The sequence below is a fragment of the Carassius auratus genome, linkage group LG28B (assembly GCF_003368295.1).
Source record: "Carassius auratus strain Wakin linkage group LG28B, ASM336829v1, whole genome shotgun sequence".
Lineage (NCBI taxonomy): Eukaryota > Metazoa > Chordata > Actinopteri > Cypriniformes > Cyprinidae > Carassius > Carassius auratus.
Window position 1 is genome coordinate 3,629,296 of NC_039293.1, and position 140,093 is coordinate 3,769,388.

A 140,093-nucleotide genomic window follows, 5' to 3' on the forward strand; every position below is an offset into this window, starting at 1 on the left:
CTGTAATTGCGTCTTTGTATACTTGTATTCATCATGGGCAAACCATTATGAATATTAAGGACCAGCCTGAGAAACAAACATTGGCACTCACATCTGTTCCAGTCCTGTAGGTGATACGTTGATTTGTCACTGTTTTACACAAGATACATTAAGGAGCTTACAAATGTTAGTATAAATTATGCATGCCATATGCAGGTTGGCATCTAGGTTTCCATACACTCCCTGTTGGGGAAAGTAATGCATTACAATATTGCTTTATTCCCTAAAAAATAAACTCATTACGTTACTTAGTTACTTTTATGGAATGGGTTATGTTACTTTTGTGTTACTTTTTAAATATGAGCAGGGCTTGATTGTATTTAATATGAGAAGTTATATTTATAGCATATATAAAAGCCCTTTCAGACCAAAAAGTTTAATGAATATACCTCAGGCTGAAGGAAAAGTAAATTGACGTCTGTAGAGTAGAACACAGGAGAAGAAGGTTCAGCACTCTTCAGCAATAAAAAAAAATAAAAAAAGCACAATTGTTAGTTTATCTAAAGTCATTTCTGCTTTTTATTATGGTTGAACTGGATCATCATAGGTCAGCATCAAAGACATTAGTTAATAAAATGGAATTACATAATTATTATTATAATTATTATATAATAACTAATAATTATTGCAGGTTTGTGTCGTATTATGAGTTTGCATTTCACGTTTTAATTTATTTTGATGAATACTAAATCGTTTTTGTGTGTGTGTGTTGTGTGTGTGTGTGTGTTTGTGTGTGAGTGGGATGAATTAAAGCACATTCACATTTAATCTAGATTAGAACTACGTCATGTTCACACAGTGCACACAACTCCTCTGTGCTTCAGATTTCTGCCAATATGAGGAGCGGAGACTTGTCATTCAATAAATGGAAAAACAAAGTAAGTGGCGTTACTTTTTTGAAAATATATTTTCTTGTAAATTAAAAAGTAATGCGTTACTTTACTTCCTACTTGAAAAAAAAAAAACTAATCCAATTAACCCGCGTTACTTGTAATGCGTTACCTCAACACTGCTCCTGTATAATTTTAGTCGGCAAAGTAAAGCAAAAACAAACAATAATGACAACATTGTTACTAAAATTTAACTCACATTGTTAGCTATTATTTATTGATCTGTTGTATAAATCACTTTTGCAACCCTGCTGATACTTGGGGAAAAAGCAGGCTTACTGATGTGATATTGTGATTATAACTTACATCATAGGATATAAATATAAGACAAAAGTTCATTGGAGCAATAACACCCGTGTATACGTCACGCAGTGAAAGCAAAGTGAGGGACAAATTCAATAATGTCAGCTCACACATCGTTAAAACATTAATTATGATATCATCATAGACAATACATATCTGACTATCTCACGACGTTTTTTTCGCATTATTGGAAACGTCGTGTAGAAGGCATATTATTTTGAGCATGTTCATTCATAGAACTGATAACTGGGATACAAAGTAAAACACCATTATTTAAACACTATAAAACGATGTTCAAGTAATCTTTGCCCAGTTATCAACGAACAACTGTGATTGGTCCATCCTGACCAGCGATGAGTAGAGTAACACTTGTCACGTGACAGTTTGCGCCAGCAAAAATATCATAGACCTCATAAAAAACATAACGCCTCTCTCTTTCAAATTACTAATAATCATAGTTATCTACACAGTAAACCTATATGATTAATTAGTCCAATGTATGATCCTATACAAAACAACAACAGAAAATCCATAAATTGTGTCTTTATGACTTGTATGTGGTCATTTTAATTAACACTAACAGTAAAAGCCAAAAAGAGTCCATGCTAAACAAAATCATATACGAACTACAAATCCCATGAACCCTTGCGCGTGTACACCACTACGTCATCGGAACGAGCGGGAGGAAGAAACGGAGTACAGTACATCTGTGCCAACAAATTCATATTAAACAACACCTGTAAGTACAAACTGAGTATTTATATGCTAAATTTGTTCCGGAAACGAGTGCCGATATACTAGCTTTAAATAGACTGCGTCACTTGAGTCGTGTTTTGCGTGCCGATCATGCGTCAGCGTGAATCTGAAAACACATGTTCGATAGATAGACACATACATTTATGTAAACATACACGCACAACTTTAGGAGTGAACAACAGCTGTTACACTAATATATTTAACGTTTTAACATGCAAAGTAGGTTTAAGTGGGATGAATTTATCAGTGAAGTTTAATTAATATGAATAAATTATATATTTAATAGCTAATTTACATGGTTAATAATAGTAAACTATTAAAATACATGAAAATGTATCATATTAATATAATATACTAATTAATTGTAGTAATGAAGTGGGTTTGATTTCAATGTGTCAAATGTTATCTTTATGATTCACAATAACTTTCTTCTGAGTCTTTTTGTAGAAGAGATGCAATCATGTTATAAACTCTTGTGTTTGTTTATTTTCTTCAGTTGGTGTCAAGATGGCATCAGATGATGTGGCAAATCTCGCCGACTCATTGGCCAAAACTCAAGTCGATGAGAGCGAGCTCAGTTATAAAGGACAAGGCCTTAAACTGGACAACGCTCAGTCTGGTGAGCTGCCGGGGATCTTTGAATTAAGCATGTCAATGCATGTTTCTGAAAGTGTAACAGAAGTAATGCTGTGTTGTGTGCAGTGGAGAAGATGGTGAAGGAGATTGAGGAGTTTGACGGTCTGCGTGCGCTCAGACTGGAGGGAAACACCATCGGCGTGGAGGCAGCACGAACCATCGCTAAAGCCCTGGAGAAGAAGAGCGACCTGCAGGTGCATGTGCCAGATCATCTGGACTTATTCCCAAATCCTAAGCATCGTTTAAAACAGGAGTTCTCAACTGAAGGATAACAACCTGAAAAGATTAAAGGCAGCAGAAAAAAAAACAATGCTAAATCATGTAATTTAATGCACCCAGTCATGCATCGTAATGACAGAAAAATAAACCAGCTTATTATCTTTTAAAAGGCATGAGAAGACAAATTACATGAATTCAGTTGTCGATGTCACAGACATTGTGTCAACACAAACAATACAATATTTTTCCACAAATGTATCTGTCATTTTCTATAATTAAGACATTATATATTAGATATTTTATGTATTCGCATCACCATATCTGCTTAGGAAATCACTATAGTGTGTTTTGTGAATGGAATTATTGGCTGCCAAGATCAAGAAACCACATTTAGATGATAATATTCTGCTAATAATAATGTATGTGAAACACAATATTATATAGTGATGTAAAATTTAGAAACAAATAAAAACCTTCTCCTTTAACTGTTGATTTTCTCTCGAGTTAGTGCTGCCACTGGAGCGACATGTTTACGGGCCGCCTGCGACCTGAGATTCCTCCAGCGTTGGTAAGATGGACACGTCATGATTTAATTCGACATTTTTAGAGCAAAGACTTATAATAAAGTCTTCATCAAACCCAGTGTGCTCGTAGTTAGTAGTTGTGACTATAACAGTCTGGCTGAATGTCACATCACTTTAATGCTTGTTAACGTTGCCTCCACAGAATTCTCTGGGCGATGCGTTAATCATGGCTGGAGCTCGGCTGAAGGTTCTGGATCTGAGTGATAACGCTTTCGGACCTGATGGCGTCAAAGGCATTGAGAAGCTGCTCAAGAGCACCGCCTGCCACACACTGCAGGAACTGCGTCTGAACAACTGTGGAATGGGCATCGGAGGAGGAAAGGTGGGCGGGGTTTTATGATACTGATGTCATCGTGTCCTGAAAAAGTGTGCGGGTCACTGTTGTGCTCTTTCATATTGCCATTTATTTCTCTGGAAATTTGGTGTTACCTGCTGCTCTAGATCCTGGCGGCAGCTCTGACGGTGTGTCATAAGGAGTCGAGTGCACTTGGCGCCCCCTTGCAGCTGAAGGTGTTCATTGCTGGCAGGAACAGACTGGAGAACGATGGAGCTACAGCACTGGCGCAGGCCTTTCAGGTGCTTAACCATACGAGAAATCACCCTGAGCTATAATCTTTCAGAATAATAATGGTTATTTTCTTAATTTTCATTAATTTAGTACTGAAAATATACCTGATTGGTGACCTTTGTAATTAGATCCATTGTAGATGTTGTTTGGTTTCCTTCAGCTGATTAATTCTTTGGTGTTATTCATTGCCCCAGAGCTTGGAGTTTAACAGCAGATGGTGCTCTAATCAAGTTTTTATCCGCACACTCAAATGCTCATGAAGAAGAGTGCCGAAGAGTCATGTAATTTCTGAAAATCGATGCAGAATCATTTCTTGATTTATTTTCCCAGTCCTAGTGTTGGTCCATGATGTTGTCTTCTCCATTACTCATTACTTTAAAGTCCATTGGTCCATTGCTTTATTCTCTCAATTGGTGCACAGGTATTGGTCCAGTGGCTCATTGATATAGGTCCTCCAGTGTAGGAGATAAAGCAATAGACCAACACCAATGGAGAAAATAAAGCAATGGGCCAATTGCTTCATCTTATCCATTGGTCCATTGGTTTATCTTCTCCATTGATCCATTGGTTTAACTTCTCCATTGGTCCATTGGTTTGTCTTCTCCATTGGTTTGTCTTCTCCATTGGTCCATTGGTTTGTCTTCTCCATTGGTCCATTGGTTTGTCTTCTTCATTGGTCCATTGGTTTATCTTCTCCATTGGTCCATTGGTTTATCTTCTCCATTGGTCCATTGGTTTATCTTCTCCATTGGTCCATTGGTTTATCTTCTCCATTGATCTATTGACTTTATCTTCTCAGTTGATTGGCAGTCTAGAGGAAGTGCACATGCCCCAGAATGGCATCAATCACCCAGGAGTCACAGCTTTAGCCACAGCAATGCAGCACAACCCACAACTGCGTGTCCTGAACCTCAACGACAACACTTTCACCAAGAGAGGAGCGATCGCCATGGCAGAGGTACACTGGAAAACAGATCTGTGGAATTATTAAAGAGTGTAAAATAAAAACTGCCCGAAAATAAAAACTAGCCCGAAATTGAACAGTGTATGAAAACTGATGCTTCTTTCCTTCATTTCAAAGATGTTTGTTTGTTTGTTTGTTAGGCATTGAAACACCTGCGCAATGTGCAGGTGATAAATTTTGGTGACTGTCTTGTTCGGTCTGAAGGAGCCAGTGCCATAGCAGAGACCCTGAAAGAAGGACTGCCGATACTCAAGGTAGTGATAGGTGCTCAATATCTGTGCTATGTAGTTTTGTGCAGAAAGAGCTTTAACTGGTGACATGAAAAAGGTTAAATCAGTATCATGATCATCTCTCTCTCACCAGGAGCTGAATCTGTCTTTTGGGGAAATCACAGAGGAAGCTGCGTTGGAAGTGGCTCGATCCGTACAGCATAAAGATCAGTTTGAAAAACTTGACCTGAATGGTACAAACACATGAAAGAAAATCACAGAATTTTCAGTAATTATCTGCAAACATCTGAACAGTCAGTAATAGTTAATGACGCCCTGGTTAAGTCAATTTTGGCTCTAAAAAATATAGTGATGAACATGTTACAAATCTGCAATAGTCTCTTAAAAGACATTTAAGATTTAATTAAGATAAAACATAATGTCAGGCCTGTGTATTTGTCTATTTGCTTGGAAAGTTAGCTATAATCATCTAAAACATAACACTGTTTAAATATGTTAAAATACACTAATAGTGTTAAAAAAAATCACTGTGGGTTAATATAGTTAATTAAATAAAATAAAAAAAATGTATTCAAATAAAATAAATGTTCATTGATATATTTAAAAAGCTTTATTTAGTTTAACTAGATGTACTAAAATAACTGAAAATGAAATAAATAAATAAACACAGCAAAAATTTGAAACATGTATTAAAGTTTTAAAAAATGTTATAAAAAATAAAATAAAAAAAAAACTTAGTTCCAAAAATTTTAGTATAGACAAAACTTTATTAGTATATAAATGGTAAGACTGGTTAATCGTAAACTACTTCAAATAAAACTATTTTTGGTAATTGAAATAAAGAAAAAATAAATATTTGATGAATTATTTAAAATGAAAATTGTAAGTTTTAAGTTGAAGCACTAAAATTATTAATTGGAAATAAATCAATAATCACTTAAACTGAAATAAAGGGTAAACTAAATCCAAAGAGTAATATAAAAAGCTAATAAAAAGACACGCACAACAAAATTACTAAGAAATTTTCTACAGTTACTGCAATTGAAAACATAAAAATAAAATAAATTTTATATTATTGATATTATAATGTATTAAAACTAAAAAAGTTTAATACAAATTATAATAGTATTCAAACAGTGCTAAAATAACATCACGGACGTCAACATGTGTAATAAACAAAATAAATAAAAATAATACACACTGCAGCAACATCCACATCATCCATTTGGTTGTGTTTGTCTTTAGGTAACAGTTTCGGTGAAGACGGCTGTGATAAACTGCGAGATGTGATGGAGAAGATGAACATGGCTGACAAACTGGGCTCTCTGAGGTATCAAACACACCCCAAACTAAAAACTACATTGTGACCTTCATGACAGTTCAGCACATTGAAAATTCTCTTCATCTTAATATAGAGCAGAGAGTTTTAGTTCTTTACCTGAACGAGCTTTCGTTTCTCACATGATTTCGTATGAATTCCTTCTCATTTCACAGTGATGACGAGGGAGAACCTGAGGATGATGACGATGAGGAGGAGGAAGACGACGATGATGATGATGATGATGATGAAGATGAAGATGTGGAGGAAGAAGAGGAAGAGGAGGAGGGAGAAGGAGAGGAAGAAAAGAGTGAATTAAACCAGGTTTGATCAAACCGTAAATTCTTCCCGTATGAAGCACAATTCAAATCAACTTTACAAAACTGACAACACAAGTGAGAACTAAATAAATGTGTGTCTGTTTCCTTAGTTCTCAACGCCGCCTTCAGCGCCTCGTACTCCAGACGTCTCCTCGTTCCTGAGCTTTCCGTCTCCAGACAAACTCCTGCGACTCGGTGCAAAGAGAAGCTTCCTCATCCAGCAACAGGTCCGTCTGTTCAGCTTGTGACTTTTACAATCTCTTATATTAATTTCAGGGTTTACGTAGCTCTTAAAAAGTTTTAACTCTGTTTAAGGCTTGAAAAGGTATTAAATTAGAGCATAAAGCTTTATATTCACAAACTTGTGGCATTCATTGTTGCAAAAATATGAATATCTTCCTCAGTATTTGTCTTGTTTTCCAATGCAAAAAAATCTAAACATCCTTAACTCAAGATACATTTACTTGGGATGCAAAATGAACACTGATCAAACTGAAGTGAGTTTATAATTCAAAGAAAAAATCATTGAAAGGTATTTGTTCTTGTTTGAAGCAAACACTCAATTTTGTTCAACTTCTCAGAAGACAAGACTTCATATGATAAATTTGCAACTCCAGTAAATGTCTCTTGATTTAGGAATGCTTAGATGTTTGTTGGAAAACGAGACAAAGATACTGATGCTTAATTAGCGCGAATCGCACCACAGGATGTCTGTCGTGTCTTTTCATTGACATAGGTTGTTTTATTTGATTAAATTTTTTTTGCAATGCATGCAACATTAAGTGCCATGACTTGATAACATCAAGACTTTCCCAGTGCTGAGCGTCTGTGTGTTTTTCTGCAGGTGGACGTGTCGGACGTGAGTAAGACGGTGGAAGCGTTCCTGAAGATCTCGTGTGTGTATAAGGAAGACGACGCAGATGTGAAGTCGGCCGTGCTGGAGAGCATCGGTGAGATGAAGCTCCGTCAGACGTCTGCTGGACGATCTGAGACACGTCTGAGACTGATTCTCGTGTGTCTGTGTTTCAGACGCAGTGCTGGGTAAAGCCTTCCTCACACCCTCCTTCCAGGCCTTGAGTTTCATGTCCTCGTTGCTGGTGATGCTCGGGCTGTTGAAGGTACAAATCTGTAGTGGATTTGAAAACTGAGCTAGGGGATTTTACATGTAATTTTTTGTTTGTTTCACTTGGAAATATCATGTAACTAAAATAGGTAATGAATGCCATTTCATGTTGGCTTTCTGTCATTTCAGTACTGTTACTGTGGCTAAATCATGCCACGTTCTCTAAAACATTTTATCAGCACGGTTCTCCAGTTCTCAGTATGTTTAGCTAACCTTTCTACGTAATCTGGGCTTGAAACAGCTTGATATTGTACAGAAACATGTTTTTGTCAAACGTTTTGATTTGAGGATCCTCAAATATTGCAAACAACCCTCGTTCTCAAATATATGTGACCCCCGACCACAAAAAGCAGTCTTAAGTCGCTGGGGAATATTTTAAAAATAGCCAAAAAAAACATGGTATGGGTCAAAATTATCGATTTTTCTTTCATGTCAAAAAGCATATAGGATAGGATATTAAGTAAAGATCATGTTCGATGAAGATATTTGATACATTTCAGTTTTCTTTAAACCCACGCAGATATTTAAACTATGAGGGGTGGGGGGGAATGTTATTATAACACATATAGCATGTTTATAAATGTCTTCATGCTAATTATTAAGATTAAAAATGTATCCATAATGTTTAATACATATTGTTATGGTCTCTGCAAGTTTTATGGAAGTAAATTTAAGACTTTATTAAGCACAATTAAAGAAAATTTGAAGGTATAACAACTGGTCTGCATTAGTTTTAATTAATTTTACAGTTGTTAAATAACTTGTACTGCACCTTCTGATCACACTGAACAAAACGTTCTTCCTTTAGTGTTTTTGTCTCGTTTCCCTGTACAAATGTAAAAAAAAAAATCTTAAAAAATGACATGAAATGTATCAAAATGGAGTGATTTTTAAAATATTTATGTATTTTTACAGATGGGCTCCAAAAAGTCTACTTTGATTCAAAGCGAAACAAGTTTATTCCCCACCAGATGTTTTTGTTTTAAGCATTAATGCACTTCATTTTCTTTAGTTTCTGAAAATACATTTCTTGATTTAAGGATGCTTAGATATTTGTACAGACAAATACTAATAAAAATTTTAATTTTTGTAGTATGTGACATTTAAAGTGTTAGTTCACCCCAAAATGAAAACCCGTAAGGCCTTAGTTCATCTTCGGAGCACAAATTAAGATATCTTTGATGAAATCTGAGAGCTCTCGGACCCTCCATAGACAGCAACGCAACTGAAATGTTCCCAGGTCCAGAAACGTAGTAAATACATCGGTAAAACAGTCCGTGCGACACCAGTGGCTCAATTTCAGTTTTCGATGCTATGAGAATACTTTTTTTGCACAAAGAAAACAAAAATAACAATTTACTCAAACTTTTTTCTCCCCAGAGTTATGTCTTCTGCCATTTTAGAGCAGAAACTATATGTATATTTGTAAAAAAAAAAATTTCCTCATTTCATTTCACCCTGAACCAAGTTTGAAAGCCCCTGTCCTAATAGAAATGCAGTTGCTTTCATTACTCCCCATCAGTAGAACTGGTGGACCTGATGGTGGAAAGTGTGTTTAGATGTTCATCTCTCTCTCTGTCTCTCTTTCTCTCTCTCTCCCTCTCTCTCTCTCTCTCTCTCTCTCTCTGTGTAGAGTGAAGACAAGCTGAAGCCGGTGAAGGTGGTCCCAGGACATCTGCAGTGTTTGGAGCATGCAGTGAAACAGAGTTACTTCCCTCGAGAACACATCACTGTGCTGAACGCTTTCATGGCCAGGTAACCCAACAAACAGAAGTGTTTGCGTTCATTAATATTTTTTGTTTTAATAACAGCACTGGGTGTGTTTGATTATTTTATACACAGGCCGAATAAGTCTCTGGAGCCGTGCAGCAGTGCTCGAGATCGCCTGCAATCCACCCTGCAGAAACTCACACTTGAGAGCTGAACCTTTCAGAAACACACGTGCTTAAGACTTGCAGCTGATTTTCAATATTAAACTGTCATAACATGTCTTGAAAACTCACCTGACTTCCTGCCTAATTCATCTTCCATCTAAGCCAACATCCAGATTTATAAAATCAATCTTCAACAGGGGAAAGTGTGGAAAACAGTGGCATTTTTTTTTTTTTGCAAAAACAACAAATGTGATTTTTATATCATTTCAAATATCAGTAGGTTATTCAAAGTTTTAAGATTAAAATATCAAAACATAATTTATGCATTTGTAACTGCAGGTTAAAGCATTCATGCATTGCATTAAACCGTGTGTATTAAGCATCTAGATGCCACTTCAGATGCAGCTTCTGTGATTCCTCTGCTATATATCTGAACGTTTGTGCTTCAGACATTATTTGTCATGTTGTAACGAAGGGTCAATGGAGTGAAGATTCATGTGCAGCTTTATTAAAAGGTTTCAAAGTAGTACAGACAGGGTAAACCACTAGCAGAGAGGGTCATCAGAGTCGGGGCAAAAGGCAGAGTCAAATAACAGGCTGGGAGCCGGGGCAGGCAGCAAACAGTCCAGAAATGAGAGACGGTTCAGGGTCAAACATGGAATTCCAACAGAGAAATACAAGAGAACGCATAGAAATATCCGCCAAGGGAAAAACAAGACTTCACTAGTCGTTTGCCAAAAAGTAATCAAAGTTTCAACAGATTCCAACAAAAGACAACTCACAGTGTTGATTAGCAGTTTCTCCTCATACATAAATATATTTTTGTTAATTTGCTAAAACTCTTATCACAATAGTATATCAGTGGTTAAATAATTTGAAAATAAGCTACATCTCATTTCCTGTTTCACAATGCTTCGATGTGATATGGCGATATCATTTACACATTTAGAGACGACACAGTTTCACTGTGGTGTTATTTTGTAATCCAATCCCAGGATACAGCGGCTGAGTGAATGTGGTCTGGACTCTGTGGATGAGATTTATTGTGTCAGAGATGCTTAAAAACGACAGAGTTCCTGCGCCGTGATCCACATACACTCCTATTTTACGGCTGGACACCACAGGGAGTACAGTCCGAATGGTATTGTGTCTAAAGGAGCAACTGGAGTTACAACAGTACAGTCTCCAGGACTGATCATTATATCCAAATCGACTGTCACCACTCTTCCCCTTCCTCTTGATGCTCTTATATGCCACTGCTATATGGACGCCCTCATTACCGCCGTACTCAACCTCCCAGTAACAGCGTCCACTGACACTCTCTGTACACAAGGCCTCTATCCAGTAGTCAAATCTGTCGGGATGATTGGGATATCTGTAATTACAGCTGGAGGAGGTGATCACTGTGTTGTTCTCAGACAGATGGAGACTTGGATATATTGTGTTCGAATCCAACACGAATGGATGGAAATCTGATGAAAACAAACACATGATCTGCATGTAAATAATATTTTAGCAGGTATTCCAGAAAGCATTAAAAATGTATCTTTCATAAACCAGTACACTTACAAGCTTTGATCAATCCTACTTGCTAAAAAGTTGAGAGAAATGGCCATACTGTTACTTCATATATATATATTTCACGAGTTCACCCTTACATCTAATCTGAAAGCAAATAAAGCATATTTTGGCGTGCTGTCCTGGGGGAGTGGTCCAGGCCCGGAACATAGCTCGAACCCAAAGAACTTCCCTTATCCCTAATTTGGGATAAAATAGATTATGTATACTTGTTGTGCTAGTTAAAATGGTTAGTTAAATGAAATGCACCTATGCCAAATTTGATGATTATCTGATCATGCTCCTCCCGAACCTTGTTAATAAAACCTCATATATATATATATGTATGGATCTTTTTATTTTCTTTCTTTAATTACCTGAAGCTATAGTGTTAGTGGCCTTTCACATGTAATGTCAAATCAAACCAATTCCTATCTTAATGAACGGGGGAATCCTGAAATCTCAAAAACTGCATGCTGAACTCAAAATTAAATAAAATTTGACAGGATAATCAATTAAAAAATCTTGACCAGGGCCACATACGGTACTCACAGACAAAAACTATGGGCGCTCCAGAGAGGGAACAAAATGTCAAAAATGAAAAGTGGATCCTACTGCAAAAAAGAAGAAAAAAAAATCCACATCTAGGCACTTGCATAGTTAGCAAAGTAAAAAGCCTTAATTTTAAGACAGGGCTACATGTAGTGCCTAGATGTGAAATTTTTTTTGTATTTTGATATAGGATCAGCTTTTCATTTTTTGAAAATTTAAATGAATTGGCCCATACATGCTGTTTCTTATGCTCAAAAAGCATTAAAACCTTACTTTTCAGTCTAGACTAGACAGTATGCATGTGCAGTCCTAAGCAGAAGTCTCAGGTTTCTATGGGAACTGGAGCCTCTCAGCTTCAGTGATGCATTGACTTTACCAATCAGTGATTGGCTGTTTTATTCAGAAGGCGGAGCAGTTCTGCCATATTGCATGTTGCAGTTTCTCCCATTCATAAGTAATATGAGTTAACTATATTTGTATACCTATAGTCTTTGATATAACGCCTTTAGCATCAGTCGCTAGTCCACCTCTTGAGATCAGGGGAGTGAGGTTTAGCAGGACAGGGTCTTTCTGGCCTCTGTTACACTAGCAGCAGTAATAAAACGCTTCAATCTCCTCCTCTAATGTTATGTTTAATGTGAAGGCTTGAACGATTGCAGCTGGCTCACCAATTCAGTCATGCTGTGTACTGCTTTGACACGATTAAACTGAGTTGTGCAACTGCTATGGCTCTGGATCTACCTCTTGTGTTTAATTACGTATCTGTCGATGATTGTCAGTGTTTGTGTGTGTTTTTAGAGGAACTCACATTGTAGAAACTCCTCTCTGGACTCATATTCAGGAGCAATGATGACCTGGATGGTTTTCACTACAGACACCGAAACACATTTGCAGATTAATTCTCATGTCAAGAGGAAATTCACATTTAATGAATAAGTATGAATGAATGCATATAAATCTACCAGTTTCGGTCATTTGTTCTGTCTCCTCTCTGCAGAACTGCTGCAGTTTGTCTCTAAACTGAGAGACAGAGTTCACTACATCACTGAATGTCAGATGAGGACTGACACTGTATCCGTCTGTAGATCCAGAGAGAGAGATTGAAGCAGACGACAAACTCTACAGACACAAACACAGTGTTATCACAAAAGCCTGTTGAAGTCCTCAGTCCTGTGTTTGAGAAGATCTCTGTTACCTGGAGGAAATGAACATGATCCTGTGTGTGTGAAAGCTGCTTCAGCTCAGCGTCTCTCTTCTTCAGCTCATTGATCTCCTTCTCCAGTCGCTCCAGTTTGATTTCGGCTCGACTCACTGCAGCTCTTTCCTGATCTCTGATCATCTTCATCACCTCAGAGCGACGTTTCTCAATGAAGCGGACGAGCTCGGTGAAGATCTTCTCACTGTCCTCCACTGCTGTCTGTGCAGAGCGCTGTTACAGGACACACAACACAATACAGTGAGAGTGTTATTTAATGTACTACTTTATTTTCATTCATTTCAGTTTTATAAAGTTATCATGGATTATTCCCTGTCTGAGGATGCAAACAACTTTCCCCTCAACTGTCAGTGTGTTACAAACTGGATATATCACCCTCCGAAGGGCACTTCTGAGTGAAAACAATCATGGCCGCCAAATTTAAGGGTCGTTCCAAACCAAAGTGCTCAAAACTGGCCGCTTCAAAGGGCCCTTTGGAATGATGGATTTCGAAGGGTACAACCGATGGACACTTCAGGCTCCCATGATCCTTTGCATGATGATGTCACCTCTGTGTGGGCATGTGATGATGACACAGAAGGACACTTCAAGAAACAGTTGTTTGGTCCCCTACAGCCTTCATCCCTTCAAAAGCTCTCACTCTGGAGGATTAACCCTTTGAAGGGATTTGGGCTCTGGGAGCACCTGTTCCGAATAAAACACTGAATGTATCATAAAATGTTTCTTTATTTTAAACTTTTCAAGAGGTTGCATACTTCTGATATCTTGTGTTCAAAGATGGGAAAATGTGCCTTTGCACCCAGATATTTTTTAACCATTTTATATAATAATTAAATTTGTGCTATTAAAACAATATAAAAATTTCATTGTGTTTACACACAGTTTGAATATTTTAGTCTGTGAATAAATGTATGAAAAGATAAGCAAGGCCCAAACTTTGGATGTTTGATAAAAGTCCTGGTCTGAAGACATCTGCATTCCCTTATTCAGTTATATTCATTGTATGTGGTGCAACAATTACATTTTCATGCTTGTTTCATCTTTCAAACATCAGATTGAATAAATTAATATGTTTTCTTTCTTTGCATTCATTCCATTCGCTCTTTTCAGATCTCACCTTATGAGACGCCACAGCTTCCCTCAGCTCCTGAATGTCTTTCTCTTTCTTCTGGATTTTCTGGTTAAGTTTTATCTGCGTCTCCCCCAAATGTTTCTGCAAGAAACAGAGAGACTTGAGGTTCAGCTTTTCCTCGGGATGCATTAAATCACCAGACTCTGTCTTTAACAGCACTGTGTTCGCTATGACTTTCATCTTTTTCACTGTAAAGACAATAAATCTCAAAATCCCCAAACTTTTGGAGATGATCCCGGATATCTCCCACTACTCATACAAATACACAGACACCCAAGCAACAGATGGCACAACAATTTGGTAATTTATGTTCCTGCTGATAACTCAGGAACTGCATTAGTTAATATGTTTTGAGTGTTCATGAATATGGTCAGATGGATTTCCACTGCTTGGGAAACGTACCTGTTTCTCTGTCCTCGCTGCTGAAGTTGATACCGTGTCATGATTTTTGTGTTCGTCCACTAAACACAGCATACAGATACATCTCTGGTCAGTACGGCAGTAAATCTCCAGTATTTTACCATGTCGAGAGCACATCATCTCCTGCAGTCGTCCAGTGACGTCCATCAGATCGTGTCCTTTACCTCTGAAGAGACTCTCATGCTGATCAAGATGATTCTGACAGTAAGAGCTTCGACACTCCAGACAGGATTTCACTGCTTTCTGTTTAATCCCAGTGCAGGAGTCACACTGAACATCTCCAGATCCAGTGTGAACAGAAGCAGGAGGAGCAGCTTGGCTCCTCGTCTTCTTCAGCTTCTCCACCATCTCAGCGATCACTAAGTTCTTACCTAAACCAGGTCTTGGTGCGAAGGACTGTTTGCATGAAGGACATCTGTAGATTCCCTTCTTATCGAAATCCCAGACATCTGTGATGCATTTCTTACAGTAATTGTGTCCACAGGGAACCGTCACTGGATCCTGCAGGAGATCCAGACACACTGAACAAATGAACTGGTCCTGATCCACTGAAATACTGGCTTCTGCCATTTTACTGTATGAACACAGAGACAGAGATTATATGCAACTCAACAGTTCATTTCCTTCTTCCTGATCACAGTACATTCTTGCGAAACAGGGTTTTTTGTAGGGTGTGACTTACTGTGAGGTTACTGAAGTGTTTTTTATTTATTTGTATTTTTATGAAGGTGTTGCAGGTAATGCACTGTGAAAAAAAAAAAAGATACAAAAGCTCTGACTGTGGTACCATTTAAAATGTGGCAACACAAATGAAATTGCATCTTGTTTAAATCGCGATTAAATCATTTAGTGCAATTATGAAATCAAGAAAGCTGTTACGTGCGGTCACACAGGGCTTTCGTGCCACTGTTTAAGTCAGCAAAAAAGTCTCTAAAAACCTCTAAAACAGCACCAAAACTAGAAGAAACCCTTAACATAGAGCCAAATACAGTCAGCTGGGAACTCACGGGTTGATTTCAGAGTCTGATCTTATACCTGTATGTGAAAAAATCATAATAATCACCACAAAACCACATTCTGCAATTTAGGTGATTTTTGATTGCCTCTTCAGTTTAATGAAGGACAAATGATCCATCGGTCAAGCATTAGGCTACTGATCCGTGATGAGAAGAGGTGTAAACTCTGACATGTTGTAACTTTTTTTTATAGATCAGGTGACTTCGGGGAGCACAAAGTCCATGTTCATATAAGTCGAACTAAAAACACATGCGTTCCTTGTAGATATGTAGATGCTACATATTTTATATTATTACACGTGACGTTTTGTGTTTGTTTTACTCCATAATGCACATTATGATTTTATCTTCTGATATATTCATACATCACATGAAGCGCAAGACCACAAGATGAAATAACCAAATTTACAGAAAATAGCTATATGAAGATAAGGAGCCTGATATGTTTATGCATCTAAATAATACCACATTAGATGTAATACAAATATTACAGTATTGTTCAAAATAATAGCAGTACAATGTGACTAACCAGAATAATCAAGGTTTTTCGTATATTTTTTTATTGCTACGTGGCAAACAAGTTACCAGTAGGTTCAGTAGATTCTCAGAAAACAAATGAGACCCAGCATTCATGATATGCACGCTCTTAAGGCTGTGCAATTGGGCAATTAGTTGAATTAGTTGAAAGGGGTGTGTTCAAAAAAAATAGCAGTGTGGCATTCAATCACTGAGGTCATCAATTTTGTGAAGAAACAGGTGTGAATCAGGTGGCCCCTATTTAAGGATGAAGCCAACACTTGTTGAACATGCATTTGAAAGCTGAGGAAAATGGGTCGTTCAAGACATTGTTCAGAAGAACAGCGTACTTTGATTAAAAAGTTGATTAGAGAGGGGAAAACCTATAAAGAGGTGCAAAAAATGATAGGCTGTTCAGCTAAAATGATCTCCAATGCCTTAAAATGGAGAGCAAAACCAGAGAGACGTGGAAGAAAACGGAAGACAACCATCAAAATGGATAGAAGAATAACCAGAATGGCAAAGGCTCAGCCAATGATCACCTCCAGGATGATCAAAGACAGTCTGGAGCTACCTGTAAGTACTGTGACAGTTAGAAGACGTCTGTGTGAAGCTAATCTATTTTCAAGAATCCCCCGCAAAGTCCCTCTGTTAAAAAAAAGGCATGTGCAGAAGAGGTTACAATTTGCCAAAGAACACATCAACTGGCCTAAAGAGAAATGGAGGAACATTTTGTGGACTGATGAGAGTAAAATTGTTCTTTTTGGGTCCAAGGGCCACAGGCAGTTTGTGAGACGACCCCCAAACTCTGAATTCAAGCCACAGTACACCGTGAAGACAGTGAAGCATGGAGGTGCAAGCATCATGATATGGGCATGTTTCTCCTACTATGGTGTTGGGCCTATTTATCGCATACCAGGGATCATGGATCAGTTTGCATATGTTAAAATACTTGAAGAGGTCATGTTGCCCTATGCTGAAGAGGACATGCCCTTGAAATGGTTGTTTCAACAAGACAATGACCCAAAACACACTAGTAAACGGGCAAAGTCTTGGTTCCAAACCAACAAAATTAATGTTATGGAGTGGCCAGCCCAATCTCCAGACCTTAATCCAATTGAGAACTTGTGGGGTGATATCAAAAATGCTGTTTCTGAAGCAAAACCAAGAAATGTGAATGAATTGTGGAATGTTGTTAAAGAATCATGGAGTGGAATAACAGCTGAGAGGTGCCACAAGTTGGTTGACTCCATGCCACACAGATGTCAAGCAGTTTTAAAAAACTGTGGTCATACAACTAAATATTAGTTTAGTGATTCACAGGATTGCTTAATCCCAGTAAAAAAAAATGTTTGTACAAAATAGTTTTGAGTTTGTACAGTCAAAGGTAGACACTGCTATTTTTTTGAACACACCCCTTTCAACTAATTGCCCAATTGCACAGCCTTAAGAGCGTGCATATCATGAATGCTGGGTCTTGTTTGTTTTCTGACAATCTACTGAACCTACTGGTAACTTGTTTGCCACGTAGCAATAAAAAATATACTAAAAACCTTGATTATTCTGGTTAGTCACATTGTACTGCTATTATTTTGAACAATACTGTATTTTGATGTAATAAAAGTGTGTACAGTCAGCAGAACTAAAAGTGTTTGATTAAAAATTAAACGCATTTAATGGCTGCTGTCGAAGAATCTGAACTAATCAAAATAATAAAATAGTAATAATGTTAAATGTTATAATAAAATAATAAAAATGTTATCATTTAATACGTGTCAGATTGTATACAATATTAAATTAAATCTAAATTATACAATCACAACAGAAGAACGTTTTAATTATTTATGCATGTATTTATTAATAAACTGATTTTGTTATTGTTGTTTATTATTGAACCATCAATTTATTCAGGTGAATTTTACAGGTCAATGTCAGAACAGTAGATTCAAACATTTTCAACAGTCATTATCAGCGCTAACACTACTGTTATTAGCTATACTCATCTGATGAGACATTTTACACTTAATTATCAGTGGTTATTAAAAGTTCAGCTATAATCTTGATTTACATTTTATTATTATTATTAAGCCCAATGACATCTTACTGGTACTGATTTATCATCATAAATGACAAAATCAACAATTCGTAGCAGAGAATGAAGAGGTATCATATCGATCACAAGTGCAGTATGGAGTACCTCAAGGCTCAGTACTAGGGCCGCTGCTAGGGCTGGGACAACGCGTCGAGGTCATCGATGACGTCGACGCAAAATATGCGCATCGATTCATCGACCTGTTTTTATTCCTCTAAAAACGTTTGCAAAACGTTTACCTTATGTGCGCTGAATATACGCGATGGCCGGATCAACATTCTGTCCAACCTTATATAACCAATCCAGGGTTTTTTCTGCATTGATCTTTTTTTTGGCGGCTGTCAAAGCCTTATTTGATCGGTGAGCGATGACGGCATACACTAAATTCCAGGGGTTTCATTACCACGACGTAAAATGGGCGTTTCTGCAGGTCTTGGTAAAACGCCCTCTTTCATAAAAAAGGTCACCGATCATGCGCAGAATGCGTTTTTGTTTTTTGGGGGGTTTTTTTGCGCGGGCATTTTTTAATCCTAGGATCAACTCAGATGGATAACGAAGGATAAATACAATCATACCTACGATGGAGAAAACAGTCATAAAGGTAGATATTACACGGTATTTAATATATTATGTTTTATTATCAGTTAAGCTATTTTCGAAAACAAATAAACAACCAAAAAACGTAAAACGTGCAGTAACGTTAGTACTTATGTTTTACTGTAAGTTTTAATACAAACCAAACATGGTTATTAAAGTTAATGCTAATCACAAAATATTTAATCATGTGTTTGATAAGCCACTCACATTCAGACAGGTACAACAGTGTTCCTGTTCACACATTTTAACCCTCAAACATTTTATTATGCTCTTGATTTATCTATTTCTTTCTCTGTGGTGTGACAGTCCACTCTTCAGAAAAGTGATGGTTTGGGAGATGATACATCAGAAGATCCTGTAAGCCCTGAACCAACCAGTCCTTCAAACATTATCAAACTAAATATGATCTTTCTGTGTAAATTCAATTTAGGATATAATTATGAATAGTGACATGGGTTTTCTTTACAAGCAGTCGGCTTTGGAAAAGTACTGAGATGAATAAAATCTGAGGTTTAACTGCAGACTTGTCTTGTGTGATAGAACTCATGTAAAGTCAGTAAACTTATTGAAGTGAAATAGTTATAACATAACTGAATAGTATATTGTGAACATGAAATGATCAGGACAGGTATCTGAAGTTATAAGTATTAATGTAATTTGACATGAAACACCTGAGATCAGGACAGGGATCTGAAGTCATAACTGTATTAATGTAATTTGACATGAAACACCTGAGATCAGGACAGGTATCTGAAGTTACTGAAGATATAACTGTATTAATGTAATTTGACATGAAACACCTGAGATCAGGACAGGTATCTGAAGATATAACTGTATTAATGTAATTTGACATGAAACACCTGAGATCAGGACAGGGATCTGAAGATATAACTGTATTAATGTAATTTGACATGAAACACCTGAGATCAGGACAGGTATCTGAAGATATAACTGTATTAATGTAATTTGACATGAAACACCTGAGATCAGGACAGGTATCTGAAGTTACTGAAGATATAACTGTATTAATGTAATTTGACATGAAACACCTGAGATCAGGACAGGTATCTGAAGATATAACTGTATTAATGTAATTTGACATGAAACACCTGAGATCAGGACAGGGATCTGAAGTTACTGAAGATATAACTGTATTAATGTAATTTGACATGAAACACCTGAGATCAGGACAGGTATCTGAAGATATAACTGTATTAATGTAATTTGACATGAAACACCTGAGATCAGGACAGGTATCTGAAGATATAACTGTATTAATGTAATTTGACATGAAACACCTGAGATCAGGACAGGGATCTGAAGTTACTGAAGATATAACTCTATTAATGTAATTTGACATGAAACACCTGAGATCAGGACAGGGATCTGAAGATATAACTGTATTAATGTAATTTGACATGAAACACCTGAGATCAGGACAGGTATCTGAAGATATAACTGTATTAATGTAATTTGACATGAAACACCTGAGATCAGGACAGGTATCTGAAGATATAACTGTATTAATGTAATTTGACATGAAACACCTGAGATCAGGACAGGGATCTGAAGATATAACTGTATTAATGTAATTTGACATGAAACACCTGAGATCAGGACAGGTATCTGAAGTTACTGAAGATATAACTGTATTAATGTAATTTGACATGAAACACCTGAGATCAGGACAGGGATCTGAAGATATAACTGTATTAATGTAATTTGACATGAAACACCTGAGATCAGGACAGGGATCTGAAGATATAACTGTATTAATGTAATTTGACATGAAACACCTGAGATCAGGACAGGTATCTGAAGTTACTGAAGATATAACTGTATTAATGTAATTTGACATGAAACACCTGAGATCAGGACAGGGATCTGAAGTTACTGAAGATATAACTGTATTAATGTAATTTGACATGAAACACCTGAGATCAGGACAGGGATCTGAAGATATAACTGTATTAATGTAATTTGACATGAAACACCTGAGATCAGGACAGGTATCTGAAGATATAACTGTATTAATGTAATTTGACATGAAACACCTGAGATCAGGACAGGTATCTGAAGATATAACTGTATTAATGTAATTTGACATGAAACACCTGAGATCAGGACGGGTATCTGAAGATATAACTGTATTAATGTAATTTGACATGAAACACCTGAGATCAGGACAGGTATCTGAAGATATAACTGTATTAATGTAATTTGACATGAAACACCTGAGATCAGGACGGGTATCTGAAGATATAACTGTATTAATTTACATGAAACACCTGAGATCAGGACAGGTATCTGAAGATATAACTGTATTAATGTAATTTGACATGAAACACCTGAGATCAGGACAGGGATCTGAAGATATAACTGTATTAATGTAATTTGACATGAAACACCTGAGATCAGGACAGGGATCTGAAGATATAACTGTATTAATGTAATTTGACATGAAACACCTGAGATCAGGACAGGTATCTGAAGATATAACTGTATTAATGTAATTTGACATGAAACACCTGAGATCAGGACGGGTATCTGAAGATATAACTGTATTAATTTACATGAAACACCTGAGATCAGGACAGGTATCTGAAGATATAACTGTATTAATGTAATTTGACATGAAACACCTGAGATCAGGACAGGGATCTGAAGATATAACTGTATTAATGTAATTTGACATGAAACACCTGAGATCAGGACAGGGATCTGAAGATATAACTGTATTAATGTAATTTGACATGAAACACCTGAGATCAGGACAGGGATCTGAAGATATAACTGTATTAATATAATTTGACATGAAACACCTGAGATCAGGACAGGTATCTGAAGATATAACTGTATTAATGTAATTTGACATGAAACACCTGAGATCAGGACAGGGATCTGAAGTTACTGAAGATATAACTGTATTAATATAATTTGACATGAAACACCTGAGATCAGGACAGGTATCTGAAGATATAACTGTATTAATGTAATTTGACATGAAACACCTGAGATCAGGACAGGGATCTGAAGATATAACTGTATTAATGTAATTTGACATGAAACACCTGAGATCAGGACAGGTATCTGAAGATATAACTGTATTAATGTAATTTGACATGAAACACCTGAGATCAGGACAGGTATCTGAAGTTACTGAAGATATAACTGTATTAATGTAATTTGACATGAAACACCTGAGATCAGGACAGGTATCTGAAGATATAACTGTATTAATGTAATTTGACATGAAACACCTGAGATCAGGACAGGGATCTGAAGATATAACTGTATTAATGTAATTTGACATGAAACACCTGAGATCAGGACAGGGATCTGAAGATATAACTGTATTAATGTAATTTGACATGAAACACCTGAGATCAGGACAGGGATCTGAAGATATAACTGTATTAATATAATTTGACATGAAACACCTGAGATCAGGACAGGGATCTGAAGATATAACTGTATTAATGTAATTTGACATGAAACACCTGAGATCAGGACAGGGATCTGAAGATATAACTGTATTAATGTAATTTGACATGAAACACCTGAGATCAGGACAGGTATCTGAAGATATAACTGTATTAATGTAATTTGACATGAAACACCTGAGATCAGGACAGGTATCTGAAGTTACTGAAGATATAACTGTATTAATGTAATTTGACATGAAACACCTGAGATCAGGACAGGTATCTGAAGATATAACTGTATTAATGTAATTTGACATGAAACACCTGAGATCAGGACAGGGATCTGAAGTTACTGAAGATATAACTGTATTAATATAATTTGACATGAAACACCTGAGATCAGGACAGGTATCTGAAGATATAACTGTATTAATGTAATTTGACATGAAACACCTGAGATCAGGACAGGGATCTGAAGATATAACTGTATTAATGTAATTTGACATGAAACACCTGAGATCAGGACAGGTATCTGAAGATATAACTGTATTAATGTAATTTGACATGAAACACCTGAGATCAGGACAGGTATCTGAAGTTACTGAAGATATAACTGTATTAATGTAATTTGACATGAAACACCTGAGATCAGGACAGGTATCTGAAGATATAACTGTATTAATGTAATTTGACATGAAACACCTGAGATCAGGACAGGGATCTGAAGATATAACTGTATTAATGTAATTTGACATGAAACACCTGAGATCAGGACAGGGATCTGAAGATATAACTGTATTAATGTAATTTGACATGAAACACCTGAGATCAGGACAGGGATCTGAAGATATAACTGTATTAATATAATTTGACATGAAACACCTGAGATCAGGACAGGGATCTGAAGATATAACTGTATTAATGTAATTTGACATGAAACACCTGAGATCAGGACAGGTATCTGAAGATATAACTGTATTAATGTAATTTGACATGAAACACCTGAGATCAGGACAGGTATCTGAAGTTACTGAAGATATAACTGTATTAATGTAATTTGACATGAAACACCTGAGATCAGGACAGGTATCTGAAGATATAACTGTATTAATGTAATTTGACATGAAACACCTGAGATCAGGACAGGGATCTGAAGTTACTGAAGATATAACTGTATTAATGTAATTTGACATGAAACACCTGAGATCAGGACAGGGATCTGAAGATATAACTGTATTAATGTAATTTGACATGAAACACCTGAGATCAGGACAGGGATCTGAAGATATAACTGTATTAATGTAATTTGACATGAAACACCTGAGATCAGGACAGGGATCTGAAGATATAACTGTATTAATGTAATTTGACATGAAACACCTGAGATCAGGACAGGGATCTGAAGATATAACTGTATTAATGTAATTTGACATGAAACACCTGAGATCAGGACAGGGATCTGAAGATATAACTGTATTAATGTAATTTGACATGAAACACCTGAGATCAGGACAGGTATCTGAAGTTACTGAAGATATAACTGTATTAATGTAATTTGACATGAAACACCTGAGATCAGGACAGGGATCTGAAGATATAACTGTATTAATGTAATTTGACATGAAACACCTGAGATCAGGACAGGGATCTGAAGATATAACTGTATTAATGTAATTTGACATGAAACACCTGAGATCAGGACAGGTATCTGAAGATATAACTGTATTAATGTAATTTGACATGAAACACCTGAGATCAGGACAGGTATCTGAAGTTACTGAAGATATAACTGTATTAATGTAATTTGACATGAAACACCTGAGATCAGGACAGGTATCTGAAGATATAACTGTATTAATGTAATTTGACATGAAACACCTGAGATCAGGACAGGGATCTGAAGATATAACTGTATTAATGTAATTTGACATGAAACACCTGAGATCAGGACAGGGATCTGAAGATATAACTGTATTAATGTAATTTGACATGAAACACCTAAGATCAGGACAGGGATCTGAAGATATAACTGTATTAATGTAATTTGACATGAAACACCTGAGATCAGGACAGGGATCTGAAGATATAACTGTATTAATGTAATTTGACATGAAACACCTGAGATCAGGACAGGGATCTGAAGATATAACTGTATTAATGTAATTTGACATGAAACACCTGAGATCAGGACAGGGATCTGAAGATATAACTGTATTAATGTAATTTGACATGAAACACCTGAGATCAGGACAGGTATCTGAAGATATAACTGTATTAATGTAATTTGACATGAAACACCTGAGATCAGGACAGGTATCTGAAGATATAACTGTATTAATGTAATTTGACATGAAACACCTGAGATCAGGACAGGTATCTGAAGATATAACTGTATTAATGTAATTTGACATGAAACACCTAAGATCAGGACAGGTATCTGAAGATATAACTGTATTAATGTAATTTGACATGAAACACCTAAGATCAGGACGGGTATCTGAAGATATAACTGTATTAATGTAATTTGACATGAAACGCCTGAGATCAGGACAGGGATCTGAAGTTATAACAGTGTTAATGTAATTTTAACTGTATGAATTTAATTTGACACGAAACACCCCTTGATCGCGGAAAGGTTACCTTTAGTTGTAACAGTATGAATATAATATGAGAAACACCCACGATCTCGGAGAAGTAACGCTATTTGAAGCAATTTTAGTTAACGGCTTTCCTTCCATCTGCGCATGGTCGTTGACCTATGCAAATTATCAAATAGGCCACGCCTGCCCGATGACGCAATATTTGTTACGCTGTTCTGAAATCCCTGGAAAAAAGTGCTAGCCCTAATGACAGGGCGCGTACGAGAGAGAGCCCCGGCTGTGCGCGCGCACTCACAGTCTTCAAACAACACGAGCGCTTCTTGCTCTCTCTCTCTCTCTCTCTCCCTTGTGCATATTAATCAAAATCATTAAACACGATAGAAAAAAGGCGAAACACCAAAGTTTCACGCGCGCTCGCGGACTCACAGTCTTCAAACTACACAAGCACTGTTTTGCTCTCTCTTTCCCTCCCTCGTGTATATTAACCAAAATCATTAGACACGATAGAAAAAGGGCGGAACGCCAAAGTTTCACTTCGAGCATTCGGAGATTTTTTTTTTCCATGACAGGCTGCTGGCTCCCACTGTTATTTTTTATTTTATTTATTTTATTTTTTTGGGGAAAGCACTCTCTGTATTAGCTTAAAGCCCTCAAGTTTACATTGGTTACTGTATTCTTTCAATTGCTCTAAACAAGTATTTTGGGTGACTTTTCTTATTGAATGCTAGACAACAATTTGTTGTTATTTTCATCTGAAAGAAGAACTTTTTTCAGTAAGCTAGGCCCTATGTGTTCAGTAAGCTTGTTTCAGTAAGCTATGTGTTTTCAAGGCTTCAAGGTTTTATTGAATGCTATCTCTATACAAGTGCAAATGCATTCTTAGTCAGTCGTTTATTTTGTAATTTTAAGAGCAATAAACATATATTGAAATGTTAAGGAATTCATGTTTTTTTCATTCAGATATGTAAATCAACATGTATAAATTGTTAGTAGTCAATTAATGGAGAGATAATCGAAATCGAATCGGTCTGAAAAATTAATCGTTAGATTAATCGATGCATCGAAAAAATAATCGCTAAATTAATTGTTTAAAAAATAATCGTTTATCCCAGCCCTAGCCGCTACTGTTCACGCTTTATATGTTACCCTTGGGAGATATCATCAGGAAACATGGTGTTAGCTTTCACTGTTATGCTGATGATTTTCAGCTCTATATTTCCTCCCGGCCCGGTGAAACACACCAATTTGAAAAACTAATGGAATGCATAGTCGATATAAAAAACTGGATGACGAGTAATTTCTTACTGCTAAATTCTGAAAAAAACAGAGGTGTTAATTATAGGACCTAAAAACTCTGCTTGTAATAACCTAGAACACTGTCTAAGACTTGATGGTTGCTCTGTCAATTCTTCGTCATCAGTTAGGAACCTAGGTGTGCTACTTGATCGCAATCTTTCCTTAGAAAGCCACGTTTCTAGCATTTGTAAAACTGCATTTTTCCATCTCAAAAATATATCTAAATTACGGCCTATGCTCTCAATGTCAAATGCAGAAATGTTAATCCATGCATTTATGACTTCAAGGTTAGACTATTGTAATGCTTCCCATAACACCTGATGTACTTGCTACATCATTAGAAGACTGGCATCTACGCTAATATTTGTCTGTTTCTCTCTTGTTCCGAGGTCACCGTAGCCACCAGATCCAGTCTGTGTCCAGATCAGAGGGTCACTGCAGTCATCCGGATCCAGTACGTATCCAGACCAGATGGTGGATCAGCACCTAGAAAGGACCTCTACTGCCCTGAAAGACAGCGGAGACCAGGACAACTAGAGCCCCAGATACAGATCCCCTGTAAAGACCTTGTCTCAGAGGACCACCAGGACAAGACCACAGGAAACAGATGATTCTTCTGCACAATCTGACTTTGCTGCAGCCTGGAATTGAACTACTGGTTTCGTCTGTTCAGAGGAGAACTGACCCCCCAACTGAGCCTGGTTTCTCCCAAGGTTTTTTTCTCCATTCTGTCACCGATGGAGTTTCGGTTCCTTGCCGCTGTCGCCTCTGGCTTGCTTAGTTGGGATCACTTCATCTACAGCGATATCATTGACTTGATTACAAATAAATGCACAGACAGTATTTAACTGAACAGAGATGACATACCTGAATTCAATGATGAACTACCTTTAACGATCATTTTGCATTATTGAGACACTGTTTTCCTAATGAATGTTGTTCAGTTGCTTTGACGCAATGTATTTTGTTTAAAGCGCTATATAAATAAAGGTGACTTGACTTGACTTGACAAAACAAACTGTGTGATTTAATTGGTCAGATGACATAGTTTCACTGTTGTATCATTTTCTAGTCCAAGCAGTGCATAAAGCGGCTGAGTGAATGAGGTCTGGAATCTGTGTAAGAGACTCATTGTGTCAGAGACGCTGTAGAAGGACAAAATCCCTGCGCTGTGATCCACATACACTCCTATTGTACTGGAGATATTGACTACAGGAAGGACAGTCTCTGTGTTATTGTGCCAGAATGAGCAGTAGTCTGGAGAGCAGAACAGACTCCAGGACTGATCGTTACGTCCAGCAGCACTCGGAGGACCCTCTTCCTTTCTGCTGATGCTCTTATATGTCACTCCTATATCTACTCCTAACCTCCCATCACCAGTCCACTCCACCTCCCAGTAGCAGCGTCCCGTCACACTCTCTCTACACAGTGCCTCGGTCCAACAGTCAAATCTGTCTGGATGATCAGGATACGACTGGTATTTGTCAGCAAACGTCAACACTGTTTTTCCCTCAGACAGATGGAGCCAGTTATTCACTGAATTTGGATCCACAGTCAAGAGGTGGAAATCTAAAGAAGATACCTGATTAATTATTTTCATTTTTTGCTAACTGTGCAAAAAACATGCATTTAACTGGTAACAGTATGTTACTGCTAACAGTAATGTGTTAACAAACTGTGTTACATGACAAGCATTTGCACTTATGAACTCTATGAAGCATGTGTTGAACGTTTTAAACACTTTTGTGCTGTAGATAAAATGGCTACATAGTCAAAACAATTAAAATTCTCAGCAACCAAATGTGTTTTTCACTACTGTAAAGCGCGGTCACTGATCATCACTGTGCACCGACACAACATAATAACATTTGTATATTATTTGAAGCCTGCTAACTTACAAAAACAAGTGAAAACAATCCTATATCATTGATTTAGTTAAAAACAAAAACAACTCACTTTGTAGAAACTCTTCTCTGGCCTGATATTCAGGAGTCAGAATGATCTGTACAGTTTTCACTATGAATATCAAAACACATCTGCAGTTTAATTCTCATGTCAAGAGGATATTAAATCAACAACTGTTTTTATATTTACTGAATGGTTCTGAACATATTTCTGGGAATAAATTAAACCTATTAAACCTCTAGAAGACGACATCTCTGCCTCCTCTTTGCAGAACTGCTGCAGTTTGTCTCTGAGTTGAGAAACTGATTTCTCTTCCTCATCAAATGAGAGACGAGAGCTGACAGTGAAGACATCTGTAGATCAAGTTAGAGAGAGACCAAACTCTACAAACCCAAAGACAGGATCAGTATATAAAAATGATTTCTGAAGGATCGTGTGACACTGAAGACTGGAGTGCTGAAAAATCAGTTTTAATAAAAAATAAAAAATAAAATAATAATAATAATAATAATATTATATATATATATATATATATATATATATATATATATATATATATATGAACAGTTAAAACATTCAAATCAATACACTGTTCATCGTAAATGACACATTTATACATAGAAAACTGAAAATTGTTAATTTGTGAACTGCACACTTGTAAATAACCTATGTGTACATTAATTTAAACAATGACATATTTTACCCCCTATTTGTACTTCTGTATATGGTGCATTATTTAATTTTCTGTTTTTTCTATATAAGTCTTATATTACAGTAGTGTTCCTGTGTATAATTCTTGTGTATGTCTGCACAATCATGTATTTATTTCACTATATCTGCACTTTCTTCTGCACTGGAAGCTCCTGTCACCAAGTCAAATTCATTATGTGTGTAAACATACTTGATAATAAAGCTCTCTGATCTCTTGACAAGGAGGAAAATGTGTAGGGGGCATAAGGCAAAGTTGGTATAGGCTGTATGGTTTTCTGTTTTTTTTATTTTTATTTTTTTTATGATCACTGACAGCAATTTCATTTTGCCAATAAAGGCTTTACTGCAGCAATTCTGTCCCTTTTCTTTTATATTCCATAAAGTACTGATTCTGTGCGCATGGTCAAATTATACTTTGCCCTTTATCAGTGGCGCACGAGATGTGATGACAATAATAAAGTGTCATTGCATTATAATGTTTTTGTTAACCTATTCAGTTGAAGCAACTAGATGCAGTGCTGCTACGATGTTCAATCAAAATATCTCGGAAAAAGAGAATGTGGAGAAGATCTTGTTTACATCAAATCTGAAACCAAGCCATTTACACAGAACGCTTATTTCATGCATTTTCTAGAAAGGGACATCTTCTATTACCCTTGCACTCGCGTCTCACACAATAGAGCCGCATGTTTAGAAAGCCATGTAAAATGAAGGTGGGTTCACTTTTTTTAAAAACATATCTTGAGACTTTATGGTGGGTTTTCCCCATCCCACTGCATCTCATGTTTAAATGAAAACTGTACTCTGTGTGATTGGCTTTTACCCCTTTGTATTAAACTATGCATGTACACATGGTGCTGATTTGTTTATTAGTTCTTTAAGCTACTCAATTATTATTGGTTTATAAACATTATAAAAAAAATTATGCACTTTTTTCAGAGTCATATTTTCTTATGTTTTGAATAAACGTGCATTGGTAATATTTTGCCCAATGCGCCCTCTTGTGGCCTCAGGAGAGAAGCCAAAAGCTTTTCTTCACCCTAACTAAAATTATGCACTTTAAATTCGAATATAATTCGTATTTTGATTTATTTGCAAATTCGAATTTAGTTTTAATTTAAAAAAAAAAACTATCATACAAATGGATTGAACTACTTAAATTAGCGAGTATACCAGGATTGACAACATCTGGTGTGTACCTTGCAGAAGACATTTTGTAAAAAGAAAAAAAAGAAAAAAACAATTGCACACACACACAAATACAAACACACACACACAAAAGATAATAATAAAAAATTAAGCTGTCATTTAAGTATATCCATAAAGTCAAAAGGTAATCTAATAATGTGTTCTAAGTTTAAATATTAGAAAAATAAATACATATTAGGACATCTTGCTCTACCAAATCTGTACATCTCTGTAGAATGATCCTTCAACAAAACCGAAACTAACGCATTCAGAATGAGACTCAAAACAGCGTCAGAACGTGAAGATCCTCTCGATAAAGAGCAAACAGTGTGTGTACTCACGGATAACTGAGAGAGGGACCCAGCTGAAATTCACACGAGGAGGCCTTATTAACTCGATCCCAGGGCACAGTTACGTCTAAAACCTGTCCCTGCTTTTTAGTAAACTGTAGCAGGAGAAAATATCCACAAACATCGCGTTCTGCGTCTGCGTGAACGTGCGCTTTCTGCTCGTGTAGTCACCTGACCTACATTAAAGTTACAAAGTTCATCAGTGTTAATATCAATTATAATATATTTTGAACAAAGCACATGAGTTAAAAAAAATGCCAGTGTGAATTTTACGTATTATGAACATGCAGAAAAATACAATGTTTTGGAGTAGCAGGAATAATGAACCCACCCATGACAAAATGCAGCTTTTCAAAAGTTCACTCACCCTGCACTATGAATTATTACTTACTGTATTTATTAAATGTGACAAATTCCTTATTCGTTTGTAAGGGTAGTCTTGCTAATGTGCACGTGACCTAGTGGGCGTGTTTACTTTCAGTTTCATTCTCTGCCGCTATCTGCTATGAGTGTAAATGCGCGTGCATGAATGTATTGATTTATCTGTTTCTTTACTTGTCATATTGTGATAATGTTGCCGCTCCATGTCTGATTGGTGTCAGCAGTCCATAGTTCAGTTCATACAAAAAGAATGCATAAAGAGGTATTCTGAGGTAAATATTTATGTTTACTGTATACAGTTGGATTCTGATATTTTATTAGTTTATTTCAGACTAAACCACATTTTGCCACCTCTGTTAAATTAATACCCGTACAATGCTAAGTGATGTAAAGTGACACATCCTGAGGAGATATATGATCATGATATTTTAATGTTAATAATACCACAATAGATGCAATATTAATCACACATGCATATTTTATTTTTGATAGTGTGAATTATGTGAAATGCAAAAGACAATGCTTTTGATATAAAGGCAAGAATAAGTTTGTGAGCCCCTTTTCTACATCATCCAATGTGAATGATTATTAATAAAAATGTTAAAAGTTATTTTATTTGTGTTAAGCATTTGTGTCAGATTGTGTTTGTCTACAACTGTAAACTGAATTAAGATCAGACCAAATTTATAGGAGTAATAAATGCATAGATCCAAATATTTACATTTAATTTACATTACTCTCTCCCTTCCTCTTGATGCTCTTATATGCCACTGATATACCCTCTCCTGATGTCCCATCACCAGTCCACTCCACCTCCCAGTAACAGTGTCCCGTCACACTCGCTCTACACAGTGCCCATCAAGAACAATTTAATTTAAGACTGCAACTCAAAACTATTTTAACAAAGACTATGAAAAAGAAATGGAAAAGTATGGATCTGAATGTGCAAAAAAATGTATAAGGTATACATTATTTACTGTGTAATGTATTATGTTATTACCTATAAACAATAACAAATTACTGTATTTTTTCTAAAAGCTTTAAATTCATGATAAAATATTATGACTTGTTGTGTTACAAATTTAAAATATGGTTCATGTAAGATGTAATTTTACATCTATCAACAAATACTCTATCAAATAATCTGAGTTGGATGTATTGTGCATATATAAGTAAATAAATTAAATGATTCCTTGACTGTAGGTCTATGCAGGAGGCGCTGGTTTTCTGCTGTACTGTGTTTCCTCGCCGCTGGGTGGCGCCTGTGTTCACTTTTATTCTCCTCTGAGGCGCTGTACTCAGTTTTGATGATGTGTGATTGTCATAGACAGTAAAAGGTGATTGTCCATATTAAGACAAAGACTTGGTTAAACACGGTGTATATTCTGTCGCAACTTATTTGCTGAGAGACATAATGTCCTAAACACAGTGCACAAACATGTTTCTTTAACAATTTGGGAAACATTTATTTTATAGGGGTGAAAATCAACTGCAAAACGTAGGACAGTCTTGTGTGTGTTATCAATCAGGTTGTTCTTGTACAGGTTAAACCTTAAAGTATGCCACAGTTGTGTCGGTAAAGATGCTTGACACTTACAAATGATTTCTTGGGGGTGGGGGAAGGTTTTAAAAAAATGTTCAGTACGCTAAATCAGAAACATAAAACAAACCTTTCATCAAAGTTGTCATAAAACTTAAAACTAAAAAGCGTTCTTAGGACAACTGAGTAACTTTCTGATCCACTTCAAATGTTGACTACTGTATTAATAATACTAATAACAATCGATTCGATCTGTTTAAAGCAGAATAGTCCTAACCGAAGTAATGTCAGACAGATGAAGTATTTGTCTGAGAATAAGAATGATGACATTCAGCACAACTTAAGTCACTTAATAAAATAATAGTAAAAGCGAATCTCAGTTTTACACTAATTTTTACACACTGAAAGACAGGGAATAGATGAGCTCCAGTGTAAAGCAGATACAGTATTGTTCAAAATAATAGCAGTACAATGTGACTAACCAGAATAATCAAGGTTTTTCGTATATTTTTTTTATTGCTACGTGGCAAACAAGTTACCAGTAGGTTCAGTAGATTCTCAGAAAACAAATGAGACCCAGCATTCATGATATGCACGCTCTTAAGGCTGTGCAATTGGGCAATTAGTTGAATTAGTTGAAAGGGGTGTGTTCAAAAAAATAGCAGTGTGGCATTCAATCACTGAGGTCATCAATTTTGTGAAGAAACAGGTGTGAATCAGGTGGCCCCTATTTAAGGATGAAGCCAACACTTGTTGAACATGCATTTGAAAGCTGAGGAAAATGGGTCGTTCAAGACATTGTTCAGAAGAACAGCGTACTTTGATTAAAAAGTTGATTAGAGAGGGGAAAACCTATAAAGAGGTGCAAAAAATGATAGGCTGTTCAGCTAAAATGATCTCCAATGCCTTAAAATGGAGAGCAAAACCAGAGAGACGTGGAAGAAAACGGAAGACAACCATCAAAATGGATAGAAGAATAACCAGAATGGCAAAGGCTCAGCCAATGATCACCTCCAGGATGATCAAAGACAGTCTGGAGTTACCTGTAAGTACTGTGACAGTTAGAAGACGTCTGTGTGAAGCTAATCTATTTTCAAGAATCCCCCGCAAAGTCCCTCTGTTAAAAAAAAGGCATGTGCAGAAGAGGTTACAATTTGCCAAAGAACACATCAACTGGCCTAAAGAGAAATGGAGGAACATTTTGTGGACTGATGAGAGTAAAATTGTTCTTTTTGGGTCCAAGGGCCACAGGCAGTTTGTGAGACGACCCCCAAACTCTGAATTCAAGCCACAGTACACCGTGAAGACAGTGAAGCATGGAGGTGCAAGCATCATGATATGGGCATGTTTCTCCTACTATGGTGTTGGGCCTATTTATCGCATACCAGGGATCATGGATCAGTTTGCATATGTTAAAATACTTGAAGAGGTCATGTTGCCCTATGCTGAAGAGGACATGCCCTTGAAATGGTTGTTTCAACAAGACAATGACCCAAAACACACTAGTAAACGGGCAAAGTCTTGGTTCCAAACCAACAAAATTAATGTTATGGAGTGGCCAGCCCAATCTCCAGACCTTAATCCAATTGAGAACTTGTGGGGTGATATCAAAAATGCTGTTTCTGAAGCAAAACCAAGAAATGTGAATGAATTGTGGAATGTTGTTAAAGAATCATGGAGTGGAATAACAGCTGAGAGGTGCCACAAGTTGGTTGACTCCATGCCACACAGATGTCAAGCAGTTTTAAAAAACTGTGGTCATACAACTAAATATTAGTTTAGTGATTCACAGGATTGCTAAATCCCAGAAAAAAAATGTTTGTTCAAAATAGTTTTGAGTTTGTACAGTCAAAGGTAGACACTGCTATTTTTTTGAACACACCCCTTTCAACTAATTGCCCAATTGCACAGCCTTAAGAGCGTGCATATCATGAATGCTGGGTCTTGTTTGTTTTCTGACAATCTACTGAACCTACTGGTAACTTGTTTGCCACGTAGCAATAAAAAATATACTAAAAACCTTGATTATTCTGGTTAGTCACATTGTACTGCTATTATTTTGAACAATACTGTAAATCCACTCTGAACCAGTTCTGCAGTGAGACGGTCGTGTGCGCGCTCTCGTGGACGAGCTCAGTACTGTCAAAACAGATTGTAGACTAACATTTTATAATCTATATTCTATAATCTATAATAATATAATATGATCTACTCAGTGGCGTAACGAGCCAACACCGGGCCCTTAAGCAGGATTATCAAGGCGGGCCCCCCTACTACAACACGTGATGACGCTACGCGCACAAAAAACAAAAAAACAAAAAAAAAACTGCTGGTGTCGGCGCACCATAATAACACATTGTTACTGTTACTGTCACTGCTATATACACATAGGCATAGGTCCAAATACATAAAAAAGATGCTCACTTACATTATTGCTGCATTTTCCGGGCTTTCCTCTGTGCGAAGTTGTCAATCATATCCTTAAGGTCCAGATTGCGCGCACGGGCATTCTCAATTGACAGTATGGCAAGTCCAGAGAGACTACTCTGTCCCATTGAGCTCCTGAGATAGCTTTTTATCAGTTTTAGTTTTGAAAAGACCGCTCTGCAGAGGTCTATGTCACTGGGATGGTCAGAAAAATCATGAAAGCAGTGCAAACCACTTTTGTGTTTATAATTGTACGACTCCATGTCGGTCTCAAGTTCAACGTTTTTTACTGTTTTGCACGATGTTCACCCTGGGATTCCCCAGTTCCATTTAGAAACAAATTACATCAAATTCATCATTGTTAATTTCAAACATTTATTTAATTTTCAGTCAAATATGCTGTTGTCATTATTTATTCAAATCAATTCACAAAAAAATTAAATGCGATCAAACTAAAAGTAGTCAAATGCGATAGGGGGACCCGGCTGTCAATCAAGATCTTCCAGTAACACGGGTGGGCCCCTGATTGGTCCGGTGTGGTGAGAAATCCAGTCCCCCCGCGAAATCGAGTCCGCTTAGGACCAATGCGGTAGCTGTTTTAAATGCCTGATCAAAAGTTGTTATCGCGATAACTTGTTGTATGGCTAATCGGAGCTGCGGTAGCTTGTTGTTTCAAGCTAAAATAATTTAGTAAAAGCAACATACAGAATGTAATCGATCAAAATGTTTTTAAATGTCATAAAACTAGCAACATCTCATAAATAATGCATAGTTTTAATATTCGGTTACTAAACGCCTCAGCACAGCTTTTGAATATATTTTCCAGTTTTAAAATAATAATAATAATAATAATTCAGTTGTGATGACTAAAACACGTTTAGCCCACAAATTCAGAAGATTGTGGGATAGTAGAAAGATAATTAGTAATAAAACGAACCTACGTACAAATATAAATATATATATATATATATATATATATATATATATACACACACACACACACACACACACACACACACTTTGATTTTTATTTATTTTGACTTATTACCTAATTCATGTAATTTTTTTTACATTATTTTCAATATTGTAATAAGTACTTATGTTGTTATATATGGTTTTTCTTACAAGCAGTTCATGTATTGCAATTGCTGATTGTATATTATTTAAGAAACTATTGTTTTCAAAGAAAATCATACAGCAATTATCACACTACATAAATTCATTATGATGACAGAAATTACAATTGTAATTGACTTTAACTCATATAACACAGTACATAAAATATTACAACATTTACTTGTACTATTACAAATCAGTAATAGTAAGTGAATAATGGCTGTTTGTGCACTGAAAGTAACTAAAAATACAGCTAGTTTATAATTGTTAATTATAACTTGCATTTATAATATAATTCTACACAATGTTTTTTTACATATAAATGTTCAAGCAATATGCACACTATCAATGTAAGACATTTATACATTTTTCAAAATGCATAACATTTTCAAAGAATCTTTACAGAAAGACATACTGTTGTGTCTATATGGTCAAAAACACCCTCACTGTTTTAATAGTTGGTGCTAAATGCATTAGTCGTAATACATACAGCAAGCAAGCCAAAGGCAACGGTGGTTAATAAAGAAAAATCTGTAAGATGTCGATACTGGAGTAAAAAAACATTTGGAGAAACCAGACTAACCAAAAACACTGGGGACCAGTTCTCCTCTGTATATTTAGTCTAAACATTTGGTACAATATCATTGGTAGTTAGCAGTGTTACTGCATTGATTCAGCTGTAAGGTTAGAGGTTAATTGTGCCATGTACAGGCAGCAACATTGTTTTCTCTGTGGCCCAGGTGAGGCATGCAGTGGCAGTGAAGAGTGCTAAGGTGCAGTCATCCATTCATAAATGCTTCCTTTTTTCGCTGAAACTGGAAACAGTTCATCCTATGTGAAGTCCATTGTGGAAGATTGGGGAATCATCAGTCTCAACGTAACTCGAGAGCATCTCTGGACAGAGCTTCTGTGGTAAAGAAAAATATAAAAATGTTTAGGAACTGTAATATAACAATTTTTTTCCTCTCTGCCTTTGTAATATACTGTATGCTGGAAGACATTCTTGACATCATACAGAACGGGTTCAGAATACAACAGAAGCAGGAAACATCAAAAATCAATGTTAACCGTAGAGCATCGGTTTACAATTCTTGCAAAAATCAAGTTATGATTTATGTGTGTGTTGTTATAAAAACAATCAAACAGACATAAATGTAATCTGTTAAACTCCGTCTATTTTGCATTCAAACATTGCTTTAAATAAAGAGACAGGTGATTTATTTGAGCAGAGCTTGTTTTCTGCCCCCACTATTTGGAAAGGCTAATACGAAAATACAAATATTTTCTATTAAACAAAAAACTGCTGCAATGAAAATCTCCTTTTGATTTATTGTGCCTTAATTTACTATTAATTTCATTCATAATTATTCACTTAGGCCTACTGAACGCTATTATAAAAGTATATGTGTTTGTTTATGTTAAATAAAAGATAGACATGAGAAAAGAGTCGTATCTTCACTTAAAATGCATCTTGAACAATCGGGTCCCACCTAGCGAGGACCCCTAAGATGGCGGCCGTCGCGATGCCTGTGCGCAGGACGCAACGGAGGCACTTGTCCCGAGCGAAGGACACGAGACAGTTACTAATGTACACTAAAAATCTTCGTCAGATTTGAGGTCGTATTAACTACCTGCAAAATCCGTTCATATGAGGAAAAAATAGCAGATGGAGTTGATAAAACGCCTGAACAATGAATACAGACCTCATCGTCAAAGATCGCGAGAAAAAAGGCTTGAACAATCGGGTCCCACCTAGCGAGGACCCCTAAGATGATTCATTATTATTATCACTACTAACGTTACTACTATTATTTGTGTGTGTATTGTCAGTGTCATATTACTGTACAAGGACAGTGGATAATATTAGTAGTTAATAAGAAAATCAGCTCAAATATTAATCGCCCCTCCCCTCCACACCCAAATGCCTGCGTGTGCTGGACGGGATTAAGAACACCTCTAGTTCTGTCATACTCGTCCACAAATCACACGAAGAGTTTTAGTGTGAATTACTACCTGTCTTGTGTCCTTCGTGACAACTGCCTCCGTTGCGACTTGCGCACAGGCATCGCGACGGCCGCCATCTTAGGGGTCCTCGCTAGGTGGGACCCGATTGTTCAAGATGCATTTTAAGTGAAGATACGACTCTTTTCTCATGTTTATCTTTTATTTAACATAAACAAACACATATACTTTTATAATAGCGCTCAGTAAGTGAATAATTATGAATGAAATTAATAGTAAATTAAGGCACAATAATTCATAAGATTTTCATTGCAGCAGTTTTTTGTTTAATAGAAAATAGGATATATATATATATATATATATATATATATATATATATATATATATATATATAATTATTATTATTATTATTATTATATATATATTTTTTTTTTTTCTTTCGTTTTAGCCTTTCCAAATAGTGGGGGCAGAAAACAAGCTCTGCTCAAATAAATCACCTGTCTCTTTATTTAATGCAAAATAGACTGAGCTTAACAGATTACATTTATGTCTGTTTGATTGTTTTTATAACAACATACACATAAATCATAACTTGATTTTTGCAAGAATTGTAAACCGATGCTCTACGGTTAACAGTGATTTTTTATGTTTCCTGCTTCTGTTGTATTCTGAACCCGTTCAGTATGATGTAAAGAAAGTCTTCCAGCATACAGTATATTACAAAGGCAGAGAGGAAAAAAATTGTTATATTACAGTTCCTAAACGTTTTTATATTTTTCTTTACCACAGAAGCTCTGTCCAGAGATGCTCTTGAGTTACGTTGAGACTGATGATTCCCCAATCTTCCACAATGGACTTCACATAGGATGAACTGTTTCCAGTTTCAGCGAAAAAAGGAAGCATTAATGAATGGATGACTGCACCTTAGCACTCTTCACTGCCACTGCATGCCTCACCTGGGCCACAGAGAAAACAATGTTGCTGCCTGTACATGGCACAATTAACCTCTAACCTTACAGCTGAATCAATGCAGTAACACTGCTAACTACCAATGATATTGTACCAAATGTTCAGACTAAATATACAGAGGAGAACTGGTCCCCAGTGTTTTTGGTTAGTCTGGTTTCTCCAAATGTTTTTTTACTCCAGTATCGACATCTTACAGATTTTTCTTTATTAACCACCGTTGCCTTTGGCTTGCTTGCTGTATGTATTACGACTAATGCATTTAGCACCAACTATTAAAACAGTGAGGGTGTTTTTGACCATATAGACACAACAGTATGTCTTTCTGTAAAGATTCTTTGAAAATGTTATGCATTTTGAAAAATGTATAAATGTCTTACATTGATAGTGTGCATATTGCTTGAACATTTATATGTAAAAAACAAACAAAAAAAAACAGTAGAATCATTATATTATAATTGCACGTTATAATTATATAGCAATTATTGCTATCTATATAAACTATCTAGCTGTATTTTTAGTTATTTTCAGTGCACAAACAACCATTATTCACTTACTATACTTAATGGTATAAATATAATAGGCATACTGACATACTTCATGTAAAATTGATATAAAATTCGTTTTACATAAAATAATAATATATCTGTATATAATACAACAATAACACGGTTCTGCACATCAATTGTGATATTATATAATTTAGATTAACAATATTAATTTACACACACACACACATCGAGTAGCTGTATGCTATGCTGATACGCAAGTAAAAAAAAAAAAAAACGAGAAATGTTTGATTTCACAACCTATAGCGCGTCGGCTATATACTAGCCTATGAAACAAGTAATTTAAAGTACATAAATGGTTATTATAGCAAAGTTCAAACGACAAAAAAAAAACGCGATTTAGCAGGAATTGTAATCAGGCGCTAAAAAATAATACCCATTAAATGTTCGTTGAGCCAATGGGATCACTCGGGGTCCTAAGCGGACTCGATTTCTCGGGCGGACTCGATTTCTCATGACACCGGGCCCATAAGCAACCGCTTACCCTGCTTACCGATAGTTACGCCTGTGGATCTACTCTACGGCGCTCCTAATTTTTCACACAACTAAAAATAGAAAGAAAAATTATTTTCATCAGTGATTATTAAAATCGCTTAACAAATGACAGTGATGTGCATAAATTAAACAGCCTTTTTGTATTCTTCTATAACACTGCAGTGACGCGCGGGATTTCTTCTGACTGACTAAATAATGAAAGCGAACATTTGGATTTTCAGGGGAAAAAAATAAATAAAATTATATATATATAGTAAACATTTGGGAAAGACGTTCTTCGGTGAACGAGATGTTGAGGTAGACCAGGGTTATTAAAGTTAGTTTCCTCTTAGAAGCGATCATTGTGCAATGACTTTTACAGTTTGATGTTAAAAACAAATGATTTTACAGGACTAAAATATATTTGTTAAATGGTTGAAAGCAGTGGGCTCATTTTAGCCCAAGTCCAAGATAGTTTTGTTTTTAACTGTAACTTAAAAAAAAAAAGCCAAGAGCTCATACACTTGCTAGAAGGGTTTTGAAAAAGCCATTTTATTGCATCATTACACCAACGATTTATGACAACTCTCTCCAGATATAATTAAGGAGTTGCAGAGACAGAGAACATAACATCACAAAGTCATAATTGGGAGACGATGAGAATGAGAGAGAAAAATGCTCCATCTATCCTTACATAATCAATAATAGTAAATTTCTCTCACTTCCCAGCAGTGTGCGCGAAAACAAGCAGAAGCTGAGCACGAGCTTCGAGGAGGAGATCGCTGTCGTTCAAATCCGTTCTCCTTCGCTCTTTCAGAGAATCAAATATGACGTCACAGAGTGTTACACGTGATCAGAGGTAGTCATGGAAGCGTTCCATGTTTTTTAAAAACTCCCGCCAAATGGTCGATTCCCGCGCAGCCGTGCTCAGCGTTTACAGTGTGTGCGTGAGAGAAACCGTCAAACCCTCCACCAATCATGCTCTGAACATTAACAAAGACACATTTACTGAAAAGTAAAGAGGAACAGAACATATCCAAATAGTAGATTTAAGGCGATAGTGCATAGTGCATGTCTAAATGAGTTCGTGCATTGCCTACTTGATCCTTATTCCTTCAATCTGCTGCAACAGTGCTAGAAACCCCTTCCATTTATTGCTCAAAACAGTCTTTGCCATTTCATGTGCATATACGGTAGCATGAAAATCTCTAATATTTTCAGTGCTGGTTTGATTTACTAAGTATTCATGTGTGAAGCCCAAAAGCGTAACTGTAGCATAGTTTCTATAATTCTCATCACAATCTATTATTTACCAGCAGAGGTGCAAGAGAGCAAGCGCTATGTTCATCCTTATACCATTATAAAAACGTACAGATAAAATACAGTTTCATAGAAAGCAATTTTGCTTTGGTCCCCTTCAATAAGTTCTCTTCTTCACCATTTTTATTTTTTATCCTTTTACTTCAGTTAGAAAAATAGATCCGGAATCGGGACTACAATTGACGGAATGCGCCCTTACAAAAATATCATTCCGTTCTTTTTCTATTCTAGACATTGACAAATTTGGTCCTCTGTGTGAGTGAAGCTGTCGTGTGTGTGATTGTCAGGAGAACCATTGTGTGTGCGCGAATACACTATGGCACTAAAATAAGAACAAAAAACTAAAATCGACGAAGTATCTCTGAGTTTTCGTGAACGTTGTCGTCCAAGACTTGTGTGTATGTGTGTGTGTGTGTTTGCGAGGGAATGCTGCTTTTCGGCTTCTTTCACTCGGGTTTGGGTTCGGGGGTTTCGATCTTGGACTCCGGGTCTTCGTCACTCTCGATTCCCGAGCGGCTGACGATGCGGCGCATGGTGAAGGGCAGATCACCACGTCTGGACACAAAAGACACACATTTCAATGTCAGATAAGCATTTGATCACATGCATGCCTTATTAAGACAACATACTTTAATTGCGATATTAATAAGAATTATAGAACAACTGAATAATAGCGTATAGAGTATAGCGAATAATAGAAGTATAGAGAAATGGATGAAATAATAGAAATGGTACATTAAATTAATATACGAACATAATTTGTAGTCATTGGAATTAATATTAGGAATTTCACCATTTTAGCTATAGAAAAATTCTTGTTTGTTTAGTTTTCATTTTATCAAGAATATTTTAATTTATATAATACATATGATCGAGAAACTATGCAAGGCAAAATAAACCATGTGAATGATTTAATGTTATAAATTAATTTTTATTTTGTTCATTTTCAAATTAATTTGAGTGAAATGTTGTCTTAGCTATTTATAGAAGTCGTAGTTTAGTACTTCAAATTAAACCAAAATGTTTTTTTTTTAAATGTCCATATAGTTTTTAATCAATTTCTTAAACTAAATTTCAGTTTTAGTCGTAGCATTTTAAATAATTGAACTTCAAAATATAATTCATTATTCAAACGTCTATAATCTTTAATATACATTTTTATATTTATATTTAAATTTTAGTTTTAGTACTTTAAGTTAAACTAAACAAATTGTAAATATGATCTAAATTTTAGCTATAATGCATTTTATTTTTGTTAACATTTATTTTATAACAAGTAACAAATATATATATTTTTTTTAATCATTTTAGTAATTTTAATACTTTAAATAAAATTAGAGATTTTTTTTTAATAAGTGATTTCTAATGATTTGTCTAAATGAAAAATATTTTTCCAAGTAATGAAAGTGTATTTTTAAAATGGTTTGTTATTTTAGTTAACTTTAATAACACGGATTTGAATGCGCAATAATCCTAAAGAAATGTAAACATGAGTAAATAAATAAATAAATAATAATCTCGATTCTAAAACTGCTCAAAACGATGGCGATCATCAGTTGAGCTGTTATGGTGCAGCGTGTTTTCTCGCACCTGAGTTTGGTCTTCAGGATGTTGACCTCTCGGTTCATTGAATCGGCAGACTCGGTGGCGTCCTCCAGCTCTCGCTGTAGTTTCCTGCGGTTGGCGTTTGCTCTCTGCGCCTCCTCCTCGGCCTCCTCCAGCTGCCGCTTCAGCTGCTTCATGCGGCTGTTCAGCTTCTCAGACTGCAATCGATCGCAAACAACCGTTAACATCGCTGAACTTTAACCTGGAATAGTGTGACTGACAGGGTTTGTAATGAGCATCACCTGATCTTTAAACTGGTCTGTGTTGCGTCTCTCGTCATCCACCTGCAGAATCACCTCCTTCAGCCTCTTCTCTGTACGACGCACCAGTTTGGAGGCCTGCTGTCGCTCTCTGAACACAAACATTGTTTATTACTTTCAGCTTTTCCCCACTGTTATAAATAGATTAATTATTGGTACATTCTTATTTGTAGACCGATGGGACTTTAATCTGAAAATTGTAGTAAATGTGTTCTTTTCTCATTTAATTATATTGCTTTGTACTTTTATCAAGTCTTTGTATCTTCAAGTATCTTTTCTAATTTAATTATATCATTGTAAATTTCATTCATTGAGTTTTCTCATTTAAATTGTGAATTTAATCTATTCAGTTGTATATTTTCTAAAGTAAATATCTATCACGTATGGTAAATCGTCTAAACATGTTTAAAAATGGTTCATCGTAGATAAATGCATATGCATGTATTTGTATCCGTATTGTAATGAATTAAAAAAAAATAGATTATTGTTAATTAAAATATCTGAATATATCTATGTTTTTATGTAATTAAATGTATTATGTATTTTTTTGTAGTTGATTTGTATCTGTATTGTGAACAAATTGATTCAATATTAATTGTATATTTGTATATAATTTGTTGACTTAAAATGTAAAACAAAAACGATTTATTTATTTTGTATCTGAATTGTGAATAATATAATTTTTTTTAGAATTATAAATTGTGTATATTTGTTTATTTGTTGACCTAAATTGTATAAATTGGAAGTTAATTTCATATAATTTAATATTAATTTGTATCTCTTTGTAAACCATCTAAACATGTCTAAGCGTGTGTGTGTGTGTGTGTGTGGCAGTACTTGGTCTCGATGTCGAGCTGCTCCTCCAGCTGGATGATCTTGGCCTCCAGGGCGGCGATGGAGGCCTTGTATTTGCTCTTGACAGCTCCCTCCAGCTCGGTGAGTTTGAGCTTCAGCTCCTTGTTCTGGCGCTCCATCTGTGATCGTGCTCCCTCCAGCCGCTGGGAGGTGCTGCGCTCCGCCGTCAGCTCCACGTTGATCTGGTCCGTCTGTGGACAGAGAGACTCTGGTGAGAGCGCTGTGGGGGTCAGAGGTCAGGGGTCAGGGGTCAGAGGTCAGCGGCGCTCCTGACCTGCAGCAGGGCTCTCTTCAGCCGGTCGTTCACCAGCTCGGTGTTGTTCTGCTCCTCCTCCAGCTCCTCCTCCAGCTGAGCGATGCGCGCCTCCAGACGCCTCCTGTCCTCCGAGCCCAGGGAGCTGAGCACACAAACACAAAGGATTATGGGCCATTATACAAGATTATATCAGCCAGAAGAAATTTGTTGTGAAAAGCTGCTGTTTTTAGATGTGTTTACACAAAATTTGGCCTTTAAAAAAACACTTAACTTCAATTAAATGTCTTTTATTTTTATTATTAATTATTTATTAGCGCTAAAATGTTACAAGATAAAACATATAATAACATTTAAAAATGGTGAATTGTGAAATCTATTTAGCAAAGTGTTTAATTAAGTTTAACTGTCACATTAATCAAGTATTAACTAAAATAATCTGTATGTTTCCAAATAATGGAAGAACATCATAAGAATATTTAATCATTTTAGTAGTTGTGAATCATATTGCCTAAATAACAAACAAAATAATAATAATAAAACAATTTAATTTAAACATTTTTAAAATAAATATTTTTTGTTTATTGTTTGGATTTAAATATTTGTAAATATTAAAATAGTAGAGTGACAAGGATAAATAATGTGTTTTAGTTCATTTATAAATCCATTTATACTTTATCATTTATATACTTATTAGGAAAATCATAAAGAAAAATCATCATCAATATCTTTAAAAAAATACTGCAATAAATTATTATTATTTATTTCCAGTAGTTTTGATTTTTAATAACTATTAGATTGAAATGGTTCACAAAATAAAATGTAATATTCAAATAAATACAAATAAAATTTTTAATGCATCTTTAACGAATCTATTTCATTATAATTGATATAACTTTTAGAGAAATCGTTTTTGTTTGTATAAAACAACAAGTATCCATCAAAATAGTTATAAAAGCAGATTAATATTTTTTTGTCTTCAGTATTTGAATAGTTTGTCTCTTTCTTCCCTTCTCTTGTGTGTCTCCTCCGCTAGACACTGGTGAATGCAGAGCTGTTCCTCACCCTTTGTTGGCCATGTTGTTGATCTCGTCCTGCAGCTCGTCTCTCTCCTGCTGCGCTTGTCTCTTGGCTCGCTCCGCGGCCGCCAGCTCCTGCATTCAGACTCGTGTCAGACGCTCATGTGACCACAGCAGACTGACGACACACACACACACACACAGAGACACACACTGACCTCCTGCAGCTGGATCATCTCGGCCTCCATGCTCTTCACCTTCTTCTCGTTCTCTTTGCTCTGCGCCAGGATCTCCTCGCGGGACACACGCGTGTCCTCCAGCTCCCGCAGCAGGTCCTTCATCTGAGCCTGAAACACAAACGTGATCAGGAAACCGTTCGTAAAGCTGGTTTTCCATTACTGCTGCAGTAAGAGAACGAGACGAACCTGCACTTTCTTGAGCTGTTTGAGCGCCTCGTCTCGGTTCTTGTTGGCCTGGTCGATGGCAGCCTCCAGATCCTTCAGGTCCAGCTCCATCTTCTTCCTCGCCGCCATCGCCAGCGTGCGCTGCTTACGCTCGTCCTCCAGCTCCATCTCCATCTCACGCACCTGACACACACACACACACATGACTCATGTTTTCTAATCGACGATCATGAAACACGTTTAGTCTGTTCTCAGCTGGCACCTGTTTGAGCAGCTGTCTCTTCTTCTCCTCTCCCAGCTCGTCTCGTCCCTGCAGGTCTCTCTCGTACTGCGCCTTCATGGCCTGCATGTTGACCTCCAGACGTAGCTTGGCGTCTTCGGTGCCCTGCAGCTCGTCCTCCAGCTCCTCCAGCTGTGTCTTCATCTCCTCCAGCTGCTGCTCCATCGAGCGCTTCGACTTCTCCAGATCGTGAACCTGAGGGAGAAGCAGGAACACCGTCAGGTCTCGGGCGATCGTCTGTTGAACTGACGCTCTGAGACGATGGGAAGGTCTCTTACGCTCTTGCCCACGTCGTCTTTGGAGGACACCAGGTCCTCCATCTCGGCGCGCAGCAGTTTGTTGGTGCGGTCCATCTCGTCCTTCAGGTCTCTGATGGTGTCCAGCTCGCGGGCGAGAGCTAACACACGCGTCTCTTTCTCACGGGCCTCGGCTTCGGCGCGGTCACGCTCCTCTGCGTAACGGGCAGAGATGGACTTCTCCTCGGCCAGCATCTGAAAAACACCAGCAAACCTTCAGATCTATCTTCAGATATTAGTCAGAGTCTACAGAGGATTTATTTCTCGTGGTTCATGTCAACAAGAATCACTTTTCATGATTCTGTCCTCATTTATAAGTCGCTTTGGATTAAAACATCTGCTAAATGACTAAATGTAAATGTAATATGTTAAAATAAGAATAAAAGTATTTTAAATTATGAATAATGAAAACATTTAATTATAAACAACAACAAAAAAATGATTTTGTTTTAAATGTTTAGTTCTAAAAATGTATGTTTTTTTTCTTTTTAACAATTTTTAGAAATAGCTTTTACTTACAAAACCTGATCAAATATAACTGACATAAAATTCTTTTTACAAATAAATAAAAATAAGAGACAATAAAATTGTTTAAATTAAAAATCTTGTCATCTCCACATCATTCACAAGGTTTTATTTTAACAAACAACATCTCTAAAATGACTAAAACAAATAAACAAATGTTTTTAAATACAAAAACACAAACTTTTAAAAGCTCACAAAACAAGAAAAGCAATTATATTAAAAAAAAATTTGTCACAACACCTGATAAAATATTTAGAAATTACTAAAACGACAAAATTAAATAAATACAAATGTAATGTTTAAAATGGAAAAACTAAAACCAATTTTTTTAATTCATCTTAAGTTCAGCATTACTACAAAAATAAACATTTAAATAAACAATCTAAGATTGTTTTCTTTACAATTTCTACCCCAAATATTTCAGAACTAAACCTCTCCATGTCCATGTCCAGATATCACACTAGGAGGCTTCATTATCTATCCAGATTAGAAATGATAAAATGTAGTGTTTTAGCTTATTTTAATGAGCTTTTGGTCTTTTTTAAATGACGTTCAGTCTCTTCTTGAGAGCCGTGCTCTTCTAATCAACCCCGTCCCGATCGCAGGTCTCTCACCTGGTCGAACTTCTTCTGCTTCTTCTCCAGGTTGGAGACGATCTGTCGGAGGTGGTCCTGGTCCACCAGCATGTCGTCCAGCTCCTGCTGCAGCCGCGTCTTGGTCTTGTCCAGCTTGTCGAAGGCGGCGTTTCTCTCGTCCAGACGCTGCGTCACGGCCTCCAGGTCGCGCTGGACGCGCTTCTTGGTCTCTTCAGTGTTCTCCAGGAAACTGGCCTCCTGCTCCATCTTCTTCTTCATCTCGGCCAGCTGCAGCAGAACAGACAGAAGCTCATCACACACAGAAGAGCTACGCCAATCACTGTCACAGTGTGTGCAGCGTTTACACTTAATCTGGATTCAGTTTGGATTTAAACACAAATTAAGCCTTTCATTGAACTCATTTGGCTGAACTGGGGTATTTGTGCTTAAATTGCTTATATCTGAAATGTGACCCTGGACCAACAAAACCAGTCTTAAGTCTCTGGGGTGTATTTTTAGCAATAGCCAACAAAACATTGAAAAACTGACACTTAAGACTTAAGTTTGTGATCCAGGGTCACAGATGATAACTGGATGCCGCTTACTAAACATGTGATATGATTCGGCATAGTACTGCTTGAAATCTTCAGCATTACGCACTGAATACTACTAAAATTAAAATAATAAATAAGAGCATGTGCTATAAACTTAACAGTAGCAGTATTCCAAATTATTAAACATAATTTATAAATATTTATGACTGAATTATTATAAATTCTACAAAAAAAAAACTGAAGAAATTAAAATAAATACAAAAATAAAGAAATTAAGAAGTAACTAAAATAAATAAGTAACGTAAGAAACTAAGGAATAAGAAAATTAATTAATAAAATTACCAGCAATTAAAGAAGAAAGTTATATAATATAATTTTAAAACATTCTTATAACAATATAAAGTTACAGCAATAAGCTCTTTTTGATATTTAATAAAACAAATATCTAACAACAAAGTCAGAAACAAAAATAATAATAACAATAAAATTATCTTTAGAAATTATAATATATATATCTTACACTAATAATAATAATAATAATAATAATAATAATATTATAAAATGGCAATTAGCTCTTTAAGTTTGGTATTCAAAATAAAATAAATAAATAAATGTTTGCAATTTAACCCTTTTTTTGGTTGTGGTTTTTGTGATTTCCCAATTTTCATTTATATATATATAAATCTACTGAATAAATCTGTTGCCTGACTGCTAGTTTCAGGGTTTTGTACTTAGTAGAGATTCGCTAATTAATCATTCAGACTGTTTTGTAAAGAACTAAATGAATTCGCTGAGACGACGAATGAACACCGAATCAAACACCGTTCCGTCTTGTGAAGGTGCGTTTCCTCTTTCAGTGTTTGTGTGCAGTATCACCTGCGCCTGCATGCTGCTCATCTGTTTCTCCATGTTCCTCTTGACCTCCTCCTCCTCCTCCAGCTGCTCTCTCAGACCGCTCTGCTCGTCCTCCAGCTGACGCAGACGTGTGTTCAGCGCTAGCTTCTGCCGCGTCTCCTCCTGCAGCACTTCCTGTGAGGAGACGCCCAGCGTTCAGACAGCGAGCCAGGCACACGCACACATCCCATAATCCCCCACCACACGCACCTGTACGTCCTGCAGCTGCGACTCCACGGATGAGCAGTCCTTCGAGGCTTTGATCGACTTCCCCTCGGCCTCGCTCAGCAGAGCGTTGACGTTATCCAGCTCCGTCTGAGGAGAGACAGAGCGCCGTCACGCTAGCGCTAACCCTCCGTCAGTACATTAGCATCTATCGATCGAGCTGGTTCTCTCACCTGCATCTTGGCGACTTTCTCGGCGAATTCGAAGCGCTGGCGTTCGCTCTCGGCGTGTTTGACCTGCAGCTCCTGCAGCAGCGTCTCAGCTTTCTTCCTGCGCTGCTCCGACTCTCCTTTGCCCTGCATCAGCGTCTTCAGCTCGATCTGCAGCTCGTTCCTCTCCGACTCCAGAGCCTGTTTGGTCTTCTCCACCGACACCTTGTTCTGCAAACAGAGACGCAGAGACTCAGAGACTCAGGAGCTGTTAAACACACATCTGACACTGTTCTCAGAGTGAAGGAGAGCGTCTCGTACCCGCTTGACCTGCTCCAGCTGCTCGTTGAGCTCGTCGAAGGCCTGACCGTGCTTCTGTCTCATCTCGGCCACCAGCTGCTCGTGAACTTTAGCCTCGTCCTCCAGAGTCTTCTTCAGGTGAGCCACTTCAGTCTCACGCTTCGTCCTGCAGCAAACACCATCACACATGACTCACATCACTGCTTCTGTAGTAACATCCAGGAAAACGACTCTGATGCCAGGAGAAATGGCTGCTTTGAGGGAGTTTAAATATTTAAAAGAACCAACTCAAAAAATAAAAAGAGAAAAATATATAATGAGAATAATACAATAATTTTTTTAACAATTTAATACAATTATTTTTTATTATTATTTTATCTAATTATAAAATAATAATAAAAAAAATATTTATTAAATAATACATTATTTTATCTATTTTATCCATGATAGGTAAAAAAAATTGATAGCCTGAATGCACTGTAAGTCGCTTTGGATAAAAGCGTCTGCTAAATGCATAAATTGAATTGAAAACTGTAATTCAACCGTAGTTTTAAATTGATAATGAATATTTAATATAATGAAAATTTTACAAACTATAATAGTAGGATGCAATTATTTTATATTATCATCATAAGACGAATCATAAAAATAAAGAATTGTAATGCAATTGTACTGTTAAATACAAATAAATATCTATCGATCAAAATAAAATGCATAACAATATTAAAATTATTATTTTAATACTACTATTATTATTACTTTCATTCTAACTATAAAGGAAAAACTGCAATGAATTTGCACCATTAAATTAAAAAAATATATCTAAGAAAATAAAACAAAGAAATTTGATATTATTACTTTAACATTATTCTACCATATTTGTAACATAAAAATGAGTAACTATACTATTATGCAATTGTGTAAATAAAAAATATATAATGCAAACTGCAAAAAAAAAAAAAAAAAAAAAAGATTATCTAATAATATAAAAACACAATAATATGAGTGTTGTAAATATTTTAGTCTATAATAATAAAAAGTACCAATATTAGCGTATCAAACACTTTTTAATTTGACTCCAGGAAGACCTTTATAAGATCTTCTCCAGTCCACACAAGTGTAGTAAATGAAGCAGACATGAACTGGAAGTAGATGTGAGTGTTATAATCACCCACACACACACACACACAGACCTGAGCTCCTGCTGCGCGGCGGTGGAGTCCAGCGTGTCCTCCAGCTCCGTCTTCAGCGCCTCCAGCTCTTCTCCCAGGTCTCTCCGGTGTTTCTCGGCTTTGGTTCGAGCCGCTCGCTCCAGCTCCAGATCCTCCTGAAGCTCGCTCAGCTGAGCCTCCAGCTCCCGGATCTTCTTCTGCGCCAGATTCTTCTGAGCCGCCTCCTCCTCGATCCTGACGGGACACACAGACACTCGTGAGCTGGGATCAGTGGTGAGGAGATGCTCGACTGTGATTGGACGCGGCGTGCTCTCACCTGGCGAGCGCCTCCTGAAGCTCCTCCTCCTTCTTGGCGAGCTGTGCCCGTAGTTCGGCGATCTGCGCCTGCAGCTCTGCGATCTGATCGGTAAGCTCTGTAGAGTCGCCCTCCAGCTTCCTGCGGTTCTTCTCCAGCTCCTGACGCTGCTTCTCCTCGCGACGCAGACGGTCTGCAGCATTGGTGTTCATTTACTCACTCTGCTTTCATTCACTTAACACTTCCGACATTTTAATGCTACAAGTAGCTGAAGCATCATACTTTCTGTTTCTGGGATTATTGAGATAAATTATGTTCGTAAACTGTATAAAATATCGGTAATTTAGACATTCAGTTCACTATTATTTTGGGTGTCAGGAACAAAATGTTGAAGTAATGTTATATATATATATAAATAATATAGCATAGTTTATCATTTATTTGCAAAATGTTATATATATATATATATATATATATACCATATTTTGCATTTTGCTATTGTTTGATGTTATAATTATATACAATGTTTAATTAATATTACACATTTAATACGAATATCATATATTATACATTATACCATTCATATATTATAAATGATACATTTTATGCATTATGCTAGATTGAAATATTAAATATTATTATTTTGCATATTACATTAATTATATATTAGGAACAATATACATAGTTTTGTATTAAACATGAATGCAACCTTATGAATTTCACTTGTGCTATATTTTATATGGCTTATATATATATATCATAAATAAGCATTTAGTTATCTATTTTATTATGAATTGCTTAGTTTAGTCCTCTTTTCTAAGTCACTGTTTTATAAAAGCGTCTGCTGAATGAATGACTGGTCTGTCTCGATCTCTGTGTTCTTTGCTCACCCTCCAGGTCGGTGATCATGGCCTCGTGCTTGTTCTTCAGTTTCTGTAAGCTCTTGGACTTCTCCTCCTCCTCGGCCAGGTTGGTGGTGAACTCAGCGATGCGTTCCTCCAGGAGTTTCTTCTCCTGCGTGACCAGACCAACAGTGAGAAGAGCAGCCAGCGTTTGAACAGACTCTCAGATCAACCTGACGAGCGCACAGACCTTGGAGAGCTTGTTGTTGTGGTCGTCCAGCACCATCACGTCCTCCTCGGTCTTCTTGAGTTTGGCCTCCATGGTGACCTTCTCCAGCTGGAGCTTCTGGCGCGCCGCCTCCTCCTCGTCCAGCTGCTGCTCCAGGTCGGCGATGTTCTGCTGCATCTTCTTCTTCTCCGTCTGCAGGTGATTGGCCCGCTCCTCCTCCTCCTCCACGCGGGCCTCCAGGTCGTGCAGGATCTCCTCCAGCTCCTGCTTCTTGGCCACCAGACGGTTCCTCATCTCGTCGGCCTCGGCGCACAGATCCATCTCCGCCTGCAGCTGCTCCTGAAGAGCCTGCTTCTCCTGGCCCAGCTGCACACACCAACAACATTAACATTCACACTTACAGTCTCGTTAGGAATCTGTATAAATAAAGAACAAATACTAGAAAATAAAACAGGAAAAATACATATTCCACAATGTATAATGAATGTAAAATACAGCATAAAAGGTTTAATTCATAATATACAATATGTTAAATATATCACAATATACATTAAATGTAGCATACTTTATTATTTATATATAAATACAAATATATACTTACATATTATAATCAATCGAAGATATAGAGTGATTCACAATTAATAATTAATGCATAATATAACTGTAACTGGTAATATGTAATTAATATAATTAATTTAAAATATAAAAATCATAATATATTATATATAATTTATGTAAACTGCAGCACAATGTTTATAAAATGTCTATAATGTGAAATACAGCATATGCGCAATTTATAATAAAGTTTGGATAAAATAGCATCGTTTATATATATATATAGAGTAATACATAATGCACATGTGAAATATAACATGCATACAATTGATAATATGGAAAGCTAATTTAAAATGTAGCATAATTTATAACATATTAAATTAAACTAAATAAAAAAAATATACTGTAAAATTTTGCATGACATACTTAATTCATATTTACATGCATAAATACAATTTTGCACCACATTTTGCATTTTAAAATGCACCATATATAGACACCAAATTATGTATCATTCATAACATATAGCAGATTTAAAATAATATTGATAATAATCATATGTAAAATGAAACTATAGCATGAGATACATATAAATATAACTGAAAAAAGTAAAGATATAAGAGTGTAAGCAGTATTCTGTTACCTGCTTCTGTTTGTCCTCCATCTCCTTCAGCTGCTGTTCAGCCACCATCTGCTTCTCCCGAACTTTGTGGAGCTCCTCGTCTTTGGCCTGCATCTCCTCTTCCTGTCGGCTCACCTGCAGCAGCGGCTTCACCTGAAGCACACACACACACACACACACACACACACACACGGCATCAGCACAGAGCACATCTCAAGAGCAACAGTCATCTGAACATGTGTGTGTGTCACTAACCTTAGTGAAGAGTCTCCACCACTGCCAGTTCCTGAGCTTCAGATACGCAGAGCAGTTCCTCTGGATCACCCTCATGGCCGTCAGCTGCTGCTGTCTCTTAGCGAACGCCCTGAACCACACAAACACACACACACACCGGTAAACACCACATCTGTGGACTTTACAATCACCTGCATGTCTAGATTCTACCACATTTTCTGACTAATATTCTAGCAACTTCTTCAAACTACACTGCACCCCAATGCTCTGGCATTGTTTATAGTAAACCCAATAACCTGAATAACCTCTAATCCCAGTAAACTGGCTAAGAGCATAGCAACAGCCTAGCAATCACCCAGAACACAGTAGACACATGCTAAGAGTCACATCTTCCACCTGATACCAACTGCATCTGACGAGCAAAAACTCATTAGCAAATCATTTTGTCACTGTATACAGGGCCCTATGAAATCAGTTTTATTTTTTCCCAAATTCCATTTATTCTGATTAAATTTTTCTGGATTCTATTTTTTTCTGTTTACATTTTTCTCAAATTCTTTTTAATGGTTAAATTTAATTGTATTAATCATAAAGCATGTCTAATTAATTAAAATCATTACACATACATTTTCACAACAATTTATTAAAAGTTTAACAAAAACTACATGTTTAGGGCCCCTATAAAATGTTTATCACCATATGTTTTATTGTTGCCTAATTCTGTGTTTTAGCATTATTTAAATGCATAAAACAACTTAATTTATTCAAATATTTTCTTAAAATAGCCTTATAAAATGTTTTTCCCCCTCAGAAATTCTGTGTATTTACATTTTTCTGGTTTCATTCATTAATTTTTTTCTTTTAATTACTGAAAATTAAGCAAACCTTATTTTTTGGTAAACAAAGGGGATTTACTATTAAAAATAAAACATGGAAGAAATGTTGTGTGATTATTTCTTAAAAAAATAATGTTTGTTTCATTTTAGTAGTAGTAGGCTATGTTCTGCTGAACAATAGTAATACATTACTGGCAAACACTTGTCTTTAAATTAAACCGGACTTTTATTTTGACGGGTTGCCGTGAATACCTTTACAGTTCTGTGTATGTGATGTGACGCTAGTTTAACTCAAATCAAATGTTCAAATGCTCATGAAGTGACTCTCAGAGCAGTTCTGGAGATGTTGTTCATGTGTTCACGTCCTCATTTAGTAAGACGACAGAAGCCGAAATCACCGCGAGCGTCAACGCGCACTTCAGTGTGTGTAATAAACAAAGTCGCGCTTCTGCGCCATTCATTAACACATAAAATACAGGGTTCATATTTAAATAGCTTAATATTTACAGATATTAATACAAATCGCAATTTGATGTAAGTGCAATGACCAACTTTAGATTCATTCATCAAAAATTTGACAAATTCTGTGACATTCCGAGTTAAACTGTAAATTCCGTTTTTATGACTGGATTCAGCGATTCCGTCCACGTTTTCTGAATAGCGGAAATCATAGGGTCATAAGTATAGTACAAAACATGTTCTATTTGGAGTGAATATTGTGTTAATTTGACTTCAGCAGCTTTATGCATCTCATTAACTGTCATTAAACTCTATAACATGTGTAGTGAGACTCACTTGCGGGCGACGTATCCACGGCACCAGGCCTGAAAGTTAATGATGACGTCTGTGATCTTCATATCACGCTCCTCCTCCAGGTGAGCCAACACTCCGGCGCGGAAAAACACTTTGCTCTGTCCGATCCGGAACAGGTTTGGATCCAGCTCCAGCGCTTTGATCTGACAACACAGATGAACCACAGTTTAGAAGACTTCATGAAGTAACTTTAAAACCAGTTGATTTCACTGTAAAACGGGTCTCACCATCAGCACACAAGCCTGTTTGCCATCCATGAAGCCCTTGGGAATGGAGTTGGGCGTGAGGATTTCATACCTGAGCGATAAAACACAAAACTTGGTTAACATCAATGGAAACATGCAATCAGGTCTAGCATTAGCAAGAACTAATCATAATTAATCAGATTCAGACTTTACGTAAAACAGATTCTTAAGAGGGATAAGGAAGGACTTTATTCATGTGAAAAGTTGTGGTCAGAGAAAGCAGCGAACCTCTGTCTGAACTCCTGGAAGACGATGCGGTTGGGGAATCCCTGTCTGCAGATACGGATTCCCTCCAGGACACCGTTACACCTGAGCTGATCCAGAACCAGATGAGGTTCCAACTTACCAGCCTGAGGCACAAAACACAAACATTTATAATGAATTCATGGCAAAAAAATTTTTTTACAGTAATTTGTTGGTCCTCAATCTAAAATTTTTATTGTTCTTGGTGTGAACGCCAATAATAGTTACCTTTCCAGCTATCTTATAGTTATCATTGTTGGTGCAAGCACTAATATAGTTATCGTTATATCCATCTCTATTGTTTCCATTGTTTGTGCAAGCGTCACTATACTTATTTTATCTTTATAGCTACCATTCTTTGTGTGAACACTAACACCATTCCTATTATAGCTATTTTAAATAGATACTGCACTTGGTGTGGACACTAATACAGTTTTTGTTATAACTATATTTACAGATATCGTTCTTAGTGTTAACGCTAATATCGTTATCATTATTGGTGTTAATTCTAATATAATTATCATTAAAACTACCTTTACAATTATCAGATTTGGTGTGGACACTAATATAATTCATCATTATAGCCATCTGTATATTCTTCGTTCTTGGCGAGAATGCAAATATATTTGTCATCTATGCAATCTTTATAGTTATTGTTCTTGGTACGAATGCTAATATTGTTATAATTTAAGTTATCTTTATAGTTCTTGCATTTGGTGTAGATGCTAATACAGTTATCGTTATAGCTAATATAGTTATTTAGTCTGGACGCTAATACAGTTATCGTTATCATTATAGCTAATATAATTATTATTTGGTATGGACGCTAATACAGTTATCGTTATAGCTAATATAGTTATTTGGTCTGGATGCTAATTCAGTTATCGTTATAGCTAATATAGTTATTATTTGGTCTGGGCGCTAATACGGTTATCGTTATAGCTAATATAGTTATTTGGTCTGGACGCTAATACAGTCATCGTTATAGCTAATATAGTTATTATTTGGTCTGGACGCTAATACAGTTATCGTTACAGCCAATATAGTTATTATTTGGTGTGGATGCTAATACAGTTATCGTTATAGCTAATACAGTTATTATTTGGTTTGGACGCTAATACAGTTATCGTTATAGCTAATATAGTTATTATTTGGTGCGAATGCCAATACAGTTATCGTTATAGCTAATACAGTTATTATTTGGTCTGGACGCTAATACAGTTATCGTCACAGCTAATATAGTTATTATTTGGTCTGGACGCTAATACAGTTAGCGTTATAGCTAGTACAGTTATTATTTGGTCTGGACGCTAATACAGTTATTGTTATAGCTAATATAGTAATTATTAGGTCTGGACGCTAATACAGTTATCGTTATTGCTAATATAGTTATTATTTGGTGCTGCGAATGCTAATACAGTTATCGTTATAGCTAATACAGTTAATATTTGGTCTGGACGCTAATACAGTTATCGTTATAGCTAGTACAGTTATTATTTGGTCTGGACGCTAATACGGTTATCGTTATAGCCAATACAGTTATTATTTGGTCTGGACGCTAATACAGTTATCATTATAGCTAATATAGTTATTTGGTCTGGACGCTAATACAGTTATCGTTATAGCTAATTTAATTATTATTTGGTCTGGAAGCTAATACAGTTATCATTATAGCTAATACAGTTATTTTTTGGTCTGGACGCTAATACAGTTATCGTTATAGCTAATATAGTTATTATTTGGTGCGAATGCCAATACAGTTATCGTTATAGCTAATACAGTTATTATTTGGTCTGGACGCTAATACAGTTATCGTCACAGCTAATATAGTTATTATTTGGCCTGGATGCTAATACAGTTATCGTTATAGATAGTACAGTTATTATTTGGTCTGGACGCTAATACAGTTATTGTTACAGCTAATATAGTTATTATTTGGTCTGGACGCTAATACAGTTATCGTTATAGATAATACAGTTATTATTTGGTCTGGACGCTAATACAGTTATCGTTATAGCTAGTACAGTTATAATAATAATAATAATAATACATTTTATTTATAAAGCACTTTACATTTTAAAGAAAATCTCAAAGTGCTACAATAAAAGCAGAAAAAAAAATCTAACAATTAAGTTAAAAAAACAACTGCCAACTAAAACTAACAAAATTAAACATGAAAAAAAAAGTTTTAAACATTGAAAGACTTTTTAAAAAGATAAGTTTTTAAGTCCTTTTTAAAACCATTTGTATTTTGTGGAGCCCTCAAGTGTTCAGGAAGAGCATTCCAGAGCCGAGGGGCCGCGGCACAGAAGGCTCTGTCCCCAATTGTACGGGACTTACGGGACAGTTATTATTTGGTCTGGACGCTAATACAGCTATTGTTACAGCTAATATAGTTATTATTTGGTCTGGATGCTAATACAGTTATCGTTATAGCTAATACAGTTATTATTTGGTCTGGACGCAAATACAGTTATTGTTATAGCTAATATAGTTATTTGGTCTGGACGCTAATACAGTTATTGTTATAGCTATCTTTACAGTTTTCCCTGCTTTGGTGTGAATGCTAATGAAGCGCTGTTCAATAGTTTTTGGTCTTGACATAAAAACTAATATAGTTATTTTCATAGTGATCTTAACTGCTGTCTTTATTGGTGTGGATATAAATATCTAATATGGCTATTTTAAGAAAAAACACATAATCTGGTACCTTTTTCTCGTGGTTGGGAATGATGCAGCGGACGAAGTTGGGGTTGGTGTTTTTGAGCGTAGCCATGAGTTTGGACAGCTGCTCCTTATAGAGCTGCCCGACCGTCCGGAACATTCCCTTACGGGTCTTAAACGCTCCCGGCAGCTCCGACATGCCGGCCACCTTATCCAGACCCACGATACGGTCCACTGAGAGACAGACAGACACAGAGAGACAGACAGTCACTGCGCAGTAAGAGCTTCATCTCAGGCATGCAGTCTGGTCATGATGTGAAAACTGCCCACAGTTCAGTGGGTCAAACACACGTCAGCACTGGTGACAAACCACAGACACACACACGATGCTGGTGAAAAGTGGGGTGGGGGACACACGGGAAAATGACTCAAATCAATGCAGTGCAGGTGACACGTACGTGTGTGTGTGTGTGTGTGTGTGTGTGTGGTCAAGGGTCCAAAATAAACAATCACCTCGTTCATGAGAACACAAGTTGAATATAATGACACAGATTTCAGCACAATCTCACGAACAACTCATTCTTCCCGTGTTTCATGAATGAGGCTCAAAGAGCACAAAAGAAGAGTGAAAACTCACTTTGGCAAGTAATTTTTTATTGTTTTTATCTTTTTTTTTTTTTTTTTTTTGGCCAGAAAGGAAGATGGCAGGAAATGTAATTGAAAGAAATGATTGCCATAACTCAAATGATGCATGTTATGCACTGAATTCACACTGGATTTTATTAACGGAGTAACATTTAAAAGCAGGGCTGTTGTCATTAACTAAAAATTTAAACTAAATAGATCATATTAATTAAATATTAAGAAATTAAAATAGTTAAAAATAAGATATATTTAACTTAAACAGTAATTCATAGAAACACACTAATAGAGTGACAAAAGCACATAAATATATCCAAATCCTGAATTTAAATGGAAACTTAAATAATTTCTATCCACAAATACATTGTAGAAAGTGTTAATTTATAAACATTATTAACAGTAATATTAATTGCACAAAAAAAAATAAAAAAATAAAACATTTATGCCAAAAATAAATGCATTAAGATATAGTACACTGAAACTTTTTTCAAGCTGAAAATAGGTTCCTTATATATTATTTATTTATTTATAAAATATTTTTAACATTTAATCAATATAGATTTTTATATATATATATGTTTTTGTGAGACTGGCAAGTGTATGATGCTGAACACCAGTGGAAAAACAGCTACTAATTATTTTATATAATACAAAATCAATTTTATTCTCATGGAGTTTTTATACAGCAGTCATTGCCAGGTTTGCCTAAAGTGAATTTTGGACCCTGTGTGTGTGTGTGTGTGTGTGTGTGTGTGTGTGTGTGTAACTGCATACTGTGGACTGTGGTCATGTTTCACTGGTGAGAACAGAACCAAACCCATGCAGTTTATACCCATTTCTGCAGTACCACAGACCAACAGCGGGGGCGCCAAAGCACACTATATTACACAGAGAGGAGAGACAGCAGAAATATCAGAGACATATCTCAACACCTCAGAGGAACACAGTCACGCAGGACAGCTGAGGAAGAGAACGTCACGGGAGAGAGAGAGAGAAAAACCAAAGATGTCACCTGGCTCTAAATGAAGGTAAGGAAAACGCTGATAGAAATAAGCTCTCTGACAGTTCTGGACCTCTGAGAGAGACGGACAGATGGGAGATGGTGTGTACAGAGGTCCAGGAGGACGTGAAACAAGGGGTGGATGGATGGATGTATGGATGGATGGAGAGGGGAAGAAACAGAGGACCAAACACCAGCAGAAGAGAACAAATCCAGTGAGTTTCCACCCATGTCGGCATGAAAAAGGTGCCCAGAGTGTAAATACGTTAGTCATGTACCCCTTTGTTGAGTTTAGCAGTTTAACTCCCTTGTGTCTTATACATTTCTTCAGCATTTATAGTTTTTCTCCACAACTTATGTATTTAAGAGCTGATCCAGTGTGATCTTTCGACTCACCGTCTTTCCACAGCTCTGAAACAAACTTGTCGGTGGATTGATTGAGCAAAGTGGCCACATTATCGTTCAGCGGGTCCATGTTCTTCATCAGCCACTCATCCGCCTTGTAATCCACCTGAGAAACACAGTCACAGATGTCTAAAATTCCCAAATAAGGCTATGAAATCGCACATGGGTTCAGACGAGGAATAAATCAGCACCTTTCCAGCATAGTGCATGATGCAGAAATCTGCCTCGTCCTTCAGTTTCTTGGGCTTGTGGAACTTGGGATGCGTCCCCTGCTCCTGTAGGACCTTCTCCACGAAGCTCTTGTCCGTGGCTTTGGGGAACCAGCACTCCTCATCCAGGAGAGCCAGGATTCCTGGAGGACTGGCCTGGAAACATGCAACACAGATTACAATCAAAGTTTTTATCATCAGGAGATCATAACTCAGGAAGATCAGGAAATCAAACTGAATTTAGTATTTTGAAAGTAAAGCATCCAAAGTTCTGGTTTCCATATTTTGTACATCAGGATTGGAGTAATAGCTAGACTAGTTTTTACCATCTTGGTCCAGCTAATGACCATTTTTAACCCATTTGAACAAGCTAATGAGCATTTTCAACCAGTTCAGACCAGCTAATAACCAATTTGAACCAGTTTAGACCAACTAATGACTATTTTGTCCATCTAGTCCAGCTAATAACCCTTTTTAGCCAATTTGGAACCGTTAATATATAATAATTTTTAACCAGTTTCGACCAGCTAATTAAAATGTTTGTCTAGTTTGGACAAGCTAATGAGCATTTTCAACTAGTTTGGACAAGCTAATGGCCATTTTTTACCAGTTTAGACCAGCTAATGACTATTTTAGTCCAGCTTGGATGAACTAATGACCATTTTAATCAGTGTAGACCAGCTAATAACTATTCTAGACCAGTTTAGACCAACTAATGGCTGTTTTGACCATCTTGGATCAGCTAATAACAAATCTTTTACCAATTTAGACCAGTTAATGACCACTTTAACCAAGTTAAAAGTTAACCCGCTAATAACCAATTCTAAACAAGTCTGTGGAAAAGCTAATTGCCATGTTTAAACAGTTTAGACCAGCTAATAGCCATTTTAACCAGTCTGGACCAGCTAATGATCATTTTTTACCAGCTGAAATCAGACACTGTTCTGTTCTTAGTTCCCAATTCCCAATCTTAAACATCAGTATCTGACTAATATCTACACATTAAACAGTTCTATGAAAGGTCACATGGTCATTCTGAGACTCACACAATTGGTGGAGATGTTCAGAAATCTCTTTATTGGTTAACCTTCTCTAACTAGTATGTTTAAGATGATCTGCCAGGTCAACCGTGGCTCTATTGACTGGTAGTCAATCAGCCTTATAAACCACCTCGGAGCAGTTATGACCAACTAGAAACCTAAAATTAGCTACTACCTTTTTTAATCAACATCAGCAGAAAATCATGAAGACACCATGGAAATCAAACCAGATTTAGTTTTTTTTTTTTTAACTGGATTTACAAGTTCTCGATTCCTAATCTTAATCATGAAAACAGCTGCATTTAGAGTCACATGATCGCTCTAGGAGAGAAGAGATGCTCACGGGTTTCTCGATGAGTTCGATGCAGGGCTGCAGGTCGAGGCCGAAGTCGATGAAGCTCCACTCGATGCCCTCGCGCTGGTACTCCTCCTGCTCCAGGATGAACATGGTGTGGTTGAAGAGCTGCTGGAGCTTCTCGTTAGTGTAGTTGATGCACAACTGCTCGAACGAGTTCAGCTGCGGAGAGGAACAGAAAACTCAGTAACAACTAGGAATTGTGGGTAATTCCACTGTAAGCACCCTTGAGGCTGAAGGATTGTGCCGTACCTCGAAGATCTCAAAGCCGGCGATGTCCAGGATGCCGATGAAGGAGGCGCCCTGACGTTTGGTCTTATCCAGAGCTTTGTTGATGCGCATCACCAGCCAGCGGAACATCCTCTCGTACGTGGCTTTGGCCAGAGCCTCCACCGCAAACTCGGCCTGCTCCTGGGTCTGGGCCTTCTGCACGTAGTCACGGCCCACCTTGATCCGAGGCGAGAGGATGGCGCGTGTGAAATCAGTCACGTTCATCCCCATCAGATGGCACACTTTCTGAGCAGCTGGAGAAAGGAAGAGAAAGTCGTTTAGAAATAGTAACTGATAACTACTAAAATTTTTAGTTTACCTTCTATTATCCTGACAACCCTGGCCTCATCAGCTGGTAGTCTAGCTAACTAAACATTCAAACCAGCTTGGACCAGCTAATGGCCATTTTTAGCCAGTTTGGACCAGCTAATGATGAGTGTTGTCCATCTACTGACTATTTTTTGCCAGTTTGGAGCAGTTAATGATCATTTTAAACCAGTTTAGACAAGCTAATTTCTATTTTTGACTGGTTGGACCAGCTAATGACCATTTTAAAGCATTTAAAAACCATTTTTGACCAGCTTATAACTATTTATGACCAGCTGCAGCTGCTAATGACTATTTTTGGGTCTTGTGGAGCAGCTAATGACCATTTCTGACCAGTATGTACCTGCTAATTGCAATTTTTGGCCACCATTTAGCACTTTTTTCTTATTTGGACTAAATCATTTCTGATGACTTTGGACCATCAAATGACCATTTTCAACTAGTTTGGAACAGCACTTGACCATCTTCGACCAGTATGGACTGGCTCATTAACACATTACCAGTTTGGACCAGCTAATGGCTGTTTTAAAAACGTAATAATCATTTTTGTCAATCTAGGCTGACTTACTGACTATTGTTGGCCAGTTTAGAGCAGCTTATGAGCATTTCTGACCAATTTGGACACAACTAATGATCATTTTTGACCATTTTGGAGAAGTTAATAACTGGTGGAGCCAGCTAGTGGCCATTTTCCACCAGTTTGGACCAGCTACTGACCAGTTTTGACTGGTTAGAAACCATTTAAAACCAGCTGCTTGCTTTAGTGATAATATAGCAACAGATTCACAAGAGAAGGCCTGATGGGCATGTTTGTGAATCTAAAAAGATGTGTTTACCTGTGTCATCAGGCATGGAGGCCTGGTCTGAGTGGCGCTCCTTCTTAAAGGACATATTACCCAGCTGGAGCACTGAGGACATGACCCTAAGCAGACCTGTAGGGGGCGACACACACAATTAAAAACCTCAAACATGTTCCAGATCATACGGTCACATTTGAAAATGGCAGTATGTATATTCACCAATCTGTTCGTCCTCGGGGAATCCCATGATCCTCATGGCCTCCGTGGTCTCCAGGTACATGTCTCGGTCCTGCTGTCCGGGGATCGTCACGTTCCCATTGGACAGGAACCGGTACTTATTGTAGCTCTCCAGACAGAGTTCAGCTAGCGAGTGAAGACACCAATCGAATCATTTCCATTTGTTCATAAACAGAAGTGCCTCATTCTACTAGTATTAAGAGTGTAGTAATTGACAAGCATCAGAAATCCTGTTTGAAAGCAGTGAAGGACACTCACAGCGCAGTTTGTCTCCTGCGCCGGTCAGCATGTAGTAGAACATGTGGAAGGTCCTTTCTTCTTTAGCCTGACGGATCGCTCGGGACTTTTCCAACAGGTCTGACGGTCAGAGTCAAGGACACACAACAGGACAGAGGCACGAATACTCACGTGAAGCCTGGGTCTTTATTTGTGCCTCATTCATTATTCCTGCTTTAGATTTAAGCATTTAACAGATGCTCTATGTTCAATGTAGGGTCCCATAAATGTATAGGACTGTAAACATTTATTAAGAATGAATTATTAAAAATGTAAACAGATAAACATTGATGATTATGAATTTTATTTAAAATAAAATAGTGTGATTCAAATGATACATTTCACATTTTTAAACTAATTTTAACAATAGTAATAGATTGTTTATCTGCATTTCTATTTACTTTTTTATATTAACTAGTGATTCTCACAATTTTTTATTATTTTGCAAATAGCAATAATATTTGTTTTATAGTTATTTTACATTTCCATTATTATTATTACTATTATGTTTTTTATTTGTGTGTTTGTTTTTCTGGCAGTGTTTAAGAAAAATATACATTTTATTATATCATTTTTATTTTTTAATAAAAGCACATTGTATATCTTTATTTCCTTTCAATTTTATTATAATTTTTGATTATTATGATTATTATTAACAAATTTTATTTTTCTTTTTTTTTTTTTTACCCAGAGTGAAACATTTTTTTTTTCTTATTTTGAAATAGTAACATAACTAGTTTATCTACATTGCAATTTCTTCTGTAATTTTTCCCCCTACAGATTTACAGACCAGGTTAGTCCGGATTTACAAAGTTTTTTTCCCCATAGATTCACAAGTGGATGCTAAAAACAGGTCATGCTCTAGTTGATATAAATCCACCAATAAATTGTATCAAAATATGCAAATTGATATGCAAATAAGCCAAAAATACCCAGATTTAATTATATACATCTCTTAAAAAAAAAACACATCATATGAAGTAGCTCGTAAAGATACAGGTTTCAATATTGGCTCCGACGATGTACCCATTAACGTCAAAGTTGATTCGGATAAATTTGCCCTAAAACACAGAAAAGACAAAAGATAAATAACTCGTGGAAAGCCAGACTTATAAACGAAAAGTCCACCCTAACGGGAAGTCTTACGAATCGGGAAGAGTTGTCGTTCTTGACGGTCTTGGCGTTCCCGAAGGCTTCGAGGATGGGGTTGGCCTGCAGCAGCTGCTTCTCCAGCTCACCCTGCTCAAAAACACACCAATCCACCACTGAGATCAGTTCAGACCAATCACGACCAGCGGATCACGTCTGGCTGTCAAAAGCAAAGCCCTTAAACACAACATCACAAGCTTTTTGCACACAGAGGAGCAAATACACTGAAACACACACACACACAAAGACAAGCATGTCCTGATCGCCATCCCAAAACACCAGCAAAGTGAGCGGCCCGTCACCTCGAAACACAACACACCAAACACTCATCTCACACAAACACTCATTCACTTCACAGAAATACTCTGGATAAAACACAACTTCAGCTTTACACCTCATCTGGAGCCAGGAGCATTATTGTTAACTAAAGCTGCAACAAAAATTAATCCAAAAACATAATAAATACATTTTTTAAAAAGATTTTTATTTTCACATTTTATTATTAGTTAGTCAAGATGCAACATTTTTGTTAAGTTAGTTAAATTTAAAGTAATAAAAAAGCTAAAATGAAATATATATGCACAAAGAAATTCTAAAGAAAAAACAGAGAGCTTAAGAAAATTATAAAAAAGGGGAAAAAAACTATTTCTAAAATGTAATAAATATGAAAAATAGAAAAACAAATGATTAAAAAAAACAATAAATTATAATAAAAAATATAATAATATATTAATGATACTAAATAATAAGCAGAAGTTCATCACTTGAGTTAAAATGTGTAAATACTCGAGTGTTAAAAACACATTAATTACAGCAGGAACTATTTATTTTCCAGGCGGATGCACATCTTGTAGGCGGAGTCTGATCACGAACATTAGTTAAACTCCACCCACATCAGTGACATCACAAGAAGATCCTCCGCCTAGAAAAGTATTTTTCACAATTTTGGAGAGATTTCCCACATGCCAAGTCTCTGCTCAGGCGTTGAACTCGTACTGACTGTTCCTTTAACTTCATATGAGCAGAAACATGAGCTCTTCTGTCACAGGAATGATCATCATCTTGTTCGAATCATGTTGGCTAATCATGAGACCCCTCCTCTGTAAACAGTTTCACATGTTCTCTCGTGAAGCGAGGCTCGTACACGCGCCAGAACGATACAGCAGCGTCATCATCCCGCCGCGGGAGACGAGTGAATCACACACACACACACACACACACACACACACACACACACACACACACACGCACACACTTCAAACAGCAAAGATCAAACCCAAAACCCATGAGCGCAAAAACACAGTACAGACAGATTTACCATGCTATTCAGACACATGAGACAGAGAGACAAACCGATTTAAATTCTTGAATCCAAAGAATCATGCTACGCTGGTTTCGGTTGATGTGCGAACAAAACTCAATGAAACGTAATTCGTAACACGCATCCAATAAATCACAATAAACTCTGTTCATTATTACTTCTGATATGAAACAAGGTCTCAGCTGTCAAATTCTGTCAGTTATATCATGAAACACAGACAATTAACGCAGTTTTATCGCTCTTTACGCAGTTGCGCGTCAACCGATCCTCTCTTCTATTACTACGCGAAATGAGCATGAAATAACACCAGAGATACGTCACAACTTACTGAAATGACTCCGGTCTCATTTAATCGTTCAGTTAGTGTTTCAACCGCAGAAAGACGTCATTAAAACCACATGTAAACGACATGTCGCGAAAAGTCACATTTTAACTCAAGAACGACATTCATTGTCCATCAACGCGATGGTTAACGAGACAAATAAACTCTAAAACGGAGAACTTCACGAAATGTTTGCATATTGCATATTCACTATATTTAACGTAAACATTTACGTAACACTTTGTTTTAAGGTGTCGTTGTGTCACGTTTTACATGTAGGCTACTTACTATTTTAATAACAATAAATTATGCGTAATTACATGCAAGTTACCCTAAGCCAAGCTCTGATCCTAAACCTAACCAAAATTAATTAATATAAAATCGGTAATTAATGAATCAAATCGTGACATTTCTCAATTCCCAGGCCTAATGATCATATAAATCATATATTTATTTGGGCAAATCTCAAGAAAGCCGTCAGGATCATATTTAACCCCAAACAAACGTGCTTTAAAACTAAATGAACCCTTCAGCTTTTTGTTTTTGCATTTTGACACCATTTCCACCCAAATCGAGCACATTTACGGCTTTTTTCTTCACGCAAACTGTTGATTTTGGGGTGAGACATGAGCTGATGTCTTGGTGAGATCGGTCTGGTTCTCGGTGTCTTGTGTCTGAATCGCGGTGCGTTCGGCTTCGGTTGTTCCCCCAGCAGCAGAGCGATAACGGTGAGACGTGAATGAGACGGACAGAGACAGATGGAGAGATGTAACTCACATGTGACAGGACCGAGCTGCTCTGTTGGTACAAAGAGAAAAACACTCAAACCATCAACCTGCGTTCAAAGAGCAGATCCAGCGACCGATCTGAACCCAATCCCACAAAACACTTCATGTATGTTCACAAAACACTCACAGCTTGGACTTTTGTACAGTGTTTCCATGATTTATGTGCACATAATTCTTTTGAATAACACTTGACTGAAACAGAACTAGTCAATCTCAAGCATTCAACCAAAAACTACAATTTCATAAATATATATTTATATTTTTATCTTATCTTAAAATCTTAAAGGGCGATATGATGCCATATTTGTCTTGTAACATCACAATGGATGTCTGACATTGTTGTAATATCTGGGTGGATTAAACTGGACTGGGCTGTTTGTGATGCAGGATTTACAGGTTCTCTAATGGACAACAATCTTTGTGAATTGTGTCTGAGTCTCTCCAAAACAACCCGCATAACTCCTGATCTGATAAGACCTTGTGAAACCAGATGAAAGCAGGGAGGAGAATGACAACTAGCTAAATACTAAATGAGGAAAAACAGCCGCTGAAGTACATGACATCTCTGAAAGTCTCGTGAAGGACTAACCTGGTCTTTCTTGGTTTTGTGGGACGAGGCCACGTGGGCCAGATACTGAATGACCTTCTTGGTGTTTTCGGTCTTTCCGGCGCCAGATTCACCCCTGAACACATGCAAACACACAGAGAAGTGGAGAAATCAACACGCCTTTAATGATCAAAACATGAACTGCACACATGCAGGGTCATGTGACTCACGTGCAGAGAATCGATTGGTCCTCACGGTCTGTGGGAGGAGTCAGAAATATGAAAATTAATCTTTAAACACACTTTAAACACAACCATATTCACTAGGCATTTCACTTCTGTCATTTTATGTAAATTTATTCACTTTTACTGACGTCATTCTTGTTTTTTGTTTTGTTTATTCAAAAGCTGGATGTATTTTATGTATCTTGAGTAAGCAGGAAATATTTTATTTGACATGAAATAACAGTAATATGTTATATATAATCGTATATTTATGCTGATTTTTATTTTTTCCTTTGATTTTAATTATATTTGATTTATTATGTTATTTAAATGATTTTATTCTTGATTTTAAATTGAGATTATTTGACAGAAAATATATATCCAGTATACATACATACATACATACACATATAATATTATTTGTACTATATTATTATTATTTATATTATACTGTATATTTTATTTAATATTATTTGTACTCGTATTCTATGTCATTGGTTTCATTCTTTACATGTTTAATTTAACAAGCAGGATGGCACAATATTATTTATTATCAATCTAATAAAAGTCCTTCAGAGGCCGAGAAAGTTTATGTTAAATTTCTGAGTATAAAAACAGACATTTCTTCTTTATAACATGAAATGTCGACTCAAACGTGACGAGAGCATTTGATCCAATGGAAAAACGCACCACCTATTTGCTCTTCTTTCGCAGGAAGAGCTCATGCCACAAAACAGGAAGTCAATATTTGGCTTCCTGTGATTGGAGAGGGAGCCGCCTTTCAAGAAAACTACAGTAAGATAACGGTCCTCTTACTAATAAACTGCTACATCTGCTAAATGGCAAGTGAAAAGACAAATCTAATGATGAAAGCTCAGTTCCAAATATGTATTTCTTTTTATATATATATATATTTTTTTTTTTACAGAAATTAATACTTTTATTGAGCAAGGATGCATGCAGTTGATCAAAAGTGTTCTCGCTGAACACAAATCAGCTCCGGACGGCCCCACGGGACGAACACTCAAACACAAACACACTCTTATGTGAAGGGTTGTGCAACACTCACAATCAAATCAAGATTTCCACTCACATTTATGTGTGTGAATAGAGTTAACCCCCACAACAAACGCTCATTTCTGATTTGGCGTTCTGTGGATTTTTAAATGTAAATGTTTGTTTAAATCAACGAAGCAAACAAAACTCTTTTCTACATATCATTTGTCAGAAAACTTTCCTATTAGTAAATACTGAGCTTTGATATAACAAAACAGAATTTAATTGACGTTTTAGTAACTATAAACTAAATATGTTTATTTTAATCAAAACCAAGCAAACAAAGAAACAATTTGCTTTTCTTTACTTTCAAATGTTTATTATTCTATTTTATTTTTAGCTTTTTCCTATTGGATCTTGGACTTTAAATTGAAATTTAATTGAAACACACACACACACATATAAGGCATCATATTTTCATGGCTGTGTATTGTTCTGCCAGCAGAGAAAAGGACATAAATATGTACAGTTAGTCTAAACTAATGATGTAATTTTCTATGTTTTGTCTGTGCTGGACTAACGAGATGAATATTGTGTAACTGCTTAATTTCTTTCAGTTGCAGTTCAGTCAATTCCTCTTCCTGTCATTCAGACTCTGCATCCTGTGGGACGAGTGTGTGTGTGTGTGTGTGTGTGTTCACCCTGCATCATGCTCCTGTAGGCCGTGTCTGTGATGGCGTAGATGTGCGGGGGCATCTCGTGTCGTTTCTTGCCCTTGTACATCTCTACGATCTCCTCGGAGTAGATGGGCAGGTTCTTGTAGGGGTTGATGACCACACAGAACAGACCCGAATACGTCTGTGGAGAACAGGGACCATCACACACACACACACACACACACACACACACTCAACATCAGCATTCAAAGATCTGGGGTCATAATAAAAATAAAAAAAAAGTATCTCTTTTCATACTCGCCAGGTGAAATAGTGAGTTATTATATACAGAGTTATTTAAAATAAGTTTTTTAATATGTGAATGGGTTGTAAGATGTAATTTATATAAACTTGATACAAATTCAGGATTTAAGCCAAACATTTTCCCCCGAAATATGATCACACAATCTGTTTGCCAATAATGCTGAATTAGTCTGTCGCAGTATAATCTAGCTGTACTGCAGAAAGCATATGTGAGCAGGTTTCATTTGTAGCCATGGTTTATTTTTTCATCACGAAACCACAAGAAAAAGGTGAAGTGAAACCCTTCAGGTGTGGGCATGTTCTCCTCCAGCGGGGTTACTCTAGTTACTGTGGAAATCCTTTTTTTTTTCCTTCTGTTATTGTAAATGCAAGTGGTTTTTGCCAATGTAAGACTCTCCAAGAAACCTAAAGGGGAGTCGGATCAAAGAATCGTAACTTAGACTGAATCAAGCCTGACTTATCTTAACCAGATTAGATAAGCCTGAGTCAAGCAGAGCCTCAGATCAGACAGATGTCTTTTCTCAGACATACTTCTGCTCCCCTCGTCTCCTTCTCCATCATTCTTTAACTCGCATCATTTCCTGTCCCTCAGGAGCACATTGTTCTTAAGGCTTCCTGTTTAGAGTAAAGACACTAAACTATTTCAGCGAGCAGGTCAGCGAGACCCTACTATCTACACTCAAGGCTGTCGAATCTCTTAATATTCCTCAAAACAAATCCTTTGACCCACATATAAACATTGAACGAGCTCCTGGAAAACAAGGTCCTAGTTCTCCTATTAACCCTATAAATCCTACCGGGTCATATTCGATACACACATTTCTAATGATGACCAAAACGTTTCTGTTGAACCTGTTTCACACACTGTCTACTCCAGTTATTGTAAAGTGTCCTTGTTATGGTGTGATTATTCAAGAACAGGGTTATATTAATGAACTACATGTACTTACTATATGGTTAGGATTATGGTTAAGGTGACTTGCATGTAATTATGCGTAATTTAATGTTATTTTAACAGTAAGTACATGTAAAGTAGAACAAGTGTACTTTAAAAAAAGTGTTACCTCGACTCCATGTCTTCTGTTGTCAACTGATAATTTAGAGCAAAAATTATTTCACTTTAATTTACAAAAGTCCACCATAAGCTCAAGCGTCATGTGTTTCTTTGCTGGCAAATCTTTACTGATTTTTATCAATTAAATGTAAAAATAATACTAGAATATAATAGTAATATTCCATATGAACACTTTTTTAGGAACATTTGTTTTCCAGAAGCTTTACTTTCACTGTTCCTCAGTGGAGGACTGATCTTTCCGAGCCTCCAGAACATCTCACATCTTCTGAGGAACGTTTATTTCTTCATCTCTCAATCCTGACTGGATTGCATTGCATTATATGTCTGGATAATTCAAGCTAATCTGATTTAGACATATTATTGGAGATTTAGAGTGATGGCTGATATTTTGATGTAAGTATCTAATGTACTGTTATAAAGATATCACTGATCTCAGATCTTTTTGGACACATAAATATCTCAACAGCCACCATATATCTCACTATATCAGACTACATGAGCTTGAGATCTCAGGTGTTACAGGGTCCTGAAGTGGTTTGCTCAGACTCACGTAAATGAGGCCGGAGTAGTATCTCTCCTTCAGGTTGTGCAGCACGGACGCCTCGTTCAGGCAGGTGAGCTCGGCCATGTCCTCCACCTTGCTGAACTTGGGCGGGTTCATCTTCTGGATGTCGTCCTTGTTGACCCGCACTTTCTTCCCCGAGTCGGCCAGCTCCACCACCACCTCATCGCCGTGCTCCTCCTTCACCGAGCCGGTCTCGAACCCCAGCCGCTCCGACGGCACCCACACCAGCTTCTTGGTGGCCCAGTCGGCCTGCGCCAGAGGGTTGTTGACCAGGTTGCGGTCCACGTACAGGAACTTGTCGGCGTCTGACATGGTTGCTGGAGGCGAGAGAGGAGAGAGCAGAGAATTGTTTAATGTTTATGGACCATGATTATACACACAAACTTCACAGAAGTGCACAGTTTAATAGTGTACAGAGTGTTTATTTCAAACACTGACCAGCAGGATAAACAAGATTACATGATCTGTATTTTATGCATGTTGCTCTAGACAAAAATGGGTTTATAAGGTCTGAGAATGTCTATACATTTTCTGTTAATGTAACTTTGGCTATTCATTGCAAAATATTTTATTTAGCCAATTAACCATTGGAGGACAATGCAAGTGGTATTTGCTATATGGTTTCAAGGGACGTTCTGTGCATTTTAGCCTATTGCTATTGGTGACTAAGGCCATGGTGAAGCTGGAGAACATCTCTAACGTCAGAGTTCAGCTTCTTAAATAAACAGCAGCTGAAGAGTCTCTTCACATCATGCTAACAACCGAGACTGCAAGAGAAACAGACCTACAACAGAGTCCTTTTCTGCTGTTCTCGATTTTCTTACGCAAGTCCTCAGGAATGCTGGGTCTATAAAGCCCATCCAAACACATGTTAGGTCACCAGCTCATAAAACATGGCAGACTTTAGAAAAGGTGAGCTCACGCTCCTGGTGGCCACATGAAATGACAGCACCGCTCAACGCATCTCAGACACACACACACACACACACACTCGCAGTGATCAACACTGTACGTGGGACGTTTTGCTTTAAATGTGGTTGGGCCAAACACATTGTTGAATATACCATTCAGAGACGTGTTTAGACAAGGGCGAGCTTGTTTAAACTACGTGTCAGAGAACAGCGGATCTCCGGTGGGTCAAAGGCCTGTTGGGATCACAGACAGCAGGGAAAACAATGCTAAACGCAAATAAAACAACGCAACTAGCCATATAACCACACAGAGTTAGCATAATACAATAAATCAGAAAACACTTAACATTCCTTGTAAATGGACACCTATTCATTTCCAAATTTCCATGTATTGTTTGTTTATAGTGACATAAAACAAGAAATACGACAAAGCGGTTTAGTTATAATGCATTAGCCCCAACACTGCATTCAGAAGAATCTAGTCGGATCAGACCGCTGAAACATGGGCAGGTTGTGTTACGCCCTCATCCTCCAATAACCAAAACAATTAGGTATGATAGACAATAGCGCCAGTGACTCTGGGTGGTTTGGATCTGGCGGTGTTGACGAAAAGCTCTTGGCGGGAAGGAACCCGTCGGGTGGGTGAGCTCACGCAGGTGTCAGCTCAGCGCAGTTGCCCAGGGACACAAACAATCACCGAGCTCAACACTGCAAGCCCAAACAGGCGCAAGATGGCCGACAGCGCTTCCCACACTCCACTGCATCTCAAAAGAGAAGGAGGGACGCAACAGGTCTTACCAGGTCAGACAAACACACACATAACTGTGAGCGGCTACAATGGACATTCCAGAAAACTCCCTCTGAGCTGGACCCTTCTGCCACTTATACAGCCACGAGGAACAAGAGCTTAGAAGCAAGACCAGGTCTGGAAATAACTAAAGTTTCCCAATCACTCCAGCATTGGTGTTGGGCCAAACCAATTTGATCAAAAACGAACATTCGGAACATTCAGAAATTTAGAACTTCCTGCACATTCCAGACCCGGAATCACAATTTTTTTTAAATCCCCTGATATTTCCAGGTTAAAATGGACCGGCAAAAACATGAAGGTTCCTGTGATAGCGGCACACGGTTGGTTTCCTGTGACTCCGTGGCGTTTCTCTGTGCCCAGGGAACTGGTTTGGGTGGTTAGTGATTTACAGCGGCACACTCCATTGAGTCTGTCAGGCCCATGAGTTATTTTAGTGCTCGACTCTCTTCCACACCCTGAGCAAGAAACGGATTCCCACATGGGAGGACTTTGGCTGATCCAGATTTAAAAGAGGCGATCTAGTATATTTGTGATGGCAGGCACTCGTCTGTTGAGCTGGAAGTTTAACAGCAGTGACCGGTGCTGATATCTAGAGAACAGGTGACTGATATAAAGCCAGTTTATGACATAACACTACAGAGAAACCATATCGACAAAGGAGAGTCAACTTTGGTCATTCTGAGATGATCTAGATTATGGAAGCCCGTTTCCGCCACTGAATAAAAAGAAAAAAAAGGTTATAGCGAGTTTATATCTCACAACTCTTGAGATACTCTTTCTTACTCAGTGACTGAAACAGGCTTTCATACTAAACGCCAACATACCGACCGCCTGGTCTGTTAATAACACATGTGGCTGTAGATTATGGAAAATATCTGTTGACCAGCCGTTTGGTCCCAAAACAGCTAAATAATGGTAAATTAACAAGTATTGGTGGAGTTTGTGTGAGAAAAACTCTAAACAGCAGACGGCTAGCGATACGACCGTTGGGACGTTCTCATGAACCCAAACATCAGCGTGCCATTAGACAGACACGCTGGAAACAACACGCATCTGGGAATTCATGTGTTAAAAACTATACCATCATCAATGCAGGAATTGAAACTAAATAATGCAACAAAACGAACAGGAGGATGAACATTAGCAGTGCAGCAGAACCAAGAATGATGGGAAATGTAGTTTTTAGCACCTGTAAACCAGCGTGGAGGAGGATTTGCGGTTGATATTTACGCTGAGAATGTAATCTGCTTACGCTGTGATTCTGTAATGACAGACGTGAGTTTGCACACATGTGGCGTCGTTCAGCTCACAGATCTGGTTATTAGTGCCTCTTGTGCTCGACCACCCATCGGCTCCAGCGTCCAGCGTATGTATCAGCTTTATCAAAGACAGCTTGAGTTATCCCCCCCCCCATCCCAAAATCCACAGGCACTCTCTTAATACTCCAATCAGAGTGTGCGCTTTTCTCCAGCTTGGTCCGTTTCATGCATTCATATAGCTATATCACATGTTTCCAAGAAAACACAGGTCATTATTTTGTTTTGTTTGATTTAATTGCTATTCTAGCTAAATTGAGTTTTCATACTTTATCTAATTTCTATTCATATTCTATTCTACTACATTAATAATCGGATTATTGAAAATATACCGGCTGTATCATGCACTTAGATACAGATGCATCACTGACAGCTGATGTGATGCAAGTACATGAGCATTACATCACACAATATTTAATCCATTAACTACAAAATATTTAAAATAGACACTGCATTATCCAGCAACAATGTCTGATTTCCACAGGTCAAAATCACATTTAGATTTTAACCAGAATTGTTTTTTTGGCAACTACGTGTACTTTACTTTATATTTGGATTCAGATATACCCCAAAAAATCTGATTTCAGTCCATTTTTTTCTGATTATGTTTTGATTAAATGTATATTTTTTTGTATTGTTGTAATAAGGCAGGACAGTTTAAGGGGAAACTGTCTGATTAGTGTAGTAAAGAGGTGTAAAAACGTGAGCGTGAAGCTCGTTCGTTCGTGAGATGAGATGAGATGAGATGAGATGAGGTCGACACACTTGAGTCTCCTGACACTTCTTTGAGTCTAATTTTAAACGTCCGTCTCTAAACAGCTAACGCTCTTCAGGACAGCAGCACAAAACCCTTTCTGAATATGAACAGAGAATATATGAGTGCATCAGTCAAAGAGCACGTTTCCCTTGAGAATCTGCTGATTATATGCAAACACAAGCTTGTTTAATGACCGTTAGGATGTTTTGTGATATGAGATTATGATCATAACTCTACTGAACCCATACGCATAACAATTCTCATTATTCTAGGTAATGTTAGTAAAATAATATTATACAGCGATTCATTTAAATGACTGTGGAGTAAAGCCATGATGTGAAAATCATAAATATTATCTTTACAGATTATAGTCACGAGAATTAAACTCCACACGAAAACAAACATTAATGCCAATTAACTCTGATATTTCTAAAAAAAATGTATAACAAATAATAATAATAATAATAATAATAATAATAATAATTACCATATTAAGTATAATTGATAATGTTTTAATAATACAAATATTTGCATATATACATTAATGTGTTTATTAATTAAATACATTCTCAATTATTAAATTATTAAATTTAAATTAATTGAATTTTATATGAATATATGAATTTATTTATTAATAATATGTACTATTTTTTTATTTATTCACTTACATAGTTTTATTTTTTGTAAATTAATGTCATAATAAATCTATTACAAATATGGATCAAGAATACATTTACATTAACTTGTTAATTTAAATGATACATTTAAATTAATTTAATAATATATATATATAATTTGTAGATTCTTTATCATTTCATTTATAACAATGTATTAATTCATTAATTTAAATACGCATTTGATTAATAACTACTAGTACTACAAATAAAAATAATAACAATAACAAATATCTCACATGATAAATATAAATATGTATTATATTAAAATACCAAAATTAGATTATAGTCATAAGAATTTGGGGCTTTAAATGCAAACCATTTTAACAGTCCTTTGGTTCTTCATGCAACTAACATATAACACAGTTTTGTCTTTTAATGTCAAGGTGAAACCTGACTCAGTAACTTGTTTCTACATTTGCTGAAGCACCAAAACAAAGATGCGACTCTGAAAAGTCTTTCAGTGACAATAATCAACTGAGACTATAAAAACCTCTTCCTGCAAGGTTTATCTCATGATTAAATGTGCTTTAGATGCAGGAGTGAAGCAGTGTAATCCAGACCACATTGGTCTGAGGATCAGTGCGTTCTGACTGAAGGTCTCGGAGGAAAACCTCACAAACGCTCCAGTTACCAGCTCAAATATAACACAATGTTCTGCTTTCCATATTTGGATGAAACCATGTGTGTGTGTGTTTCTGCTGATGACATCGTAGCATGAATCCCTCCAGCCAATCAGACGCCAGCAGCTCATATTTACATATCAAACAGCCACACCCGTCTGGCCCCGCCCTCATCACTTCCTGAGTGTGTCAGGCAGAGAAGGCCAGCGCTCATTGACACTCATCAGATGATGATTTAATGTTAGCGATTCATTTAGCCTGTGCTTCATGAATGAGACACATCAGAGGATGCTGTGAAGATGGAAACAAACAAAGGAAATGACAGAGAAAGAGCCGGACACTTTAGTGTAATATCAGCTCATCTCTGACTGCTGGACGTAAATATTTATGAGCGTTTCTAACCATAAACTCCATCTTATCTGCGTTAATGACACCACACCCAGAGCACTCAAGCTCAAAGTCCAGCGGTAACGGACCCTGACCCGTCCCACACACACACACACACACACGCGCACACACACACACACACACACACACACACCTCCCAAAGTACACTAGTGTCAAGCTGAATGAGTCTGTGAACAAACAGATTATTTCTAAATTTACTTCAGTGTTGAATAATTAGATTTCTTTATTATTATTATATCAATATGTGACAATGATTATTAAATGAATCAAGTTTAAGACAAAAGCATCCAACTATAGCCAACTCAGAAGGGGATTTTCCTAGTGAAGACAGATTAGCTTATTCCTGTAACAGGAAGTGACATCATGTCCCGGCCAATCAGCAGGAGGAATGAGTCTGCAGTGCATCATGATGCGGTCATGCAGTAAATCATGCGATAATGACACGGATGGAGAAGTACTGCAAACAATCAGGACACGGCTCTTATGTTTGTCTGGATATGAGCTCTCGTTCGCTCACTTCCTGTCATTGTTGAGCTGTCCTGCAGCACAGGTGCACTATGGGAAGGGCTGCTCGGCAGGAGAGAAAACAGACCAAAAAAGGAGAAGAAGGATGAAGGGAACACTCCTGAATAATCATGTCCAAACGGCAGCGGAGTAAAAGTGAGGAACGGGCCGGAAAACACTTCCTGTTCATCTGATTCAGATTGGGAAAAAAGATTTGAAAATCAATACAAAAGTACAGGAAACTGAAACTGAAGGGATATTTCAGCTAAAAATGTCCAATCTGTTAGCATTTATTCACCCTCACGTCATTCCAAACCTTATATATATATATATATATATATATATAGACATATTTACTGACATTCTTTGTAATATCTTATTTTGTGTTTCACTTAAATTATTAATATATTTTTTTAATTAGATAAATTATTTAATTATGCATTTATTATTTTAATTATAATTTTAACTGAATTATTCCTATAATTAAAAATAATGTTTTATTTACAATTTATATATATATATATATATATATATATATATATATATATATAAATATATATATATATATATATATATATATATATATATATATATATAAAATAAAATAATAAATTATACAGTAATACAAATTTATAATAAATATTAAAACATTAAGTATGACTCTCTTGACACTGAATTCGTGCACCCCTGCCTCAAATGAACTCTGAAATAAATAAATAAATAATAAACATTCAAAGAAAGAAAGTGACATGGGGGTGAATAAATGATAATTTAAAGCTGAACCCTTTCTTTAATGAGCGCCACATCCCATAATGCACTGCGAATGATGTCATCACTCATAAAACGATGTCATCTGTGCTCTAAGGTGGGAAACAAGGGGATTTAGACTTCCAGAGAAAGACGGGATGAGACGAGAGGAAACAGACGAATCCCGTCTGAGATCAGACTTCACACTGATCCCAGACCTGAGCGTCACCTCATTCACAGGACATGCCCTGGCACATCAGACCCTGCTTCAATGAGTGAATAAACAGCACTTGAAGCTGGATCCAGGGCTGCAGGTCCACACCTGTCGATCTCTCAGCGCTGTGCCTGTGGATTAACATCTATCCTCAAGCAGATCCCACGGCCTCCGCTCTCACAAAACACTCGTTACACACACCAGAGTCTCCTGAGGACAACACAGCGCACGCTACTTTACAAGTAGCATTACAATCAGAGATCAGCACTGGGCAGGCTTTGTTGAGTACATGACACTAATAATAATTATTTATTTATTTATAATATTAGTAATTATTCAATATTTAAATTAAGCCACAATTAATAATCAAATGTTTCAACACTCAAACATCAAATTAATAAATAATCAATAATAAAAAATATAAAAGATAATTTGCTTTCCACAACATTCTATCTATTCTTTTGTGTTCCACTTAAAGTCACTTATTAATATAGTTTTTTTTTACTTAATTATTTTATTATATTAGCATTTTAAATAAATATTAATTTAACAATTTAACAAAATCCAAAAATAATTGAATGTTTCATTTATAATATTAATTTATTTGTAAAACAAATGTATACATTTGACGCATGCTGAATAATTTAATTTTATTAATTATTATATTTAATAAAATATATTTTATATGTATTATTATTATAATTGTATATGTATTAATGTATGCTAGTTTTATTAAATAAATAAATATTTAATTCAGATATTATTCATTCAAAAGATAATATTTAAATTAAATGCAAATAATAATAATAATAATAAATAATAAATACACCAATATTTATATATAATTTAATTAATTAAATATTATGAATAAATTAATTACTTAAGTGGAACAAAGGAAAATTATTCAGAGGAATGTCTGAGTGTTAATAATGTTTCTTATTCGAGTTTATTTTTCATATACATATAATATCAGATATGACATATATGTTTATTGATCACTGGTGTTTATTATATTGCTGTCATGATGTTTTATAAAAGCGAGTAACTATAAACCTCTTTACCATGATTTATTTTAAAACACTGCACACAATTAAAATCACTGCAATGCATGACTTTCTTCTTTCTTCTACTCTGAAAGCACACAGTTAAATAAAATCAGTTTTCAGGTTACAGTGCTCTACACTGCTCACTACCTTTAAACAAAACAGTACGTCAAATGGTACACGGGAAAATTTGGTGCAGGATTTGTTGTCAAACTATTTTCACTCAGAGAGAACTAAATGATGTAAATGACAAACAATTGCAATGAAATGGAGAATAACAAAAAATTTGGACTTTTGAAGATTTTCTTGGAAAACGTACTTCAATAATATTTTTATTTTATTTTTTACAACTTTGAAAGTTTAGAAATAATTTATTTCGCCGTTATTTAGCATTTTTTAAACCAATTTTATTCCAAAATGTCATGATTTATGATGAAATCAAAACGAGATGCAATGGTGATTGTTGCTTCATTCAGGCTCTGTGAGTCGCGAAATCGTTATTAAGAAGACTGATGCGTTAGAAAGTTCAACTTATAAAGCTGCTGTAAACTAATGCCCCGTCCACACAGAGACACGTTTCGCTGTATTTGCATAAATGTTGGTATTGTATAGGCGTTTCGTCCACACAGATCCATCGTTTTGGGAGAGTAAAACCGATATTTTTATGAATCCGGGTCCCAGAGTGGATAAATCTGAAAACGCTGCCCTTGTGTTTTCATGTGGACAGCGAATCCATATATTTTCAGCCCACATCTCGCTCCTAATCAGACACCGCTACGTCACGTAACAGCAACAACTAACATTAACACAGATTAAGAAATGTATCGTTCATGTTCGTTTATATACCGCGCACAAGGTTTATACGCATAGTCCAAGTCTTTCATCGCTTATGCCATGTTTTCTCACTGACACGCCCCCAACTAGGAAACTCTGGGCTCAAAGAGAAAAAGAAATCCCACTCGTAATTATGACATTTAGGTTACGTTCAACTGTGGTTATGTAAACTTGGTCTTTGTGACGTGTCTTGGACTGTGCACAGGACAAATGCTGCAGAAAATCCCAACAATAAGCGCTGTGCTGGGATTAACAAACGAGAACAACTCAAACAAAACCCAGAAGAAGACCAGCATGTGCTTTTAATGGGTCACAGCGTCCTAGACACACACTCGCTTCCAGAAAACCAGGTCACACACACACACACACTGCCCAGGTGTCTACTGTGGATGTCTGAGACAGTGAAAGTGGTTGGTCTATGCTCACACACCGTTAATAACTATATGAACATGTAGACACAGGTATAATGATGACCAACACATTCATATCGGTGTGAATGAGAGGTCACGTGGATCAGACAGACTTGTGTCGTGTGTGATTTTAAACCACAACAAATCACGATCAAATCAGTCCATGGCGCTGACGTCATCGCGCAAGTTAACTGTCAATCACTCGAATCCTAACATCCTGTTCACTTTCCTGTCATTGTGTACATAATCAGGTTATAAGACAAAGAGTTGAGCGCCTGGGATTTCTGAAAGTTCGCCAAACTGTTTTATAGAGAGTCATCTTGAAGTACAACACAAACTCTTTTTTTTTTTTTACTTACACAACTGAGACATGGCTGCAACGGCGGCCACACGCCGAGGAACACGAGCTCGCGCAGCGCGCTCCCGGACAGCAGTGTGCGCGCTTTTAAAAGATGAACTAATCAAGGTTTCCTACAACCTTTGATTAATTTTATGCAGTGGTAAAAAGCGGGTAAAGAAGCGCGAGCCCGGATGCCGGACTTTGGGAGCGCGCACGTGCTCCACTTTACCCGGTTGAAGCGACTAGCTTGCAAGAACTAATTAAGAGTGACAGGAACAACGTTTACCTCTGTCCACTCTAATGTAAAGATCTCGCAAAATCAGGTTTGTCCTAAAGCACGGGCGCAACCATACACGCGCCTCTCGGCCCAGTTTAGCGCGAGCAATGACGTGATGAGCGCCGGCGAAACGTCACTGGTTCTGTAGTGTGTCGGACCGGTGGCGCGCGGCTCTTTACCTGCTGATCAGATGCAGATGCAGACGCTCGGGGCTCGGCTTGTCTCAAACTCTAGGGACTCCGTGTGGATCCGTGTCGATGCGCTTCAGATTTCCCTTTTCAATCCACAGAAACTGCGCACTAGTCCGCTCCCTTTGCGTCGTTCTCTCTCGTTCTCTTTTTTTTCTCTCCTTTCTTTCTCTTCCCTCCCTCTTCCACTCTGTGGTTGAACTCCGTCCTGCAGTAATGGTTCGGGGTGCGGTCCCGGTGGGGCGGAGTCTGCGCCGCACGTCACCGCCCATCGCCCCGACCCTCCGCCAATCACAGCGCGCTCTCTGCATTCCCAAGAGCCTCGGCCAATCACGAGCGTTGTGTGGGCGTGTCGAAGCGGCAAAGTTCGCGTCACAGGCTGAACTTGAAATAGTTGGGCCGAGGGGTCTCGTATGTGTGTTTAATGTCAGAGGTATGTGCGGGTCTTGTTCTTTTGTGACCATATAAGTCGCCGGACCGTTCACACATACACACACACACACTCAGGAATGTCTGGAATCAGGAAATTTCTTCACACTTTCTTTTAATTAATAATGGGTGTGTTGCCACGCATTCCACAATATTACGATTTTTTATTTCAATTTAAATATTTGTTAACATGGTTTATTTTACTACTTCATACGTTTATTTTAGTATAATCACAGACCTTCTATCTATCTATCTATCTTGCATTTGCATATAATTATTGAAATACACTTTAATGTATTCATTAATGCATTATGCATTTGATTGTTTATTAAATACTGGGTATTTAAACTGGATTAGCTGCCTCCTGCCCTCATTCAAAGCATCACATAAAAAAATCAAGATAAAAACATGTAAACACGCAAAACCTGAATGACATCTGCACGTCTTACTTTAGAAGGCGGCCTTCAAAAATAAATGCACGCGGAGGACTTTGCCAGGTGTCTGTCCTGTTTTATAGCATCAATATATTATTGGTACTTTATCATTTATACATAAATTCAAACAGAACATTAACTTATTATTTTCGTGTGTAAATAGCTTGATTAAAAAAAAAGTATATATGATAAATGACTAAATAAATGCAATACACACAAATGTGAGTGTGTGCTTCAGACGGTGACTGATTGTGACTGAACTACGAGCGACGCTCCGACCAAACACGCGTGAGCGCGCGCGCAGTGAGAGGCTGAGCGTCTCCGAGCTGCACGCTTGACTGAAGTATCCAAGGAATGCGGGATGATAATCCAGGGAAAACTGCGGGAGTATTTTATCAGCGTGTAAGGAGCGTTTGTGGAAGCCTGCAGTGACCCTGAATCACCGAGACCTGTCCGCGCGGCGATGCGCCGGAAAAATCATTACACTGCTCTGAACGCTGATTGGGCAACTACAGGAATTTCAATTCAAACACCGAGTCAAAGGTCTCTGACTGAGCGAAGCCAGATGCAGTGAGACAGTCAGAGGGAGAGAGAGAGACAGATTACCAAATAAGGACACTCAGATCTCTCTCTCTCCTCCTCCCGTGGGTTTGACCCGCTCGGCTCCTGCAGTGTGTCTGTGACGCCCGGTTTGGGTGTGCCCCGGCCGCTGGGTGTGTTCTCTATTATGGCACACAAACAGACTTTCTCTGTGAATGCCGGCCCTGCGGCCGCCTCACCTTACATTAGAGCGTCTTTGAGAATTTATGTGTGAGTTTAAACCAGCATAAATAAATGAGTGATCCGTGCCAGAATTGCTTACGCAACCCAGCGCGTTGTTTCCCATGCACGATTCTTTCTCATGACTGATCTTCTGTCACGCGCGTTCCTGTGTGTTTGTCCTGAAATGGCTCCAAACTAAACATCGGAATAATTAAAAACACCAGCATCAACCTAAGAGCGCTTAAAGGAGACGCATCCCGTCCTCCTCCATCGAGCAGGAAGCGAGATAAGCATGAATGTTCTCGAGAAGTTCCTTTTCTTGTGAGAGTTGCCCTCCTCACAGCAGAAATACCCTCTGTTACAGATTACAGGCTGTTAAGGAAAAGAAAAACATCTGTTTATGGCCGAGCCATTATCAGATTCAAAACCAGTTTTAAATGACAAATAATGCATATGCAAATATATTTACTGTAAACACCAGCTGGGTCAGTGTTTCAGACACTCACACTTAGTCACAGCTATTAGCTTTTACATAACAATTAAAAGGTATTTATCAAAAACTGATTTTTTTATTATTTTATTAATTATAATCACCACAGACTTCAAACCCTAAATATGTATGAAAGCATTTAATTTATTTGTAGATAATTAGATGTGTTTATATAAAATTATATTGAGGGAGGTATGATCATATTTACACAGATTTGCATAGGAAAAATAATAATGGAAAACTATAGAAAATAATAATGTATTTAAATAAATGTGTGCATATTTGCATGACTAAATGAATGCATTTAAATTAGAATAAAAAAATCAACATATTTTTAAATAATATATAAAATAATACATTTTTTATACATTTTCCAATTGTAATATTATTTTAAAATATTTCTAAATGCTTCACTCTCAAGGATGACATTATTTTTTGTAGGCCAACATGTTTCTGTTTAGCACTTCTGTCCTGATGTCAATGAGTTTCTTGAATGGGTAATTCATTACATGTCTGTTATAAGGTCTGGTTAACATTAGCTCAAGATGATATTTTCACTTTTACAAGATATTTCATTCATGTTAAAGGGCTCGTATGATGCGATTTAAATGCTTCCTTTCTCTTCGGAGTGTTACAATCTGTCTGTGAATAAATAAGATTTCTAAAGTTGCAAAGACAAAAGTCTCAAACCCAAAGAGATATTCTTTATAGAAGTTAAGACTCGTCCATTCCCTCCTAAAACGCCTCGTTTAAACACGCCCCCACATGTCTACATCACTGTGTGGGAAGATTTGCATTACACACTGAAAAAAAAAATATTTAATTCATCCAATTAAAAAAAAAATAGGTTAATGATTCACATCTATATATTTTTTACTTGAGCCAATGAAAAAACTATTACTATTACCATTACCAGGAATTCAGCCAATCACAATCAGAGCACACCTCGCTTTTCCATGCTCATATTCATGAAAACAGCTCTCTTGCTCTTGTGATACTGGTTAATTGGTTAAAAACAAGATCTCATACAATACGATTCCTTACAATCATCATCTAGAAATTTAATTAAACTGCATTTAAAGCAAGATGTTTTATATCAAATTAATGATGTTAAAGGGGTCGTCGGATGAGACATGCACTTTTACAAGTTGTTTGAACATAAATGTGTGTTGGTAGTGTGTGTACTGTACACAACAACCCTATTGATGACTTTCAGTCATGTGACTGGCTCGAAGACCTGGAGGGCAAAACATCCACAGAACTGCAGCGCAAGATTATCAATTTTCCATCTGATTCACAGCCACAAACATTTAGATCACCTCTCCAAAGAATCAAAGGTATGTGAACAAAATCCAGGTTTTGGCCATTCATGATCCATATTAAGAACCACTGCAATGCTTCAATCATTAAACAATGAGACAAATGTTGTAAAAACCCTTAAAGTATCTTAATAGCCTATTTATAAAACAAGATAACATTTAGTAATCACTATGTTAATGATGCATAGTTTACATAGCCAAGCAGATAAGGAATGAACACAATCTGTTCAGTGTTTTCCTTATAATGGTTTTCTATGGGAAATGTGAAGCTATGCATTGTGTTTATATTCTACCTTCATCTGCTTGCCTCCCAGTTGTCATCCAAAATATCTTCCATTGTGTTCTGAAGACGAACAAAGCTTTTACTGGTTTGGAGCAACATGGGGATAAGTGATTAATGGCAACATTTTCATTTTGGGGTGGAGTAACCCTTTAACATTTAAAGCAGCATGCAACATAACAACTTGCTCTGAAAAGTGCTGTTTTTGACAGGGTCAAAATTAGTTTTTTACACAACCACTGAGAAATTTTAACCAAAGTATGTTATAGACTTTCAATAGGACCCTACAGAATCATATCAACTTGGGCATCCAATGACCCCTTTAACAAATAAATCTAGAATATCTAAAAAATAATAAACTATTGTTGGTCACAGAGCTTGTTTATGCAATAATCCAAAAGCCAATGGAAAGTTTGCATTGGGTTTTTGTGGAGTGAACCAGGGCAATGCCAACATCCAGTGGGGCCCACACCGCAGTGCTCTGTTTGATTGGCTGTTGTTCATTACTCCTCTCTCACTACTTGAGAGACTTGTCAGCCAGCCAGATAACTACAAGTGTACTACAAAAACATATCTCAAAGGTCACTTGGCTTCAGCCAAACATCTGGGGACAGCCGTCTTCCTCAAACTATAGCTAAATCAATATACACATCCTTATCAATAGCATCTGAGGTATGAAGCCAAGCAAGAAACGCAAATAAGCACTTTCTCTGCTTTAAAGCCAAAGAGCTTGAGAAAAAGTCATTAAACATGAGCAAGAGGAAAGTGACGGAGTGTGAAAGAAACGCTGTGCTTGATCAGCATGTCTCACTCTGTTTTGGCCTTATATGGTCACAGAGGACTGGAGAGAGAGATAGAGAGAGAGAGAGAGAGAGAGAGAGACTGAGAGAGAGAGAGAGAGAGGTGGAGGTGTGGTCTGTTGTTTCAGAGCAGAAGAGGTGTCGAGTTTCTGTAGAGTTTCGTCATTCTTTCACCTTCTGCCCAGTTTAGTCGCAGGTCTCAGAACCTAACAATGGTTCTTTCAGCAGCACATGCACCGGCCACCGCTGCTGGACACTCTCCCAGTCCAGTCCTCCAGCTCTAATGCAGACGGGTGTGAGTGACTCACCCAGAGCTTTCTACTGAAAAACATCAGCTTCATCAGAAGACTTGTGAGGACAGTTCATCTCAGCCGTTTCCCTCCACAACCAAAGAATAAAAATAAACAAGAGATCATGTTTTGCAGATATGTAAGACAAATGTTGCTCTTGTTTGCGTTTAAAACTAAACCATAAAAATGTTTTCTATTTCATTTAGTCTCACTTTAAGTACTAAAATAATAAACTCGTTTAAGGCATACTTTATAGACATTTTTTATAATTTAAAATGAAACCGGAATATAAAAAAGGAATTCAAAATATGAATAGCACCATCAGTACATCAGTGATGCTAGAACAGCTGTGATCGGAGAGGAAGCGCTTGCGGCTGATGTGAGGCGATGATGTCATGCGCGGTCAGGGGATGGCGGGCTATGATTGGTGGCTGGAGTTCTGCTGGATGACATCATGCGGCAGAGAAGAACCGCAGTGCAGGAGACGGAGGAGATGACGTCATGGCAGGGAGCGAAACGTCTGCTGTAATTACAGAGACACATGTTGCTTACCAAAGTTATATTCAGTCGGAATGAACGGCAGTTTATCTTCAGTAACCCTGGGTCTGGGTGAAAGTCGAGGTCTGTATGTTTCAGTCTGTCACACAGCACAAGAGCAGGTTTTTGGTGATATCAACGAGCCCTGCAGCCGCTGACAGACTGTTATTAGGATCTCACGCGTCACTGCACTGCAATACACAAATGAGCGTCGTGTCTGAACGCGACCTGTTTGAGACACGCAGCTTTCTCTCTTGTCTTCATGACAGACGGCTCGGTGAACGAGCCCCACAGTGGATATTCAGGTTACTAATCATTTAGTTCAAAAGAGCCTCGGGCTGAACTAAAACAAGAGCCGCCTCTCTGGAGCTTCACACTGGAAATGAGATGAGGACATGAGGTCCAGGGTTTACACACTAAAAATGAACCCGGGGTCCTCTAGGTTTTTTTTTATTTTTTATACTAGTAGTGCATCACTAAAAACACAAACCTTAAATATTTTTTTGTTGTATTGCGCAGACACAACACAGCATTAATAATTTGTCCGAAACACTAAACAAACTCAAGAGCGCCACGCGCTGTTTCCTGAGGGAACTTACAGGGACTTTAAATGATTTTAAATGTTTATTTGTTTTAGTTCAGCTAAATAGATTTCCCCAGCAACTGGTTGCATTAAATAAGTTAAAAAATGTATTTCATGTAATTTGTTCAGTGGTTAAAATTTGTTGTTGTTTGATGAGCAAAGCTCAAAAGAAATAGAAATCGATTGTAGCATTATAAATGTCTTTACTGTTGCTTTTGATCCCTTGAATGCATCCTTACTAAATAAAAGTAGTTTTTACTGCCCTGAAACATGCATTTAAAACAAGAGTACAACACCAGAATATGAAACACCAGTCAGCAGCTGCGAGTTAAATATAGTACAGTTGCTTTATTCATAATTTCATCTGACTAGTCCATTATATTACAGTTTATATGAGTTAAAGTCTAAACAAAACCATCATCAAACCCACGCATCCTGCACAAAATTCACAGTCAGATCCAAAAAAAAAGAAAAAGAAAACCGAACGGAAACGAACACACGGTGATCATCACATACTCTCACATTAGTAGGCATTCAGGTGTAAAACAGCGGAGCGAGAGAGGGAGCGGACGAGGATCTGCGTCCTTCAGTTATCATCCAAAGCAAAGTACAGCAGCTAGAGGTCGTCCCAGAACACTTTACTACATTTTTACCACTGTGAAAACACGATGCACTGCCACAAACCCTCTAAAAACACATAGCGACACACACACACAGTTCAGGAAAGCGGGAGAGATGGAGAAGCAGAGACGTTCCAGGAAGCAGTTGTCTGAGTCTGTAATTAAATGTGGTGGAATTTCCAGCGGGAGGTGGGCGGGGCTAAAGGGGGCAGTGACTGACAGCTTCACTATCCAATCAGCTTCTCCACAAAAGAATCCAGCTGGTCTTCGTCTTTGATGCCCACGAACTGGTCAATGACATCACCGCCGCGCATCGCGATCACCGTGGGAACCGCTGACACCTGCAGCACATCAGGAACAATCAGCACCCCATCGGTTTATTCTGCGTCCCCCCCAGAATGATCAATAATAAGAAACATCTGACGGCTGAAAAGTGTTACTTTAGGGTCATTAAGATGCTATTTTTATTAATAGCCTTGAGTTTTGTTTATTTGTAAATTTTCAGTTTTTTTTTTTTTTTTTTTTTTTTAGACATTATTGAGTTTTTTATATCTACATATATCTATGTTTAGTTGTAGTGATTTTAATACTAGTTAAACTAAATGGAAATGAGAAGCGTTGCCTTGATGAAAACCTGAAATAAATTAATTTCTTTGGTCTTTGAGACACAGTGTTATGTGTAGAATTAGTATTTTTCTATATTTTTCATTTTAATTTTTTATTTAACAGAGCCCTGTGTCGTACCCCGTACTCGATGGCGAGGTCCGTGTGTTCATCGATGTCCACTTTGGCCATAGTGACTCGACCCTTCTGTTTGGCGATGGCCTTCTCCAGCCGCGGGCCGAGGATCTTACAGGGACCGCACCACCTGCAACACAAACACACGGCAGAAGAGAACAGCACATCAGATCTACCTTCACACACCTCCACACGCTTCCTAATCTATCAGTCAGACGACAGAAGGCCTGGAGCGGGCTGTGTGTTGATCATGTTGAGATGAATCTGTGATTGTCTCCTGATGGCTGACTGTACGTACTGCGCGTGGAAGTCGATGAGGACGGGCAGCTGGCTGTTGATGACTCTCTCGGTGAAGTCGTCGTGGTCCTGCACGTTGAAGGACACGCTCCTGGAGGAGGACAGAGGGAGGAGGCGCGGGAGCGAGAGGAACGGCTGCGGCGCGTTCAGACCAGAGGAGCACGAGACGCCGGCCGGCACACGCTGCAAACCTCTGACCGAAACACCACAAACCCTCCGAACCAGGAGCCTGAACGCCATCTGACACAGCAGAGAGACACGGTTAACACAGTACACACCAGCAGCAGAGAGGAGGAGCTCATTTAATACACCCTCGCCTTCTTCCTGTGCAGCTTATCTATATGAAATCAGATATATGCTTGACATGTGCATAAATATCATGCAATTACTCTCATTTCATTATATTATTGACTCCATCAAAATAGATTAACACTTTCAATAATATTAAAGGAATACTACACTGTAAAATTAAAATTTATACAGAGATATGACAAATGTTTTTGTAAAAGCACAAATAATAATAATAAATACAACTGAATTGACTTTATATTTATATTTCCTATTATATATATATATATTAGGGGTGTAACGGTACGCAAAAATTATGGTTCGGTATGTACCTTGGTTTTAAAGTCACGGTTCGGTTCGTTTTCAGTACAGTAAGGGAAAGAAATGCAAACATTAAACTGCAGGTGTTTATTACTTTAAACTTTTTTTTTTTTTTTTTTTACACTTTTTTTAAAATACTTAATAACATATATATGAAATAAAAAAAGAATAAGAAATAAAATACTGCTGCTAAGTTCTCCACTAAATAAAATACTCTCAGTCTCAAACCAATATCATATAATAAAATATAATGAAAAATATAAATAAATAACTATGATTGATTACCAATCCCAGCTTGTAGGCCTGCTCATATGTAAAATATATATATAACTTTTCCAAAGTGTAAAGTGCAGCATCAACAGTTTCAGTTTTTAGACCTGCTCAGATTTCGTTATTGCGTTGGACCGATCGGAATTAAGAGCAAAGGTCTGATTAAATGCCGACGGTGATGTTCACACTCGCATGATGCCTTTTGAAAACCTTAGGCCGGTGACACACTGCATATTGCACCTGTCAAACATTTTGTCTATTTGGCCGTCAATACAGTTGATGGTGTCCTTTATCAGAAGGCTTTATATTTATGCTCAACATGAAGTTTAGATATTGTTGTCGTGAAGACAAGAGCCTGGTCTGTCGGCGGTCTCCCTCTATGTCACCTACAGTAGCAGCAGCGTGCCAGCGCCGCGTCAGGCACGATTCTGGTGTGTAAAGACACAGAAAACGCGAAGCAACTGACACGCAGCAGAAACGCCACGATCACGCCACGCAGCCAGTGTGTCACCGGCCTTAGAATCAGCTGCAGGGCGGGATTTGCGCCGAACGCGGAGAAAATGTACCTATTATCCGCACACAAAATATTGCATTCGGTACACCGTACCGAAAGTCCTGGACCGAAACGGTCCGGTACGAATACACGTACCGTTACACCCCTAATATATATAATTTATTTGTAATTATTATATGTTATATACATTTTATTATTACTACTTTTTATATTTATACTTATTTCCATTTTTTATAAACATTTACTCTCTCTATATATAATATTTAAAACAATTTTCTGCATATGCTTTTATAATGAGCATACATTACTTTAAAAATCATATTTATGATAGGCATGAGCATAAATATCATGCAATTACTCTCATGTCATAATATTACTGACTGCATCAAAATATATTTACACATTCAATAATATTCAAGAAATACTACCCCTAAAGATAAAAATATATACGACAGACATGACAAATTTATTCGTAAAAGTACAAATAATAATAAATAAAACTGAATGATTAACTATCACTATTTATATTCTCTCTCTCTCTATATATATATATATATTTAGAATTTATTTGTAATTATTATGGTATATATGCGTATTATTATTACTACTTTTTATATTTATACTTGTTTTCATGCTTTTATAAATATTTACTCTCTCTATATATAATATTTAAAACATATTCTAAAACTTTACTACATATTCTTTAATAATTATCACGCATTTACTTTTAAAAAATCTTATATGGTGTTTAAAACAACACATTTTGTGGCGCAACTAATTTTATTGATTGCTTCATACATATCTGGATTCAGCGTGTTTTGCACAAATATAACATTGATTATTCACACGGTGTTCAGTGTATAAAGCATGCATCTGGTTAGAGACAGACTGTTGACAGTCTGTCAGACTCTGAGTCTCTGTAGAGTCGTCTCGCATCGCGTGTGTCTGTGGTTTCTCGTGTTTTATTCGCGGGTGTGTGTAAATCTGTGTGGTTTTTAACCTCCACTTGACTTTGAGCTTTATGACGCGTTGCGCGTGTGTTTACAACAAATCTAGAGCGATTTTGAAGGCATATGTAACGCGCCACACCGGAATATTTCAGCGTCGATGTTGTTATATCGGTTTATGCTAGTTATGAGACAAAAAAACTCTCTCTTACCATGAGCTCTGAGTCCTCTGGTCACACGGACCGCTGACGCACTTCCCCTCACGAGGACTTGCTGATGCGTCACAGCGACACGCGCGGCGCGGAGACGAACTGAAACTTCTTCTTCTTTGGTTTTATGGCGGGTAGCACCAAAGTCAGGTGCATTATCGCCACCTACTGTATTGGAGTGTGAACCAGAGTTCACCCTTTTATAATTTTTCTAAATTCTCTTAATCAGCCCAGTTCTCTTAAAATACAAAATTAAACTCTCTAATCCATAAGTATATATCGTTTTAAGATTCAGGTTATCCCCTCCCATCTTTCGAAATTCATTTTTCATTGTTTCACGTTCATTATTATATTTTTGACAAACACAAATAACATGCTCTACTGATTCCTCCATTTCACAGTGCTCACATAATCCTGTAGGATGTTTATTTATTATTTTTAAGGTTTTATTCAGCATAGTATGCCCAACCCTTAATATTGTTAAAATATTTTCCTCTTTGGTGCTTCATTTAGTTATTCTCACTACTCGTACTTCTTGTTGTATTTCATAAAGTTGACGTCCTGTACTTCCTGTATCCCATTTATGTTGCCACTCCTTAGTAGTATATGCTTTGACTACTGCTTTTGCTTCATATTTACTAAGTGAGATATTCATGATCTCCTCACTTTCCAATGCCTGTTTTGCTAATCCATCTACCTTTTCATTACCCTTTATCCCCCATGAGCTGGTATTCACATACATATCATCATGATATTCATATTCTTAAATCTATACGGATTATGAACTGAAACTACTCTGTGAAATATCTTTAATATGTAAAATATCATATAACTGCCACTATATTGTGACATATTATTACAATTTAAAAGAACTGTTTTTAAATGCAATTTATTCCTGTTATCAAAACTGAGTTTTCAGCATGATTACACCAGTCTTCACACAAAATACATTTCACCTTACATTTCACTGCTGGTCATATGCTCTCCATATAACCATGTATGTGCCAAATAAAAATCTTGAATCTTGAAATTACTCTCTGGGCTTAGAAAAAACTTTGAACCTTGAACCTTGAATTACACCGGGATGTGATACATAACCCATCAGCTGACTGTAGTGCAGCCTTTGGGTTAATAAAATAAAATGAAAGTGAATAAAATGGTGTGCTCTGATTGTAATGTTGGAAATAAAATAAAAATATGAAGTAAAAAATATTATAAATAAAAAATAAAATTACATTAAAAAACAAAACTAAAATACAATCAAATAAAATAAGAAAATAATTTTGTGCTGGAAATAAAATAAAATATTATTTCCCATCAAAATCTGTTTCCTAATGAAATAAAATAATAATACAATAATTATCCAAATATGATAAAACACACTACACTACACTAATCATGAGTCGATGTTGAAGTATTGAATCAGGTATTAGTACATGGTTATTCATGTACCATTATTGTAAAGTGTTACCAAATAAATACTGAAACATGATAAAAACAGACACATCCAGAACAACAGGTGTAATGTTCACTTACTACTGATTGGTAAGATCTTAAGAGAGGAAGAAAATTCAAAAAATGGCAAGACCGTGTCAGTGAAGTTGGCTGTGAATGTGTGTAGATGTCTCTTAGTCACAGGATCAGAGAAAGACAAAATTCCTTTGTCATAGTCCAGATCCACTCTCACAAGCTCGAGCTTCTGTTTAACATGAAAACCAGACCCTAAAAACAGTCCATAGAACACACACCAGACATCAGTCTTGAAGAAATCACGTCCCTTTCTTTTGTTTGATGCTGTAGTTACTCCAAGATTCCAGTCTGAACTCTCTTTAACCTGCACATCCCAGCGGTGTTTTCCTGAGTTGAAACCCTCTGAACCAAAAACACAGCAATATTCGTCGAATCTCTCTGGATTATCTGGAAGCGGTTGTTTTCTCTGACTTCGTCTCACACTGGTCAGATCATCAGACAGGACGAGAAATGGATTTGCACTGTTTGGATCCAGAATCACAGGAGCTGATGAGACACAATCAACAGATGCTTTTAAACTGATGTTCATATAAAGATCAAGAGTGAACCCAACACAGATTATTATGAAGTATAACACAAATCCTATTGATCAAACACATCAGACATTTCCCTCTGATAACTGTCAGTGTGATCAGTTGCACACTAATTTTTATTATCAGTGTTTAATGTCATCAGATATAAACATCATTTGTATGATTCAAACATTTGTGTCCATAAAGAGAAGAGAAACTGATATTTTGGATAAATTTAAATGTGAATCAATTGATCATATCTAAAATAAGTCTCATGGCCCAGATAGAGACCTGGATCAAACCAGAGGACACTGCTACACCTGAAGCAGTCTCCTAGAATTTCTTATTTTCCCACTCCCCCCGTTTGACTGCATGGAAGAGGTGGAGGTACTGGTCTGCTTATCTCTAATGATTGGAAATGTAATCATTTACCATCTTTGGTTATCAACAGCTCCTTTGAATTTCATTCAGTTACTGTTACCTACCCTCTTAAAGTACATTTTGTAGTTGTCTTTCGACCCCCAGGACCACTGGGTAACTTTTTGGATGAATTAGGTGTGCTGCTCTGAACCTTTCCTGAGGATGGTACTCCCCTAGTTATGCTTGGAGACTTCAACCTCCACCTAAACCTCTGTCTGCTGATTTCCACACTCTGCTTGCCTCTTTTGATCTCAACCGAGTGTCAACTACTGCTACTCACAAATCAGGCAACCAACTGAACCTTATTTATAAACAACACTACTCCACTGCACATGTCGGATCACTTCCTCCTCACTCTTGACCTCAACATGGTTCCTGACTCAACACTTACCCCTCCACATTTCATAACTCTAACTCTCGCATGCTCTTTAAAACATTTTCCTCACTTCTTTGTCCTCCTCCTCCCCCTCCTGCTTCATCTCTAATAGATGACCACTTTGCCATGTTTTTCATTAATAAAATAAAAAATATCAGTGTACAATCTTCCACACCACAATACGTCAAGCACATCTCACCAGCAAACATATACTTGTTTACATCCTTCTCTTCAGTCTCTGAGGCAGAAGTCTCCAAACTCATCTTTTCTAATCATCCTATTACTTGCCTGCTTGATCCTATTCCATCTCATCTTTTTCAAGCCATTTCTCCTGCAGTTGTACCTGCACTCACTCACAACATTAACACATCCCTCCACACTCCACACCCCCACACTAGGCATTTAGACTTGCTCGTATAACCCCACTACTTAACCCATCACTTTTAGAGAACTACGGACTACAGTTCATTTCAAAAACACTTGAACGAGCTGTGTTCAACCAAGTCTCTGCCTTTATCACACAAAACAACCTCCTTGACAGTAACCAATCTGGCAAAGTGGACATTCAACTGAGACTGCCTTGCTCTCAGTTGTTGAAGCTCTAAGACTGGAAAGAGCAGAATTCAAATCTTCAGTACTTATCCTGCTTGATCTGTCCGCTGCTTTTGACACGGTTAACCACCAGATCCTCCCATCAACCCTACTGGCAAAAGGCATCTCAGGAACCACACTTCAATGGTTTGAGTCTTACCTATCAGATAGGTCCTTCAAAGTATCTTGGAGAGTCCAAGTGACAACATCTAACTAATGGGGTGCCTCAAGGCTCAGTTCTTGGACCACTTCTCTTCTCTGTCTACATAGCATTATTAGGTTCTGTCATTCAGAAACATGGCTTTTCATACCACTGCTGGTCTCCCAACCAGTTCTATCAAACCTTTACAATCAAAACAGAATGCGGCAGCAAGATACATTTTTAATGAGTCAAAAAGAATGCACGTCACATGTCTGTTTATCAATTTGATTTAGTTCATAATATTATATTTGTGGTTCAGTGTTTCAGTCAGAAGAATTACAAATGGAGCCTCCAGTTTCTTTTCACTTCTACACTGCTGAGGCAGTTCTGGACTTGAGTAGATGAAGAAATGAGAAACATTCTCAAAAAAAGCTCATTACATACTTGAAGAAGTTTGATCTTCACTCACTACCAACTGAAAAAAAAATCTAGTACTTTTGTGCCATGAAAACTGTATGTGTAAGAGCACAGATCATCTCCAGACTCACTGTTTTGGACAATTTTTTGCATCTTCTTCCAGACTCTGAAGGACAGGTTTCCCAAATATCGTGGCACATTAATCAAGGCTCCAGAAGGTGTCTGTGGATCCGGCTGTGAGATCTGGACTCTGGAAAAACATTCAGGATTAGAAATGACCTTTGACTTCAGAAGCAGAGAGACCAGAGACACCAGCAGATCACTCACCTTTCCATTGAGACTGGAAACTCCTGCAGAACAACAACTCAATCAATCAATCAATCAATCAATCAATCTATCAATCAGTCAATTTATCCATAATCTGAAGTCAAACCTTTAGGAAACGGACATCACTGGCTATCATCCTCTCCTCTGTGTTTTTGACTGTCTGTGAAAGAGCTGAGATGTGTCTGTTGATCTCCTCCAGCTTCTCCTTCATCATCTGCATCTTCTGCTCCTCTTCCTTCCTCAGTGCAGTGATTGTAGCTGATTCTTCATGTCTGAGAAACTGATGAAGTTTCTCAAACTGCAGTTTAATCTGAAGCTCTGTGTGCTCAGCTTGAGACTGAAATCAAACCACATTCACTTCAAACATCTTAATCATTAATATATGTGATACACTCAGATAATGACATAGAACAGAACTATAAACAAATAGCTACTTATTTACAACATCATTGACAATAAATTACTATATACAAAATATCAGTCACAATTGCATATAGTGATCCAACTTCTGTAATTGAAAATGACTCCTGACTGTTACCTCACCTTAATGTGTTGAAATGTTTTTTCAAACTCTCCTTTCATTTTTTCATTGTCTTTAAGTTTATCTTGTAAAGGCTTCAGTGCTTTACTGAGTTCCTCCTAGAATTGAACACAACACACAAAACACCAGCTGCTTGGAGGATACAGTGACATGGAAAAGTATTTTATTCCACAAACTAAGTTTAGTCATAAATTGAAATCTAGCATAAAACAAAGGCAACCAAAAGTTACTATTAAATAAAAAAAATTATTAATGACAAATCAGTAATGACTTCATGAATTTCTTTACTTGCAAGGTTGATAATATCAGAGACAAAATAGTAACCATGCAACCGCCTGCTATCATAATAGTGTACCATGCCAGATACTGTGAGTACTGTATCTCTGATGGAACAATTTAATTCCTCCCTTACTTTAGGAGAGGAAGAACTTTCTGAACTTGTAAAGTCATTTAAATCAACAACATTTATGTTAGACCCTATACCTACCAAACTATAAAAATAGATGTTTCCATATTCATAGAACCTTTTTTATAACTTTATAAACTCTTCATTGTTATTACGACATGTACCAAAAACCTTGAGGCTAGCCTCTTATCATCTGATCTTGATTGTTTCTCTGTATCAGAGAGAAGCAGGCCCTTCCCTAGAGGAATACACCATGGAGGGGCTGTCATGAGGAGCATTAGTTCTGGGAACCAGGTCTGGTTGGGCCAGTAATGCGCAATACCAGGACCTGCTCCTCCTAGACCTCCTTGATGGTTGATGTACACAATGGTTGTAGAGTTGTCCATACCAACCAATACGTGCTTGCCTCGTAGAGGCCCAGCGCAAGACGTACTGCAAGAAACCAATGCAAGTGATATGCCAGTGCAGATGGGGACCCATCATTATACCCAAAGCTGCATGCCCATTATACGTGGCACCCCAGGATGTGGTGGAGGCATCCGTGAACACAACAGCATGCCTGGACACCTGTACTAGGGGAACTCCTGCCCTTAGAAATGCAGGGTCAGACTACAGGCTGAAAGCTTGGCGACAGGCCGGAGGGATTTTCACTTGATGCTTGCCACATTACTACGCCCATCTTGGGACTCGTCCATGAAGCCAGTGCTGAAGCACCCTCATATGAAGCAGTCCGAGCAGCTTCACTGTGGCTGCAGATGCCATATTTCACAGAATCCTCTGAAATAATTTCAGTGGGGCTGCTGTGATAGTTTGCTCTTTTTGAATGAGCCCTTGGTTGAGATTGAGAATGCGAATGCCATTTTCTCTCATGGGAATAAGGGTAGTCTCTGCAACCTTCATGTAGACATAGGGCAACAAGGACAGCCCGAAGAGGAGGACCTTGTACTTATTTGCCCATCCGTCAAATGCAAAGTGGAGAAATGGCCTGTGCCGAGGGAGAATGAAGACATGAAAATATGCATCCTTCATGTTGATTGCTGCAAACCAATCTCGGGGACAGATGCATTTGAAAATGTGTTCCTGCAACAACCTTTTGAACAGTAGCTTGTGAAGAGCTTGGTTCAAAACTCGCAGGTCCAAGATTGGGCGTAACCCACTACCTTTTTTGGGTATAATGAAAAAAGTGATGTAGAACCCTGACCTCATGGAGGAACCAGCTCTATTGCATCCTTCGCTAGCAGGACTGCGATTTCTGGCCGTGAGACAGAATCACCGCTGGTCAGCACAGAGGTGAACTGGATGCCCCTTGAATTTGGGGGGATGCCAGGCAAATTTAATCGCATAGCTGAGTCTGACAGTCCAAATGAGCCAGCAAGACGGACTGGGGAGTTCAATCCAGGCTCCCAGAGACCATAAAAGAGGGACCAGAGGAACTACAGATATACATGAGGCAGCTCGGTGGAGGACAGGGACCAGACTCGGAAAGCATAGCATGCTGAAGTTTGGTCTGGGTGTGCAACACCTTCCTGTCTCCAGGGTTGGGCAGGGGGCACGGGAGAAGGCATGGCATCCTCAAACCGGCCCCTGATGCCCACTGGCTATAGAAGAGGGGAATGAGGCTGGCCAGGCATAGTGACACGTCATCTGCACACTCCTGGAACCCAGATATAGTAGAAACTGCTCTTTTTTGATGGTTTGGGGAACAAAAAGAAAAGGAAACAAAAGTGCCCTCAGCAACAAGCAGGCGGAGTAGCTGCAGTTGGCAGCATGTTGCAAGGAGCACCAGTCCACCAAGGCAGGATATGCTTGATTACCTCCATCTGCTTCTAGGCAGCTGAGAACTGCTGGGCAAAGCTCTTGACTGCATTGCTGAACATGCTGGCCTGGGAGATAAAGTGTAGAGAAAACGATATTTGTCAGTCTCCCACATATCCACCAGGTTCCTGGATCAACAACAGGGCCATCGTCTGACCCAGGGAGCGCACAGTGACTTGCGTCACTCTCAGGCCAAGGTCTGGCATGGTGCACAGCTCCTGCATCAACTCTGGGTCAGATTTGATGTAAGTACAGTTATGTGAGTATAGAATATTTACGCTGTACTAAATGAACTACATGTAACTTTGATGAACAGCAACACTAATAAATGAGGAAGAGGAGGAGGATGACAGTCCAGCACATAACATTACAAATAGAAACTTTTGTAGTTTTAGTTTAACACAATATCATTTCATTCAGTTATGCCTTTAGTAATAGATTCTTCTGCATAATGTGTTCTTTACAGGTGCAGAAATTAAAGCTCCTGAGCAAAGAACTCACTGGACATGCTGCACAATGAGCAACAACCAAGAACAATATTTTGTCACGGGTGGTAAACCGTGATCTCAGGGTTTTGCACTTTGTGGGTGAAGTCTATGTGTTACACGTCAACACTGATTCGTTTGTGGGCATCTCCGTTAATTGTCATCTGCAACAGTGTCACTGTCACTCATTACTCATCCCTATATATTGGCTTGTCTAGCGTCTTGTGTTCGTGAGAGCGTTGTTTCATGTTTGTAACCTATGTTTGCTTTCTTGTGTGTTTCTGCGTTGGATGTCCGTGTCTCCTCTGAACCCCGTCCACTCTACACATATCACCACAAGCAACATAACTTACCTTCGGCTCGCTTCCCCACAGTTCCTGTGTCACCCTCTCCTGCTGTCAACTCATCTCCGCCATCCGGATACTTCACCCACCTGCACCATCCTGCCACTCCTTCACCCAGTCGTTACAGAGCGCTCTCACCAAACATGGAAGCAGCGTGCTCTACTTCACTTTCGGAATTAATTCATCACAGCGTCAACCGTATGGATCAGCAGCAGGAGAGCATCGTGAACACTGGACGCGCTTTCCAAGCGCTGGTGACACAGGTGTCCGAGCTCACCCAGCAGGTCCATCAACTCACCTCTCCCACTGCGCCCACCGCACCACCTGCGCCGCCCGTCCCCCAGAAGACCTCCCAGGACGACTTCCGGTGCCAGAGAGCTACTCCGGTGAGCCTAACTTTTGCAAGACTTTCCTTAACAAATGTTACATGCATTTTGCCTTGCAGCTCCGCACATTCGCGACAGAACAGTCCAAGGTTGAGTTTGCTCTTACCCTACTCTCTGGCAGGGCCGCCTTATGGGGGACGCCGGTGTGGGAGAATCGACATCCATGTTGCACCTCCGAAGAGATGAGACGAGTGTTCGATCGAGCCGCGGCCAGCGGGGAGGCCGCTCACCAGCTCTCGGACCTCCGACAAGGGAAATCGTCGGTGGCGGATTATTCCATCCAGTTCCGCACCCTGGCGGCCGCGTGCCAGTGGAACGAGGCGGAGCAGTGGGATTGATTCCTACATGGGCTGGCCGACCGTGTTCAGAAGGAGGTCTACCTCCTCGAGCTGCCCCCATTGCTCAACGGTCTCATCGACCTGGCACTCCGGGTAGACACTCGGATTAATCGCCTGGGTAAACAAGCCAGTCCATCACGCCATTACGTCTCTCCGGAACGGGGCCGCTTGAGTCGAGAGAACATGGTCGGTCCCATCTACAATCACGAACCCATGCAGGTGGGTAGAGCTCGGCTTTCTCGGAGGGAGAGAGAGATGCGGAGGTCCCAAGGACTATGCTTGTATTGCGGTGGCTCGGAGCACTCCATCCATTCATGCCCATTAAAAGAGCCAGTGCGGTAGTAAGTTTGAGGCTACTATCGGGTGGGATCTCCCCTGGGAAGTCCTCAACCATATCTTCAACTCTCCTTCCGGTAAAACTGCGGTGGGAGAACCACATTCACGACTGTCACGCCCTTCTGAACTCTGGGGCCGAAGGTAATTTCCCGTGCTGCTTCTCTTCCTCTGCATCGTCCCTATGACTGTGCTATAGACTTAGGTCCAGGTAAATCTCCGCCTAAGGGCAAGCTTTACTCTCTTTCTATTCCGGAGAGGGAGGCCATGGAGAAATACATTTCTGATTCCTTGGCATCGAGTTTCATCCGCCCTTCCTCTTCTACAGCGGGGGCGGGATTCTTTTTTTGTGGGTAAGAAGGATGGTTCTCTGCGACCTTGTATTGACTACCGAGAGCTGAACAACATCACGATATAGAACACCTATGCGTTTCCATTGAGGTCTTCAGCTTTCGAGAGGATACAGGGAGCATCCGTATTCACAAAATTGGATTTACAAAAGGCTTATCATTTGGTCTGCATCAGGAAGGAGGATGAATGGAAAACCACTTTTAACACCCCTAGAGGGCACTTTAAATATTTGGTGATGCCGTTTGGGCTCTCCAACTCGCCAGGGGTTTTCCAAGCACTCGTTAATGATGTGTTGATAGACATGGTAGATCAGTTTATATATGTTTACCTGGATGACATACTGATTTTTTCTTCATCTCTCCAGGAACATGTGCAACACATCAGAAGAGTGCTCCAGAGATTACTCGAGAATGGGCTTTTTGTCAAGGCAGAGAAATGAGTATTCCATGCACAGTCTGTCCCTTTCCTAGGGTATATCGTCTCGTCTGAGGGAATACGTATGGATCCTCAGGTTAAAGCTGTGATAGATTGGCCATCTCCAGATTCCCGTAAGGCACTACAGTGGTTTCTGGGGTTCGCCAATTTTTATCAACGTTTTATTCGTAATTTCAGCCAACTAGTCTCACCTCTGACCGCCTTGACCTCCCCCCGTACTCCGTTCAGGTGGTCGGATGCAGCGAGACTGCATTTACCAACCTCAAGATCCACTTCGTTTCGGCCTCCATCCTTGTAGCCCCTGATCCCACACGACAGTTTGTGGTGGAGGTCAACGCATCAGAGGTGGGGGTAGGAGCAGTTCTTTTAGGACCGATCACAAGAATTTACAGTACATTAGAACTGACAAAAGACTCAATTCCAGGCAGGCTCGGTGGGCACTTTTTTTTAAAAACCGGCCTCCAGATGGGTTCCTCCCGCCCTCTAATGGCATGATGGTCGTTTTGACCATAGTGGACCGGTTCCCGAAGGCGGCTCATTTCATTCCCTTGGCCAAATGACCTACAGCCAAGGAGATAGCGGTCACTGTCCTTGATCACGTCTTTCGGTTACATGGCCTCCCGGTAGACGTGGTTTCTGACAGGGGATCCCAATTCATATCCAAATTTTTATTAAGACTAAGACTAAAACTAAAAGGGCTGCCAAAAACAACACTGACACCACCACCAGTGTTGAAGAAGCCTCTTCCCCAGAAAACTCATTGACACATTATACAGAACAAAAGAACCACTCGACTCTGAATATTGCACCTACTGCCTGCTTATACTCATGCCGTGATCAGTAGCAACTGGATTAAATTATCCCATGCCAATGTGTATTGGCTTGTTTAGTTTATACTCAAGGTAGACTGGTCTCTCAAAGTGAGATCCCAATTTTTCGGTCTCCGAAGTGACTTGGAGTGACCATTCCAGAAATCATTCAAATGTTCTGATTTATTATCAGTGTTGAAACTGTTTTGCTGCTTAATATTTTTTTGAAATGTGTGATACTTTTTTCTTTGATTAATAAAACATAAAAACAAAATGTATTCAAAATAGAAATATTTTCTAACAATACAATTTTTTACTATCACTTTTTATCCATTGAAAGCATACTTGCTGAATAAAATTATTCATTTCTTTAAAAAAAATAAAACATGTGCTTAACCTTGTATAGCAGGGTAAGGTACAGCCCAGGTAGGATTGGTTGATGTCATGCCAGCCTGTGAACCTACTCCTTTGTCATTGGTTAAAATGGTTTAAATCATGTTGTGTTTTAGAGGCCTTTTTCAGGTTAGTTTCCCAATTCTGAAAAATACTTTCCTTTTTTCTTATAAAGAGGCTTTATTTGTTGTCTTTTGGCCATTAGCATGCTAGCAGCCGTGGTCTTGTGTGGTAAGCGACCATGTGTTTTGCTACATTGGAAATCTCTCTCTGTATGTATGATGGGAGGTTATGTGTTTTTATGAGTGTAATGTAGATCATCTTTGTGTTATGTTCAGTAGGTGTTACTACACATCCAGGGGTTTCCATTTCCTTGGTTGAAGACGAATGTACATCAGCATGACTGCACTGCTGGTTTGTTCTTTGTGTTTGTTGGGTAACATTTTAACTTTTATTGTGATATGAACGTTTCAAGTTTATACTAGTTAACCATGTGATTTTTGAGTAGGAACTCTTAAAGCAGGGGTTTTATACTTTTAGTGTCCACTTGGAGTAGTGTGGAGTTTGGCCAATTGTATTGCTTTCACAATTGTGTGTGTCCCAAATAGCACCCACCCCCTCCGCAGGACCACCCCTTGCAACACTTGTAATTGAACCTTATTCTGAATTGGATTCTCATTCTTTATGTAATTGACATGATACATCTTTACCTGACAAATAAAATGTTATATTTGATTTATTCTGAACATTATTTCTACTAGATTTAAGTGCAGTCTGGTGTTTCTGCAAATCTGCATCCAGGATCGATCATCCTGGGCAAGTTAGTTTCTGTGCAACTCCAGGTCCCTAATAAACAAATAATTGAAAGTATGAGCTATTCAGAATAGTTAAATGTCTAAATTAAAACCTAAATCAAATTTGTGATCGGTTTTTCACTAGAAATACAGCCTAAATTTTAAAATAATTTATAACTGGAGTCAGATTACAAATGGAGCTAGACTTAAATTTAAACTAAATCTTGAGAAATTAAGTATACAACAAAACTCCCTTAAAAGGGCATTAGGCTGCATTGATTAGAGCATCTGGAATCGGGGACATTTCCCAATAACAATGTCCCTTGTTACATTGTCCCTTGGTAGTATCCACACAATTATATTCCTTCTTAGAGAAAAGTGTTATCTGTGAGGATTTCCAGTCATAATTTAGACCGTATCATAGTACTGAAACCGCTCTCCTTAGATATCGATCACAAGTGCAGTATGGAGTACCTCAAGGCTCAGTACTAGGGCGGTTACTTTTCACGCTATACATGTTACCCTTGGGAAGTATTTGATGGCAATCTTTCCATTGAAAGCCACGTTTCTAGCATTTGTAAAACTGCATTTTTCCATCTCAAAAATATTTCTAAATTACGACCTATGCTCTCAATGTCAAATGCAGAAATATTAATTCATGCATCCAGATCAGATGGTCACTGCAGTCACCCGGATCCAGTACTTATCCAGCCCAGATGGTGGATCAGCACCTAGAGAGGACCTCTACATCCCTGAAAGACAGCGGAGACCAGGACAACTAGAGCCCCAGAGACAGATCCACAGTCAAGACCTTGTCTCAGACGACCACCAGAACAAGACCACAAGAAACTGATGATTCATCTGCACAATCTGAATCTGAGGACCCCAACTGAGCCTGGTTTCTCCAAGGTTTTTTTCTCCATTCTGTCACCGATGGGGTTTTGGTTCCTTGCCGCTGTCGCCTCTGGCTTGATTAGTTGGAGACCCTTCATTTCCAGTGATTTCTTTGACTTGATTGCACAGATATTATTTAAACTGAACTGAGCTGGATGATGACATTACTGAATTCAATGATGTACTGCCTTTTTGCTTTATTGACACACTATTTTCCTATTTTTTGCTGTATTGTTAAAGCGCTATATAAACAAAGATGTACACAAAAACAAGAAATATCCATATGGTCATCTGGAGGAGCACTGAAACAAATGGCCGGCCCGCATGAGAAGGAACGGCAAATACTTTTTCTACAGTACATTATGCATTATATGAAGGTAAGTTAAAATGCAGAGAGAAATACTGAGTGAATTAATTAGATGATATCTGTGTTTAATGACTTATTGTTCTTTCCAAATGATAAAAAAGAGGCACTGGTCTTACCTTATATGATGGAACAACTTCACTGATGGGTCTGAATTTGTGATTGTCATGTTGTTGTGAATCTCTACACAGTAAACACCCTGGATGTTTGTCCTCCAGACAGAAGAGATTGAGTTTCTCTCCGTGTAAACTACAGATCTCCTCAGATTCTGATGTACGCCTCTCCTTTCTTTCATTCAGAAATGACTCGCACAAGTTTTTTAATGCAAGATTAAGAGGAGGATGTTGATTTGAGGATCTTCTCCTGCAGACAGGACACTCCTGAGTTTTCTTGATTCTCCAAAACTGTTGAAGACACTCTTTACAGACACTGTGACTACATGATAAAAGAACAGGATTCTTAAAGATTTCACAGCACACGGGACAACTATATTCGTTTTGAGATTGTGAAGCCATTTTCACTCTTTGAGCTCCGGCGATCTGAACTTTACTTTCACTTTCTGAAATATGGTTTTAAAAATAAATCCCCATAAGAATCACAAAGATCTGTTGTCTGTTTAGAAACAAAATCCTCATAAATCCTAGAAAGTGTTTTATTCCTTCTCCACTGATCGCTGATTCCTTTTCGCTTTTGAGATATTATCAAATAACGAGTCGGCTTCCACAGGTTTTTAATCACCTTTGGCGTGTTAAAATTGGTCAAAGATCAACATCAGATATATTTAGGTTAAACTTTAACCAAATACACTCAAATTGAACTTGCATTGAAACTTTCTTAAGTATAATGTGAGAAAACCTTAAATCAAACACAAAAGAAAAGTGATAATAGAACAAAGACAATTTGTTTGTACAGTGTGTGTGCATTTTTATTATGCAAGGTGATTATGTTAATTTTTTTTGCACATTTTAATAATTCTAATTCACATCAATCCTAATAACTACTACTAATTTTAAATATGATTATAAGTTATATATGAATGTTAGGTCAATGATTCAATCACCCATTCACAAGGACAGCCACTTGCTTAGTTCCTGAATGAATCAGCTATTTGAACGAATCAATTGAATGAATGAATCTTTGACAAATTCACTTGACTTGGCCCCACATACTGGCCCGTTTATTTTCATTTTTAAATATCATATAAATTGAAACGCATTCATTACAGTCTTTTAAAACCTGAAACACCAAGTTGAGCTAAAAGAAAAGTCACCTCTGTTAGCAGGTGAAAAAAGCTTTAAAACTGATCACCGAGTATAGTATCGTCCAGCAGGCCATACTTAAAGACACTGTGGGCCACCAGTTGCTAACCACTGATCAAAACTAACTCAAAAATATCTATTAGAATAGAGCAGCATTGATGTATGTTACATTCATATTTACCATTTAAATTAATATACACAAACTGAGCTAAATTACAAATAATTTGACCACATACACAAACGTGAACATAGCGATCTTTGGATTTGATCTCTCATGATACTGGTTTAAATGTTGTTTTTTGTTTTGGCATTTATGTAAAATATCAAACAACAACAAAAAGACAGTTTATTAAATATTATATTATTAAAAGGCATACAGTAGGCCAATGTCATGACCTGGATGCCCTAATGGTACCTAAGAAGTGTTCATACAGTCATGAAATGAACAGTCTTAACAAAGTTTAGCGGTTCATTTTGCCCCTGTTAGTAGATATCGATATCACTGCCGTGCAGCAAAAAGTATCTTTCTCTCTGTTAGGTTGTTAGGATAATGCCACATCCACAAAGGAAAGCAAATCTCTCAAATTTGTCTCTTTTAAAACTTTAGAAGAGATCTTAGCATCACATACTATACTCAGATATTTCTCTTGAGTTAAAGACTCTCACATGTGTCCAGTTTAAGCCTCAAGGGAAGCGTGTAGACCAGGGGTGTCAAACTGAGTTCCTGGAGGACAGCACCCTCCTGTTTACAAACTATGTAGGCTAGTTTTCAGGACTGAAGTCCTCAAGGTTAACCAGACGCTAAATTTAAACCTAGAAACAGGTGCAGATTGTAATGTCATTTCACTAAAAGATCTGGACGCTTTGAAGCCTGACAGAAATGACATGAAATATCAAGATGTAAACTGGTGACATATTCACACCACAAAATGTCACCATTGCTCATCAATGCTTTGAACGGCAATGCAAAGACAAGCTTACGCTCAAGCCATAGAGCAAAATACATGCGCACAACCTCGGATTGAAAAAAAACACCTTTTTATGTTGCTGGAGTCCATCATTTCAGAACACTGTGTGCTGAGCGTGACAATGAAAAGGAGTGCAAACATCAAACATGTCTACTGCGTGTTTAGGAAGAAAAACAATGGAAAAGAAGTGCAGTGGAGTGGAAAAAACGAGTTCCCTATGAATGGCTGATATATAAAAATAAATTAAAATAAGCTGCAAAATGATGGCATCATTGAGCAAGAAAACAACAGCATGCCTGACGATCTGACATTTAAGCAGTTGACCAATCACAACACGTGATTTAGCCGACCAATCAGAGCGCATTGCGCATTTTATGAGAAGACGCTAATAGAAACTGGAACAAAAAAGTTTTTTTTTTCCTTTATTCATTTAACTGTGTTATTGACATAGCATGGCATTATTCAAGTCAGGTAAAACTGGAAAAACAAAAAAGGAAAAAAAAAAGTTTTTAGACAACAAACAATATTATACACAACATCTATTATTAAATAGGTTCTATGTATTTTATAGTCAATCTGTAGTCTACATGTTGGCACGTAAAAAATAAATAAATATGTACGCAGGTCCAGCAGCACTAGCCTATATACAGAATAAATAAGGAATATACGAATATGCAAACAATAAGTTACAAATAATTGAATAGATATACCCCCTGTTTCCCAGACAAGGCTTAGACCTAGTCCCAGACTAAAATGAATGTCAGGGATGTTTTAACTGAAAGAAACTTGCACTGATGATCTTAAAATATGCCAGTTCCGTTGTCTTGTCTCAAGATGCACATCAGTAGTGTTTTTATAAGGCACATTTATTATTAGTTAATTAATGAAAATGTGTATTTAAATATACAACCATGTTACATTTTAGCTCCTAAATATGCAAGCCCTGATAATAAAATGCATTGAAATGCAAGCACAGTTAATGCAATGCACTTTCACCCCAATTAGTGCGCTTCAACATACAGTTTTTTAAATCCATGTGTCGTAATTGTTCTTCTCTAGATGGCGCTGTGTCGCGGTGAGAGAGTGAACAGACAGAGGCGAGGTGTGTGCAGAACACACGGCTTCAGTTCTGAGCGTCTCAGGTGTTTACGCCTGCCAAACAAACACAGGGGCGGAAATAACTGGGATTTTTGCGGGCTACCGGTGGAAAGAGGCAGAACAAGACGGCTCTCTGTGACACCATCAGCTGAAGTGTGTGTGTGTGTGTGTGTGTGTGACGCAGTAAATCTATGCAACGAGGGAGTGTGCGGTCGGTCACTACTGCAGGTGTGACAGATAAAGAAAGAAAGTTCAAAACAGCGGTGATTCTGGTCACTATGACTTTTGACCAGTGGCATTCCATTATCATGACAACACGCACACACGCACACACACACACACACACACACACACTACTAACGATTCAGAAGTGTTCACGTGCACTAAAATATAAAAAGTATAATAAAACGTCCTTAAACTAGTTTTGTTCTGTTCAATTATTACAAGAGTATAAAGAATATAATTTAAAACTGTACATTTGTTTGTAGGCGAGTTGCAAAATTAAAAAAAAAATATATATATATATATATATATATATATATATTTTTTTTTTTTTTCATTTTTTTAATTTTTTTTTGCAACTCGCCTACAAACAAATGTACAGTACAGAAAATAATTGTCTGTTTTTTTTCTTTATTATAAAATCACCAGGAACACAAAGATTGCACCTCTAATAACATTGGAGATTATTATTATTTTATTTTGCTTAATCTCGGACCTTCTTATTTGTCAATGACCCCTGAATGGAGTCGTGATAATTATCATCACACCCTCACAGGTCACGTGACTGTCTCTGCAGAAACTGTTTCCGGCGGTGTCAGGTGTGTGTTTGGGGAGTCAACACAGCACTTCCTGTTCTGGGTTAAAAATAACCCAAAGACTAAAATTCCTCTCTCTCTCTCTCTCTTTATCTTGGTTCGTCTCTGCTGAAGTGAGCAGGACGTTCCAGCAGAGTGTTACACAACCTCCAAAATAAAGGCTCCTCAGTGGTCCTGTACGGTCAGGAGAGCCCTCTTCATGTTAACAACAATATCTGGTTTTGTATCTTGAGCTGTGATCTGGATGTGTGATAAACCTCAAACCTCTTGCTATTTCACCTCAGACTCACCAGTTTTGGTTCTTTAAAGCTCCAGCACACCGATTTTTTTCTAATTAATAAACATCTCTAAATAAATAATTTAACATATATCTACTGAAACATTAAATAAGGATAATTAATTTCAGGAGCTATTATTTAAGATTTTTTTCTACACAAGTTTTAGAGAGATAAATTAAAGTTATATGCATTTATGAACAAGTAATTACAATAAATACATTTATAAGACTTTATTAAGTACGGATGGGCACTTTAAGTACTGAATATAAAACTGTATAAATATTAATATGTATTCACATAATATCTACTTCAAGTCATTGTAAGTAATAATTACTTTGTACAGAGAAATAATAATGGTGCTGAGTGAATTTGTGTTTATATGACTGACACTAAACTACCTGTGTGGGAACCTTTCAGAAACATTCTTTCCTTCTGTCTCTGTGTTTGTACCCTTGCTCAGTCTTTCCTCGGGTTCTTACACTCAGCCTCTGGCCTCCATCTCTCACTGTTTTTCCACAGACGTGTTTTTGATCTGGTCCTCACACTCCTCCACCCACACCTTTTTTCACATCACTCCATCCATCTCCTCCATGTGCAGCATGTTTGTCATGCTGAGCTTTTCCACTCCTGAGGAAATGACTGAAAACATGACCTGACCTGAGAAACATTGAGAGTACATTCATATCTGAACACATTTGGCTTTACATTTACTTTTATTTGACCTCTTTCTCTCTTCCTTTCTTTTGTTATTGTATATATATATATATATATATATATATATATATATATATATATATATATGTGTGTGTGTGTGTGTGTGTGTGTGTGTGTCTGTGGGTGTGTGGGTGTTTGAGAGAGAGAAAGACTGTTGAGTTCATCTGATCTATCTCTCCATCAGTCTTTTAGTGCAGGAAATCTCTGCCTGTTTTTTGTGGCCGCGGCTCTCTTATTGCTGCAAACATCACACAGCTGAGTATATTTATCTAGCCTTGCACAAAGCACACAGCGGACAGAGTTATGCGTGTGAAAGAGACTTTAAAGCATCCATAATATTTTTATTAAAACATAAGTCAATAAATAGCAGACAGCAGCTCCTCTCTGGAATGAAGTCGTTTTTATGAATGACTGCATTCATCGCTGACCACGCCCCGAATTCTCAGAACCCCGCCTCGACGGCTAGACCACGCCCCTTTGGAATCCTAGTCGCAGAGCCACGCTCTGATTGGCCGAAAGGCGGGGCTTCGTATAACATTACAGTTCACCGTATAAAGACTCACCGCGGTATGAAAACAAGTGTTAGAAACGTCAGTGCTTGAATCAGCGGCAACTTACATTATCGAGCTGGAATAAACGCGCCTTTCTGGATTATTAATGCTTGTCTGTGAGAGCTGAAGTGCTTTATTAAGGTTAAAATTTCAATAAATCATCTTCCGTGGACATTGAAGGCTCTATTAAGAAGATGAGGGATTTAATGTGTCTGTTTGTATTGATCATCTGCACGACGGTAAGTCACAAAAGTTTATAAACAGTGTAAACAGCAGGAGTTCATTAGGAATCATGATACAATGCACATAGAAACATATAACATAACATAATTGTATTATATTATTAATATTAATAGTATATGTGTCTGCATATATATGTGTATGATCTGCACACCTGAGAGAGTTTGACCATCCTTGTGGCTTTTGGTGTTCAGAAATAGATGAGCACAGGCTCAAAATAACCAAAGCACAACAGTCCAGCCCTCCATCCGGCTCCATGAACCCCGTCGGCCAGGATCGGTCGGGGAGGGTCCGAGTTATGCTTTGATCTCAGAGCTCAGATCCACATATGGGTCCAAGGTGACTCAAGAGCTCATCTCCTCTGAGTTTAAGATGCTTAAGATTCTCACAGGGCTTGGCTGGCTATTTCACACAGTGATGGAGATGCAGGGAAACAGGTGCAGTGCTATCGGAAATTATCCAGTGGAATTGGACTTTAATGGAAAACCATTTGGAATGACGAAACTACTTTCACAGTGAGAAATTACATTGTGAGGTGAAAATGAATTGGACTCATCCCATTAGCACAAAAACATTATAGTTTCTTCCCTGTTGAAAAAAAAAACAGCATATGCTGGTTAGGTAGGCTATGTTTTGGAGAATGGCTGTTGGTTTGAGCTGGTTTAAAGGGTTACTTCACCCAAAAATGAAAATTCTGTCATTAATTATTCACCCTCACATCGTTCCCATAAGGCCTTCATTCATCTTCGTAACTCAACTTAAGATAATTTTGATTTATTCAACAATTTGTCTCCTCGATGTCACCAACTCCTGATAATTTTCCCGATCTCCTTTCTACGTTTCTGGATGTTGATGGTGTTAGATACATTGTTGTCTTTGGGAGGATTAGAGTGCTCTCAGAATTGAAAAAAATATATATTAATATCTTAATTTGTGTTCTGAAGAAGAACTGAGGTCTTACAGGTTTAATTAGGAGTGATTAATGACAGAATTTAAATTTTTGGGGGGTTAACTATAATTTTAAGCTGGTCCTAAGCAACTAGGTCCTACTTAGGACCAACTTAAGCCAGCTCAAACCAGCAGCCATGCTTCAACACATACCTAACCAGCATAGGATGGGTTTCTCTTCTTCTTTTTTGGAATGTTCAGAGAACATTCAAAAGTAACATTCTCAGAATGATTGCAGATTGTAAAATGGAATGTTCTGTTAACATTTAAAAAAAATATGTTCTCAAAACAGTTATATATCAAAACTTGTTCTAAGATTGTTTTTTAACATTCCTTTTAAGTATAATACACAAACACACACACACACACACACATTATGGGCAGTAGTTTTGAATATTCTCTGAAATGTTAGATGAACATCCAGTTAAAATGTTTTTGAAAAACTTTCCATGAACACTGTCTCATGTTTTTATGCTAAAGGAATAAAAACATTATTAAAGACCAGATAACATTGAAAGAACATTCTATTGACAAACGAAAATCTTTCCATTCATAATAAATAATGTCCTTTGTTTTAATGTAAATAAAGGAACTCAGGTTTGGAACAACTTGAGTGTGAGTAAATGATAACAGAGTATTATTATTATTATTGGGTGAAGTATCCCTTTAAATATTCAGAAATTATCATTTTATTTCTGAAGAGTGTTTTTGTCTGGCAACAGTAATCTGCCCCAAGCTCAAACTGAAGCGTCTTTGTCATTTGACAGGTCCGAGCGCGGTGTCCTAAGGTGTGTAAGTGTCCGGCGGAGCGGCCCGTGTGCCCTCCAGGCGTCAGTGCGGTGCCCGACGGCTGCGGCTGCTGTAAGGTGTGTGCCGCCCAGCTGAACGACGACTGCCATGAAGGCAAACCCTGTGACCATCACAAGGGCCTGGAGTGTAACTATGGCAACGATGTGGCCAGCATCCATGGAATCTGCCGGGGTGAGTGAACAGAACAACTCCAGTCTTGATTCTTGAGGTCTCTTAAAATAATTGTATTGATTTAAATTAATTTGCAATAGTGTGTGTGTGTATATGTATTTGCATATATTACAATATATGCTAACACATATAAAATTAATAAAATATATATTTTTACATATTTAAATACATCTTAATATATGCTTTATATAAGGACCTTTTTATATTGCAATTACATTTAGCCTATAAATCACAATATGCTTAAGAAAATTAAAATGTTTATGTTAGATTTTTTGTTTTATAAATTATTGCATATATCAAAATAAATGTATAATGATTTTGCTTTAGCGTCTTTATCACAATATTTGATAGTGATGCAAATTGATTTAATTTGATAAAAAAAACATTTCATTATTTTAAATAAATTTTCATTACCATAAATATATAACAATATATTATATTGCAAATTAATTTAAATGTGTAAGTTTTGTAGTTTTGACAAACTAAAGGCTACGAGAAACTTACAACCTTTGACCTTTGATGTCCCATCCAAACGTCCTTTTTCAATGGGATATATAAAAAAAAAAAAAAACAACAACAACAACAACAACAACAAAATCTAATGAACCCACTCTATTCTATTTTTATAGTCAAAATGTATTATATTTATTGAAAATGTACCAAATCTTCCCAAACTTTCCAACAATTATAATAGATAATAAATTGAATGACAAGCTGCTGAATAATGTACTTCTATCTTGGGTCACACATGGGACTGATGTAGTTTGGTCACCCTTGGCACATTGATTTCCTCACATACAGAGGATATTTTGTGCACTGGGTTAGTTTCTATATTAAGTCAGTTATTTGAGTTGGACTAAAGGGGGGTTTCAGGGGGCATCTCAAACACCCAAAGACTATCTGACGCTCAACGACATTGTAAACAAGTCAAAATTCCACACTGCTCTAAACATAGAGCCTCTCTCATAAAAGCACAAGATAGAGTGTCAATCTGTGTTTAACCCCTTACTGTCACTCTGTGCAGCTCATCTTCTGGATAATAATTCAATGCTTATTATTTCAAAGACCATAAAATTAATGTCTATTTATCTAAAGAATGTTCAGATATTTTTACTGGAAAACAACACAAAATACTGACTGAGACCTGAGCTAACAAATATATGTTTCAAGAGCGATTTGCGTATGTATTATTATTTTTTTTTAATAATCTTTTAAATAGTGCTGTCAAAATTAGTGTATTAACGCAGGCAATTTTTCTTATTTATGGGCATTAAAAATAGTTAATATGGGGTGGGGTTAGGGTTGGCCACACTCACAACTGCTGCTTCTGTCTCTTTTCTTGACAAAAAACTGCATTTATTTAGATGCATCAAACACGATTGCAGAAATGCTGTCAGGCTATATGTCAGTAAAAATGAATATCCCTGTCTGTTATACTCTGCTCATAGAGCGTGCTCTTTAAATGCACACAAATACGGCGGTAGCCTGTATCATTTCATATTAAAGCACAAATGAGCATGCGTCTCAGATCCACATCACATTCAGCAGCGGCAGCTCTTAAAGTAATAGCAGTCAAATAACCTCATAACCCAGCTGCTGTGATGTTTGTCCTACTGCTGAGAGGCACAGGTAAATATGATATTTATTATAATGGCTTTATGTGAAGATTGTTTTAAGTTTGCTTAAATTAAAAGTCTTTACTTTTTAAAGTCTAATAAAGGATGTTGAATAGCTATAGTCAATGGTTAAATGAGGAAAAAATAACAATTTCTAGAAACATCAGTAGTGATACTCGCCTTCAGTCATAAAAAGATGCCATTAAATAAATATCAAAAATATACCATCTTTATGTTGTTTGACTGAATGCGAAATTATTGCAATAAATTATTTAAAGTATATTTCAGAACGTTAATGTTAGGTGGGATTAATTGAAATGAATCATGATTAATTTCAGACAAAAATGTGCGATTAATTAGTAATTTGTCTAACCGACTGACAGCACTAGTTTTAAAAAACATTATGGATTTTTAAATGTTTTAAGTGTTCAAAGAACATTCTCAAAGGAAACATTTAAAAAACGTTAGCAAAATATCTAACTAAAATGTTTCCAAAAAACATTCCTTTAATGTATAAATAATGTTTTTGAACGAATATTCCATTAACGTTACTGGAATAACCTTGAGGAAAGTTCTTAGAACACTCACTGTCAACAGGGACGATTTCTTTTTACACTAACAAAAACACTTTATGATTACCAAAACTTTAACTAAAATGAACATTTTTGATCTAATTTTAACATCAGTTTCCTTTGGTTGACACCTTCTCCTGTCTTTTCTTTGTCTTTTCAGCCAAACTGGAAGGCCGCTCCTGCGAATACAATGGGCGCATGTATCAGAATGGAGAAAACTTCCGCGCGGGCTGCAAACACCAATGCACCTGTATTGATGGGGCGGTGGGCTGTGTGCCCCTTTGTCCCTCTGATATTCCTCTGGAAACACCATCCTGTCCCTCACCTCGACTGGTCAAGATCCCTGGCCAGTGCTGCCTCAGCGTGGACTGTCACGGCGAGTCCTCCGTCCTACCACCAGTGTTTAGACGGCCGCAGCCGCCTCCGTATCTGTTCCCTGACCTGCACACCTACAAAAAACCCCGACCAAAGGCGTACCCCTACAAGCCCAAAGACTCCCTGAGCAATGAACTCATAGAGGTGGAGAAAAAGTGGGACAAACCGCGCAGTCGAAAGCATTTGCCAGGTGAGGGCGCTCTTCTGTGTGTCCACACAAAGTTTCGTAACTAGGACTATTTGTCAAAAAAATTTAAGAATTTTCAACCTGACGTTATCCAATGTTCAGATTTATCTTCTGGAAATGAGTGCAGATTTAAGTAGCAGTACTGCCTTGTTAACTTATTTATACGCACTCATTTTCAGAAAACTTACAAAACAATTGAAGAGTTGAAGTACTGTTTGAAATTTTCCTCTAAATTGACCGTTTTCTATCAGGCTTGTATGTGTAGCTTCGGTAATTTCACTTTAACGGCAATAAATAGGTTCTTTTCATTGCCATTAAAGTGAAATAACTGAACGTAAACATAGTAGCCTGTGATTATTGATTAATTAACTAGGAAAGTGTAATTATACCTATTAGTGACATTTTCCCCATAAATATCTGCGGAGTCTTGCCTGAACTTCATAGGATTTGACATGGCGCCAAACGTGGAGTTCATTGAAATATTTCAAGTTAAACTAAATGAAAATGATATTTAAAAAGCCTAAAAATTAAATAGGCTTAATATGATTTTATTTTAAGTTAAAAACGGGGTGTTTTTCATGGTTTTAGTTTGTTAAGTATAGTAACCTTGGCTCAGGCTGTGATTGCTATCATCAATGACGTCTGTTTGTTTACATAAATCAACAATTAAAAATAGTGCAGCAGATTGCAAGAATGTGTGCTGTGTGAACGCCTCCTTTGGTTGCCTTTGGGTTTCGGTTCAATTAACAATCAGTCCCAATGTGAGCTGTGGCAGTTCCTCCTGCATGCGCTTCTGTGTGGGCGCCTGTTTTTAGGAGCCTGCCGCTTCTTTTCCACAAGATCCTTGTGAACCAGCCCCACACACGGTGCCTCTGTCAGGCAGCTGTTTCCCTACACGCCGTAATCACTTTTTCTGTGCGTCAGTGTTCCCAGTTGGCTGAATGGTGCCTGTGTACTAACTTACCCCATCTCTCTCGCTCTTCCTAGCATGGAAGAAAGCTGGACGGCAATGTGTTGCACAGACGACAAGCTGGACACCTTGTTCACGCAGCTGCGGGATGGGCGTTTCATCTCGGGTCACCAATGAGAACACGCAGTGCAAGCTGCTGAAGGAAACCAGACTCTGCAACATTCGTCCCTGTAGTTCTGTGGCTGTGCCTATAAAGGTAAACACACCAAGATTATCTGCAGAATCACCACAGGATCTGCTGAAAAGACCAGTTTGTGTCTACTTAAACAGCTTGAGAAACCTTCCCTTGCTTCACCAAAACAGACCAGCTTCTAAACTGCATGTTTATGATGGTGCACCAGCACCAAACTGGTACGAACCAAAATGAAAACATTCATTAAATTAAATCCATAAATCTTAACCATGCAATCATCATTTGGCTCTTTCTAGACCAGTTTCACAATGGAAATGTTGCTCTTGCCTTGTTTTCCAATGCGCAAGTAAAATGTCTGTTTATTTAAAGCCTTACTTATATTGTTGATTATGTGATCCCCATTGAAGTGTTTCTAAAAACAACTAAAATGCTGTATTATGCATGCCAGGCCAATAGTTGGCGACGTCAATTTGTAAAGAACCATTTTTTTGCTAATTTGTGGTTTTGTTGTTTGCGATAAAGGTATAATTTTCAATAACTTTCACTTTGAAACTCATTTTCAAAAGTTCACATTCTCTGGCCACCAAAACACTGCTGTCATTGAATGGCCAAACACATAGATTCCCATTATTAGTTGAAAATGGTGTTGCGTAAACAGCCCCTTAGCCTACTGAAGTTATCATGCACACTTCTTTTCCATTGCAGATGTGAGTGTAACCTGTCTTTAATATTGGTTTAACAGAAGGGGAGGAAGTGTTCCCGTACGCAGAAGTCCCCCGAGCCTCTGCGTCTGCACTACGCCGGCTGCCGCAGCACACGCCTCTATCGGCCCAACTACTGCGGGACGTGTCTGGACGGGCGATGCTGCTCGCCCCGCCGCACACGGACGGTCCCCGTGCTCTTCACCTGCCCCGATGGAGAGCTCTTCGAGAGGGCCGTCATGTTTGTGCAGTCATGCAAGTGCAACGATGAATGTGGCAACCTGAATGAAGCGGTGCTCCCGCCCCAACGTTGGCTGTATGGCGACATGCACAAGTTTGTTGATTAACATCTTATTTATCCAAAGACCCGCCCCCATGTCTTTCCCCAACCAATAGAGTAGCGGTTTCAAAGTGTAACCCTGAGTAAACGCTAGGCCGAGGCCTTATTATAATCCAAATCCATGTGGAAAAAGGGCAATTTTGGGTTTCCAATCCCTTGTGCCAAGACCCTTAGAGTAGATGTGCTTACAGAAAGGACCCAAAATGGGGTGAATCCCAGTTGTGAATATATACAATGGATTTTCTGATTGACTAGTCCTTACCATGAACAGTGATGCATTCTGGGGCACCTGCACAATCTAAGTAAGAAAACAAACTGCCTCAGCAGGACACTGATTAGACGCTTAAATGTGGTGGCACAGACTCCCAGCTTCACAAGGGCTGGTCTTTACTTCTTTTGTAGTGATTGCTTTGCCTTGACGTTCAAAGAACAGCCGGAAAATATGAGGACAACTCAGCAGGAAGTCGTTTTAAGCTACCCAGGGTTTGTCTCAGCTGCTTGTGGACTCAGTGCTGAGCTTGATGGCTTCGTGAGCCCATGACTCTGTCAACTCACCGAGGGATATTTGCCAAGTGCCGCAGCTCCCTGGCGTCCAAACGTCGGCTCCTCAGCTCCCAGCTAATTACAATCCTCGTCTTTGGGGGCAGAAGAAAACCCAGTAACCCTTTGGTTTGCAATAAAAATATGTTTAAAACACCAGCATCTGATGTCAACATGTAATTTTAAAGTAATGGGTGGGATGGTTCTTTCAAACGCTGGTCTGTAATCTACCAAGTGATGGCAGAGCCTCGTGCAAACGGCACTGGTGTCTGTGTGTTTTATAATGCAGCAGTCTCTATTTCTGCCTGGCACTGGTGCATGAACTGACGGAGGTCGCGTCGCACCATCTGCCCTGAAGAATGAGAGTTTGAACAAGAAGAAACCCAACATTTTGAAAGGGACAAGCCATGTTGTGACTGAATAATTATGCTATTTTTAGTTACATTTCGTTTGAATTCCCAATCTAAAAAAAAAAAATCAACATTTTAGATGCCATGTTCTTGATAAAAGCATTTTTATTTAATTTTGTTGGTGGGGTGAGAAATTACGTTGTGGAAAGGTGTTGACTGAATAAACTGCCAATTACATGCTGCATGCAAACTTGATGGAAAATTAGCAGCTTTCTGTTGTTTCGTGTTACGCGAACTTTACTTTGGGTTTGGGAAATGTAAGATTTATACTATATAGTAAAAATTTTTTATTACATTTTGTCATGCATGGCACTTTGTTAAGTAACACAGGAAATTAAATACTCCAGTACCTTCTAGACATTTAATTCCTGTCTGGCGCGAAAAGAGCGGCGATCTTCTGGTCCCAAATGTGTGTCTGTGGGGTTTTCTTCATCTGTTTTATAGGACGGCAGGTGAACATTGTAAGACTTTGAAGCATTATTACTGCCATCAATATGATTTAATAATAGCTGATATTTGTAAGCGTTTATTAGTAACATTTTTGTACAACCATATAAACAAGTCTCGAGTGGATTATATGAGGAAATGCCAATGAGCAGCCAACATGTGACACTTCGAGACAGCGGAAAATATTTACTTGGATTCGGGTCTGGTCTGAAATTATCTTGTATTACAAGTTCATCTCATTTGTTTTACCTCTTCAGACAGAGGACAACCACTCACCATCCATGAAATAAACTGGTTTGTAAAAACGGCTCAATGTAGGTGTTATCATTTGTTTTGTTTTTTAAAGGTATATGATGCTGGTAAAAATAACATTTTGTCTATTTGATGTAAATCAATATGTTTATGCAGTTCAAAAAAACATTATTTTCTATATGATGTACATTATTGTTTCTCCTCTATATCCTGCATTTCAGATATGCATACATTTTTACAAAACTCATCTTTCTGAAAAAGCGAGGTGTGCTCTGATTGGCCAGCTATCCAATGCACTATGTTGTGCCAATTTCTGTACCCCTGCCAGATTATGCACCCTCTTCCATTTCCTAATCCCAACCCCATATCTAAATCCTGTTTTACTTTTTGCGCCACTGACTTACACTGTCTTTTACGCATTGCACATCACGCGTGTAAAAATAAAAATATATAACCACGTTTGCATTTGTGATAGGAGAAACAACAAGTTTCTTCTAAACTGAATTGTATGCTTCGTAAACTGTTGGTTCAGGAAATGGTCCTCAATCTCAATAAAATGCGCAGCACACATCTGAATATTTTAGATTTTTTCTACAACAGTGCTGAACGAATGGATTTGAGAATCTAGTCTTTGCAACTTTACAGATCTTCTTCATGCACCAAAAGCTTGTAACGATCCAAAGAGAAAGGTTCCATTGGTTTAAATGCTATAAAACCAAGTATTTGTACATTATCAACTAGGTAACATTTCTAACAGAACTTGGGTTCAATTGCAAAGCTATCAGTTAACGTGAAACTAGTTAAAATAAAAACTTGCATACGGTCACCATAATGATGGTGAATACATGTATTAATAGAGAATTACATTCTTCACAGATGAATTCAATAGCAGTCCAGCTATTGCCTGGAAATTAATTTCATGAATTACAAAGACAATTTATTTTTGAACTAAAAGTAAATTGTAAAAAAAAAAAAAAAAAAAATTTTGGTTTGGCATTTCAGTAATTTTCAATCACACACGTCTCACAATGCATTAACCTCAAACAGGTTATGACTCTGGCCTAAGTATCTGGCAAGATTTCAGAGCAAACCATTACACTAAAAGCATCTGAAAAACCATTACAAAACCACTCTCATACAGTGAGACTTCCCAGAAGACCAGTCACAGCTAGTAAAGGTGTATATAAAAAGATTTAATTTCATTAAAACCCAGAACAAAACATGATTTTAGAACAAAATCGTTAAACACAACTCGCCCGGTCCTCAAAGAAAAGCAGTAAAAACAACAGTGGGTTTGAGGTAAAGTGGAGGCTTTTAAAACGGATGTTCTGCGCCCTGCCATGATCCAACAGCTGCGATTCTGGAAACATCAAGACTTCATCTGGACTGTTCAACTGCACACAGAAAAAGACAAACGTCATATAAAACAACACTTCTTTCAACCAGTCACTGTGGGTTTAAAACCAATGGGGAAACAAACCCAACATTTGAAACTGGGAAGAACAATACATCAACTAATAATATCCAATTAACTAGCATCACTTCAATGACCACATTAGCATCCACCAACACTGCTGTTAATAATCCTTCACACTCATCAGGTCACATTAAATTTGGAAGGAGGTTACCACAGTTTGACTTCATGCTCAAAACGCTTAATGGGAATAAGATGAGACCCAAGACTCACTGTAAGTGGAAATGTCAATCTCCTCTGGTAACTCGGACACGTTGACCTCGAATCGGTCCTGCACATCGTTCAGGATCTTGGCGTCCGTCTCGTCTGACACAAATGTGACGGCCAAACCCTTGGTGCCGAAGCGACCCGCACGAGCCACCTGAGAACGGGACGAGACCGTGTGAGACGTGCCACTTCAGAGACCTGAAACACTCATGGAGACTGCATGGATGCGTACCCTGTGGAGATACGTGTCAGAGTCCTCCGGCATGTCATAGTTGAAGACGATGTTGACCCTCTCGATATCCATTCCTCGCCCGAACAGGTTAGTGGCCACTAGGATCCTCCTCTGGAAGTCTTTGAACTGCTGATACCGAGACAATCTGCAAGCATTGTTTTAACATAAGCATAATTAGATTATTCCACCCCCAAACAAACCCTCACAGAAACACTGAACAACTCATTTTAACACCATGTCCTCACTAGTCAACAGTCATGACAAACCATTGCATGACAGGACATTCACATCCAAAACAAGTACACACACACACACACACACCTCTCTTCCTGTGCCATTCCTCTGTGGATGGCGATGGCGGGGAAGTTCTGCTCCACCAGTAACTGTGAAAGCGCCACACAACGCTGAACAGACTTCACGAATATCACCACCTGCAGGACAACAGCAGAATTACCCTCATGCATTTGACTCATTTTATTCTACAGGGAAAATTGACAGAAAAAAAAACTAATAAATGCATGGATTTGGAAAATCATGCAGTGACAAATCTATGAAATCGGAGTAAACAGGATCAGGTTTGCATGAGTCCCTCATTTGCAAGTGGCTTGGGAAACACAAATGAGTGTGAAGTGCTGAACTCACCTGGTTGAACTCCAGCACGTCGAGCAGGTCAAAGAGTTTGCGGTTCTTCTCGCTGTCCTTCAGTTTGCAGTAGTACTGCTGCAGACCATGAAGAGTCAGCTTGGTCTCATCGTCCACAAACACCTCCATCGGCTGAAAGCAGGCAGCACACATCAGACAGGATCCTCTATATGCTTTCGATTAAAGGTCATTGCATACTTGAAATTTCCGCAAGTGTACAAATAAATACGACCTCACTGTGTGCGAATCCCATTTACACTGCCATAGAACCTTTCATACTTTTTATAGAAAATTAAGATAGGGCCGATTTTCTGCATTTTTCACACCCACACCCAAAATTTATTTATAGACGTTTTGACAATTCAGAGCCGCCCTATAAGTAAACGCCAAAATCCAGAATGCCGTCTGACAAGTTGATCCACTTCGTCTCGCAGCGCAAAGCAATGGAAAGGTCCTTGCACACAGAGTTCACAGAAATCAGTAAATTAAATTGTAATATGTGGCTCCAGGATTGCTAGTAAAGCTTTAAACTAATCCACGGACACATCCTGAACTAAACTTTAAATCGCCCGGGATAACCCTTGAGGAGGTGGAACGCTCCCCCCTCTCTTCGCAACCTCATGATTGGATAGACCAAACGTTTCCTCTTTTTTTTTTTTTTTTCATTTTAAGGAGTTGAAAAAAATCCTCACCATTTAAAGACTCAATTTTGTATGGTCCCAAATGGCTTAATGTGTGTCCAATAACTTCCATAAGTCACACTGTACCCAAAGTTTTTTAAATAAAAAAATTCTCTATTAAACTCATGTTTTCATCACACGGTTTTGAATCTTATTAAAGAAACAGACAGATGTTACTCACGTCCTGCATGAACTTGCGGCAGACGGGTCGAATCTCTTTGCTGAGGGTGGCGCTGAACATCATGCACTGCTTCTCGTGAGGGGTCAGTCTGAAGATGTCCTGCACGTCACGTCTCATATCTAACAGAGAGACATCATTTTAATCATCGCAGACTCAGCTCAACACAGTTCCCAGCAGATTTTGGTCAGACGCTCACCCAGCTGCTCCAGCATCTTGTCACACTCGTCCAGAACGAAGTGCTTGACGTTCTTCAGGTTGAGGGTTTTGTTTCGGACCAGGGCGAGGATTCGTCCCGGCGTGCCGACCACGATGTGAGGGCAGCTCTTCTTCAGGACATCCTCGTCCTTCTTTATGGACATGCCACCGAAGAACACGGCCACCTTCACCGTGGGCATGTACTTGGAGAAGCGCTCGTACTCCTTACTGATCTGAAACGCCAGCTCGCGTGTGTGACACATGACCAGCACGGACACCTGAATCACAGGAACACACACTCAACCTCATCTCACACAAGCTGAAGGTTCACACGTTACAGATAAAATCACAGATCGTTAAACCACCAGCATAAGTATCTTAATTATGATTAAGAGTCACCAAATTGTAAAATAAGATTTATAGGTTAATATTCAAGTCGTAATGGTTTCATCACAAACTAAAACGGATGTACTAACCTGTCCTTCGACCGGCTCGATCTGCTGTAGGGTAGCGAGCACAAACACGGCGGTCTTTCCCATACCAGACTTGGCCTGACACAGGATATCCATGCCGAGGATGGCCTGCGGGATGCACTCGTGCTGCACTAAACACACACACAGGAAGTTCACTTAAGATGCTAATCAACCGTTACATTGAGGACCAGCATCTCCGAGTCTCTTACCTTCAGAAGGATGCTCAAATCCACAGTCCACGATGGCCCTCAGCAGCTCTGGCTTCAGCAGAAAGTCCCTGAAGCCCGAGCTGTGGATGGACACGTATGAGCCCTTCACCTCCTTCTTACCCACCGGAGCGGCGCTTTCTGGGGCTCCTTGAGGCTCATCGTCCTCTTCATAATCCAGCAGCTCGTTGTCAACGTCATTCTCAGCCATTCTGGAGACAAAAGGAGTGGGAGAGCAATTAAATCACACATTCAGACGACTCACACGTTCATGGTTTCAATAGAGGGACCACCAGTGAGAAAGTGGACCAAGCCTGGAGAAGGTTAGAAAGTCTAAGTTTGACGTCGAATCGTGAAATTAAGTGCATAAATACAGAAACCAGCATTACCACAGACACACACTTTTGAAATTGACAAATGAACAAGAATTTGATATTTTACAAAAAGTACGAGGAAAATGCAATAATACTCTACACTGGACATGCAAATAAGCAATAACATTTAGTACGTTCACTTGTTTTATATATTTCAATACATACAGGTCAGAATAAGTATGTTGTTTCAATTTTTACAAAAATATAAGTGTTTCACTGAATGAAAACTGAACATTTAATCCACATTTTGATTTTATTCTCCCAAAACCCATTAAAAACCTTAAAAGTAGACACTTGACTCGCATTAATTGTGCTTTTTCTATACATATACAACCACTTTTGTAAATTTTAATTTGATGTGGGCATTTACATCTTTGAGCCACGTGCAAATACAATGAGTCAAAGCAGTCCAGAAAACACATGGTAATACCACGGTAACGTTACTTGTGTTACTAGACAGCGTTCAGTGAAACTGGAACTGGTTTATTTGGGCCTCAACCACCAGCATCCTGAAGAGGTGCTAAAGTCAACCTAACGAACGTCTAAACACGTTCATGCGAGATTCTGAGCTGCAGATAAACGGGATCCCGATACTGTGTTGATCAGCAACAGAGACATTAGTTTAGTTGTAATGTGATAAGCCATAACTTAAAAGCTCCGCGGACAATATATCCGCCGTTAGCTATTGTTATACGCGAGAAAAGGGCCAACAAACAAACGACAACTTCACGCTGGCATATGTTTCATGCGGTTTACCAGGCCCGACAACGCGACATTGTAAATAACAACAACAACAACAAAAAACAGTAACATTAACGTTACATATAACTTAACCGAAAATAAACACGACCACACGCGCGCACTGTTCGGTTAGCACGCGCAGCTAACGCGCTCAATGACACAACGCCTCTATCACACATTACATTTTCCTGTTGGATAAACTCACAACGTTATATACATACAATTTTTTTTTCGCAGAAACATATCCATATCTAAACAGTAACTAAATTACAGTTACCTTTAAGTGACGGTGCGCGAGGAAAATGATCACACGAACGCAGCTGTTGTCTCAAATCGAACGCACCAGGCCGCGGTTTATACTACCGCCCGGAAATCCAGCCTCCTGAAGAACGCGCGCTCTCATTGGCAGAACACACGCGGTTGTTGGTTTAACACACGTTCTCATTGGATCAAGAACGTGTCAATCTAAATGTAAACTTATCGTGATTGGATGTTGGTACTGGGACTTGGGGGTGTTGAAGTCGCACTCGCGTTGGGCGCAATTGAGCTTGGCGGGACTTTTGTAAGTGACAGAAACGTTTTTATTTTATTTTTTTATTTTATTATGATTTAGTATGGAATATAACTGATTTAAAACGTTTAACTCAGTGTAATATTATGATTGATATGTAGCTTCACATCAAGGAACATATTCAAATCATATAATGGAGGTAAAATACCATAATTAAAACACTTTGCTCAGTAGTGCCATTATAGAGCTAACGTTACCATGGTAAATACATAATATTCAAAAGATTTCTGTGTAAATATGTTTTGATGGTGACTACCTTTATCAGTTTTCTAAGTATTTTAGTATGAGAGACAAAATAATTCTGGAGAGATGTTAATTGTCCACAGAATTCAACTAAATGTCATATCTGATTTTAAATGTCATATCCGTCCAGATATGATTGAATGTTGAATAAAGGCCTTCTGTAGCAAATCCATCTTCGAGAAAAAGAAAAATATCCATATTTCAAATAGAGTAAACACTTTTTCTAATTTCCGTTATCTGTCAGGCGGAAGCTGGTCCGGTTAAACCATTAACTGTCAATCCCACTTTTTAAGCAAAGACCTAATCATGTTATTCCCAACTAAATTGTAAATCTTTAATGTTTTGGAGCACATACTTTAATACCACATTATTGTGGAAGTGGAAAATAAATATAGAAATGAAATAGATAAAGATATATAAGTTTATTGAAATATAAAATGCACGGCACTACATTTAACTTATTTTTAATACACTATATTTTACAAAACATATAGAACCATAAAAAAATAAAAATGGTGATCCATATTAGGACTGTAAAGGACATGTGGAAAGCAACCATACATGCATAGTTTGCATACCATCATAAATGAAGATTCTGGAGAGAAAAATGCAGAAAAAAAATGTAGTCACCAATTATGAAAGTTTGAGTCTTGCTTTACAAAATGAGGATTAGAAAGGTTTACAATGGGTTAACTGGGCTAGTGACAGTTACCTGGTTAAGTATAGAAATGTTTCTAATTTTTCAGTCATATCAGTGTATCCATATGAATCACATTTAAAATCTTCTTAGCAAAATATTGGCTTTTCCAGACTGGTTTTAGTAATATTAGTTAGATATTGTTCATGAATTCAGTCTGAAGCTGATGTTTTATATCCGAGATTCAAGTGCGGAGTGGAAGCTCCATTGTGCAGCTGAAAAGGTAGGAAAGCAGTCAGAATTAGGTCGTGATGGAGGTTCAGAAGAGGGACAAGAGCTGGGCTGCTGTAGGACATCCCTGACCTGCCGAGGTAGGGTGTGTAACAGCCAGTTTTCCACCAGCAAACCACCTCCACGAAGCCCAAAACAACACCCCAGCTCGACCGGCAGTTCCTCTAGACTGTTTCCTCGTACATCCAGACGCGAAAGTTGAGTCAGGCCGCCAAAACCAGTGGGCAGAGAACCAAGAGAGTTATTCGCAACATTTAAGTTGCGAAGCTCTACGCACCTTTCAAACAGTTCCTTGGGGAGATGTTCAAGCCTGTTGGCGCTCAGGTCTAGTTCGCCAAGAAGCTTCAAGGCTCCAATTTCAGCTGGCAACTCTTCCAAAAGGTTTCCTGCCAAAAGCAGGCGTCGCAGCTTATGCAGAGTAAAGAGCGCCAAAGGAAGGATTTGCAGTTGATTGTGCGCCAAATCCAAGAGCTCCAGTGAGCGCAGCACTCCTACACTGGACGGAAGAGCCACAACGCGGTTATGTGCGAGTCGTAGGCAGGAGAGACGCCGCAGATGCTGCAATCCTAACAGCTCTTCTAGAGTACGAAGACTGTTGTATTGCAGATCCAAACTGCGTAGACCTGTAAGCGCCAAAAGCGCTGATGGCAGCCTCTCCAGCTGGCATCCTTGCAGTTGCACTTCTGCCAATCCGGTCAAACGCCTCAGTCCCGTAAGTACCAATAACCTGGTGCCCTCGTTATATATCTCCAGTTTTAGCAGACTCCCTACCAATTCGCTCAGCTCCCCTGGAACTTTCTGCAGCATGCCACGAAGCACCAAGACACGGAGATGACGCAGTTGTCGAAGGCTGCCAAGGACCCATCCACGGCCCATCCCACCCTCATTGCTCAACCTCCCAGTGAGGTGCAGCTCTTGCAGGCCACGGAGGGAATACACCCAGGCTGGGATCTCTGCAGCTTGGCTGAAGGTTAGATGTAAAGTCTCTAGATGTTCCTGAAGGTGCTGCAGTGCTGCAGGCTCCACTGATGCAGTGCAGTGGTAAAGGTGCATTTCTCTAATGAGAGGAGAATCCAGATTAAAACTCAGTGCTGGGAAAGTAAATCAATGCAATCGCAATTCTTGGATTGATTCTGAGATTTTTGGAATGCATTGTGATTCTCTCTCGAATCTATTCTGAGCTTAGTTTTTAACAGCAGATGGTGCGGCTTTACAAACTTTATGAATTATTTTTTTAGGTTCAAATGGTGCATGTGTAAAGAACTGGAAGCAAGCAGAATATGGCTATTTCTAAAGCATGCAGTGCCATCTGCTGAAAACTAAACTCAGAATCAGTTCAAGAGAGAATCGTGATGCCTTTGGAAAATCGCAGAATCGATGCAGAATAATAATTTCTAGATTCGCTTTGCATCATATATTGTCCCTGCCCTATTAAAATGTTTCTCATCCTCTATTACATGTTAAAATCAGTCTGTGTAAGACTGCAAAATTATGCGCATTTCAGTTGTAATTGAAATTAAAATACTTACCTAAGTGCCGTCATGTTAGCTATTTGTGCTGTCAGTTTGGCGTCTCCAATAAGTTCCAACTTCAACACCTGTAGCTGGCTGAAGGTAAACAGTGCCGCTGGCAGGCGAGGAAGAGCCACAAGCTGCAACTGAGAGTGTCCCTGCTGGTCCGACGTGATCATTGACCGCAAGCGTTCAGCTCCCCAGTGACGCTCCAGACTTTCTTCCAGGAGTCGAGTCTCACTGACTGGTGAGAGGAAGACAGACAGGCGCTGGGCCAGTAGAGGGTCGTACTGGTCGGCCATGTGCAAGAGGAAGGCGAGGTCATTATGAAGGTCTGGTACATCTAGCATGGATCCTTTCTCACGTAGACTCTGGAAAGAGTACTGCCTCAAAGACCTGAGAATAAGGCAGATTTAATCAGATTTTCAGAACAGTTTTCTTTAAATTTGCAGAATGTGACAGTTGGGTTCCCAGGTAGAAATTCATTCATTTTCTCTATAGGGATACATAGTTCTGATGTTGTTAATTGATGCCATACCTGGGCAAGTTCGGTCCTGGAGGATTTTATTTAAATAAACATTTATAATGTTGTAATTCACCTTAGAAATTGTTGGTTTGGTCCATAGCTTAAAAGATGTTTAAAATCCCTATGGGAAAAAATGAATGGAAAAAAGGTGGAAAATGGAAAATGCAGCTGAAAATTTAGTTTAGTTCTTAGTTCTTGGCACACAAACAGACATGTTAGACCAGTCACCAGATTCTCTCAACATTCACACATGGAGAGAGAATACAAACTACATGGAGACAGTCCTCTCATGTCTTGGGGCACCCATACTTGTGGAAGATCCAGTATAGAGCATAGATGCCCAGCAGACCGAAAAGAAATAGCAGCAAAACGTAGGCCTGCATTAGCTTGCGCAGGACGGAGGACAGCGAGTGACTGCACTGGAAGATGCTGTAGCCGGTCAGAGCATAAGTGTGAGGTTGGCAGATGTGACTGAAGGAGATAGAGTCCAGGAGAGGAGTGGTGTAGCTCACAATCAAAATAAACTTCAGAACCTTGAACACCGTCTGAGCAGTGTACACCTACATAAAGAGATGCATGTTAAGGCCAAAGTATAACGGTTATCAAAGCATATCAGTTTTTACTTGTATACAAGGGTTTGCTTACAGTGCAAATTATGCATATTTTCTCATCAAAATAGTACATGCACAATCTGATCTTTGTACGAGCTGGTCACATATGCACATTAACTTGGTTTGTGCTAATCAGTTACAACACAAGGTATAAGTATACTTTGGGCTTTACCTTATATATAACATCTGAACTCTCGCAGTGAGCACGAAACCTTCGCACTCTCTCGAACAGAGCTCTGGCCAGCTCTCTGTCGCTGCGGTCCAACGTGGCTCCCTGTCTGGAAGTGTCCGGAACGACTTGCACAGGCAAAACCGGCTCCGTACATGACATAGCAGAGAGCGTTGAGCAATGAGACAAAGTTGAGGGACACGGAGACGGTTGTGGTGTAGTGGTCACACTATCAGTCCCCGCCAACAGAGGGCTGTCCGTCCCCGAGTCCAGACTTGACTTGCGAATTTTGTACGAAGATGTTATCTGAACTTTGGGTTGCACTGCTTGTTCGGTCTCAGAGAAACGTGTGTCCAGTTTGGCTGTAAGAGAGAGTGCCCTTGTTGTCCAGGGCGATTCGCAACATTTGGCGAGAAGCGATAGGAAGTGCTCGATGCGAGCAGATGTGAGCGGGAAGTGGAACCAGAAGCAGCCGCTGGCCAGGAGAACCAACGTATGGAGCAGTGTCACATATGGTAAAAACCTTGAGTACCAGGGCAACGCCTCGTGATAGCAAACCTGGCTGATGTAGATGTACTGCTGGAAGTCAAGGTTGGTACGTCGCCCTTTCACAGGGATCCTAGGTGAGTCAAGTGTGTTTCTAAAGATAGTATCAGACACAGGCTCCATGGGAGAGCTGTGGTTGATGGAAGAGGAGTGTACAGGGATGCACACGACTCCATCCCTTGACAGCTGGAGTGTCCCAGCAAGGATAGACACCATCAGCATGAGCACCAGCAGGTAGTCCATGAAGACCTCCCACCATGGCTTCAATAATTTATAACTGCCCTGACGCTCACCGCTGGACCACAGCTCAGACAGCGTGAACATCTACAGTCAGAGAGAGAAAGACATCTTTTTAAACACCATTCAAATCAAGGTGACACTTTATTAGATTTAAAAATCTAACCAATCTAACAACTTAAGGCTTTTTTCTTTAATCAAGATACATTTACTTGAGATTTTAGATTAAGATTGAATTTTACATTTATGCTTAAAAAACAATTAGATATTTTTTGTAGTAAGAGAAATGTATTTGTTTCTCTTTTCAATTAAGTTTTTTTTTAATTATTATTCCATTGGCAGACCATTTTTTTTCTTGTTTAAACTTAAACCTGCTTAAATTTTTCAGATTAAAAGACGAACCCCTAGTTTCACAGACAAGGTTTAACATAATCCCAGACTAAAATGCATGTTTGAACTGTCTCAACTGAATCTTGCTCTGACAAATCTTAAAATATGTGTCATTGTTCTGTGTCAAGACGCACACCTGCTATATTTTCTTTTAAGGCATTTTTAATAAAACTTGCTTAATTATCTTAGTTTAACTAAGGCCTAGTCCTGGCTTAAAATAAACCTTGTTTGTGAAACCGAGCCGAAAGAAACAATGGTCGTAATTTCTGTCATTACCAACAGAGGTCAATGGAACTAGCAATCGTAGTTTGCTAACGATGATTTTGGGAAACGCTCCCTTGAACGGTTGTTAGCGTATTGCTGTGTGCACACTAGGATGTTCCAGGTGGTTGCTAGGTGTTTGTTTACTGGCTTACAGAGTGTCTGTTAAACATTTTGGTCTCTAGTTATGATAGATTGTTTCTGCGCCAAATACACTCCCTTTGGGTTTGTATAAGTCTCTGAAAGATTTTTTCCCGAACATGGCCCTTCATGACACTAAATAGACACATCTCCCAGAAGAGTGCATATACACATCAACCAGAGCTTGAGCAAAAGCACACCCTTCAACCCATCAAGAAAAACTTTTCGAATCTTGTATGAACCTGGAGGGAGAGTATTTAGCACAGAAATATGCCGTTCTACGTCCAAATTTTTTTTTTGAAACTTTGGTCATGTTTAGCATGAGAACCCAACTCTTTTAACAGTGTAAATATCTCACTATGCATTAAATAGTATTAGACTCCCCTCTAAAATAGTAATTGCACTCTTAATTTGAAGAATCATTCATGTATGATCAATTATATAAGCAATATCTAACTTACCGAACAACCCCTTAAAAACAGATATTTACTACAATTGCTAATAAAATGGAATAGAATGCAACTTAAAACATAATGAATGGTTTTATGTACATTACACTCCTGTGTTTAGTTCTGCATCCTTTTATGATATACATTTTATGAATGCATTTAAAATGAGTTTTGATTCAACACACTAAGCTGAAGTGATACGACAGTCAGCTGAACTCATAAATCACATTTGAATAGAACCCCAAATACTTCGGACTGTCTACATGCAAAAATAAAAGTGAAATGTACTTACAGTGATGTATTGTAACTCAGCTTTTTGGCTCTAAAGCTGAAACTTCATGCTTTAAAGCCCTTGTTTTCTTGCACTCAAGTCCGGCTCAGGCCAGTTTGTTCAACAATGTGTCCAACTTCACTAAGTTCGACACAGTGGGGCCCCAGAAGCTGCTTTGAAGTTTCCATGACAACCTGCACACAATAGCCACATTCACATCATGAAACGCCAGTGAGCCACTGGATTTGGAAGAAATACACATAAATAAACAGTTTGAAACTTACATGAAAATTTCAGGTTTTATATATTCACCCTGTCAGATCTTTTAGAATGATAACTGTCCTCTGAGTGCAGTGCATCACATGTGAACAGCAGGTGGTGCTAATTAATCACATTAAATTATAGAGTGTGTGTTGGACTGAATGATGTTTATGTTTAATAAATTTAGAATCAGAATCAAAAATAACTTTATTGTCAAGTATGTTGGCACATACAAGGAATTTGTTTTATTGTCATAAGCTACACAGAGAGAGCAACAACACACATATGATAAAAATAAGATGTGAATAAAATACACATACATACATACAAATAAATGGCAAAAGAAGAGTGAATTATATGTACAGGTGTAGTATTTATAGAATAGTAATAGAATTTTTAAAAATTACGTTTTAGGCATGAACTAGGATGTAGGGTGATAAAAACAGGGAAATAAACTGTTCTTGTGCCTGGCTGTCCTGGTATTCAGTGCTCTGTAACGCCGACCAGATGGCAAAAAGTTCAAAAAAGAGATGGCTTGGATGTGAGGGATCCAGGGTGATTTTCTGAGCACTTTTCCTCTTTCTGGATGTATACAGTTCTTGGAGGATTCAGAAGTCCGAAAATTCTCTGTAGTCTTCTCATGTCTGATTTTGTAGCTGAACCAAACCAGACAGTTATTGAAGTGCACAGGACAGACAGGATGATGGCAGAGTTTCAGCAGCTCTTGTGGCAGGTTGAATTTATTCAGTTGGCAAAGGAAGTACAACCTTTGTAAAGCTGTTTTAACAATGGTAACAATGTGACTGTCCCACATCAGGTCCTAAGAGATAGTGGTGCCCAGGAAGCTGAAAGACTCCACTGCAGTCACAGTGCTGTTTATGATAGTGAGTGGGGGGACAGCAGGGGGTTTCTCCTGAAGTCCACTATCATCTCCACTGTTTTGCGCATGTTAAGCTCCGGGTTGTTGAGACTGCACCAGGCAGCCAGCTGCTCAACCTCTTGTCTGTACGCTGATTTGTCACTGTCCTGAATGAGGCAGATGAGTGTAGTGTCGTCTGCAAACTTCAGGAGCTTGACAGAAGGGTCTTTAGATGTGCAGTCGCTGGTGTAGCTGTAGAGGGAGAAGTGCAGTGGGGAGAGAACGCAGCCCTGAGGGACACCAGTACTGGTGGTGTGGCTGCTGGATGTAAATTTACCAATTCTCACTAGCTGTCTGTCAGAAAGCAGGTGATCCACTGACAGATAGAACTAGGAACAGAGTGCTGGGTTAGTTTGGTCTGGATTTACTTGAAGTTGCGCTTACGATCAGAGTAAAGTGTTGCATTTAGATTGTTTTGATTGTTTGTTTTAAATTTCACTTTCTAAATGAACCTGCTGCTTACATACATGACCCATATAAATATCACTGAGGGGTGCTTAGTGTGTTCTGGGTGTTGTATTTTGATTGTTTTAATATGATTTTTCTGTTAAAATTACGGATCTTTGTGTAATTTTCAATTACAAGGTCCCTTTTTGAAAGCACGGTGTTGTGTCAACATGCAGTTATTGAGGTTCAAGTTTGTAGAAGTAACACGGTGTGTTCACGGTGTGAAAACAATGTTAGTTGTGTAGGAAACCCCCGTTTATCATCGTGTCACACATTTTTAGTTCCCTCTCACTGGGGATTTACAACAAGCCCACACATTGAGACACATGCTGAAAGATTTGTGAAAACTAAAAGTATTTTTAGAAAATATTTTCATAGTGATTCATGAGCTGGATAATGACACCACTGAATTCAATAATGAACTGCATTTAACTGAAAATTGAGTGTTTGCTATTGTCCTTTTGCATTATTGACACACTATTTTCCTGTTTAATACCGCAAAGCTGCTTTGATACAATCTGTACGGTTAAAAGCACTATATAAATAAAGGTGACTTGACTTGATTCAGTTAGACAATAATAATGAAAGCATGAGTAACCTTTTCGTTTAACATTGCATTCTTAACATTTTTAATAACATTTTTAAACAACAGCCAAGAAATAGGCTGTTGTTGGGTGGATGCTGCAAAATATGGTATCATATTTCACACAAAAAAACCCATTGAACTATAACTTTCTGTTTATAACTTAAAAAAACTCATCACACTTATCTGCTGGAAGTTTTAATGTTGAATATTGGTAATTTAATCAATCAATCAACACACACACACACACACACATACACAAAACATAAATAATAAAATAAATGTTTCAAAACAGGGTTGGAATGACTGATAAGATGATTTTTATTTCTGGTGAAATTATTCCATTAATATTAATTTAGTTATTATTATTATTTATTTGTTAACTGGTGCCTCAGAAACATAAATCTATTTTTTTTCTATTTTTATAAAACCGCTAAACTTCAGCATTATAGTTTCAACTTTCTTATTGTTTAGATAATTCTGTCATGTAAACACATTCATTTAAATGCAATAAAAATATTATGCAAGTAAATAAATAAATAGCCTGACTATCCATTTTTAGGCTTGTGTGTTTGTCAATTTCAGTAGTTTTTGTTATGTAGCTATTCAGTAGTTTGTGTGTGTGTGTGTGTGTGTGTGTGTGTGTGTGTGTGACCCTGGACCACAAAACCACAGGGGTATATTTGTAGCAATAGTCAAAACTACATTCTATGTGTCAAAATTATAGGTTTTTCTTTTCTGCCAAAAATAAAAAAGTAAAGATCATGTTCCATGGAGATATTTTGTAAATTTCCTACTGTAAATATATCAAAACATGCATTGCTAAGGACTTCATTTGGACAACTTCAGAGGCGATTTTCTCAATATACTGATTTTTCTGTTATATTAAATTTCAGTAACCATTTTTTATGGTTTTCATTTTTTATTTAGTTTTATTTAACTTTGATAACCCTGCATCTAAGCAAACACTGTTTAGTATTTGAATATTGTTTGGTTTTATGTCTCTCATAATCATTCAGCACAGATTCACGAGGACTGAATTTTATGATTATTTACGTACATTAATGTTCTGTTGTTGTTTCTGTGAGAATTTGTGCTCAATTTGAGGCCCACATGTTCATGCGATAGAAAAAGCGTCCATCTCCATCTCTCTCGGACGTGTGGTTTCACACCTTTTGACTCAATCTTGCCCTCTGAAAGTGCAGGGTGTGTTTGTGTGAATCGACACACACCCTCCTCCATGTCTTGCTGGGGCTTTTAGAAGAAGCTCCTCTATAAATAGCGCAGGGCCGCGGTTTTCAGCGCAAAAACCGCCTGAGATTCGAACCAATCCTGTGTCAATAAAATCAATAAAAAGTTTATTATTTTGTGTTTTTATTTCTTTATGAAACGATTCAGAATTTTGCTTCTACATTGAGATGAATGTTAAATGTTTTTTGGCCATGATGGTTCAAAGAACATAAACTCACAATCACATAAATCAATCCAATGAAAATAAATAAATAAAAATGGTGTAGGATTTAGTTGGACAACATGTACAGAAATAATTACACAGAAATCCAATGAACAGACTGAATTTAAAGTAAAAAAGACTGGAATGTAATTTTCTTGCAAAAGATATTCCAATAACCTTGGTTTTATTAACAACATCCAAAACATTTTTTAGAATGAATTTATGGAAAATGAGCAGAAAACATTTCTATGTAAATTGTTTGAAAACCTTTGTTTAATTTAAATATATATATATATTTTTATTAAATTACATTTATGCATTTAGCAGACGCTTTTATCAAAAACGACTTACATTGCATTCAGGCTAACAATTTTCTACTATCATGTGTCAATCGATAAAAAAAAAAATTATCACACATTTTTCTGTAATTAATCATGATTGATTCATAATTTTAGGTCATAGATTCAAATTGAACCTCCAAATTAATAGCATAAAGATAGTATTTTTTAAATGTTTTAATTGAATTTTTTTACTTAGTAACCTATTATTAATGAAGTATTGATATCAGTACTACTACGGTGTCTCAATTAAATCCATTTTCTCTCATTTTTATCTATTAATTATAGTTATTCAACATTACAGTATAATAGAAATCCATTACTTTTAACATTTAATAGGCTCTGAAATATTAAGTGATTTTAAAACAGTCTTCCCATAAACTATAAATTGTATATGCATAAAATATACATATTAATCTTTATTCAAGCTACAAAAGTTAATCAGCGAGAGGTGAGTGATTTCATTTGTTTTTTGATTAACATAAATGACAGACTTCGGCAGGTTTTACTTTAAATGTCTTTTAAACCGGATGCACGTGATGCGGATCTGACACATCTCATATTTTTCATTTAAGACTTTATAACTCATTTAAAACTACGTTTACAAGATAACTCTGCAAACCTGTGTATTTAGACACATTTTTTTTTGTGTTTTCGTCGTAATGTGAGAAATGTTAAAGGTGTCTAAATAAATTTTGGTTTGATTGTATATTTAATTTTTACAGTGAAGACTATGCAGTGCTATTTTACATTTAATTATTAGGTTTTCTGTACCTAAACACCTACAAACTTGAAAAAATTTTAACATTTTTGCAATTAGTGCAAATAAATAAATAGAACGAACATAGAAATTAAACAATTTCAAACAGGGCCCACTGGTACAATGTGCACCGGGTCCCTGGGAGTAACCCCAGGTACATGTCGCCAAATTCTCGAGTTAAGAAGAGTAAAGAAATAAAAAGTTAATCAAAATTAAAAAAAAGAAGCAGATGGGCTACAGCAGCAGAAAACCACACCGGGTGCTGCTCCTGTCAGCTAAGAACAGAAAACAGAAGCTACGAATCATACAGGATCACCAAAAGTCTCGATTTCTGCTGCAACCTTCAGATGTTAAGGTCAGAATTTAGCATAAAGAACATGAAAGCAAGGATCCATCTTGCCTTGTCTCAATGGTTCAGGCTGCTTCTGGTGGTGTAATGGTGTGGGAGATATTTTCTAGGTGCACTTTGGGCCCCTTAGTACCAATTTAGCATTGTTTAAACACCACGGCCTACCTGAGTATTGTCTATCCCTTTATGACTACAGTGTACACATCTTCTGTTGGCTACTTCCAGCAGGATAATGCACCATGTCACAAAGCTCAGATCATCTCAGACTGGTTTCTTAAAAATGACAGTGAGTTCACTTTACTCAAATGGTCTCCACAGTCACCAGATCTCGATCCAAAAGAGCAGCTCTGGGATGAGCTGGAACGGGAGATTCCCATCATGGATGTGCAGCCGATAACTTTGCAGAAACTGTGTGATGCTATCATGACAACATGGATCAAATTGGACAAAATTAGGAATATTTCCAACATCTTGTTGAATCTATGCCATGATAAATTAAAGCAGTTCTGAAGGCCAAATAGGGTTCAACCCTGTAGTAACAAGGTGTACCTAATAAAGTGGCCACATGTGTGTGTGTGTGTGTATGTATGTATTTAATGCATTTTCCCAAAGCCCAAAGACTAAAGATACATCACTGGCTACATCACACAACACAACTGATCAAAACAGTCTGAAGTGAAAATGTGTCACGGCTTGAGACTTTCTGCCTCTTGCGGTTCCATAATAACCCATTGAAGTGTCACATTTCCATCTTTTAGATTGCAGAGATAGAGAGTCTGAGATATGTTTCACTTCGGGATGATGTCATTGCCTAATCCCTATAGTGAAACTGTGAGTATCTTGAGTACCTTCAAGCGGAGCCATTCACACACCCTCATATACACCCACTCTAGTGCACTCGACGATCAGCAGAAAGCCCAACCAACAGAGAGGAGATGGTGTGAAGTTATGCCATGCCAGGTCACGGAAAGGGCATAGAGAGACCGACAGTCATTCTGACTGTACAGATGTGGGGGGTTTTCAGACGGTCTTATGAAAGTGTTTTGATGCTTTACATCATCTTTCATGCATTCAGACAGTGAATGATTTCATGCATTTGGCTGCTTTTGTTACAATAAAATTGTTTCAAATGTTTTATATGGTGCTAAAAGGCATTTCTGTCATTACAACTCTTGGAGGGATTGGCATGGTAATGTACATGGCAATGTTAATCTGCCATGATGCATGATATTATTAATGTACTGAGACTTGCTACTACCAATACATCCACAACATGCTGCTGTGTGCATGTAAGAAATATTGCTGCTGCAAATATAACATACATTAAATAACCTCCATGAGTCACCCCATAGCAGATCTATACAGGTGGAGCTGGGGAAGGTGGAGGGTTTCTGAAGCAAGCTGCAACTGCTACGGCAAGCAATAGTCATGTTGAATGTTGAGCAGCGAGCTCATTGGCTACCGAGACAGGAGAGAACCAATCAGCTGTGCCATGTAGTAATGATGTCATTAGGTCAGACTGACTTAGACCAATCGGACTGCGCCATCGAGAGTTTCATGCCAGGACTCTGTATTTGGACAATGAAACCCCACCTGAAATGTCCTGCATCAGATCGTATGTCTGTATCTGCGTGTCTCAAATGCTTCAGGTCTTTTCTTAGTCAAGTCTGAAGTCTGAATGTGTTTGAATCAGGTGATTTAGTGGATGTGTGAAGTCAGTTCTCCTCAGGTTCACCAAAGGTGTCCTATCAGAGGAACCGCAGGTGGAGAATCACATTAACAATTCACATCAACCATTAACCACAAACCACACACAATACTGACTCTCTTCATGTTTAACATCTATTGTTTTAGCATTTCAAACCAACAGTCGTATGTCTCTAAAATGTTTTGCTTTTGCTTGTTTGTAAGTGTGTTGTGCTTCTTTCTTCACAATAACTGACACTGGCTGTTACAAAACATGCTGTTTTAAAGTACGTGTGACTTTTTTGTGCTGCTATCATCTGTTCATCAAACACTCTGCATCCGTTTATAAAAGATGGACATCATGAGACGAAGAGGAGCTGTGAGAAAAAGAAAAAAAAAAGAATTAAGGTGGGTCGTGAGAAAGTGACACGTTTATTTGTCACTCTTCCTCTTTGTTTTCTCACTGCAACCACAAGTGGTAGGCCTAAAATGTAGAGCAAAATCATTCAAAGGAAAAAATAACAGAATAATGTAATAGAGAACTGAAGGGCGAAATCTTTTGTACGAACTCTTATCTTTCGCAGTTTGGTGAGGCCAAACATGATTTGAGTTTAAGCTGATAAAAACTGCGGTCATGTCAGATCAAATAATATTTGTGTCCTTCAATTTTCAACAGAAGTGAGCGTTCATTCCAAGAATGATTGCTAGAAGGAAAACTTTATTAGCTGGCCATGACTAACGATAAGGAAAGCTACATGCCAAGGAACAATAACTAACCTTTTTAGCTTTTACATACTGTAGAAGAAAAAGATGTTTGTTTATACCAAGTTTTGCTGCTTTTAATCCTAGTGCTCTTTAAAGCTAAAATTAATAAATAAGCCAAAAACCGTTCTGAATCTTATTTCAAATGTATTAATGTGGATTTGCATTTCCTAAGGTCACACACCATTATTTTGTGAATTCAGAGAGCAAATTCCAGTTTTAACTTCAAGTCTGTCACACAGATTTGCTGTGCTTCAGACATTTCTTATACAGAAAAATTATAATAGACACTTAACATTTTTCGCCTAGATAATTTGAACACATTTTTATTAAAGCTTCATTATTCTACCGGCTTTAATCCAAGTTTATGTAGGACGTTTTATATAGGCGTATTCTACACAGGTGTTTTAAAATCATTCAAGATCATAAAAGATTGTAATACTCAGTGTTTTGTTTTTTTTCCTGACCCGCACAGCTGGTGAATCTCGCTGAACTAGACGAATTTCCAGTGTTCAATCCCCTGAGCCACAAAGCCTCAGAGACTCGAGCACTTATCGCTAACTGTGTCAGGAGCGTCGCTCTGTGGTGAGGGCGGCGGAGGGGCTGTGTGTCTGCAGATGGAGCAGGTGAAGCGGTGGGCTTGTGGGTAAAAACGAGCAGGAGCTCTATGGGAGAAGGAGGGCCCGGTGGGCTTCTTTGTTCACCTTGATCTCTTGGTTTTTTAGCATTGTCTTCTTTGCATCTTTCTAGGAACTCGAAGCAATGCGCTGTGTGTGCTTTCTTGAAAGTGGCTTTGGTAGGAAAGTGTCTGAAGTCTAAGTGAAAACGAACATAAAGGTGAGGCGAAGGAACATCTTTACATGGTTCCTTTCTTTCTTTACAAAGTAATGAACAGCTACACACAGTATATGCTGTGGGCCTACGCTCTTAAAAATAAAGGTGCTTCAAAAGGGTCTTTAAGCGATGCCAAAGAAGAACCATTTTTAGTTCCAAAAAGAATCATTCAGTCAAGGGTTCTTAATGGAACCATCTCTTTCTAACCTTTTCTAATCTTAAGAACCTACTT

At 37.9% G+C, this 140,093-nt stretch overlaps 8 protein-coding genes across 10 annotated transcripts; 2 read left to right on the plus strand and 6 right to left on the minus strand.

Moving 5' to 3' along the window:
• Positions 1-1,898: 1,898 nt before the first annotated feature.
• Positions 1,899-9,952, plus strand: LOC113067767 (ran GTPase-activating protein 1-like). The gene is made up of 16 exons (XM_026240225.1): positions 1,899-1,971; positions 2,485-2,607; positions 2,691-2,818; positions 3,352-3,411; positions 3,570-3,749; positions 3,869-4,003; positions 4,795-4,953; positions 5,100-5,213; positions 5,323-5,422; positions 6,435-6,519; positions 6,684-6,831; positions 6,938-7,054; positions 7,672-7,777; positions 7,857-7,945; positions 9,584-9,705; positions 9,793-9,952. Exons 2-16 carry the CDS (start codon positions 2,496-2,498, stop codon positions 9,872-9,874), a joined length of 1,737 nt encoding a protein of 578 aa, XP_026096010.1. The 5' UTR covers positions 1,899-1,971; positions 2,485-2,495; the 3' UTR covers positions 9,875-9,952.
• A 1,229-nt stretch (positions 9,953-11,181) lies between these two features.
• On the minus strand, positions 11,182-15,424 carry LOC113067782 (tripartite motif-containing protein 47-like). Its single transcript, XM_026240245.1, has 5 exons — positions 14,684-15,424; positions 14,267-14,362; positions 13,129-13,362; positions 12,742-13,052; positions 11,182-11,296 (listed from the first exon to the last, which is right to left on the minus strand). Exons 1-4 carry the CDS (start codon positions 15,269-15,271, stop codon positions 12,771-12,773), a joined length of 1,200 nt encoding a protein of 399 aa, XP_026096030.1. The 5' UTR covers positions 15,272-15,424; the 3' UTR covers positions 11,182-11,296; positions 12,742-12,770.
• Positions 15,425-41,553: 26,129 nt separating this feature from the next.
• LOC113067755 (myosin-9-like) lies at positions 41,554-71,941 on the minus strand. Of its 3 annotated transcripts, XM_026240210.1 has the most exons (40): positions 71,610-71,941; positions 69,706-69,862; positions 68,015-68,042; positions 67,827-67,920; positions 67,227-67,247; positions 64,804-64,896; positions 64,655-64,718; positions 63,640-63,738; positions 63,364-63,507; positions 63,181-63,276; positions 62,000-62,271; positions 61,736-61,909; positions 60,335-60,508; positions 60,135-60,249; positions 59,739-59,813; positions 58,143-58,330; positions 55,418-55,539; positions 55,172-55,241; positions 54,927-55,087; positions 53,317-53,425; positions 53,083-53,214; positions 51,906-52,250; positions 51,704-51,827; positions 50,835-51,006; positions 50,540-50,752; positions 49,368-49,512; positions 49,071-49,277; positions 48,883-48,987; positions 48,655-48,807; positions 47,264-47,512; positions 46,107-46,319; positions 45,811-46,023; positions 45,570-45,731; positions 45,363-45,491; positions 45,191-45,279; positions 44,147-44,270; positions 43,855-44,063; positions 43,000-43,108; positions 42,743-42,915; positions 41,554-41,707 (listed from the first exon to the last, which is right to left on the minus strand). In XM_026240210.1, exons 1-40 carry the CDS (start codon positions 71,934-71,936, stop codon positions 41,599-41,601), a joined length of 5,958 nt encoding a protein of 1,985 aa, XP_026095995.1. In that variant the 5' UTR covers positions 71,937-71,941; the 3' UTR covers positions 41,554-41,598. The 3 variants fall into 3 exon arrangements, with proteins under 3 accessions (XP_026095995.1, XP_026095993.1, XP_026095994.1); XM_026240208.1 differs by lacking the exon at positions 59,739-59,813; XM_026240209.1 differs by lacking the exons at positions 59,739-59,813; positions 67,227-67,247.
• Positions 71,942-87,933: 15,992 nt separating this feature from the next.
• On the minus strand, positions 87,934-91,900 carry LOC113067814 (thioredoxin, mitochondrial-like). The gene is made up of 4 exons (XM_026240290.1): positions 91,813-91,900; positions 89,262-89,500; positions 88,970-89,093; positions 87,934-88,566 (listed from the first exon to the last, which is right to left on the minus strand). Exons 1-4 carry the CDS (start codon positions 91,813-91,815, stop codon positions 88,453-88,455), a joined length of 480 nt encoding a protein of 159 aa, XP_026096075.1. The 5' UTR covers positions 91,816-91,900; the 3' UTR covers positions 87,934-88,452.
• Positions 91,901-93,337: 1,437 nt separating this feature from the next.
• Positions 93,338-105,327, minus strand: LOC113067776 (nuclear factor 7, ovary-like). Its single transcript, XM_026240238.1, has 6 exons — positions 104,932-105,327; positions 96,668-96,763; positions 96,231-96,461; positions 96,125-96,147; positions 95,929-96,047; positions 93,338-93,825 (listed from the first exon to the last, which is right to left on the minus strand). The coding sequence occupies exons 1-6, from the start codon at positions 105,325-105,327 to the stop codon at positions 93,338-93,340; spliced, it is 1,353 nt and encodes a 450-aa protein (XP_026096023.1).
• Positions 105,328-110,547: 5,220 nt separating this feature from the next.
• On the plus strand, positions 110,548-119,786 carry LOC113067818 (protein CYR61-like). Its single transcript, XM_026240295.1, has 5 exons — positions 110,548-110,737; positions 112,454-112,667; positions 115,016-115,420; positions 116,405-116,583; positions 117,263-119,786. The coding sequence occupies exons 1-5, from the start codon at positions 110,693-110,695 to the stop codon at positions 117,566-117,568; spliced, it is 1,149 nt and encodes a 382-aa protein (XP_026096080.1). The 5' UTR covers positions 110,548-110,692; the 3' UTR covers positions 117,569-119,786.
• Positions 119,787-120,382: 596 nt separating this feature from the next.
• On the minus strand, positions 120,383-124,968 carry LOC113067779 (ATP-dependent RNA helicase DDX39A-like). The gene is made up of 10 exons (XM_026240240.1): positions 124,893-124,968; positions 123,504-123,712; positions 123,298-123,425; positions 122,823-123,099; positions 122,627-122,745; positions 121,766-121,897; positions 121,445-121,554; positions 121,124-121,268; positions 120,898-121,045; positions 120,383-120,604 (listed from the first exon to the last, which is right to left on the minus strand). Exons 2-10 carry the CDS (start codon positions 123,709-123,711, stop codon positions 120,588-120,590), a joined length of 1,284 nt encoding a protein of 427 aa, XP_026096025.1. The 5' UTR covers position 123,712; positions 124,893-124,968; the 3' UTR covers positions 120,383-120,587.
• Positions 124,969-125,883: 915 nt separating this feature from the next.
• LOC113067763 (volume-regulated anion channel subunit LRRC8D-like) lies at positions 125,884-131,502 on the minus strand. Its single transcript, XM_026240219.1, has 5 exons — positions 131,491-131,502; positions 129,178-130,044; positions 128,704-128,954; positions 127,887-128,264; positions 125,884-127,414 (listed from the first exon to the last, which is right to left on the minus strand). The coding sequence occupies exons 2-5, from the start codon at positions 130,042-130,044 to the stop codon at positions 126,298-126,300; spliced, it is 2,613 nt and encodes an 870-aa protein (XP_026096004.1). The 5' UTR covers positions 131,491-131,502; the 3' UTR covers positions 125,884-126,297.
• Between the last annotated feature and the right edge of the window lie 8,591 nt (positions 131,503-140,093).

Coding starts and splice junctions, on each gene's coding strand:
- LOC113067767 (XM_026240225.1), top strand. CDS start 2,496: ATGGCATCAGATGATGTGGCAAATCTCGCCGACTCATTGGCCAAAACT. Junction 2,819..3,351: donor AGAAGAAGAGCGACCTGCAG/GTGCATGTGCCA, acceptor CTCTCGAGTTAG/TGCTGCCACTGGAGCGACAT. Junction 9,706..9,792: donor CTGAACGCTTTCATGGCCAG/GTAACCCAACAA, acceptor TTTTATACACAG/GCCGAATAAGTCTCTGGAGC.
- LOC113067782 (XM_026240245.1), bottom strand. CDS start 15,271: ATGGCAGAAGCCAGTATTTCAGTGGATCAGGACCAGTTCATTTGTTCA. Junction 13,363..14,266: donor AAGCTGTGGCGTCTCATAAG/GTGAGATCTGAA, acceptor GTCCTGTAACAG/CGCTCTGCACAGACAGCAGT. Junction 13,053..13,128: donor ATCATGTTCATTTCCTCCAG/GTAACAGAGATC, acceptor TTGTGTCTGTAG/AGTTTGTCGTCTGCTTCAAT.
- LOC113067755 (XM_026240210.1), bottom strand. CDS start 71,936: ATGTCAGACGCCGACAAGTTCCTGTACGTGGACCGCAACCTGGTCAAC. Junction 45,492..45,569: donor AACAGCTCAAGAAAGTGCAG/GTTCGTCTCGTT, acceptor TTTGTGTTTCAG/GCTCAGATGAAGGACCTGCT. Junction 41,708..42,742: donor ATCCTGAAGACCAAACTCAG/GTGCGAGAAAAC, acceptor TTTTGTGTCCAG/ACGTGGTGATCTGCCCTTCA.
- LOC113067814 (XM_026240290.1), bottom strand. Junction 89,094..89,261: donor CTCATCGACTTCCACGCGCA/GTACGTACAGTC, acceptor TTTGTGTTGCAG/GTGGTGCGGTCCCTGTAAGA. Junction 88,567..88,969: donor ACCTCGCCATCGAGTACGGG/GTACGACACAGG, acceptor GATGTGCTGCAG/GTGTCAGCGGTTCCCACGGT.
- LOC113067776 (XM_026240238.1), bottom strand. CDS start 105,327: ATGGCTTCACAATCTCAAAACGAATATAGTTGTCCCGTGTGCTGTGAA. Junction 96,764..104,931: donor AAGTTGTTCCATCATATAAG/GTAAGACCAGTG, acceptor GTTCAATTCTAG/GAGGAACTCAGTAAAGCACT. Junction 93,826..95,928: donor GCAAAAAATTGTCCAAAACA/GTGAGTCTGGAG, acceptor GTGTCTCATCAG/CTCCTGTGATTCTGGATCCA.
- LOC113067818 (XM_026240295.1), top strand. CDS start 110,693: ATGAGGGATTTAATGTGTCTGTTTGTATTGATCATCTGCACGACG. Junction 110,738..112,453: donor TATTGATCATCTGCACGACG/GTAAGTCACAAA, acceptor GTCATTTGACAG/GTCCGAGCGCGGTGTCCTAA. Junction 112,668..115,015: donor CATCCATGGAATCTGCCGGG/GTGAGTGAACAG, acceptor TTGTCTTTTCAG/CCAAACTGGAAGGCCGCTCC.
- LOC113067779 (XM_026240240.1), bottom strand. CDS start 123,711: ATGGCTGAGAATGACGTTGACAACGAGCTGCTGGATTATGAAGAGGAC. Junction 123,100..123,297: donor TCGAGCCGGTCGAAGGACAG/GTTAGTACATCC, acceptor CCTGTGATTCAG/GTGTCCGTGCTGGTCATGTG. Junction 121,555..121,765: donor ACGTGCTGGAGTTCAACCAG/GTGAGTTCAGCA, acceptor GTTGTCCTGCAG/GTGGTGATATTCGTGAAGTC.
- LOC113067763 (XM_026240219.1), bottom strand. CDS start 130,044: ATGTTCACGCTGTCTGAGCTGTGGTCCAGCGGTGAGCGTCAGGGCAGT. Junction 128,955..129,177: donor GTTCAGATGTTATATATAAG/GTAAAGCCCAAA, acceptor CTCTTTATGTAG/GTGTACACTGCTCAGACGGT. Junction 127,415..127,886: donor GCTAACATGACGGCACTTAG/GTAAGTATTTTA, acceptor TCCTCTCATTAG/AGAAATGCACCTTTACCACT.